This window comes from Clupea harengus, chromosome 12 (genome assembly GCF_900700415.2).
Source record: "Clupea harengus chromosome 12, Ch_v2.0.2, whole genome shotgun sequence".
NCBI classification, from domain to species: domain Eukaryota; kingdom Metazoa; phylum Chordata; class Actinopteri; order Clupeiformes; family Clupeidae; genus Clupea; species Clupea harengus.
In genome coordinates, this window is record NC_045163.1 from 4,852,110 (window position 1) to 4,995,493 (window position 143,384).

Sequence of the window (143,384 nt, forward strand, 5' to 3'; positions counted from 1 at the left end):
CAACATTTGACACATTGGATGAGCCGGTTTAAGATGTGTCGGTTCTTGTTCACCTCATCATTGTGGCGGCGTACTGCTAGCCTGTATCCCTCATCCAGTTGAGTGGCAATGTTCACCCTCCCAAAACCACAGAACTTCAGACAACTGTCTATGTGTAGCTTCGCCTGCTCATGTTTTTTTACCTTTTCGGACAGATGGTGCATGTCTTTAACTCCGGTTGTTGTCCATGCAGTGCTGTCTGTCATGGAGCCTTCGGGTTGGAAAAGGAGGCGTTAGCCACTTCACAGCCTGCTAGCCACGATTTCCTTTGGTACCAATTCTTTGAAAATCCTCGGGTGTAGGATTTCCCCTTCTTTGTAGCCACCTGTTTAATCGTTATATTTGGTCTAGGAGGTCCTAATTGTATTGTTGCCAATTTGTCTTCATTGTTACGCCGATCGAAAGGAGTCTCTTTCAAAGAAAGAATTGAATTGTTGCACTGAGCACTGGCCATCTCGACAGAATATGCCTTTGTCGAAGCTGTATGACGTACTGATACGCTTTTACGTCGATTACTTATGACAAGACCAGGAGGGGCGAGCCCTCCCGGAAGCCATAGAGAATGCATTGAGAGCTCTGTTTTGTGAAAAAAATGGATTTAGCATGGGAGTCAATGGGAGAGGTCTGGGGCGATTTTCATTTCGCCCCAAATCGCCCCAGAAGGGGCGGGGCCATTTGAAGCACGACTTTAGGCTGACTGAATGACTGTTACATGATTCGACATGCAGAGGCAGATCAGACGGCCTAGTGGTAGAATCCGACCGAAAATCGTCATTTACGCGACTTAGAATAGAATAGAATAGAAAAGCCTTTATTGTCATTGTATTTATACAACGAAATTTTGAGTGCTTCTACTGTTGGTGTGACGAGGGACAACATATAACACAACAACAACATATAACATAACAATACTACAACTATCCAAAAACAGTAGGAACAGCCCCCCAAAAAATATATATATACATTAAGAGTAGAACAAAGTGCGGTGGCATAGACTAAAGTACATCAATAAATACATCAATTAATACAGCTTTGTTTATGCACATGTGTAAGGTGACTGAGATGGTATGTGACTTGTAGTCAATAAAGTGCTTAGTGTTTAGTGCATGTCCTTGACTTACAAGGATATTGCGTTTATACATCAGGAGTTTTTTTTTTTTTTTTTTTCCCTAGGCAGTGCGTCGCCCCAATCGCCCTTATGGACAAGCCGCCCCTGCTTGACAGTATGTAGGATAGATTTTTAAATTATCTTTTTGTAAAATGTGCTGAGAAGCTAAATAATGTTTACCTTACATAAAAACATATTGATGGAATAACATTTTTTATCAAAGCAGATTGTAGGGTTTTCCAATAAAACTCAGATTGTAGGGTTTTCCAACGGAGATGATTCTGAAGATTTATAACAAAGACATTAACAAAAGTAGTCGTTGTTAATAACGGATCTCCTAAAAAGCAAACGTGTAAGATAGCATAATATGCTAACGTACTGTAGCTTGCTAACGTTTTATACAAGTTCAAACAGGCAAAGGCTAGCAAGCTTTCAGTTTGGAATTGTGCGAAACTACTATTGAATATACCAATAAACGACCAGTATTTCAATTAGCTAAGTTAAAGATCTGACATTTAGGCCGTTAGAGGTCTGTAACGTTATATTTAAGGACCAGATGCACATTATGATGCGACGCAACAGTGTCCACGCAGTGCTCCGCGGCTTGTCAAGGCGCTGTTTTAGTATCTCCATACTGTTTGCGCAACTCATTGGGTAGAAGGCCTTTATTTTTGAAGTAATATGGCATCACGTCACGCACAATTTGTAGACACCTTGAAGAATATGTCAGTTCAAGATATGTGTTCATTCAGGAAAAAACTGTAAATGTTACCCGGATTTTGGAAGAAAATTCGAGACGCCTAACAGCAAATAGCTATTTTCGCTGTTTTTGGAGCCATGAAACTGAAGCTAACAATAGCAAGTTGACAACAACTACCTTAGCCCGTCAGAAATAATGTTATTCATTGATAATCCTGTCACTCCTTGCCGTTGTATTATCGTTTCGTCACTTTATCCAGCGTCAATCGGTTGATCACCTAAAAAAAAAAAACCTTTGAGAACCTATGGTCTCTAAGTCACTAACATGTCCTGCTTCTGTGTGGAGATCAAAAAAGCACTAGTCCCATGCCAGCACAGGTGCTTTATGTTGCACCAATCAAGCTGTGGCCGGTGTTATCATTGTCATAGAGCAGGGGTTTTCAACTGGTTTTGTCCCAGGGACCACCATTCTGACTAGAAAGTAATTTGCGGCCCACTGATGTGCCTGCCTGCACGCGTGTGCGTGTTTGTAACCGCCACCGCCCCCCTTTTACAGAGCTTACTGTTCAGTGGGTCTTAATACTTGTCTACAGCAGTTATTCTGTGTAAAGGCTGCTGTTAATGTATCTAATTCGTATTGTACAGCAGGTGTAACTAGATATAGCAGCTTAGCAAGTCTATGGAAGATAGGGGTAGCTAAAGAGTTGGCATGGCTCTTGGGGTAGCTTTGGCATGTATTTGATGACGCGTCATACACTCTAGGATTCAGTTAGAATTTTAATGACACAACAATACGATGACACTAGACGCTACTATGACATAATGTCATTGCTGCCCTTTCGAAGAAGGGGAACACAATACAGAACCATTTCAGAATACATGCAGCACTGGTAGGTAGCGATTTTTGTCTCCTTCAAATCAAATTGTATTTACTTAATTCAAACTGGCTCTACCAATATTTAATTTCATACTATTCTAACATTTTACAAGATGAACCTAAATTAGTATTGAAGGTCAGACTAAACAACTATTTCCATTACAAGTCCTTTATTATTCGATTGCCACTAGTGTAAAGTAAGTAAAAGAAGGAGAAGTGTGTTAATATAACCTTGTTCTTGCTGCTAGCTCTAACCAGTAGGCTAGGGCCTACATATTTGCATATACTGTATGCTGTCTCACAGCATTCATTATCCGATAGACTATTGGATTCAATAAATCCAATTAGCCTTATTTGGCAGATGCCTTCAAAGGAAACAAATGACACATACGTTACAACACAAGGAAATAGTCTGTTCTAATAGTAATAGTATCTAATAGTGTTGTTCTGAACAGTACCTCTACTCTAACACAACTGTAACTAGCTCTATGGTAATCTTTTCTATCTAGAGTTTCTGTTAATCACAACGTGACATGATGGATAACGGTAGCAGAGAGGTGTTATGGAAGGAAGGGCTGGACACAGGACTGTTACAGGAGCGAATTGGAATACAGAAGGAACAGACGTTGGATTGGATTGAAATAAAAAATATGTTGTTGGACAGTTGGAAAAAACAGGGAAAACATGGGTTTCTATATGAAGAGAACACCATGCCAACCATGGATAAGCCTAAAGTAGAGAAAGAGCCTCTTACCACACAGGAGATCACACAAGAACATATTTTTGGAATTGCAATTATTTTTGCGATTGCAGCGTGTAAGACCATAAATGATAACTTGACTCAGAGGGTGAAAACACTGGAGACAGAGAACCTACATCTGAAACAAGAAATGGAGAATTGGAGGGCAAGGGAACTCCAAGAGAGAGACTTAGATAAACCAACTCGAATGGTGGAGATGGAAAAGATGATTAAAATGATGGAATATTACAGAGAGAGATATGAAAAAGAGATGGCCCGAATGGTCAATGTTCAAATGAAAGAGGAAACAAGACAAGAGGAGGTCAACTTGGATGTCAAAGATAAAAAAAATGTGTTGGAGGACAAGCAAAAAATTGAAGATGTGGAACAAGAGAGAGCTCAAAAGAAAACAAACAGAGATAATGAGAAACCAGTGAAGGAAGACCAAAACTGGGTGGAAGAGGAAAGTAATGTTAAAGACATGGGACATGCAGATGAAAAGACAGAAGGTGAAAGTAAGGTATTGGAGACGGGGAAAGAAGGTGATCAGACTGTGGAAAAGGAGTTTCTGAAAGACCAAGTACAGATAAAGCCCTCTTCTAAGGAAGTTGTAGACTGGACAGACGTCAAGGAAGCAGAGATTAAAGAGGAGATCCACAATGATGTGTGTGAGGAACATCAGGACATTACAGTGACCAAATCTGTTTTGCGGGACTTTAAAAATGAAGACAGTGTCACCCTGAAGGACTCTAAGACCAACTCTGCAAACTTTCCTCTCAAAGTTTCCTCTCTTGATGAAGCCACAGGAGCAACAAACACGAAGGTTGAGACTAAAGAGCTGATCCAAAATGATGTGGCTGAGTACCAACAGGACATACCTGTGACTGAATCTATTTTTAGTGACCCAAAAATTGAGGATAATGATATTTCGCTTAAGGACACTAAGACCAACTCTGCATGTTTCCAGGAGATTACAGTTGGCCAACAAACACTGGAAGAGAGAAATGTGAAGGACAAAGGGCAAAATAGACTAGAAGAAGAGAGAAAGAAGATGGAGGACCAAGAAAAGAAATGGGTGGAAGAGGAAATAAGAAAGGGAGAGATGATCATAATGAAGAAGCAAAAGAAGAGAGAGGAAGAGAACAGAAGGGTGGAGGACGAAAGAAAGGAAGAGGCAGTGAGGTTGGAGATGAACAGAGAGAGAATGGAGGAAGAGAAAAAGATGATGGATGCAAACAATGACGATAATCTGTTAAGGATTCAGGAGGAGGAGAGAATGAGAGCTCTGAAATTAGAAAAGAGGAACAGAGTGACAGACGAACAGCTAACAGACACCTGGACAGAAGCAGTGAATTTAGAAGTGAAATACTCAGATGATGAGGACTGGATAGACTCTGAACGTGATAATGAAATCAAGATCCAGACAGATGAGAAGCAGCAGGACCTTGAGAGTGAGTTGGAGGAGAGCATTGATAAAGAACTGAGCCATGGAGAGCACAGTGACATAGAGAATAAACTGGCAGAGAAAGAGGTTGAGAGAAGCCCAACTTCTAAGGCAGAGCAGTCTGGAAAATCATCAGTCCAAGATGAAGGTAAATGCATGGACTGTGTAGTAAAATGTACGTGGTTAGCATATGCAGTGAATTAGAGGGGAAATTAAATTAAGTTTCCTTGAGAAATGAGTGTTAACCTGTTTGTTGGGTGTTCGTTTTTAATTCATTATTCTCATTTCATTTGTTCCACAGAACACTTGCGGAGCCCTGAAGTGACAGCACATGCAAACCCACAGTATACTCAATATTTGAAGTCACCATTGCCAGGTATTTTATTAGGAATCTTATATGTGTATTCTACTAGGACATGCTTGATTCAGTGTCACATGCAGTATTTATCTGTATTTACATAAAAATTGGATTTATATGTACATGTCTTTGTATTTCTTTGGATTCTTCTACAGATTTCTCATCTCCTACAGAAAATATGGCATCACAAACCCTACCTCCACGACTGGATAGACTCACAGATTCAGTGGATGGGCATCCCTTCTGTGAAAAGCAGGAATATTCAGATTATGACGGTGGGACGGAGTCTGAGAAGTTGAATAATGAAGGTAAGATCCAGAAAGCTCAAGAGATCCAGACGGAGGACATTGACCACAAGTCTGAGGACAGCATAGTTGAAGAACTGAGCCAAGATGATCAGAGTGACATTGACATTGAGACGGTACATTTAGTGGAGGTTGAAAGCAACATCATCAGCTTCACTGATATGAGGAAACAAGCGGCATGCGCAGCAGTCCTGGAGGACCAGTCTGGGCAACAGTCAGCAAAGCCAAAAGGTAATTATACTGATATTACAATTTGTCAGATTTACTTAAATAAATAAATAAATAATAATATATATTTTTAAATGCACTGATACATCATTTAATCCCCTTTACCTTGTTTAATGACCCAAACAGACATGGCAAAGGAACAGAAGGATAGTGATATGAAGGCAGAGATATTGAGGGTGGAAGAACAAGGGAAGAGAGTTCAAGAAAACAGCCAGAAGCATAAGACAAAACAGGAGCAAGAGACAATGAAGTTAAATATGGGCAGAGAAAGAATGGAAGAAGAGATAAAGATGATGGATGAAGAACATGATAAAGCCAATATGTCAAGGAGACTGGAAGAGAAGAGTATGAGTGCTCTGGAAGAAGAGGAGAGGAGGAGAGTAAAGGAGGAAGTTGAGACAGAGATGGTGAAAGGACATCCCTCCCCTGCAGAAAAGTTAGAGTCTGATGATAAAGTCTTGAGAGTCCCAGAAGAATGTGAAAAAGAAGGAAAGAAAGGCAGGAATAAAGGCAAGGAGATCCTGATGGAGGACAAAGGTATGTGTGCTTTTAACAGATATGTACAGTAGATATGTCTATGAACTACTACTACTACTACTACTACTACTACTACGTTGACCTGAAGATTACCATGTCTATTTTTGGTTTATTATTAAACTGTTGTCATTCTCTATAAAGAACCTATGATGAAGCCCGAAAAGACAGCACATGCAAGTTCAGAGAATATTCTACTGAAGTCACCTTTACAAGGAGGTACTTATTGACAAATCTGTTATGACAAAACTATGCCAGTGAAACCTGTAGTGTATTAACCTTTATTTTATTCTTACACAGATCACCTCTCTCCCATTGTGGAAAAGGTGACGTCAAAACCTTTGTCACCATTACAAGGTAGTCTCACTTTTTGTTGTTAGAATCTTGTTGTTGAGTTGTGTTTATATTGAGTATGAATTAGATGTGAAACATTCTCAGCCCGCTGGTGTTCAGTTTCCTGTTCAATTTGCGAAGTTATCACTAGTACACCTCCAGTGATTAACACTGTAGAAACTTGTGTTCAAAAGAGATATTGTGAGATGGCTTGTTTTTGCACTGATGTACAAATTATGTGTATGTTTTAAAATCCTTTAATTAGACATGGACAAGCATCAGCTACATGATGGTTCTAAGGCAGCAATGGGGACCATGAAGAAGCAAAATAAAAAGGCAAAAGACACAAGAAAAAGAAACAAAGAGGCTAAAAAAAGGAAAGACAACGAGGTAAAAAGATTGGAAATGGACCGGGACACAACGGAGAAAGAGAAAGAGAAGATGGTTGAAGAAAAAAAGAAAGCCGAGCTGATTTGGAGACTGGATGAGGAGAGACTGAAGGCTTTGGCAGAAGTGACAGAAACAGACATGGCAAAGGAACAGAAGGACGGTGATATGAAGGCAGAAATATTGAGGGTGGAAGAACAAGGGAAGAGAGTTCAAGAAAACAGCCAGAAGCATAAGACAAAACAGGAGCAAGAGACAATGAAGTTAAATATGGGCAGAGAAAGAATGGAAGAAGAGATAAAGATGATGGATGCAGAACATGATAAAGCCAATATGTCAAGGAGACTGGAAGAGAAGAGTATGAGTGCTCTGGAAGAAGAGGAGAGGAGGAGAGTAAAGAAGGAAGTTGAGACAGAGATGGTGAAAGGACATCCATCCCCTGCAGAAAAGTTAGAGTCTGATGATAAAGTCTTGAGAGTCCCAGAAGAATGTGAAAAAGAAGGAAAGAAAGGCAGGAATAAAGGCAAGGAGATCCTGATGGAGGACAAAGGTATGTGTGCTTTTAACAGATATGTACAGTAGATATGTCTATGAACTACTACTACTACTACTACTACTACTACTACTACGTTGACCTGAAGATTACCATGTCTATTTTTGGTTTATTATTAAACTGTTGTCATTCTCTATAAAGAACCTATGATGAAGCCCGAAAAGACAGCACATGCAAGTTCAGAGAATATTCTACTGAAGTCACCTTTACAAGGAGGTACTTATTGACAAATCTGTTATGACAAAACTATGCCAGTGAAACCTGTAGTGTATTAACCTTTATTTTATTCTTACACAGATCACCTCTCTCCCATTGTGGAAAAGGTGACGTCAAAACCTTTGCCACCATTACAAGGTAGTCTCACTTTTTGTTGTTAGAATCTTGTTGTTGAGTTGTGTTTATATTGAGTATGAATTAGATGTGAAACATTCTCAGCCCGCTGGTGTTCAGTTTCCTGTTCAATTTGCGAAGTTATCACTAGTACACCTCCAGTGATTAACACTGTAGAAACTTGTGTTCAAAAGAGATATTGTGAGATGGCTTGTTTTTGCACTGATGTACAAATTATGTGTATGTTTTAAAATCCTTTAATTAGACATGGACAAGCATCAGCTACATGATGGTTCTAAGGCAGCAATGGGGACCATGAAGAAGCAAAATAAAAAGGCAAAAGACACAAGAAAAAGAAACAAAGAGGCTAAAAAAAGGAAAGACAACGAGGTAAAAAGATTGGAAATGGACCGGGACACAACGGAGAAAGAGAAAGAGAAGATGGTTGAAGAAAAAAAGAAAGCCGAGCTGATTTGGAGACTGGATGAGGAGAGACTGAAGGCTTTGGCAGAAGTGACAGAAACAGACATGGCAAAGGAACAGAAGGACGGTGATATGAAGGCAGAAATATTGAGGGTGGAAGAACAAGGGAAGAGAGTTCAAGAAAACAGCCAGAAGCATAAGACAAAACAGGAGCAAGAGACAATGAAGTTAAATATGGGCAGAGAAAGAATGGAAGAAGAGATAAAGATGATGGATGCAGAACATGATAAAGCCAATATGTCAAGGAGACTGGAAGAGAAGAGTATGAGTGCTCTGGAAGAAGAGGAGAGGAGGAGAGTAAAGGAGGAAGTTGAGACAGAGATGGTGAAAGGACATCCATCCCCTGCAGAAAAGTTAGTGTCTGATGATAAAGTCTTGAGAGTCCCAGAAGAATGTGAAAAAGAAGGAAAGAAAGGCAGGAATAAAGGCAAGGAGATCTTGACGGAGGACAAAGGTATGTGTGCGTTTAACAGATATGTACAGTAGATATGTCTATGAAAACCCCTGGACTACTTTGACCTGAAGATTACAAAGGCTATTTTTGGTTATTATTAATCTGTTGTCATTCTCTATAAAGAACCTATGATGAAGCCCGAAAAGACAGCACATGCAAATTCAGAGAATGTTCTCCTGAAGTCACCTTTACAAGGAGGTACTTATTGACAAATCTGGTTTGACAAAACTATGCCTATGAAACGTGTACAGTGTATTAACCTTTATTTTATTCTTACACAGATCACCTCTCTCCCATCGTGGAAAAGGTGACGTCAAAACCTTTGGCACCATTACAAGGTAGTCTCACTTGTTGTTGTTAGAATCTTGTTGTTGAGTTGTGTTTATATGTGTATGAACTACAGTAGATGTAAAACGTTCTCAGCCCGCTGGAAAATTTCAGTTTCCTGTTCAACTCTGCAAAGTTATCACTAGTACACCTCCAGTGATTAACACTGTAGAAACTTGTGTTCAAATGGTGTTCAAAAGAAATATTGTGAGATGGCTTGTTTTTGCACTGATGTACAAATGATGTGTGTGTTTTAAAATCCTTTAATTAGACATGTGCAAGCATCAGCTAGATGATGGTTCTAATGCAGCAATGGATGAGGAATGCATGAGGAAGCAAAAGAAAAAGGCAAAAGACACAAGAAAAAGAAACATACAGGCTGAAAAAAGGAAATACAACGAGGTAAAAAGATTGGAAATGGACCGGGACACAACGGAGAAAGAGAAAAAGAAGATGGTTGAAGAAAAAAAGAAAGCCGAGCTGATTAGGAGACTGGAGGAGGAGAGACTGAAGGCTTTGGCAGAAGTAAAAGAAATGTTGAAAGCAAAAAAAGCTATTCGAATGTAAACACTATCGGAAGGGCCATCTTCCGAATAAGATAATCAGAGACGTAAGACAAATGTCATCATTCCAGATACTCACAGATTCACACAGTATTTTATTTGATCTTCTTTCACTATTTTTGACAATTTGCCTTGAAGACACCCCACACTCCTATAATGAAATAAACAAAAAATAAAGTATGTTTGGGCAAAAAGGTAGTTTTATTGTCATGTTTTACTGACTAGAACAGAGCATAGGATTAGATAGTCAGATGTCATTAGACATCCCAATCGAGAGTCAAAATCCAATCCAAAAAGGGTCAACCTAGAGCAAATAATAAATCAATGAGGATTCAGGAATCATAGTAAAAAGGGCCAGACAAAAGTCTGAATAAACCAGAACACAAGACTTCACAAAGACAGAGAAAAGAAAAGTTTAAATACACTGGCAGACAAGGAATAGGTGAAGACCATTGACATGACAAGGTGAGTGGAAGAGTCCCTTAGAAAGAGGGGAGCAATGAGTTTCAGTTGCAGTCATGACAGAACCCCTCAGGACAGGCTCTAAAGCTGAAAACCATTCTCCTGAGGTGCTTTTCCACTGGGAACTTCCCAGGTGGAGCAAACGTTTATAGGAACAGCCCCCTAATAGGCCCTTTCAGACTTTCTGTTTCCATTGCGGTGTGTAGCCTAATATTCTAACATTAGTGATGTAGCCTAATATTTTGCTCTTCGATCTCGAGGCCGGTGGGCTGTGAGTAGTACTTGCACACAGATGGGTAATTCTTGATACTTGTCTTGAAGTGTGTGACATCATGTAGAACAGATACTCTCCCAAAAATCTTTCAGTTTCTGACCAAAAAAAAAATTATTCAAAATGGTTCCTATTCACCTGTGGTACTTTGTGGAAGGGACTTAAAGGCCCAGTTCACGATTCTAATCCCATACACTTTTTGTCAGATTTAGCAAATAACTTCTCACTGTCCTCTAGCCTCACAAAGGTTTCTACTTCTAGACCAAACTATGGATGTTCCAGACAAAAGGAAACTAATTTGGTTCTTCAAGCTTTTCTTTCTTTGTTCCACACTATAAATGTGTGACCCATTTGTGGAATGGTTGTTATGGAAATTATTACAGTTCAGTGAGGATGGATCCATGGAGACCAGGATAGTGCTCCTGAAAGTGGTAACTTGTGACCACAAATAGTAGTCGGGTAGCGCTCCCAATTTAGTTTACATGCAAGCTGTGGTCTACATTTTAAACAAAGGTTTCATTTAATATTCTAATAAATGTAAACTGGCATAATAAAGATGAGATAACAAACAAAAAACATGTATTGTAATATCCTGTTGAACCTGCAGAGTTTTGCACATGACTAGCCACCACTGTGCAGAAACTTGACAGCGTGAAGCCTTTAAACTGAAAACGAGTGAACATAACTCCAACTAATGAACATAAACTTCGACCTATCAAGTCAAGTTAGTGAGCAGCAGGAAAAAACCTCAACAAAGCAGCCTTCGTTAGCATTTCACTGGGGTTTTCAAGCAGGCACTTTCCTTCATCAGTGTTTCGTTGAATTAGGCCCACAATACCTTCAGAAGGTTCAACAGTGGTGTCGGGCGACTCAGACCCTGCGCCCTCCATACTCATGATGGGTTAGAACAGTGTTTCCCAACCACTCTAGTGGGCCGCGAAAATGTTTCAAGTTGAAGCTAATTTTCCACGAAGAACTGATTTTTAATGGGTCTCATTCTCGAACGTTTTCTCTGCCCCAGCAAATCCTTACGGTGCAAACCCATGACAGCGACGCGATACACTTCCATCGCTTTGAGTGGGCGTGTTGTAGCGTGTGGAAATAGCATTTTCAAACTGTCAGAGACGACACTAAACAATCTGATTGGCCGCTGCCCAGAAAAATTGCTCCTCATTTGCATAGGATTCAACATTTTCCAACTTTTATCGGTCGCGTCGCCCCAAAACGATGGTCTACGTCACAATGGATTGGCTCCTGTTGAAATGCATGGGATTTAGATATCGCGTCGCTGGTAACTCTAGGTTTCCATTCAAGCGTATTATCGGCAGGCGGTATTCCGCCTAGGGGGCATTGTCAGAAAAATCAAGTTTCTCTGTTGAGTAGCAAGTTCGGTTGCAGTGCAGCGCTAATATAGCAGATTAGCTTGTGAAGTCATGGAAATATGATAGATGTTGCGGCTGTCACTCATGCTTTGATTAATTTACTTATCCATTAGATGTATTCCTTTATTCATTTGTTTTCTCTGATTCATTTATATTAGCCAGTTAAATCACGATATCACACATACCAGAGGCAAAACGCACCGATGAGGCTACAGGTTACAAAACAGCTAGCTTCTACATTGATCTTCAATTAAAGTGTTAGCAGCAAGCTAACAATAATGGTCGAAAGCTTCAGTTAAGACCTACAATATTCTGTTTGCCCTGATAGTGTTCGTGTAGTATATTAACTATATTGAACTAGGACAGATTCAACGGCAACGACCAGGACAGTGACACAGACGCAGAGAAGGCTCAAACAAACCACCTTGACCGGGGAGGCATGGGAAGTCAAATGCAATTGCGGAAAGATCTGCAAAGGTGCAAGAGGGCTCAAAATACACCAGAGTAAGTCCAAGTGTGGACAAGGACGGATGCAGGCACACCGCTCAGACGAACAGTCTGGTGAGACGCAGGAGAACCCTAGGCAGGAAGCACACCATAGTCCTAGAGATCCCTCAGTGCATGTAATCCCCCAAGAGCACACAAGGAGAACCCCAAATGCCATCCCAGAAAGCCCACCCCAGCCAACGAAGGAGAGACTCAAGTGGCCTAAGATGTGTGATACCAAAGAGTGGTCCATGCTCGATGAAGATCTGGACAAGGTGCTTGAGGCAGCTCAAGCAGGATCAGCAGAAAGAAAGGAGGATTCACTGACAGCCATCACCTATAGCTTGGCAAAAGAACGGTTTGGAACAGTGCCAAGGAGAGAGAACAAAGGCAGACGAGAAAATCAGGAGAATAGAAGAGAAAGAAAGATCAAACAACTTAGGAAGGAGATTAAAACCCTGAAGAAGCAATTCAAATTGGTAAGCACAGAAGAAAAGGAAGGAATAAAAGAACTGACAGCCAACCTCCGCGAGCAGCTCATCAGAGCAAGAAGAGCGGAGGGGTTAAGGCAGAGGCGAAAAAAACAGGAAGCTGCACGAGCCCAGTTTATAAAAGACCCCTACCGCTTCATCAAATCACTTTTGGGAGAGGCGAGGTCTGGGACTTCAACAAGTTCCAAGGAGGAGGTGGAGGAGTTTGTTGAAGAGTCATTCAGTGACCCATCAAGAAACAACGCCTTAGCAGAAGATCACGGGCTCGGCACCATCGATCCACCAACAACATCCCTAAACATAGATTTTCCATCATGGAGAGAGGTTCAAGAGGTCGTCAAGCATGCTAGATCATCTTCGGCCCCAGGTCCCAGCGGTATACCTTACAAAGTATACAAGAGATGCCCCAAGCTCCTCCGAAGGCTGTGGAAGCTTATGCGGGTAATCTGGTCCAAAGGAACCGTCCCAACAAGCTGGCGAAGGGCAGAAGGATGCTTTGTGCCAAAAGAACGGGGATCCACACAGATCAACCAGTTTCGAACCATTTCCCTGCTCAGTGTGGAGGGTAAGATCTTCTTTTCCGTGCTTGCCAGAAGAATGAGCACGTATATGTGCCAGAATGGATATATTGACACCTCTATCCAGAAGGGCGCGATCGAAGGGTTCTCCGGGTGCTTGGAGCACACGGGGGTCCTCAGCCAACTTATCCAAGAAGCAAAGGAGAAGAAAGGGAACCTAACAGTTGCCTGGCTTGATTTTGCTAACGCATACGGGTCTATCCCCCATAACTTGATTCAAGTGGCTATGGACCATTACCACATCCCACATCACATCCAGGGCATGATCACCGGCTACTTGGGAGACATCAAGCTACGATTCCAGTCAGCCATGTTTACAACAAAGTGGCAGCCAGTGGAGAAGGGAATAGTAACCGGGTGTACCATCTCTCCCATCTTGTTCGTCATGGGAATGAACCTGATCATCACCGCAGCGAGTACAAAGTCAAGAGGACCAAAGACTGCTGCAGGAAGCCAACAGCCAGTGATCAGGGCATTCATGGATGACCTTACCGTCATAACACCAACCCATGTACAGGCAAGATGGGTCCTGGCGGAACTAGAACGTATGGCCACTTGGGCGAAGATGATCTTTAAGCCCAAGAAATCAAGATGTCTGGTGATCCAAAAGGGCAAAACAACTGAGAAGTTCAAGCTACTTGTTCAAGGGGAAGTGATCCCGAACATCCAGGGGAACCCTATTAAATGCCTTGGGAAGTGGTATGATGATTCCCTGTCAGACAAAAACAGCATCTCCAGCACTTTAAAACAAGTTGAAGAATGGCTGAACAAAATTGACAAGTCTGGCCTGCCTGGGAAATATAAGTGCTGGATCTACCAACATGGCCTACTCCAAAGACTTATGTGGCTTCTCACCATCTACGAAGTGCCAATAACATCAGTTGAAGGGATGGAGAGGAAGTTCAACAAGCACCTTCGAAGATGGTTGGGAATACCCCCCAGTTTTACATCAGTGGGGCTCTACATAAGGTCGGGTCAGCTCCAGCTCCCCCTGTCCTCAGTTGTGGAGGAGTTTAAAGTTGCCAAGTGTAGACTTTCCCTCACATATAGGGACTCCGAAGACCAACTCACCAGGGAAGCAGGAATAAGAACAAGATCCGGCAGGAAGTGGGCCGCCAGCACTGCAGTTAACCAGGCAGAATCTTCTCTGAGGACCAAAGATACCATCGGGAACCTTTGCACTGGAAGGCAGGGTCTAGGAACATCCCATTTCCAGCAGTGGTCAAAGTCCACTCCCAGGGAAAAGAGGACCATGATCCAGGATGAAGTCCGAAACCTTGAGGAAGAAGGAAGAAGAGCTAAATCCATCGAGCTCGCAACTCAAGGTGCCTGGACAAGGTGGAACCTTCCCAAAAGAACCATCACGTGGAGTGAGATGTGGCGGTTGGAGCCGTTCCGTATCTCCTTTATGCTCCGAGCAGTGTACGACACCCTACCGACCCCAGTCAACTTGCACAGGTGGGGAATGAGGGAGGACCCACTGTGCAGGTTGTGTGGCGGTAAAGGAACCATGGCGCACATCCTATCGGGGTGCAAAACAGCATTGACCCAGGGGAGGTATAGGTGGCGCCATGACAAGGTGTTGGCACAGCTCGCAGACACCCTGGAGCAAGAGAGGAGAAAGAAACGTCCAGCCAAAACTAAGCCACTGTTGAGTACCATCGCCTTTGTAAAAGAGGGTCAGAGACCAGCCGTCCAAAGCCAAGCCAAGCAGAATCTCCTGCAGTCAGCCCAGGGATGGGTTTTGGAGGTCGATCTGGGGAGGAAACTCCACTTCCCAGAGGCGGTACTGTCCACAACCCTGAGACCAGACATCATCATGTGGTCCCTAGAGGGGAAGAAGATCATCCTGGTGGAACTAACAGTCCCGTGAGAAGAGAACTGTGAGGAGGCGGCAGAGAGAAAGAAAATGAAGTACCAACAACTTGTCCAGGACTGCCGGGACAAGGGGTGGACAACATGGCTGATGACAGTGGAAGTGGGTTGTCGAGGATTCCCAGCTCAATCAGCCTGGAATCTGATGACAAGGGTTGGACTAAGAGGCCACCTGAGGAAAACAGCCGTTCGTAGGTTGGGAGAAGCGGCAGAGAGAGCCTCCTGTTGGCTCTGGCATAAGAGAGAGGACACTAGCTGGAAGGCTGGAGGAGGGGGGCAGTGACTTGGCCAAGCACTGCTGACCCGCCAACTGGAGAGTGTTGTGGTTAAGGGTTGAAACACTCTAAGAAGGTTGGGGACCACCTGATGACCCCTCCTCCAGGCCAAGGCTTCATCCATTAGAAATGGATTGAAAATTGCATCTTTGATGTATTACAAAACAAACAACAAACCGAGTCGATGTAGAAATATAAAAGTCGTGTAAACACCTGTATTCACCTTTATTCACATAAAATATTTCCCAGTAACAGAATCCCGAGACTCCGCCATCTTGCTTTGATTTTTTTGATTACTCCCGCCCATCTGCACAACTTCAGCTGCCAATTCTCACACACGCCAAACTGATTGGTTACCGCGTGGTCTGCATTTGCATAAAGTTAAAGAATCGTCAACAAGGGAGGCGGAGGCGTTTCGTTGCTCGACAGACGGGCCACTCGTCTCCATTCATTCCCAATGAGAGCGGCACGATTAACGCCCTAATGGAAACGAAGCATGACGGTGTCATGGGTTTGCACCGTTAGTGAACTTGAAGGGGTTAGCGATAAAAGCAGCACGTTTACGTGCCCTCTCGCGCCGCCGCCTCCGATGCCACTCAGCCCGGCGGAGAACTCTGATGTTTTTCCGAAGGATGCACATTAGCTGGGCCAGGCCAATGCGTTCCTCTTGTCCTGCTGTCTTGTACTGGGATTTCAGCGCTTTCATCTCCTGTCTGATGTTGTGGATCCTTACAGCTCTTTGATTCTTTGAGTAAGATGTTCCGGAGCTTTTCTTCTCCTCGCCAAACCGTTCAGCTGCGATGCTGACAATGATAGTCATAGCTCGTAGCTTCCTGTCGGCCTCTCCTTTCGCCATTGCTTCCAGAATTTGGTCGACATCGTCATCGAACTGCTTCCAGAGTGAGGTCATGCTAGCTGCAGGACATTTGATCCGCCTTGACTTGATGCACGAGGGATTAGTTTGCAACACTTGGAGGTTCTGGGCACTGTGGGGTGACTCCGGGCCTGGCCCCTCCTGCGTCTCACCAGGTGTAACACCACTTCATCCTCGCTCGGTGGATCTTTAAGCCATGGATGTTCTTGCAGATTTTACCGCATGTGCACTGCTTGCTCATAGTCGTTTGTCCATTGCCTGGGTCTGTTACCGTTGTATCCGTCCGGCTGGGGTGCTCATCCCCCCCCCCCCCCTCTCGGGCACTCCTGGGGGTATTTTTCCATTAAGTTCATCGTAGCTTGGTTGGGTTCCTCCTCTGCAGATTGGGTTGCTGACCCGAAAGTTGCAATACATTTTTAATCCCCTAGTAATTTCAAAGCTTTCTACTCGTATATCTCACATTCGATAACACGTCAATGGGGATACGAACCTTATATTTTGGGGAATCTAAAATAAATAATTAAATGCACGGATACAGAAAAAAAAAGCGACTGGCCCCAGCCCCCGCGTGGCAGGCGAGAATTCTACCATTGAACAAAGAGATGTAATACATTTTGCCCACTATGACCTTGTGTCGCAGTTCTGAGTTTTTACAAAAAAACACACATTCTGAAAAAACTGTATTTCAGGGCAAACTTCTGTGGAGACTGGACAAGTACATGTTTCCACGCTAGTGTTCATTAGAGGTTGTTAGGGGTAAATGTAAAACTACAGGATACATTTGATGCACAAACTGAAAAACAAAAAAAATGTAAATTTCTGCAAAGATTCTGGCAATCTGAGGGAGTAGTATTTTACTATGTACAAAGTACCAGAAACTACAAAATAACTCATTTTACATAGAAAGTTGCAATTAATCCCCCTAGTATTTTCAATAGGGATACGAACCCTATCTTTTGGGGGAGTCGAAAATAGATAATTAAATGCACGGGCATTACAGCAACATGGAGGAAGAAAAAGGCTTAAATCCTATTGGCTAATTTTCCGTTACAGATCTTCGCGACTGGTCCGGGTTGAACGGGGATGACGGGTTCGATTCCCGGCCAATGCAACTTCCCTTTTTTTAGGGTTTATATTCCTTGCCTCTGCCTCACCAATATTTGTACACTGTATTTTGCCTTTCTGGAAACATCTAATATTCTAAATGGTTTGGGTGAGCGTGCCACTGAAATGGTTTTGACAGAGACTGAGCGTCGGAACAGCGCCATTAATTTGTAGTGGCCATAAATATATTACATCCGTAGTGGTTTAGCAACAGAGAAGAATAGCAAACGATATAGGACCGTTTAGCAGCTACAAAAAGCACCTGAACCATCCTCGGCTCTGGCGCTTTTCACCCGAAGATTGGAAATTCCAACACCACGTTTGAAGCTGGAGTTTATAAAATAACTCAGTACTGAAACTATTATTTAGTGTTAAATTATTGTAGTTAGGTTAGGTTTTATGTATTATGAGAATTTGTTATGTAAATACATTGTAGTTATATAGTCAACAGTTAAATAAGTAGTATACACTTAAATGTGTTTTTTAAGATGTAAACTAAATAGCTAATCTACGCCATCTACTGTTTAGAATCCTGAACCTTGCGAGCCAGATGCTGATGTATAGTCAACTGTAGAATTTTAAATCTGATTCATAAAATATGTATTCTAATCTCATGTACGTAATAAGAATCAGTCAGTCCGTTTTATTTGTCAATCTGGCACGTCTAATAGTGACTTGTCCTGTTTCCACAGAAGTTTGTCTAGATTAGAATAAAAGTTTCCAACGACTGAGCATTGGAACAGCGCCATGAAGTCGTAGTGGCCACAAATATATTACATCCGTAGTGGTTTAGCACTACCATAGAGAATTAATGGGAAACGGTTTAGGGCCGTTTAGCTAAACCTTTCTTGGTTGGACAGAGAAGAACAGCATCTTCTAGTCAAGTAAACTGATTGTCAATCTTCTCTCTACTCGTTAGCATTGGTGGTTCAGTGGTAGAATTCTCGCCTGCCACGCGGGAGGCCCGGGTTCGATTCCCGGCCAATGCAACAGTCTTTTTGAGAGTTCATATTCAATGCCTTCATCGAGATCTAGTGTTAATTGCTTTGATTACAAGAAAACATAAATACTGTTTGTTGTCATAAATGTTGCCAGGAGATGGCGTAGGTCTGCGGTTTCCTCTGTTTAACAAGCCAACGCCAAGTTCAACACATTGTATTTTGGCTTTCTGAAAGTAAATATAAATGTTTGCAAAATTTAAGTCCATAGTCAAAATGTTATTTAACTACAAGCTAATACATCTAGTAGACCTACAGTGTGTGATCTTATTGTTTCATTATGTAGGCTATATTGTTATATTTATAGTTTATGAATGAGAACAAGCTCATGCAATCAAGTAAGCTTTTGATTTTACTGTGGTAAAGATGATTTCAGCCTTTATATTTATAATACAACATAATTCTCATAATTATGTTTTGAGATCATGTTAAATCCAGTTTGCATTATTAAAATATATTTTTTTCTTGCTGCCGATTCTACTCCAAAAAACTTTATTTGTTTGGCAATACAAATACTTAACAGAGCTATGCAGCGCAATCAGACATCAGGTTCACAACATTTATATACAAGGCGGAAAAAAGATACCCTCCTTAATAAAACAACATAATACAAAAATGTCAGGTCAGATGTGTGCAATAAAACATAAGAGTCCATACGATTTTTGAATTATTAAGTGGCCCTGACCAGAGCAGCATGATGATGGTGAGAGTGACATTGAAATACTCAAAAGGAGAAATGTGTGTGATGGAAGGTCTGCTGCTTCCACTTTACTCAACACACTTAACCTATTTATTTGAACATTATTTGAACCTATTTGTTTGCATGTCTGAAGCATCACCTATTTTAAATAGGCCTAGCTGAGTGGTCTTGTTTGCATGTTTCATCACTTGTTTTGAGTGCATGCTATCTTTTAGGTCTATTCTGGTTTTATTTACTTGCTTGTTTGCTGTGCACAAACAGGCCTGGGCCTACTGCAATTAAGTTCCTTTGTTTCAAAACTCTTTTGGATAATAAATTCCTTTTGACTGAAAATGCTCTGCAGTTTTATGTTGTTTTCTGGTGCACAATACAATTTTGTTTGCAATATCTAGAGGAAGATTTTCTTGTATTAATTTCTAGGCTCCCACCTGTAGCAGGTGCTGATAATGCTCTTTGTGACACATAACAATCGCTTATTAATAAGAATGGAATATAGATTAACCAAAATAAGCAGGGTGTCTTTTGGGCCCCGACCTGTTACAAATACTAAAAGGTGGGCCTCGGAGTAGAAAAGGTTGGGAACCTCTGTCTTAAAGAGTCACTGCAGTGGGTCGATTCCCCCATACATATAGAACATGTAACAGAGTGGAGAGATGGTCTGTGGTATAATAGTCAAGGAAAGATGTTATGCAGAATTCATAAGGAAAAGACAACCCCGGTGCTAAGAGAATCCCACTGCACTAACACTAGCCTACGTCATTATGCGACGGCAGATTTGATTTTTTTTGATATATGAGAATTGTAATAAATCGTATTACCGCTAGAGGGCACTATTAGCCCAATACAGTGAACGACAGGTTATGCTGCCACCACTTTTAATTCTAACACGGCCTGGTTCGGGAGAGCACTCAATGGACAAACAACTAGCTAATATTCAGCAATAAAGTCATTTTATTAAATAACAATTTCATTTTAAAAGCAAAGATACAATGAGCAGCAAGTAGCACACAGTACCCTTCCACATATACTCAGTGGACATCCAAATAATACAAATATATAAATATGTCCACACTCATGAACTCACAGACTTTGAGGCGTGTTCTTGCTAAATCTGTGAGGGTTTAGGGCTGTCCCACTGTCAAATCATCAAGTGCATTAGGGCTCTCTGTCAAAAGTATATACATCATACACTAAGATATTCTGAAGTACATTTTCCCCTCATAGTGTTCTATCTATTGTTATAATTTATAATAATTATAAAAATAGAAATAATAAAAATAGAAGCATTTTCAGTAGTGGTCTCAGACCTTAGGACCACACATATGCACTTACAAAACTACAAACAAAATGAATGACACTTGGATTTAGCTTTAGTACATTGATATCTTGTTTTATCGTGCAAATTGTTTTCTGTCAAAGCGTCTGATTAAACACTCACAAACAATGTAAATGACACTACATGACAGTGAAGAATGTTTGTGTGTGTGTGTGCAAGGTTACACAAGTTGGACAGGTTTGCCCAGTGGATGCATGCTAAAGACAGCTGGGTGTGTCAAAGAAGGAGGGCAGAGGAAAGAAAGAAATGTAGGGAGAGGAAGAGAGGAAGACTGACAGAAAAGGAATAATTGATCACAAAGAACGAAAGGAGAAAAACTACAGTGACATTAAAGTGGCTTCCATTGGAAAGTTTTACAGTCCAGCTACAGCCTTGACCTCAAAGGAGCCAGAGGAAGCCTTCATTCCAGTATCCACGCAGGTCACTAGTGCGCAGTAAATGCAGGGTATTGGCTGAAAGACTCCCGTTCTTGTTGGTGTGTGGAGGCTCTCTGCGAAGCGGACAGCTGATAAAACAAGCAGAAGTCGGAGGAAACGAGAAGGAGGAACAGAAGAAATGGCAGAATCACCCAAGATTGAACTTTTCATCAAGGTAAAGAGTTAAGTGTAAAGGGCAAAACACTGACATTGGTTGTCATTTTTTGATAGCCTACTTAAGATTTCATTGCTTTCAAACATTCTACTCAAAATTGCTTTCAGCTTGTTTTTAAAGCGGTTAGACAGAGGTCTTAAAATGTTTCTTTTATACTGACACCAACAATTACCTTATTTTTCATGCTACCCTGTATGAAATTGTACCTTAGCTAAATAGGAGGAACTTGGCAAGATCCTTGAGCTCAAAAAGAACAGGTCAAACCACCTATTTTCCTTCCTTATAGCTGTATCAACCAATAGAAAGTACTAGTTTGCATTGGCCTACATACCTGGATCATCCATTTAGACAAATATGAAATTGTATTTATTCTGATGGCATGGTGTGTTTTATACATGAAACAAACATGAAACAAACAAGACCTGCAGCATAGTTTGGTGGTGAGAGGTGACAAGTCACACTGTTCCATCATTGTTCCTTGTTCCTGCAGTCTTACAGGGCAAATCCAGTTTCAGTGTCATCAGATCCTGGGACGGCGTGTCACTGTGCAGGAAACCCAAAGCGTGCGTGCCTGAAGAACTGTTCTCAGAGAAAGCAAACAAAAGAAAGAGCTGAACCAAAACAACGCTGACACAATGCCAGGGAGCCGACTCTAGAAAAGGGAATTGCAGAATTGCTCATTATATGTAGGCTATGAGGAGCACAGAAAGGGAACAGAAGGAGGCTCAACCCGTCTGAGTTGATCTACGTGACTTCCGCCCTCAGTGGAGATGCCTGTATTTCCTTGCATACCAGTGACACATGAATAGCTTTTGGTGTCTGTGATGAAGTTCATAGCTACATAAAGTATACATGAACCATGTTGATCTGCATAATCCAGTGAAGTGTAGAGTACACGTCTGTTTTAGCAAGCCAGAGGCAAACACAAATATTTAGATATCTGTTATTGACAAGGGATGCTTCAAGCAGTTTAATTTGGGTTTCAGGGGACCAAGCAAGACATCTCAGTTGTGGGGTTCATGGCTTGGCACTGGCAGCTCGTGCAGGCAGGTGCTTCGGAAAGAAGACAAATAGATCAGGAAAAAACTAAATCTGGCACAAACTCCACCCTAAAATGTGTTTTTGAGCTGTAAACTAAATGATATGGTCGAACTGTGATGAAACACATCAAGGCTAGTGTTATATTGACAATATAAGTATATTATACAAAATATATATTCCCATAAAATAAAATAAATCTTCATTTTATGAGTTGAAAATGGCTCAACACGTCATCGAGGGGAGAGTTGTGACGAAAGTAACAGTTTTTAATTTTGTGTCATTTACAAATAGATTGTAGCCTAGCCTGAAATATTTTGTGATTAACAACCTGCATCTGTCCTCTGTCAAATACAGTGGCATTTAAAGACCTGGAAAACATTTAGGTAGGCTATAATTACAGTTGAACAACTGCAATATTTTGCCCCTCCTCATTGGGATACACATGCAAAGTAACACGCATGAGGGTCAATACAAACATAGGCCTACAGTTAAAATCATGTGAAGCCCCCACAACGCCAGTATTTTACAACAGATCATGACATTTTCTTTAAAAATGTGTTATTCTGGATAGAATGCTGCTGGGCTACACAATTCTTAAAGTGTATGTTTGGAATGATCAATAACCCATATAACTCATCAGCAAGCGTGTAGCTGGTCATGGAAATAGGATGCACTATGGATGATTTTTGTTTCGATAGAACAGTAAGTCTTTGCATTTATATCATGTGTAAAATGTTATTTAATTGTGTTTATTTGCAAATGTTTCACAACCAAATAGGAGCCCGTTGTGATCTTAGTCAATCTGTCGGTTATGGTTACTAAATACCTGATAGATAGTTACATCACAGTACAGTATATTTCGTTATTTCGTCTCTCCATAGCCATTTGCCATTATAGGCTATTCCGAGTAAACCAGCATGTTATAAGAAAGTCTGGGATTGTGAATAACACTTAATGGTCTACTGAATAAACATGAAGCTGAACCTTTACATGAAAAACAATCGTTAGTACTCGAAAAAATCAGATACAATTTTCATAGAACCAGTTCGAGTCTCATTGTCATTGGTTGATCGAGACTCACCATTTACAAGAGTTTACGCTCTCATGCCACCCCCAGCCCCTTGCCCACCTTTCAGCGTTTTTCAAAATGATGCAGTGGATCGAGTGGCTCAGAGCTGGGGGTGAAGTTACCTTTTAAACTTCTCACCAGAAGGTGCCAGCTTTTCATCAGACACTGATGGAATTGATCTCATTCTGACCCTGTACTGAAACTGTGAATAAATACCTATATATGAATGAATCTACTAATAGGCTGGCAAAGTTGTATCTTCACACCAAATGTGGCATGAAGAAGCAACAACAGCTGTCATACCCTTCAAGTGCATTCAAGTTGTATGAAGGTTAAATTGCCACTACTAAAAAATGAAAAGGCAAAGTTTTACTAACCACCTGGGAGTAAATTGCAAGGATAAGCGAAATGTTTGTTATATGTTAGTACATGCAAATTAGCACAAGCATTTAACTCCTTTTCCTGGGCTTGCGTGTTTCTTTTGCAGGCGAGTGATGATGGGGAGGGAGTGGGAAACTGCCCATTCTGCCAGAGACTCTTCATGATCCTCTGGCTGAAAGGTGTTAATTTCACCCTCACCACTGTTGACATGAAGAGGTACATGCTGCTGTCACTGAGCAAAACCCAGGCTGTCACATACTGTATCTTCAATCAATATAAGATCGTATAGGATTGTATACTGATGAGGAAAAGTATTTTATGTATACTCAATCTAACGTAAAACGTATTAAAGGTTCATCTTAACATTCATAAAGATGCTGATGTTCTTGTGTACTGTAGTCTGTTACAAAATAAGACCAAAATAGGAAGCTCTTAGCTATCCAGCATGTCAGATGTATTAGATCACTGATCACAAATGCTTATGCAATCTATTTGACATCTAATCAGTAACAGTACTTCCCTATGGAGGTTATAATAAGACTGATCTCATCTCAGGGCTCCAGAGGTGCTCAAAGATCTGGCTCCAGGATCACAGCCCCCTTTTCTCATCTACAACGGAGAGGTACGCACTGACACCAACAAGATTGAAGAGTTTCTGGAGGACACCCTGGCACCCCCTCAGTAAGTGAGGAGATATACATGCATGCTACATCCCACCCTCACTCACCTCACAGCATATTGTACAAGTCTGTCTAAAAGGATTTTCTAAGGATTCTAAGGATTAACTAAGCACAATACTAACACAGGCACAGATGACTTTCAAACATTGGTCATCACGCACCTCTAAACTATGAGAATATGAATCTGAGTTCTTTCGTGTTCTGTACCCTTCTGCTGACATCGTATTGTAATGGACAGATACCCCAAGCTGTGCTGCCGCTACAAGGAATCCAACGGTGCTGGAGATGATATCTTCCACAAGTTCTCTGCATACATCAAGAACCCAAACCCAGGACTCAATGAAAGTAAGGGTCTTTCTGGGCCACTGATCTATGATAAGTGTGCTAAATGTTTAGTGTATCTTTAGAAAAGTTAAAGATCAAAACACTTGATCACAAAGACAGTGGAACTTTTTTTTTTTTTATATCACAGTCACAATATTCAAAGAGTGGTCCTGAAAGAAAATGCATTGTGATGCTGAGATGTTCTGTGGTGCACCTGTGGTGTTCTGTGGTGTTCTTCAGTGTTGGAGAAGAAATTCCTGAAGAGTCTGATGAAGCTGGATCAGTACCTTCTGACTCCTCTCCCGTATGAGCTGGACCAGAACCCAGATTCATCCGTGTCAACCCGAGATTACCTGGATGGAAACTCTTTCAGTCTTGCTGATTGCAACTTGTTACCCAAGCTGCATATAGTAAAGGTTCTGTCACGCTGCTTTCAATTTTATTCTCTGAGCACAACCTAAGTTAAAAATCTCTCTTTTATCAAATGCAAACTGTATTAATGGTCTTACTCAATACCCATATGTGCCTCTTCTTGTTTAATAGGTGGTGTGTAAAAAGTACCGGAGCTTTTTGATCCCTACAGCCCTGGCTGGTTTGACTCGCTATCTGGAGAAGGCTTACAAACGGGATGAGTTTCGCCACACCTGTCCCAATGACTCAGAGATTTTGATGGCCTATCGCTCTGTGGCCAAATACCTCAACAAGTGATTCAGGATCAGGGCATGGCCAGGGAGGAACAGGAAGACCTTGGAATGTACAGGACATCATAAGCAACAACAACAACAACAATAACAGTAATAATAATAGAGTATTGCAGTTTGATATTTTTGATTAAATCTGTAATTTAGTCTTCCCTGAGTGATATCTACACCATTACTGTTCTCATGAAATGTACGATATGAGCACAGTGTAATTAAGTAAAACGACTAACATTTTAATGGTGGTGCACTGAACTTGTATCACACTATGCGTATGTGTATCTTATTGTAGTGCCCCGTAGGCCATATACCTGGTACTAATAGGGATGGTCTGGGTTTCTTTTGTCAACCCAATAAATTAATTTAAATCTCACTGTTTGCTGTTTGTATTGTGTCCTATGTGTTTCTATATGTACATAACAGACACTACACCATGCTAAACTCCTGTGAAGGATCGATCAGCAAATGAAAACTAGAGATGAATTTCCGCAAGGAAATATGAATATGACTGCACAGCAGCAGCATTCGGCCATTGCATACCGTAGCCTATGCCATTATTAGCGTGGATGCTAATGCTAAAGTTTTGACTCTCCTACCACCTGTTGGATGAGTAATAAATATAATTTAACAAGGTGCAAGACAACGATTCTTCAACACCAATGACCCACTGACACACATAGGCAGACAACACACACTCTGCTATTCAAATATTGGGGCGGGCCAGAAAGACTAGAGGCAGACACAAATACCTCACATTTAAAGGCAAGTCCTGTGTCACACTCACCACATGAACCCAGGAAAATGTTGCTTTATTAGTGCACCTCCTGGACCCCATACACCGTGCGACCCTGAGTGCCAAAGTACACACAATGATAACGGGAACAGATAGCAGGTCTTATACTCAAACATGAAACTCATGGTGGACAGATGAGCTAACAGAGGTGGGGCAAGAATAAGACATTAAACATCAAATACACCCAGACAAAATGACCACCAGTCATGCATGCTAACATTTGAGCTGGAGTGCAGTGTAAGAATCCACTGGATCCACTGGTGCTACTCACATCAGGTAGACAGCTGCAGACCCCATACTCACTGCTCATGGGCCAGGCCCCAGATGCCCCCAAGGCTCCTCCAGGGCTGTAGTATGCCCACCGGCTCCAGGACCGGCACCAAACAGCTCATTATTTTGCCCGCTGGTATTCCTTAGAAATTAGGCCTATTATTATGTCTAATATTATCCAGATGTAAATTGCCCCAGTGACATCCCTCTGTGCTTTGGACGTATCTCAGCATTGACGCCACAGTTGTGGGACATAACAAAAGTAGAGTAAGGACCCATAACATGCTCCATACATTTTTTGAAATCACATTATTTAGGAATTAGGCCTATTATTATGTCTAATGTTATCCAGATGTAAATAAATATAATATTTCACTGCTGGGACTTACAAATGGAAGTAATGAGGGATACCAAGGGGCACTATGAACAACCAATAGCCATGCAACGTGATATTCGCTACATGCTGTACATCAACAAAGATTGCACAGAGGGAGGGTGGGAAGGGGCTTACGTGACGGTCTTCGTGTTCTGGAGCCGTGGAAAGCATGTAGCGGAAAGTGGGAAAAAAATAGTTACCTGTTATGTCACTGATTTAAAGAAACAGTGTATGACTTGGCATGAGTTATCACGCCAGCTGATAACCTCCGAAGATGTAGGCTACCGCTAGAAGTTAAGCGTCTGATGGCTTTTAACGCTAATTAAGTTTACTAAACCGAAGCGACTAGGGTGGTCGAGGTAAGAAAAGCACAAACATTTCCGCGATGATACAAACAACAACATTTAAAGCAGTAGCCTACTAATGTGATTATCAGACATGTGTTGTAAGTGACGTTACCAGGGGTGAATAATTGCAATCTAACCAGCTAGCTACCACACATAAGTCATACCTTGAAGATGGTTATTAGAATGCAGTGTTTTGTGGTCAGTTCTTATAACTTAATTCAGCTAAATTGCTATGTGAAGTTTTCTTACTTAGCAAACAATTACCTTACTGTAACGTAGTTAAGCTCGCTGTGTCATGTGGTAAATGTAAACAAATAAGCAAGCAATTACACCTTTTCACTGGTTTTACTCTCATTATTACTGTCTTGAAATGTGTTGACGATAATATTGCGACTTCCGAAGGAATACAAAATAGCTCGCTTCGGGAAATAGTTTCTATGTCGTTTTTTCACGGGTTCCATGTGGTACGACTGCCACAATGCCATGATTGACTTTGTTCTTTCACGCTCATAAGATGTTTGTAGAAATGGATTCAGAATGTACTGGTTCTCCTGTGAAGGACTTCCGTGCCCGGCTCGAAACGTTTGCAGAGGTACGGATACAAACCACAATGGTACTGGCACTTGTGGGTTAACATTTTTGACTGTATGTAGCCTAAAATATGAAACTATAATTATTGTAAATGTTTAAACCCAAGTCATCACTCATCATATGTATACCTCATATCATTATAAGATTTAGATAACGTTGTGACAATTTTGATGGAATTTAGAACGCTTTAGAATCCTTGCTAGCACGCCCGCCTCCCATGCAGGTTGCAAGTTCGAGTCCTGTGCGGGACTGTGCTTGTCTACTACGCAACACAGGTTATTCTGTATCAAACAAAAAAAAAAAAAGAATAATCTGAAAGCCATTTTTCTACGCATATTATTAAACAAATGAAATGTTAACCGACACATTAATTATACTGTATATGTTTTGGCCTTATGGTTATGTTTTAAAAGTAGAACAAACTGCAAAACATTTTTTTTAATGTAACAATCAAAGTCAAAAGTATTTGCTTAGCCTACTTTAGAGAAGCTAGTCTTAAATCTGATAGATTGAAATCCAAACCCTTCGCTTTTTTATTTTTCCGATGCAGCATAATATTTCTCACACAGAGAGTATGTAACCACTTGACGACACTATCACAGTTGCTTTGTTCACTCAGCATGATCAATGAACTGTTTACTGTTCTACCGTATTATTCTGTGTATCCTACACTAGCCCGCAGCAACAGCTTCTATCGTAACGAGGGATACCAACAAGCTTGACTCTGATAGGATAACGGGGCACCGTGAACAACCAATAGGCATGCAACGTGATAACTGCTACGTTCTACATACTGTACATCAACAAAGATTGCACAGTGGGAGGGTGGGAAGTAGCCACATAAAGTTCTTCATGGTCTGAAGCCGTAGAAAAAACCCTTAAAAAAGGGTTTGTAAGGTAAGGCTCTGCACTAGATATAGCTGAAAGGGGACAGCATGTGACGTCACTGATTAAAGGAAGCATGAAAACTGTCAATGTGACTTGCCACGGGTTATCACGCCAGGCTAGCTGATTAGCTCCGAGGTTGTACCGCTAGAAGTTGAGCGACTGTTAGCTTTTAACGCTAACTAAGTTTTAACGGTATTAAACCAAGATGCGATGGGGATGATCTAGGTCTGAAAAAGCAAATATGTATCCGCATTTGTATCAACATGTAACGCACTACTAATGTGATTCTCAAATAATGTGTTGTCTTTATAAGTGAAGTTACCAGGGGGTGAATAATTGCAATATGCCAGCTAACAATAGCTAGCTAGCCACCATACATACGTACCTAACGTTACCTTGAAGATTGTTATTATAATGCAGTGTTCTGTGGTCAATTCTTATAACTTAATTTAGATAAATTACTGTGAGTACGTTTCTTACTTAACAAACAGTTGCCTTACTGTAACGTAGTTAGTCTAACTGTGTCATGTAATTTAACGTTAAATGTGAACCTTTTCACTCGTTTTACTCTCATTATTACTCCCTTGAAATGTGTTCCATTCTCTTACAATAGTGTACGTGTTGCGAGGGAACACGAAACTGTTGCGACTTGCTAGGGAATGCAAAATTCCTAGACGCATCGGAAAAATAGTTTCTTTGTTGTTCTTTCACTGGCTCCGTGCTGTATGAATGTCATAGATAACTTTGTTCTTTCACTGTTATAAGATGTTTGCAGAAATGGATTTTGATTTGACGGGTTCTCCCGTGAAGGACTTCAAAGCCCGGTTGCAAAAGTTTGTGGAGGAACGGATGCAGACCACAATGGTACTGGCTCCTGTTGCTCTGGGCACTTGTGGGTTAACATTTGTTTGACTGTGTGTAGCGTAAAATATGAAACTATAATTATTGTAAATGTTGAAATTTCTGACTATATGTATTATAAATGTGTTTACACCAGTCATCACTTTTTATAGCATTATAAGATTTGGATAATGTTTTGATGGTAGGCAGTGATTTTATTTATTTTAAATTTTTATTTTCTTCGCATATCTCCACCAACACCAAACCCATTCCAAACCTCAAAATCAAACCCAAATCTCACCTATTCTTCACTTGTCAGTTTTAGGCACTCCAAATAAAGTCTGTGATCAATTACAATCAGTTCCAGTCTGTACTAGACTGAGGGTCTCGTATTGACTGATGATATGGTGTGTCTGTGTCTGTGTCTTTACAGCTGACCGGTGTGCTCATTGGTGCAGTGGTGGCAGTTTCACTGATTGGGATCGCTGTGCTCTTCCTCTACCGGAGATACAAACTGGCGAGTCAGTGTCTTACTGCACAGCCCCAAATTAAATTGTAACATCTCACAAAAAATACATAGATGATATTCCACATGTTTTTGAAGTGTTCAATTGAGCCAAACAAATCATTGTGGACAACATGATGTGGATTCATCTTGAGTATTAAGGAGGATTATACCATGATTCAGTGTGGTTTGATTGCTTTCCTCCCCTTTTCATGTTCTTGTTTGTGTGTTGAAATAGGTGGGCAGACACCCGGAGCCCCTCGATACCGTTTCCGAAAAAGAGATAAGGTGATGTTTTACGGAAGGAAGATCATGAGGAAGGTAAGTCTCAAGCATCACCCCCCCCCCCCCCCAAATAACTCCTCAGCACTGTCCGAACTCGTTTATTTGGACTTCAGATATGTAGTGACTGTTGAATTCCTGGAGTTTAGACGTTAACTGGTTTCATCGTAAGAAGAAATGCAGTCCTATGTCCTTCTGCAGCCCCAGATGGGGACTGGCTGCTTTGAAGTAAATTACCCCCCCCCCCCCCCCCCTTCCTACCCCCAAACGTGCAATTGTACTACCACATCCTTTGTAGCTCAACCTTTCTCTCCAACAAATAGCATGTTGTTTCCTGCAATTCAGTTACTTATCTTCATATTCTAGTCTGTCACTGTTTTTTCCTGTCCAGTCAGTGCCCAGTTCCTGTCAGGCCTTTCTCTCGCCTGATACATCTGTATTGATCCTTTTGCCCTCCTTATTATCCTCTCGCAGGTGCAGACTCTGTCCTCAACCCCAGGGTCAACCTCCATGTCTAAGCAGCGTCCACGCAAAAGGCCCAAAGTCCTAAGCATTGCCCGCAGGTATCCAGCCCAACCACCCTGCCCAGTCACCCCCTCCCTCTGTGCCCTTTTCTCTAACCTGAACCTTAAGTAACTTTCAGCACAGGAAGGAAAAAATAAATCAAAACAAAAAGAAAAGGTGTAGTGTTCAGCATGAAGTAATGAGTTTTGTGCTCGGACCTGTCTGACCTCATGACCTTATGTGCTGCCTTATGCTGTGAGCACCCCAGAGTGAGTCTGTCCCTTTTTAAAACAAGCCTGTTTCTTATGATGCCAGTCTTTGTTTTTAAAGAGGATTGGTGTGTTTGACATGAAGGCGCAGTCTCCATCTTGTGTTTTGTATTCATAATTCGTTTAATAGTGTGTTTGTGCTTCAGGATCCTGCGCATCAAGAAGGAGCCCCCCACCCTGCAGCCTAAAGAGCCCCCTCCCTCTCTCCTGGAGGCTGACCTCACAGAGTTTGACGTACAGAACTCCAATCTGCCCTCGGAGGTGCTGTACATGCTCAAGAACGTCAGGTCAGAGCACACACATTCACACGTCTCACTCACCCACTTACTGACCCTCTCAGAACTTTTGAGCCTCCTTGATGCACACATTTAGACACAGATTTAGATTTAGATTTACACATACACACACACACATGCACAAAGAGATCCTTCTCCTTTCTTTTGATGGTTATGGTCTTCACACAGACCTTATCTGTGTGATAACTCTAATTAAGGGGCTTCTTTTTTGCATGAGGGAGAGGTGTTTATACATATGTGTGTGTGTGTGTGTGTGTGTGTGTGTGTGTGTGTGTGTGCTATAGAGTCCTGGGTCACTTTGAGAAGCCGTTGTTCCTGGAGCTGTGCAGACACATGGTGTTTGTTGAGCTGCAGGAGGGGGAAGGGCTTTTCCGCCCAGGTGATGACGACGACAGCATCTACGTCGTGCAGGACGGACGCCTCGAGCTGTGCATCCATGACAATGTGAGAACACAAACATTGGGTGTAGAGTAACCCAGACACATGGCACATGCACATCTTAACAACAGCGCACACAGAAAATATACTCTCAACTAAAATGAAATGTCCTTTTTGCCTTTTGTTTTATATGACAAAGTATGGAAACAGTATGGACAACATTATAGTTGTAATTTCCTACGTATAGGGATGTAGACAAGTCGTCTTCTGGAAGTCAGGTTCGATGCACAGGTCCGAAGACTAGAACGATTAGAAATACAAAGCCTCTAGCCTTTAAACTGTCTGACTGTGTTAAGCAGGGTGAAAGAGGGGAGAGAACTGACTGAATGTGCTCATGCTGATAATTTCGTTACATGTTGTCGGGTTCCTCGTCCTTTTTCTTCAGCTGGCTATTGGCATTTGAGTTAGGATGTAGCCTATGGTGTAAAGACAAAGTATCCGCAAACTCTTTGTTTAAAAAAATGTCGTGAGTTGATAAGAAATGCTGTGTGTTTGTGTGTGTGTGTGTGTGTGTGTGTGTGTGTGTGTGTGTGTGTGTGTATATATATATTATATGTATGTGTGTGTGTGTGTGTGTTTGTGTGTTTAAAGGATGGCACGGAGGCAGTGGTAAAGGATGTCCATCCAGGAGACAGTGTGCACAGTTTGCTCAGCATTCTGGACATCATCACTGTGAGTCCTTCTCTTTATTATTCTAGAAGCTTCTGTCTCTCAGTCTTTTTTTCATTTCAAACTATTCACATAGCCTCACTCTTTTCTTTGGATATTTAAATAAAACATTTCTGTGTAGGCATGACCAAAATTGTTTCTAATAGTTTTGTGTGTGTGAAACTATTCCCTTACTCTGTCTTTTGTTGTCTGTCTGGTTTGACCTCCTTTCCTCTGTCTCATTTTCCATCTGAGCGTAACCATGCCTTTCATTTGTCATTTTCTTTTTAAAAATGATAATTTTTTCATTAAATCAGGGTTACCCAGCTCCGTATAAGACGGTGTCAGCCCGGGCTGCTTCTCGCTCCACCATCCTGCGTCTGCCAGCCTCCGCCTTCCAGGCTGTCTTCAAGAAGTACCCCGACACCCTTGTGCGGGTCATACAGGTACGTATACACACACGCATGCAAACACACTCATACAGACACACACACACATACACACGCATGCAAACACACTCATACAGGTACGTATACACACACGCATGCAAACACACTCATACAGACACATACACACAAACAAACATTGAAGACGCTCTAATGAACTGGGATGCTGTCACTGCCAGTTTGTGTAATTGTCAATCAAATTGTGCCTGGGCAGCCAAAGCAACATTAAAAACACTGACTATTGTGTCTATTGTAGCATTATACTTCAGTGTAACCTCTACCCTGAGACCACAGCATTGAGGTCTTGCAGTGGGTTCCACAACGTACTCACAGGCCTGATATACAGGCACAATGCCCTGGCCGTGTTTCCAGATATTCAACCAGACGGTGTTCTTTACTCTTATTACATTTATGTATAATGTAAATGTAATAAAATACAAACACAATTTAAATGTTGTCTTGTGTTTCCCCCTAAGTGACATGAGTCTTTCCAAGTTGAATATAAAGACTAAAGAGGTCTGCATGTCTTTGGGGAGTGGTTGTTAAAGAGGCGAAATCAACTGAGTTTGAAAGTCTGTGTTAATCCACTGTGAGATTTAGCTGGCAGCCACAGTAGGCATGCACAAGAATGTGTGGGAGGATTTCAGTGGTTCAGAGGGGTGTGTGTGTGTGTGTGTGTGTGTGTGTGTGTGTGTTCCTGTGTGTAGATCATCATGGTGCGATTGCAGAGGGTCACCTTCCTGGCACTGCACAACTACCTGGGCCTAACCACTGAGCTCTTCAATCCAGTGAGTTACACCACATACATACCTATACCAGAGACGTTATAAGGGAGGAAATGATAACTGACGGGGAAATTCAGGGGGGAATCCGTAACACCAAACATGTGTAATTGGATTTGTAACTGGAAGTCCTGCTCTGTATTATAAAGAGCCAATCACATTGTTGCAAATGGCAGAACTGACGTTTCGTCTCATTTGAACGTTCTGTTTATTTCCACCGTTACCGTAGCAATAGCCATGCCCCAATTTGGTGCATGCTCAGTGAGAGTCTTTTTTTAGCTTTACTTGAGTGGTCAGATTTAAACACAGGTTTATGTGATGTCCTTTTAATGTCTTTTTGACCATCCTATGTGGAGTTATACATATCGCCCTATTCATTAGGGACCTGATCTTGTTTGCCCGAAATAGCTACATGGTACCAAGTGTTACCAAGATGGCTGCCAAGCCAGATTTGCTTATAAGGACTTTGCCTATAAGGACTTTGCCGATACACCCACGCACACTTCTGTGATCTTTCTGTGTCATTATATTTTTCCTGCTCAGAAATATATGGATATATTCTGGATATATTCCAAGCTGATCTTAGATAGATAGTCACACACACACACACACACACACACACACACACACACACACACACACACACACACACACACAGGTGTACACACAGATACATGTGTGTACACACTCAAGTCTGTCTTTTTTTCTCTCCCTCACAGTTTTCTCTCTGTTTCTCTCTTCCATTGTCCTCCCCCTCTCCCTTTCCCTCTCTCTCGCTGTGCTCCGCTCTCCCACACATACACACAAACTGATTTCATGCGACATTAAGCCCTGCATCATAATCACTTCAAGGTAAGTGTAACAAAGGACAGGAAGAGTGCGTGTGTCTGGGTTTGGGCGGTGGGGGTGGGGTGTCTGTGTGTCCTTTCTCCATCAGCATGGTTTATGATGCACACAGAATAGTTTAGAGGACTGCAAGGCCCACAGGCCTGAAACCCCGTCAGATCTAAAGCAGCATGTTGTCAGTCACAAACACATACACAGCTATGCAGTAAGTTATACTCCATAGCAAACATACATTCACAACCAATAGTGGTTCAGGAGGTAGAGGAATCGTTCAGCAATGGGGTTGCAGTTCGATCCTGACTCCTCCTCACCAACTATCGAAGTGTCCTTGAGCAAGACACTGAACCTCCAACTGCTCCCAATGTGCAGGTTGGCACTTTAGGTATTAGGCTCCACCGTCGGTCTGTGAATGGGTAGATGTCTGAGGCATTTATTTGAGTTTTGAGTGCTCTATTGAGTACTAAAGCGCTATGTAAATGCAGTCCATTTACAGCCACACTCAACGCGTAAAACAGTAAGGTTGACTGAACTAGCTTCTGTTGTGAACAGACTGCATTTAGTGAGAAGTTAGTGGACTTATACAACCTCTATTTTTCACACACAGTTATATGTATACAGTCGCATTGCCTTCTTAAGTGGATAGAAAATGCATGGATAGCCCATAAGTGCAAGAGACCCCGTTTTTAAAATGTGATTGTCCGACGGAAGACATTGGCTTTGAAAACCTCTATGGGACTGAAAGACTGAAAGGTCTTTGCTTGTGGCTTGGTAGGAAAGACAGGCGGTCCCCCTGACGGCAGTGGCCAGTGTCCTTGCAGAAAGCAGTCCCGCCAGGTTGCCACGCCGACCACATTTCCAGCCCTCTCAGGATGACGAAAGTGTGGCAGGGTTGTCAGAGTCACAATCAGACACAGGTCAGAAGTACACACACGCATGCATGCACACAAACACACACGCACAAGCCATTCATTATGATAATTACCATTAGATATATGCATTCAAACTTCATTCAGTCAAACTTCAACTCGTATTAAGGTTATGTAAACATCATGGCCGTTAAGCGTTAATGTATGTACGTTTACTTTTGTGTTTACTTTTACTTTTGGGTGTGGATGCCTTGTTCAGATTCAGGTAAAGCTGGAGGAGTGGGAGATAACTCGAGCAACAGTCTTCGGAAGGGCCGCTCACTATCCTCAGAAGGCACAGGTATGCTGCACGAAGCACACACCCCGCCACAAACACATTTAAGATTGGCTGATTTACAGGCACGGCCACAGGCACATAGATGCACAGTGCGATAAGTGTGAGTAATGCCCCTGTGACACTTGTTGTGGCCGTGCAGGCCGGCCCAGTTCAGCTGCCACTGCCTGGGAATGAAGGCTTTCTCTGAGCACTGCAGTGTTGTTGGGTGGGGACCCGTACATACTAGCCTGATCCTCACATTTCCTAAGAGCTTTCTGTCTTTCTCTGTGCATTCCTACTGCTAATTTTACTATTAGCAAATAAGCCTGGCACACATGTTATGCACGTCCATGTTAATTAATTAATTGAATGTGGTGCATTCAGCGCAAACAGAACAGTTGTTTTGTCTGTTTTGTCTCCATCTGTCTCACTTTCCCCGTAGTGTCAGGGAATGACTTGAACATGGCCTACGAACGAGCTCGTGTGAACATGGAGGAGGCCCCATCAAGCCCAGTCATTCATAAGGTAACATTATGCCATCTACTGCTTTTTGTTGTTGTTTTTGTTGTATGTTTATTTTTTGTCCAGTTGTTTTTAGTTTCACGACGTTAGACTGTGATTTTGTTTTGTCCTAAATGTATTTTACACTATCATTGTGTATTGAACTTTGAAAAGTCTTTCTCTGTCTTCCTGCCCTCGTTCCCTGTCCCTCAGTCCATCCTTAAGAAGAGCGTGACCATGCAGCACACCCCGTCAGCCGTGTTCCACTACACAGACAGCAGCGGGTGCTCAGACGTCCACCCCAGCAAGGTGGGCGCTATCTTCCAGGCGGCCAAGAAAGATCTGCTAGGCATCATCCAGCTGCAGGTGAGCCTCGGAGGCCCCGGCCCACAGCTCAGTTCCCTCTCCTCCTTCACCTCACTCCCCCACTTCCCCACTTCTCTCCTCCTTCACCTCACTCCCCCTCTTCTGTCCTCCTTCACTTCACTCCCCCTCTTCTCTCCTCCTTCACCTCACTTCCCCACTTCTGTCCTCCTTCACCTCACTCCCCCTCTTCTCTCCTCCTTCACCTCACTCCCCCACTTCTGTCCTCCTTCACCTCACTCCCCCACTTCTGTCCTCCTTCACCTCACTCCCCCTCTTCTCTCCTCCTTCACCTCACTCCCCCACTTCTGTCCTCCTTCACCTCACTCCCCCTCTTCTCTCCTCCTTCACCTCACTCCCCCTCTTCTCTCCTCCTTCACCTCACTCCCCCACTTCTGTAATATCTTCACCTCACTCCCCCACTTCTCTCCTCCTTCACTGGCCCACTCCTCTCCAGAGTTTTGAGATTGTCATTAGTTTTTATTTGTATTTTGTCTTTCAGTTTTGGTTTTCGAGTTCAGTTTAGATTTAGATAGTTTTATGATGGCAAAAGTAGTTTAAGTTTATTTTTATTCTGAGGAATTGACTAGTTTTAGTTTTAGTGTTAGTTTCAGTTTTTCAGCCATTATGAAGAAAGCCTTGATTTATAGAAGCGGAAAAAATGCATGACATGAAATATGATTTATTTTATTCATTCTAGGTCTTTTTTTACTAGGCCAGTGTCTCTCAACAAGTCAAACAACAGGATAGAGTGGTATAGCAACCACCAAGCAAATCAAGGGGGATAACGAGGAACTTCTAAATGTTTGATTTCACTAATCGAAATTATTCTTTCACTGCTAGTTTTAGTTTTCGTCTGAGTTGGTTAACTCCTCTCTCCTGTTCTGCCAAACTGCTCTCACTTCTGTGCTCTACATACAACCCCCTAGGCTCACTGATCAGCTTCTGCTCTATGTTTAAATTTGCCATGTTTCCTGCGTATTCTACTCTCCTGACTAGCCCTTCCAATATGAAGATAATAAATGTAGGTGAAATGCAGGAAATGTTGAGACATTCCAGGGGACAAACTAAACTGTACTGAGCCATTTCTAGTCAGGCAGGTGGTGGCCACTAGTGGAAGTACACCCATGTAACATGCAGTATTTCTGATGGTCACTTCAGTCTTAAAGGAGTGGACAGGAGCTCCCTTTGTCACAAACAAGTCACATACGTATTTGTTTCCTTTATTTATTTATATTTCATCATCAAAAACAAGTTGTATTTGTTCTTGAGGTATACGACATATGATGGAAAAAAATGATCCTATCTCAATGTCATTTTAGGAATGTCACAAAAGCTTTGTGATTTATGTTTGGTGAGGGAGCCAAGCCAACAAAACTCCCTCACAAAAACCCCACACACAAGGAAGTCTTTCACATTCTTCACATTCCTCGCTTTAACATGCTCTTACACTCTTGCTAGACAGCGCACTCTAGTGGTCAGGTCCCATATTGTGTACCTTGAAACACTTTCTCAGATGCGTCACAAATACAAATAATAAACATTTGAGTCATTGAATGCAGGGATCACAGCGCCACAGTTCACATGGGCAGACTCATCCTTTGTGTGTGTGTGTGTGTGTGTGTGTGTGTGTCAGGAGCCAAGTCTGCTAGAAGGAAGGGTCACTCTGCATCAGGTCAAAGCGGGGTCTGTGGTCGCACGTCAGGGAGACCAGGTGAGGTCACCAAAAATAACAGAATCATCTTGTGGTATATTCGTCCCTCTTTAATCATAGTGCAACCCAACTACGCAACAGTGAGGTGAAATGAATCACTGATCGAAGCAAGCAGCAACTGTTGTGTCGTTTTTGTAATTAAATATTTTACATTTTGTCGGTCCTTTTGGGGAGAAAGGGATTGAAATTTAGATCACCAATTCATCTTTTTCAAATGCATTACCTTATTTTCTTGTGTGAAATGTCCTTGTTTGTCTGTGTGTAATCCTTCAGGATGTAAGTGTGCAGTTTGTCATCTCGGGGGTGCTGCACGTGTACCAGCGCATGATTGACCGCGAGGAGGACACGTGCCTGTTCGTCACCCACCCGGGCGAACTGGTGGGGCAGCTCGCCGTGCTCACAGGGGAGCCCCTCATCTTCACCGTCAGGGCGCACCGCGACTGCAGCTTCCTCTCGATATCCAAAACCCACTTCTATGAGTGAGTGCACACACACACACACACACACATATGAACACATACACAAAGAGGGAAAAATAAATAAACACATATATTACACCACTAGAATATCAACCGCTGCTTTCATCCCACCTCCAAATCCAGTTCTGCAGGTGAACAGGCATGCAGGACCTGCATAAAACAAACGGTGGGGTGCAGGCACGTCTGCACACATGAGCACACACTCAAAACGACACCTTCAACACTAAACAAATCTTTCTGTAGTGTGGTGGCGGTTGGCTAGCCAGATTTAGATCACAGGGGGCGAGTCTTGTTTCATTTATCAGTTACTCTTCTGCCGTGGATCAATTTGAGCTATGAGCGCTGCCACTATTTGTGTCTATTTCACTTGAACGTCACATTGATGTCGTTGATATGGATTACACAGGGGGCTGTCAGTGTTGCCTTGTTTATTGGTTAAATATTGCTTTCATTTTAATCTTTCTCTCAGCTAAAGGAAAAACAGCAGAAAGGTATCAACAAAGTATTTGCCTGTAGCTGGTGGTGTATAGTTTTGGAGTTCCCCTTACGCACTACTAGGTTGATTTATTATATAGAATATGGGGCTGTGTATAGTCATCAATCTGGCCATACAATACGTACCATGATACAGGGGTTAAGATTCAATATATATTACTATATATTCCAATACTGCAAGATAAGATGATGTATTACGATTTGTATTTTTTTTATTTAATCTAATTTTAGGGAGACTGTCATAGGATAAAGAACACACTACCATATGCATACAATCTGTGCAATCAGGACAGTGGGATCTGCGTTTGCATTAAATCAATTAGTAATTCAAAAATGTTTTTTGAGAATCGATACAATATAACAAAACATAGTATTGCGATATTCAGGTGTATCTGTATTTTCTTACATCCCTAATAGAATATGGAAAGCCCCTGTTGTGCAGATTGAGCAGCACCTAACATTGCACCAAGCAGGCGGCAGCAGGTTGTGAAGGTCATCAGATAATGTGTAGTGATTCATCTGTGTCCATGGTGGCTAGAGAACCTATTAGCAAAGCGTAGCAGAGCAGGGAAATGAGCACTAGTGAGAGGACACTGGATTGGAACAATGACACAATGAGTGTTTAGCCCTCAAACTATCTCTCCATCAGGGAAGAAAGGAACTCAAGTTTCAAACTTGCTTTAGTTATTTAAGTGTGTGTCTGTGTGTGTGTGTGTGTGTCTGTGTCTGTGTCTGTGTCTGTGTGTGTGTGTGTTCAGGATCATGCGTGCTGTGCCCACCGTGGTGCTGAATGTGGCTCACACAGTGGTGCGCCGGATGTCCTCCTTCGTGCGGCAGATCGACTTTGCCCTGGACTGGATGGCCGTGGAGGCCGGACGAGCCGTTTACAGGTCAGCCGCCTCATTTCTCTCTATCTGAGTCTGTCTCTTTCTTTCTCTCTTTCTTTTTCTTCACACACTGTCTTTCTCTGTATACCTGTCTTATCCAGACCTGCCCACCTGTATTTTTGTCCTCCATGGTTGGCAGGGCTGCTTTTCTATTTGTTTGTTGTCTCCCTTTTGTGGTATTTATGTATAACTGCAAGCCTTGACATGTCATGACCGGTTACAGCAGTGGTCCACAGGTCATGTCATGCCTTTGATTACGTTCGTCCACTCATATCTCCCTCATCAGTTACCTACTCCTTCTAATGTATCCATCTTTCCTTTTTTCTCTCTCTCTCTCTCTCTAACAGACAGGATGATAAGTCTGACAGCACGTTTATCGTGTTGAGCGGGCGTCTGCGCTCCGTCATCCTGAAGGAGGACGGCAAAAAGGAGCTGACGGGGGAGTACGGCCGCGGTGACCTCATTGGCGTGGTGAGCTCTGCTGCCCCCTGCTGGTGGGCTCTGGGATAAATCCTCCATATGTAAAGAGGCAAAATTAAGAAAAGCATCAGAAAGTAAATCCTGTTGTGAGAAGCAGAGGACAGCCAAATGATTGCTAGCCAGACTGTGTGTGTGTGTGTGTGTGTGTAGAACTATTATATTAAATGCATCTATCCCCATGCATGCAAACACTAATGCAAAGACAAATACTTAGGTTGTTGCCAGCCTCTAAAAGGTTATTTAAGAAAACCTGGCTTCCTCATGTCCTGCTCCATTAGCCAAAGCTGCTGTCTGTATGGTGGCATCTTTCTATTGATCCCATGACCTTGGCCGTAACCTTGGGACCGGCAAACTCTTAGCGGTAGCTGCTGTCCTGTTGGAGCTCACCTCTGAGCAACTGCACAGAGGACGCTTACGTAAAATGCTCGGATTAAGCCCCTGCTCTTCGACAGCCACTTCTCCACACAGGTGGGGTGACAGGCATCGATTTGCTTGTTTATCTATCTGTTTATCTCTCTATCTATGCATCTGCCTGATTGGCAGTCTGGTTGGTTACTCAGTGGTACTGCGATAAAAATAAATAAAAAAAAGGGTGAAAATTGAGGATGAAACATCTAGCACCTTGAGGCAGCTATAATGTGGAGATGGGCTCAGGGTCAGGCTGGCATGGCCGCTAGTATTCTGTCAGTTAATGTTAATGCTGTCTAATGACTTTCAGCTTTCAGAAATGATCAACAGTGTCATTGTAAGGACATTCTTTCACATAAATATATCTATATATACAAACATAATGAACCGGTATGACTGAGGGGCCACATCCTGGTCTGTTCTGAAGCAGAGGCATAGATCTGGAGCTTTAGATTTCACGTGGCGGTAAAGCAAAACGAAACAAGAAAAATCAAACCAGAATGCACAACTTTTTTAACAATCAATTAGAGGTCCAGTGAATATGAAACGTACGTTTAATTTGCAGAACTGTGACTCCTCCATTTCCACTTGATTGGTCATATTAAGACTTCTGGAGAGTTTGGGTCATATAGGAACCGTAATGCATCACCTTGCACTGGCTAATCGCAGTGATCTTTTAATGAAGCCGGTGTGGTTGTTGCGCACCTTGAATATGCCCGTGCCGGAGGAGCTCGTCTCTATGGCACGCGGCACTGCCGCCCGGCCCTCGTCTGCCGTGATGTCACACAGGTTAGGTAAGCGTCCGCTCCCACAGGGCTCCGCACCTGCTCCTCCACGCTCCGGCTGACGTCTCCTGCGTCACCATGGTGACACCCACACTACTAAGAAAAACTGCCTGTGCCGATGCCATGGTTACGGGGCTCAGGAGATGGGGAGACTTAGACACTGTGACTTACCTTGTGAGTGGTTGTGTGCGTGTGCGTGTGTGTGTGCGTGTGTGTGTGTGAGAGAGAGAGAGAGAGTGTGTTTGTGTAGATGAGACCATGGAAATTGAGGGATCTTGTGATGCAGCAGCGGTGCTAAATTAGCCTGGCTAACGTCATTTCTGACAGACGTCCTGCTAGAAGGTTTCACATGCAAAGTCTGTGTCTCCCAAAGGCCACGCTGAATGGAAATGAGCCTGCCAATCAGAGTCTGCAAACACGGTTGTTTCGTCCACAGAGGGATTCGAAGTCAGAATAGATTGTGATCAAATATCATGCATTCTATGTGTGATGAGTGGAGGAACAGATTGAAGCTAAGCTAAGGTGACAGAAGCTAAAAGACTTGTTTAGTAGGAGGTGGAGTTCTTTCGGGCAAATAAATAATAAATAAACACGGTCACAGTGAAACTACAATATATGTGGTATACTGTCACTGATTCTTTTGATTTGTGTAGACGTGCAAACTTATGTATTTATGCCTTTGTCCTTGTCCCACGTGCCTGCATGTGTGTGTGTGTGTGTGTGTGTGTGTGTGCTTTCATGGTAACGTGACCATACCCTGTGTGTGTGTGTGTGTGTGTGTGTGTGTGTGTGTGTGTGTGTGTGTGTGTGTGTGCGCGCAGGTAGAGGCCCTGACTCATCAGAACAGAGCCACCACGGTGCATGCTGTGCGGGACTCAGAGCTGGCCAAGCTACCAGAAGGAGCCCTGAGCTCCATCAAGAGAAAGTTTCCTCAGGTGAGTAACCTCTAAAGCCCCTCTGCGCCAGAACTCGCTCTCACTGCAGCGCAGAAGACATTTGGCCATTTTAATAAATAAAACCATTAACTTTAAACAATATAATAATATTTGTATATTTTATTCATTTGGGATGTAGGATTTAGGGGGGATCTATTAGCAGAAATGAAATGTAGTATTCATAATTATGTTTTCATTAGTGTATAATCACCTGTAATTACGAATAGTTTTTTCGTGTTTGAATTAGCTTAGAATGAGCCCTTCATATCTACATATGGAGCAGGTCCTCCTCCAAGGAGTCCACTATGTTGCACCGCCATGTTTCTACAGTAGCTTGGAACAGACAAACCCTAACACTGACTTTAGAGAGGGCCTTTCGCATTTTTATGGCAACTGACGGCCACTGTAGGTTATCCTACACGGGTGACTGAGGGCAACCTCACTACTAGATGCTGCTAAATCCTACACAATGCACCTTTAATCAAAACAACCCCTCTCCAGTTTGATATTACCTGGTATGCACAATAAAAACAAGATTCATGAATATTCATAAAAATGGAGATGTTTTTGTTTTTGCAAATGAACTCTTCAAGTAGCTATGGTAATAATTGGTTGGCTTTTGTAAGTGAACATATTGGGTGACACTGTTTTGACCCATCTGTGTTTCAGGTAGTTACTCGCCTCATCCATCTATTAGGGCAGAAGATCCTTCAGCAAGTGAATGGGCCCTTATCATGTACGTGTGTGTGTTTGTGTGTGTGTGTCCTCATTCATAGAAGTATATTCTTGAGCTGCTGTCTACAGCTTTGCAGTTTATGTGTCTGGCTTAGTGCACTGTGATTGAATTGCCATAGTAATGTCATACCTGGCCATTTGCATGACCTCACTTAAATAGACATCCTTTTTTATAGGGAAATAATTCCCCATGTTACCTGTGTGAGTTTATGGTGACTAGAAAACTAGGAATACCAGGACTAGTCTCCGTCTTGAAATGTCCTCTGCTCTCCTTCCAGCTCGCAGCCTGGCTCTGCACACGCCGGGGAGCAAGTGGGACGCTGGGAACCCGGCCTCCAACCTGTCCACGGTGACGGTGCTGCCGGTGTCTGAGGAGGTGCCACTCACTGCCTTCACTCTGGAGCTGCAGCATGCCCTCATCTCCATTGGTGGGTACAGATGAGGCCACCTGCAGACTGACACTCAAACACAACAATGTGCTTGTATCACGCTTTATTGGTACTCCCCAATGGGATACATGCGTTATACAGTGACAAGTCCCATGACTCACTGCTTTTGCATGGTCTTATCCACATGTCCAGCTTAACTATATCCTGTATATCCACATCCTTGCTATAGCTGCTTGTGTTTAACATAGATGTTTCATAAACTCCAGACTCTAGACCCCTAATGAAAACTCTAGACTCTAGGCCCCTAATGAAATGTCAGTGAAACTAGCGATGGAAAGTTTGGGTTAGCTTCTTTCCAGATGAAAATCATATGAACTACTGACAAGCAACCCTGTTCGATAAGCAGTAGAGCACTTGAGACAACAGATATATTGAAATTTCGGTGATAAAAATAAAGTGATAGGGGTGCATTGCACTGTGCCAGTACTGCTGGTAGCAGTGGTATGTATTTGACACACTCTGTACAGTTACGTAATTTTCTAATTGTGTTATACAGTTTCATATTACTTACAACGTGCATATATATAAAAGCTCTTAACTCTCAGTTATTTGACCTAGAGGCAGGTAGAAGTATCAGTGAAAGGCACAAGAGGGTGCTCTAGCTGCTCTTGAAAACTCATAAATAATACAAAATCTTTCCACGAGTTCTAATGATCTGTGAGTTTGCTGTTTACACTTGCTACCATTTGTTCCGCTCTCAGTGTTTGAAGACGACTGATATGATGACCCTATTTCTCACCAGCCAACAAATTGCTTTTCTGCTCAGCACCTGGAATAGCAAAAGTGGTTTCCCGTTTACAGCATTAGAAAGATGAGGGAAGATCTGGTCTGATACACATTATATGTGTAACGCTAATCTGATATGTGCAATGCAGTTTCTTCGTCAGTCTGTATGCAATCAGGTCCTCGTGGTAATTTGCGTGTCTATCTCCAGAAGCATAGAGCCAGGTATCCTGATGTCAGGCAGGCCTTCTGTTCAGTGCCACATTGCTAACCCCCTCACGTCTGCGCAGGCTGAGATTGAGGGAACTGGCAGGATAAAAGAAAAACAAGTTAGGGCATGGGTACACGTCAGTCAATTTGAATCATCTTTTGTGAGGCCTACACATCTCTGGGAACCATACACAGGCCTGGGTTATCTATTCAGTACTTCCAGTACTCAGTCAGTCATCTGGACTGGGTCATCTATTCAGTACTTCCAGTACTCAGTCTGTCATCTGGACTGGGTCATCTATTCAGTACTTCCCGTACTCAGTCTGTCATCTAGACTGGACGCACTAGTAGCGTTTGCAGTCATACCTGGGAAACTAACACTTAATTTTTTTCCTATTCAAATGTTTTTCAAATCCAGTCGATATTTGAACAATACTTAAATAATTAATAATGAGCCATGCCCACAACTCCACCCAATGTTCCGTGTAGGCGTGAGCTAACCTCTACTGTATTTAGCCTCTTTAGTTTGGCTGCAGTATGAGAGATCATCATCATCATCATCATCATCATCATCTCATCATCTCATACTGATGTGCTCAAATTAGTCTGTGTACACTCAAGTCCTCCTCGTCATTATGGGAATTGCATAATTGATGCATGGTAATTAGACTAAATCAAACAAGCCGAGATTATTTTTAGCCTTGAAAGAAGAGCTTTGAATGTGGGTGTTTGTGAGAGAAGTCCCCATCACACACATACACACCAGTAGTAAAGTTGTGTGATGTGTGTATGTGATGGTGTTTGTTTACAGGACCCACACTCCTGTTGACCAGTGACATCATCAAACAGCGCCTTGGGTCCGCAGCCCTGGACAGGTGTGTACTTTCAAAGGATTCTTTTGCTTGTGTATCTGTGTGTGTGTTTACCAACTAGCTGTGCAACATGCAAATGTTCCGTTTAGGTATGTAAATGTAAATACTGCAGTATCCAATAATGAACAACAACAACAACAACAACTACTCTGAGTGAGACCACCACACACACACTTGCACACACATGCGCGCACACACACACACACACATTCAAGTGTCCGTTTCAAGCAGGGAGATGAAAGCTGATTTTCTGAGTGATGTGGGAAATGAACAACACCATTAACTACACGCACACACACGCACGCAAACACACGCAAACACACGCACACACACGCACACACACGCAAACACACGCAAACACACGCACACACACACACACACACACACACTCCATCAAGAGCCCCTTCATGATGCGCTCAGTCATCTCTCCCCTCCCCAAACCTCCAAGCACAGCCTGTCTCTTTACGGCGATTATTCAGCCGAAATGTGGTGTGTCAGAATGAAACCCGTAACTGATAATGAAACAACTACATCGCCTCTCTTTACTGAAGGTGACCCTCTGTGGTTCACTGTCATGCGGGGAAAAAACCATAATCATCTTTTAAACATTAATTGGTTCCAACAAAGCTGGGCAGTGGAATTAATCAAGAACATCAAGCGAGCTCAGCTGGTGTGTCCTTCCACATGCAGCACAGCATTGGTGCTCTCCGACGGTCTTGTCATGATCCACGACTGATGGAGAACCAAAATTATAGTACAGTATTGAACTAGAAGTCACCGTTACAAATACATACATACATATATGCTAAAAGGTGAACGTGGTTCCCCTCAATTGGCACTGGGCCTCAGTCTGATGCTTCCGTTTGTCCACATTGTCTTGTTTTGCTTGGGTAATTAGTGGATGAAAGTACCAAAAGTGTCTTCGTTTTAGAATTTAGTCTTTCATTTTTGTTAAGCTTTCATTATAATGCCCTGTCAGAACAGGAATTTGAAGGGGATTAAGAAAGGCTGTGCTGGAAGTTGCCTATACTGCTCCAGTCTCTGCTGCGTGCCTCCCTTAGATGGAAACCATGCTGTCTAATCATCATCATCATCATCATCATCATCATTATCACCTCTATCACCATCATCAAGGGCCTAGTTCATTATGACCGTTCGTCCTTTGACCCCTCTTCCCTGTGTCTGTCCCCAGCGTCCATGAGTACCGCCTGTCCAGCTGGCTGGGCCAGCAGGAGGACATCCACCGCATCGTGCTCTACCAGGCGGACTCCACCCTCACGCCCTGGACCCAGCGCTGCATCCGCCAGGCCGACTGCATCATCATCGTGGGCCTGGGGGAGCAGGAGCCCACCGTGGGAGAGGTAGGTCGGAGGTCACTGCCCCACCTCAGTTTGTTGACTTTGTGGTGAGGGGCCACCCGTTTGATTGGTTTTCTGGCATTTCTGGTATTTTTTTGCCATTCTGTTGCATTTTCAGCTTTTCACATGTATAGTCTACTACCCCTTTGTGTAGCCTGAATGTTCTGAAGAAGAATTACATTTGACATTTTCTCCTCCGTGGCAAGTTGGACAGTGATGTCGGCATAGTTGCATCACATTTTTATCAGTTGAATAAACTGCCTTTCACCCTGCCTATATGTGTGGCCAATCCTTGGTTCCCTGGAAGTATTCCCATCCCTTCCCACAGGACAAAGCTCCAGCATCGCTGGGAGAGCGTCTCATTACTCTGAATGGGATCTGGGCACAGGAGCGCACAGGGCTTCTCTGTAGGCTCGGCCAAGACAGCAGCACACATGTGGGGAGCCCCCTGGGGGACAACCCAGTGTGTTTGTGGGAGGATTAGGATGCAGGATGGGGAGGGGATCATTTGTCCGAGTCCTCCTTGTGTTTGCACTGGGCTAGAGGGGGTCTAGTGCCCAGAGCTCTTACTGCTGAGCCTTACAGCAGAAGCCATGAATCAGCCAGGCACGGGGGGGAAGGATTGAGAACCAAAGTGTGTGTGTGTGTGTGTGTGTGTGTGTGTGTGTGTGTGTGTGTGTGTGTGTGTGTGTGTGTGTGTGTGATACAACCAGAGGCCAAATCGATACGTGTTCCAATCCCCAAATGAGCTTGTAGTGGATCTTCTCTTCCCCCTACATCACATTCATACACACATTTTGTAGTGAGTGTAAGCATTGTCTATGATGCTGAGCTCAGCTGAGGGCTGCTGTCTGTTATAGCTGAAACTTCTTTGGCGTCCATATAGTCAACATGACATGTATGCCTTCAGGGTGAAATGTGATTAGATGCTGTATGTGTGGGATACAGGCACAGGTAATGATTAGCTAGGTATGACCTTCAGAATGGCTGCTCTACCTGAACAGATGCATGTCTGTTGGATTTAGCTTTTCCTGAAGGACAGTGTCTCCTGTACCAACAGTTAAATGTGCCAAAGGGAGGTCGGTTTGAATGAAGTATTTTAATTTAGCACTTTGGCTGCTCGTCACTTGTCTTGTCTGCCCTTGCCATCTGTGCAGTCAGCAGAAACAAATTGACTTGTCTCTCTGGCTCCCTGTCTGCGTACCATACTGCCCATCTTCACCTCTCCCCTTTGGTTCCTTCTGTCTGTCTGTCTCTATTTCTGACCGTCCCCTCTCTCTCTCTGTCGATCTGTTTCTGACCGTTCCCCTCTCTCTGTCTCTGTTTCTGACCGTTCCCCTCTCTCTGTCCCTCTGTTTCTGACCGTTCCCCTCTCTCTGTCCCTCTGTTTCTGACCGTTCCCCTCTCTCTGTCCCTCTGTTTCTGACCGTTCCCCTCTCTCTGTCGCTTCTGCTTTTGGTTCTCCCTCTGTCTCTGTTTGTCCATCTCTGTCTTTTGCTCACTCTTGTCCTTCTCTGTTTTGCTTCCTCTTTCTCTCATCCCTCTCCCTCTCTCATTCCTCTTTCTCTCATCCCTCTCCTGCCCCATCCATCCCTCTCTCTCTCTGTCTGGTCTTCAGCTGGAGCGGATGCTGGAGGGCAGTGCCGTGCGGGCCCAGAAGCAGCTGGTGCTGCTGCACCGGGAGGACGGGCCTCCACCCAAGGGCACCGTGGAGTGGCTCAACATGAGGAGCTGGATCTCCAGACACCTGCACATCTCCTGCCCGCGCCGTGTCTTCACCAAGAGAAGCCTGCCTAAGCTGGTATGGGCACAGACAAACATAAAAACACACACACACACACACACACCCACACACATACACCTAAATGTACTAAAGTTTTTGTGCCCCATTTCTGGCCCAGAAACATAAGTCAGGTTATGCATCATATGGGTGCATAGGGCAGCAAGTGCAGTGTGAATAATGTGCACATCGTACAAAAAATTGCTGAATGAATAAGATTGTACACAGATGTGCATGAATGCAAAACAAGTAGAGATAATTTATGTGTGGTTGGTTACAAGCGTAAATACAGTATACAGCGTTAATGAGTTCACCCCTTTTGAACATGAAGATATACCACTATTTCCAAATGATCTTCTTTCCCACTGAAAGCTGACAAACGTGAAGTTTGTTAAACATGAGCACTTTATTAGGAACACTATAGTAATACTGGGTAGGGCCTCTCTTTGCTCTCGAAACAGCCTGAATTCGTCATGTCATAGATTCCACAGGATGTTGGAAACATTCTGGTCCAGGTCCATGTTGAGGTGATGGCATCACGCAATTTCTGGAGATTTGTCATCTGCACATTCATGCTGCAAGTCTCCCGTTCTACCACATCCCAAAAGTGCTCTGGGATTCAGGTCCGGTGACTGGGAACGTGTTTGAGGCAACTTTTGCTTTGAGACATGCTGCATTATCATGCTGGAAGTAGCCATGAGAGGAGGGGTAAATGGTGGCCATGAAGCCATGTAAATGATCAGCACCAATACCCAAATACTGGCATTCAAACGATGATTGATTGGTCTTAACGGACCACTGCCACAAGCCTGGACTGTTGGCATGGATTTATGCTGTTGGCACCAAACTCTGACCCTACAATCAGTGCGCCTCAGCAGAAATCGAGAGGTACGTTTTTCCAGTTTTCAAGTGTCCACTTTTGGTGAGCCTGTGCCCACTGCAGCCTCAGCTCTGTTCTTGGATGACAGAAGTGGAGCTCTACGTGGTCTTCTGCTGTTGTAGCCTCTCCGCCTCAAGGTTCAGCAGGTTGCTTTTCTGCTCACCACAATTGAACAGAGTGGTTATCCTTTCTGTCAGCTCCAACCAGTCTGGCCATAATCCGTCGACTGAAATACTGCTACAGAAATACTCAAACAAGCCTGTCTGGCCCTAACAATCATATCACGATTCATTGAAAATCACTGTGAATATTAACAGAAGCTCTTGACCCGTATCTGCATGATTGCATTGCATGTTTGGCTGATTAGATAATTTCATGAATAAGTAGGCATGCAGGTGTTTCTAATAAAGTGCTCAGGTGAGTGTATTCTTAAGACCACCATAGAAAGATATATGATCAATTACCGTGAAATAAATAAGTTCAGCAACTTTGCTTAGATCGAGGGTTGCAAAAACAAGTACAGCCTTAACTAAAACCTCCAAATACATAGCATCACTTGGTATTTCTTCTGTAAGTACTGCCCTTAGCCCTTCTTGGCATCAAGTGTAGAAGTTTATGACATGTCATGTCTATCCTGTTCCTCTCATGGAGGATGACCTTCTTCAGGCCTTTGATGTTTGATGATGACCACAGAGTGATGCTCCACTTGTCTGTTTAACCCTTTTCATCACCTGTGGGGGATTTTGAAGTCCGGTGACATACTTGGCCACTGCAGTAGTTTCACCTTGCTCTTCCTGAAGAATGCAGTCATGGCCTCAGGAGAATGTTGTCTGGTTGGGAAAAGTGCACGGTGACCAAGGGTGAGGGCGAGAGTACCATCTTCTTTTCCAACATGTTGCAGTACATCTGGGTTCATGATCCCAAGTACAGTCTTATGCCACATCTTAACACTTTTATACCCTGAATGAGTTGTGAATCAGAATCATTATTCTGATGTATATTATATTTATGGGTTCCTTATAATTAGATCATATAAGGATGTTTCCACCACTGTTGGGACTGTGTTCTTTGGATGGTCAAGTTTTGGATGTTGTCATATCCAAAAAGAGTGACTTTGGTCTCTACTACTACTCCTCTCATTCCCCCAAATCTTCCCCTCTGTTACTATGGGCCTTGGCAAAGTCTATATAGCTGTTTGTGTGCTTTGGCTCCAGGGGTGGCCTCCTCTTGCATGGATTCCAACCATGTATTCTACTTTTATGTAGGAAGAATCTAACTGTGTGAGAGACTTACGGTCTGGTTTGCACAGCTTTGGTCAGTTCTGAGTAGGGCTGGGGAAAACGATCGATGCGTCTTGATGCTGACGCGAAAGATTCTGCATCACTGCAGGGAAATTAAATGCTGCCAACAATGTGATTTAGTCTGTTTTTGTTGTTTTGTCTGGGTTTTTTTTGTCTTCTAAAATGAATCATTATTGTCAAAGAAGACATCTGGGATACAGCTGTTTTTCCCACCTATAATGACCAAAACTGATCAACGGCATGCTCTACACTCACACATAGATACTCTACACTCACACATAGATACTCTACACTCACACATAGATACTCTACACTCACACATAGATACTCTACACTAACACATAGATACTCTACACTCACACATAGATACTCTACACTCACACATAGATACTCTACACTCACACATAGATACTCTACACTCACACAAATCCAGCGCCCAGTTGTATGAGCTCAAACTCGTAGTCTATAGTCTAATTAGCCTTTTAACGACACTGCTAATAACACACACCTCATGCGTCACACGGACACCTCGCTGCTATCTTGTCAGGCCTCCAACTTTAACCCACAAACCCACAGCTAATTACTACCCACCACAACTATAAATAGCCTGTTTAGCCAGCTGACAGACTTTCCTTTCTGTCTGTATTAAATGATTTGCGAACCTGATTAACATGTTCTCTGTCCACCTCTGCCCACAGCTCAGCAGGCAAGAATTTAAAAGAATGATTTAGTGCGGTAGCCTAAGATTTAGTGCAGTAGCCTAAGATTTAGTGCAGTAGCCTAAGTACTTCTAGGTCTTACTGGACCACTTCACTGCCCAAATAAACTCCTTTATTGGACTGATGCTGAATTAGATGCAATTGCTGATTTTCACTAGATTCATTGGTCGTGCTTGTGTGTGTGTGTGTCTGTGTGTCTGTCTCTGTCTATCCCTGTTTGTGTGTGTGTGCAATACTCACTCACCAGAGAGAGATGTACGAGCGTGTGTTCCAGAAGCCGGCAGACCGCCACTCCGATTTCTCACGGCTGGCTCGTGTGCTCACAGGCAACGCCATTGCACTGGTGCTGGGGGGAGGTGGGGCCAGGTACACGCACACGCGCACACACACACACACACACACACACACACACACACACACACACATACACACACACACACACACACACACACATATAAACACATATAAACGTATGCAATCATACAGATTTCTTCAACCAGTATTCAATCATACTCACTCTGATATGACCACCTACACTTTAGAACACACTTATATTTTGCCATATGCACACCCTCACACACCCCTAATTACACACTGACTGACTCACCAATAATACCACGAGCTTGGTGTAAAAATACAATTGAGGTAATATAAGGCAATATGTTGTTGAGATGGTAAATGTTATTTCTGAGCCATTACTCATGTTCTGCTTCAGGCCCCCTCCCACACAGACTGTCATGGCTTCTTCTCACCTTCTCTTCAGTCATCTTCTCTGCCTTCTCTCTTCAGTCATCTTCTCTGCCTCCTCTTTTCACCCCTCTCTCTCTCTTTCTCTCTCTCTCTCAGTCCTCATCATCCCTCGTTCCTACCGCACTTGTCTTCCTGACAGCATTCTGTCTGTCTGTCTATCACACCTCTGTCAGGTTCAGGAGGTGCTGAAAGGTTGGTTTCAGATGTTCCTCCCCTTCTCTGTGCCGTTGACCCATGGTGTTCCTTTCTTTCCTTCCACTCCACTCTCACCCCTTATATATTTTTTTCTCTTCATTTTTGTTTTTCCCCTCCCATCTATCTGTCTCTCTTCTCTTTCGCTATCTTTGTCTCCCTTTTTCTTGCCTTGATGTGTGGCTCAGCTTAGGAAGTGTCTTACTCTGGTTCCAGTTCCTCATGTGTGAGTGAGTAGACTGTGGAGAGAAGTGTTAGACCTCTAAGGAATGTTGTAGAACCCAATAATGTTATAATTTCCTGATAATTAAATACTTTCCAATAGTTTACTAATTTATAACATTGTTGGTACCGATAACATCATCAGAAATATATTAAAAGCTGATAATGTAATAATTTCCATTATTGGGTTCTACACATGACAAACCTCCTCAAAAGGGCCTGCCAGGCTTCAGACTGTGTGAGTGTGAGTGACCACCCATGTATGTTCCTCTTTTCCCCATCTGCCCCTCTCAGGGGATGCTCTCAGGTGGGTATCCTCCGTGCCCTGAGTGAGGCGGGCATCCCAGTGGACCTGGTGGGCGGCACGTCCATCGGCTCAATATTGGGGGCGCTGTACGCTGAGGACCGCAGCCACAGCCGTATGCGCATACGGGCACGAGAGTGGGCCATGGTAAGACGCCTGACACACACACACACAGTCACAGTCACAGTGGAAATCCATAAACATCCACCCACACATATATCACAAAACAAAAAAATAAATGTTAAATATCTAAACCCACACATATATATAATTTCAACCAAAAGAGATGCCATGCTCATGCGTCTGCTTTCTAAAATGAGAATGCCCAGACAAGGACTCGCTCTTCTGACAGGACACCAGTGATTTCATTGTCTTTCATAATGAATCACCCAGCAGCTTTCCTTGTGAACCCCACAGTCTTTAACGCATTTGGAGGTCATTTATGAAATTGCCTCCCCGCCGGCTCATCAGCCTCAAGGCCGCCGCTGACCCTTGTGCATGACCCCTGTCTCTGTCCAGGAAATGACTTCCGTGTTCAAGAAAGTGCTGGACCTGACCTACCCCACCACCTCCATGTTCTCCGGAGCCGCCTTCAACTCCAGCATCAGCAACGTCTTCAAAGGCAAGCAGATCGAGGTCAGCCCCCCCTCCCCTCTCTCCTACATTCTCTCTCTCTCTCCCTCTCTCTCTCTCTCCCCCTTGTTCCCCCAGTCTCACTAAGCAGAGTGGTAAAGAGAGGGGGATAGAGCTTCGCTCCGTCTCCTCCAAGGCTTCAGAGGCCTGAGTGTTGTGGATGGAGGGGTTGTTAACAGTGGCACGAGGTGGTTAATGTGTCTTTGGTTGTTCCACAGGATCTGTGGATCCCCTACTTCAACATCACCACAGACATCACCAACTCAACCATGAGAGTGCACACGGACGGTGAGCTTCACACTGATAATATGCCTGTCTATCAGGCTTGACATTTAAGGCCCACCTTTTCCTCTCTACTCCTTTCCCTCTTGTCTAGGTTTTCTTTTTCTTTTCTTTCTTATTTTCTCTGTCTGTCTATTTAACTCTCTCTTTCTCTCAGGCTCTCTGTGGAGGTACGTGCGCGCCAGCATGTCTCTGTCTGGCTATCTGCCCCCGCTGTGTGACCCCAAAGACGGTCACTTGCTGATGGATGGCGGCTACATCAACAACCTGCCAGGTGCCTTATACAGCCAATAACCCCCAATACCGCCGCGCCGCGCCTAGCATCACACCGGTTATTGCTTCAGCCATAATACAACAGCAGCGCATCGATGTGTTAATAATATTAATAAAACACGCACATATACACATTCTGACACCTGCATTATACAGATAAAGCAGTTTGGGATTTGGAAATGCAGTATCGTAAAGTGATGTTCAGTGAGGGCTAAATAAATGAAAAATAAATGGGTTTCATGAACGTGTGGCGCTCCGTATTTATTTATTCTGGTCTGATGGCTGATTATCTTCCATTATATGTGGCCATTGTTCACGGGCTGCACATCTGAATTTGGCCCTCTAACAGTAGGAAAACTGAATGGTCTTTCCAGCTAGTTTTGCGTTACAGCTGTACATTGCTATAATGTAGCCATATGATGCATTACAAAATACTTAGTGCAAATTAGGCTTCTTCTGATTTAAAAATCATGTTTCAGCCATTTCAGAGATATTTTTACATTTTTTAACCAAAAATGACCATTGTCACCATTGTCACCATTGTCATTTTTCCATAAACCTTGCATTTGTTATCTTGGTCTTTGTTTCAATGGATCCTCTCTCTCCCCCTCTGACAGCTGACGTGGCACGCTCAATGGGGGCTAAGGTAGTGATTGCCATAGACGTGGGCAGCACGGATGAGACCAACCTCACCAACTACGGGGATGCACTCTCAGGGTGGTGGCTGCTATGGAAACGCCTCAATCCCCTTGCAGAGAAAGTCAAGGTAATGGACATGTTGTGTAGAAGGGGCCTGTGTGTGTGTGCACGTGTGTGTGTGTGTGTGTGTGTGTGTGTGTGTGTGTGTGTGTGTGTGTGTGTGTGTGTGTGTGTGTGTGTGTGTTTGTGTGTGTGTGTGTGCGCGCGCGCGCGTGTGCTGTCACGCACTGTTACGCACTGAGTTGACTTAATTAAAGATGGTTGTACACCAGGAAAAAAGAACTCACTGTACATCTGGTGTGCATTTCTTAGAGAGAACTGGCATATACTACACAGGCTGTCTAATGCATATGCAGTTTTCTATACACTGTAACGGTTATTATGCTGAAGACTGCTGGATACCAAAGCTGTTCATGTTCCAGGGCATTGTCATTAGGCAGTGTCAGCAAAACACTCAAATACAACCAACTAGACCTTCTTGCAAATATAGTGAAACCTATTCTGATTTGACATAATAAGACTTTAATTTATAAAGCAAACCCATGTATTGATCTTCATGCATATGGTTATATATGTGCAAGAGTGTTCAGTGCATTCCATGCATGCGGTTATATATGTGCAAGAGTGTTCAGTGCATTTCATACATATGGTTATATATGTGCAAGAGTGTTCAGTGCATTTCATGCATATGGTTATATATGTGCAAGAGTGTTCAGTGCATTTCATGCATATGGTTATATACGTGAGAGTGTGTTCAGTGCACGTCATCTGAAAGTGCATGTTGTGTCCTTGAGCTTCCTGCGTGTTTGCTGTGCAGGTGCTGAACATGGGGGAGATCCAGTCTCGGCTGGCGTACGTGTGCTGTGTGCGGCAGCTGGAGTCGGTGAAGAACAGCGACTACTGCGAGTACATCCGTCCCCCCATCGACCGCTACCGCACGCTGGAGTTTGGGAAATTCGACGAGATTGCTGTGAGTCTGTCCTTGTCCTCCGTGTGTCCTAGTCACTGTCCTCATGATGAACCCGTCGCGCTGAAACAGTGCTCCATGTTCCGCCTTGTGTCTGTTGATTACAGAGCTTAAGTGAATGGAAATCTCCAGCTAAATGGATCAGAAGCCATGAGAATGAATGCATTATGGACCCCACTCACATGAAACATTCTGTGTGTGCGCGTGCGTGTGTGTGTGTGCGTGCGTGCGTGCGTGCGTGCGTGTGTGCGTGTGCGTGTGTGTGTGTGCGTGTGCGTGCGTGTGTGTGTGTGCGTGTGTGTGTGTTCTCAGGAGGTGGGCTACCAGCATGGGAAGACGGTGTTTGACGTGTGGTCCCGCAGTGGGGTGGTGGAGAACATGATGAAGGACCGGCACCAGGAGGAGTTCCACAATACTAAGAGCAACAGCGTGAGACACACACACACACACACACACACACCCACACACACACACACACACACACAACATGCCCACTCCACACACACACACACACACACACACACACACACAACATGCCCACTCCACACACACAACATGCCCACTCCACACACACACACACACACACACACACACACACACACACACACACACACACACACACACACAACATGCCCACTCCACACACACACACAACATGCCCACTTCACTCACACACACACATGCCCACTCCACACACACACACAACATGCCCACTCCACACACACACACACACACACACACACAACATGCCCACTTCACTCACACACACACATGCCCACTTCACTCACACACACACCCACTCTACTCACACACAACATTCCTACTCCACACACACACACACAACATGCCCACTCCACACACACAACATGCCCACTCCACACACACACATGCCCACTAAACACACACAACATGCCCACTCCACACACACACATGCCCACTAAACACACACAACATGCCCACTCCACTGGGATGAAAAACAGAGTGAGAGTGAAAAGAATAGAAAGTGTTTGGATGACCTGCCTGTCTGAAGCTGCTTGTTTTTGTCTGGCGTCTGCACAGGTGGTCACCTGTCCTAATGCCTCCTTCACTGACCTGGCGGAGATTGTCTCGCGCATCGAGCCTGTCAAATCAACTCTGGTGGACGGTAAGAGGCAAACAATAGATCCTTCCTTCGCTTTCACGGTGCCCTAATCACTGTGTTGTCATTCATGTGTGCTTTCCTTCTCTCTCTCTCTCTTTATCTCCCTCTCTTTCTTTCTTTCTTTCTTTCTCTCTCTTTCCCCCTCTCTCTTTCTCTTTCCACCTCTCTATCTCTCTCTCTCTCCCCCCAGAGGAATCCGACTACCACACTGACTATGAGGAGGAGATAGTGGAGAGCGCTCTCTCAGACCTGGAGCTCACTGGCCGCTACGGCGACCACACAGAAGAGGAACTTGCAGACACAGTAAGGCAGCCATTTCCACGCCATGGCCTCAATAACTGGTAGTTTTTACCCCTTTTACAGTGAAGTAGCATTTCGATGTACCCAGTAGATTTCCCTCTGTCTGCCATTAGCTGTATTTGGTCTGTTCTGGGTACGCGGCACATGTAAAGTAATTAGCCTGGGGCAGGTGTGTTTTATCTCTACCTTCTCACTTGACCTATGAAGAGCTCAACCAAATTGAATTCCAGCTGGGGCCAATTAGTAGTTTAGGCAGGAAGGGGGCGTTGAATTGATTACATGCCAGATTTATATATTTTGCTTAGTCAGTGCTGGAAAAAGATAAGTTAAGGCTAACAGTAGCATGATTAGTAATACTGTTTTGGTACACACACACACATGCACATGTTTTAAAGGCATAACTACATGGTGGCATTATTCAGATATATCCAAACCCTCCTCGTTACTTGTGTGTGGTGTTAGTGGGCAAGCTGTTTTTAGGGCCTTGCGCTCCCTAGTGTGGGCAGGATTGAATCTGAAGCCAGCAGCATTGCATTGAGGTTGCGCCATCTGACATGTGTCTCTGTGACACTGGTCTGGGCTCGATGGCCCTTAACAGCCCACCTGCATCTATCCTCTTCCTCAGGATGAAGAGTTGGAGCCACTCCGCCAGCACCAGTCTGCGTCCCCTGTGGAGGACGTGGGGCCCTCCTCGGCCCTCCTCGGCCCCGGCGCCAACATCTCCCCCAGCCTCCGGGCCAGGAAGGGCCACGGGTCCACACCAGCTAGTCCCTGACTATACACTGTCTCTCTCTCTCTCTCTCACACACACACACACACACACACACACACACACACACACACACACACACACAACAGAAAACTTGCGCATACTCAAATAAGAAAACATACTTGTATGTATGTTGTCAGGAATACTTTCACCCTGAGCCTTAGACACACACACAGTGAGTCTTACTTATTTGTTACTGTGTGCCTCTATATACCAGATGTACCTGAGAAGACTTACACCTATTATGGCACAATCAAGGGCATACAACACAAACTGGATCCACATTCCTGTGCAGCTTCCTCAGTCCAAATGAGAAGGGAAGCCTCATTGCCTATGCGAACCCCCTAACCTCGCTTCATAGGCCAGTCCAGTCCAGTCATGTGGGGCTCAGCAGGGGCTAGTGGCGTGTGGATGTGGCGTGTGCCAGTGGCCAGTGCCAGTGGAGGATGGTTTAAGCCACACTTTTACTCCGTTCAGAGTTAGTTAGGACGTGATGCTTTCCATACCGTTCTGTATGATAGGGTTAGGTATAGATGGAGTTTGTATTTGTTTACTGGTTTGTTTATTTGTTTGTTCATTTTTTGATCCAGTTTTTGAAGAAATCAGAGTGTTGATTTTCCCAATCACCTAATAATTATGGGAAATAACAAATCACTGACTAATGCAACTAGATAGTCCAGAAGATGCCTTCTCAGATTTTTTTTATACAAAAGGCTTGAATATTTTTTATGTATGCAACAAATATATGCAAAGACACATGCAGTGGAGCTGGACAGTACATTTCAGTGAACGGTCCATAGAGCTGACTAATGAAGAATGATTTCATACCTCTAATCTCTGACACACAGACACACACACTAACACACACATACACAATGTTCTCATTTATAAGCCTATCAATGCAACAATTGTTTGACCAAGGATACCATGTGTACCTCGGGCCTCAGAAACAATGCAATCTAGCTAGCACAGAGAAGTGCCTTTGCATTTACCCACTAACCGTGTTAACAAGTGATATTGCTCTTAACATTGACGAATCATAGATGTTTTAGGCGTCAGATGTTTCACATGTCCACCATACAATGAAAGGATAAGAAAGCGTCCGATTATTATGACAGACTAGAAGGCTTTTGATGTGAACGATAACGCGTCAGGCATGTTGGTGAATTGTCACGGAGCTTTGGCTAGCAAAACCAAAAAGAGTTTAGAAAGCCTGTTTGGAAAACTGCCATGTGGCGTTGCCAAGAACATTGTTTCAGTCCGCCCTTCAATGCCTGTGTCCAATCCAGCTCAGACCGAATGCCTTTGTCCCTGCACATTCAGGGAGTTTTGACTGTTTAGTGGTGACATTTTTTACTGTGACATCACTCTGGAGCATCTCTGGACTTAAATGATCTACACACTGAGCAAACACTGTTCACTCCACTCTTGACCCCGTCTGGTCTAGGCACTGTGGTCTCAAAAGACTGCAGAAAAACTCCATAAGTATCGGTGGTCTGGATACAATCACTTTGAAAGGGCTTGAAATAACAATGTTGTGCATTGGGGTTGTAATCTTAACAGTTCCCGTTGTTAGGAAATAAGGCATGATTGATTGTTCAAGAAACGTAGCGTGAATGCTGAACGCCATGTAAAGTTTGTTTGGGAAGCACTTGATGTATAAAGGAGAAGGGTAATTGAGTTGTAAAAAATACGACATAATGTGGTGTTTTTTTATTGTTTACTACCTAACAGTTGAAGGGCAAAAACCTTTCCCCTGTACAACATTATTTACTAATAAACTATATGTTACATATGCACCTGCTTCTTCATACTTCTTGTCCTACCTGTACAGGCAGGACTTTGAGTTGAGCTGGAAAACGAATGTGTCACATATCTCAGTTTTGTCAGGAAGTGATGATATTTCAAGTTCTGACAGCTCTGCTCATGCGATCATTCTGTTCTCTGAGGCACCATCAGAAGGGGAGGAGCTCCTCATGAATGACCACAGCAGCCACCCAATCACATCCTGTTGGGATGGAGCTACTGGACCCCAGAGTGCTACTGGACACTGGCGTGTACAAGGTTTGGTTTTGGATGTGTGTGTGATTTTTTTTTTTAAACCACGTGGCCACATTTTTACTAGGGCCCAATCTCTGACAGGATCTGATTTGTTGGAGCAATGCTACCGAAGTCATTTCTCAAGACAAGATAAATGACCTCACCATGATGCTGGCTTTTTCAAACGCCTTATCACTGTCATGGAAGGCAGAGGGATGTTTTTTTTTTTTTTTTCAGATGAGGTCTAGGGTTTGTGCTCGCATGAATCTCAGAGCCAGCCACTCCAGCACTCCACTGCAGTCTGACCTGAGGGCTAATATGAGCTAATGACTAATTATGAAGATTAATGGAAAGCGAAGGGGACTGAGTAGCACCATGAAGTCTAATGCAACAGCCCTCAATCAATGTCAGCTTCTTGCACCTACTGGGTCTGTCATGAGCCAACAGCCTGTCTGAGCTCCAAGACTGCCTTGTGCCTTCTGAAGTATAGTCAGGCTGCAGGTTTTATCTAGGCTTAATCCACTTGAGTAGATAAAGACTGCTGAGAGATCCCTGATTTTGAGACTGATTAGTCTGCTGTGTTTAAGATGGGACACGCTTGTAATTTAGCAACGCTTTGCTGGTCCATCTCTTCCATCCAGTCTCCATCTCGCTCTTCCTCCTCCTCACTTACGGGGACGCATGCAGTGTGTGTGAAGGGGACACAATCTGTGTATGTTGCCATATTTGCCCTACATAACATGGATATTGTTTCTCCAGTCAACGCTGTTGTGACTGTAGCCAATATGTGCAAACGGAGGCAGTGAAGGCATTTGCCCCATCTTCAGTCAGGAGCCCTGCCCTATCCTGCTCTGCCATGCGTCATACATGTGATGATATCTTAAGCAGTATGTGGCGTGTTGCAGATTCTCTCATTGTTCTGTGACACACACACACACACACACACACCCAGAGTGAAGAGCACTTGTGTCTCATCCATCATTCTCCAGGCATATGTGTAGTGACTCTTCATCTTTCATATCCTCATCTTTGAATGATAAATGGCTACAGATGACACATCAGTAACGTGGAAACAAAATGTACTCTCTTGCATCGCCAGAGCTCACATACTCAAACAGAAACTAGGCCAAATCCTAAACCACCGGGCAGAGTTAAGAGGTCTACTTTAAGCTGTGTGCATCCCCCCCCCCCCCCCCCCCCCAAAAAAAAACCCCAAACACTCATTTTCCCATCCCCAGCATTTTCTTCATATTTGCGCCTTATGCTCTTATGATAGCACAGTTAAGTGCGGATTAAAGACCAATTTCATCGGTTGTCTAACCCTGGGGCTCTTTATCTTACCTGGAATAAAATGGCAGAAGCCGTTTGCATTTTTAATAAGGAAGAGACTATTTGAAGTGCTCTAGAGTGCTCTTCTGCTTAGTGCTTAATATCTGATGATCCCAGATGATGGCGCTTTCAAACCTATCAATCATGTTACTCAAGACATAGTGCTTCCTATACACTACCAATAGGGGAGTTTCGTGCTATTTATATTTCATTTTTATGCTGTTATATATTCAAGATACCTTCATACTTGCATACTTATTTCAGCGTGTCACTGAGATTCATATGTTAAGATATTGTATCATGACCATAAATATTCATCACTCAGTCCTCAGAATCCTGACAGGACTTATTCCAGAGTTTTCTAAAAATATAGGGATTATTCCACCCGCTGCCTGCCTGTTTTAGCAGCAGACTCAGGTTAAAGTGGCAGGCCTTGTCCTCCCACCCTCTGCCTGCTCCCTCACCAGCCATGAGGTGGGCAGAGGAGGTGGCACCCCCTGAGGTGGATGTGGGGGGGGATTTGAACCTAAGGTGGCACGAGTAGTGTTTGTGAATCCCGGCTTGTAGATGGCACCTCGGCTTTATTGGTATTTGCTCGAGGATGCTGTGCTTGTGGTGTGCTGAGCCAACCTCCACTCTGGGGAGGGCTGGAGGAGGGGTGGGGGGGGGGCGTTCCAGCAGCAGCAGGGGTATTTAAAGCATCGACAAACAAACACAGGCGTATTGAATGCGGTTTGTTTGCTGTGTCTGTCCACGTGAGTGGTTATGCCAATTTATAAGGATTGCTCTACAAAATTCCACTTTCAGTTTAAGGAGTACATCACGTTTGGTTTTCTGAAATTGAGTGTTGGGTGTAGAGTCAGACCTCTTCAGAGACCTGTTCACGAACCTTAATGGCCAGCACTTGATATTTGAGCCTCCTTCCACTTTAGAGTCAAGTGTTGTGACTGCCTCTGATTAAAGTCATAACATCCATTAAACATTACTGAGAAAAACAAGGACCAGTTTCTGACCAAAGATGGGAAAACTGAATATATTGTTTCTGTGCCTCGATTCTTTGTGTATTTCATTTTGCAAATTTTTTGAATGTGATTCTCCTCCCCTTGGAAGACACAGCAGCAGTTTGAGGGGCCGGGGGCTTGGCTTTGTTACCGGAGCATGAGCCCAAACGTGACAGCGCAACGATGATGCAGCAGAATACCTATGATGAGTTCCAGCAGTCACCACTAGGGGGACCAGAGGATATGGAGCTGGGGCACAAGAGGAAGGGGGGCGGGGGGGGGGGGGGGGGGAGGAGTGGTAGCTACAAGCTAGGGATAACAAGTGAGAAGATTCATGAATGAAGGGAGAAATGGGAAACCAAATGGTCATAAAGGACATGCTGTGTGTCTGTCCCCCTGGTGTCAGTGATTGAGAGGCTTGGTCCCTGCATGGGGTGCTCCTGTAGAGACACCCCCTGTCTCGACTGCCTCCCTCACAACAGAGCCAGCTCTGCTATCCCTAATTAGCCCATGTCAGCAACAGGAACATTTGGGTCAGGATGAGAGATAGAATAACAGAAAGTGGGAAGGAGTGAGGAGGAGAGAGGGCAAAAGAATGGACTGAGTGATGAAGAGGTGCATGTTGGGAAGGAGGATGCAAATCTGGATGGGAACAGAGCAGTTAGACACACTGGATTATTTATAGGTTGGCTGGGTTTATCTGTGAGACGTACAGTAGGGATAAACGTGTAGGTCTGCCCAGGGAGGTGCATCTGGTTAAGACTGGATTTGTCCAGTGGAGATGAGGGGGAGAGAGAAGGAAGGATCCCCTTAGTGAAAAGACAGAAAAGGGATCAGGATGCCACTGACACTTTTCTGTTAAACTCTAATGCTCATATCTCATCCTCCCCATGACGTCGACCTCTTTTTATTTATTGTGCACACACCCTCCCCTGATACCTTGCACTGAACCCCCACCACCAGCCTTACCTCTCCATGTCCCTCTTTCGCAGGCATTCATCTCTTGATTTTAAAATGGGAACAAAACAGGTAAGTGGGTCACTTCGCTGCTGGTGTCGGATCTCCCTCCAGCTCTGACGCACTTACTGCCCCCCACACACATGCACGGACGCACGCACACAGACTTACACAGATACACACACACACACCCCTGCTGCAGCAGCTCACTACATCTGACCACCTTTATTAGATGTAATAAAAACCCACAGGCCATATACAGGACCTGGGTGTGTGTAAGGAATACAGAATAGCCTCTACAGGCTGTCTCAGAGTAATGGCACTGAAGCCGACCGGCAGAAAATGATGGAAGGTTTCTATTGTGCTGCTGCTTGTATAGTCAGGAATCATTTTGGAAAACATTGCAGGAAGTAAAAGATGGCGAGATGGTATAAGTGACAAGAAGCTCAGGGTCAAATCACAATACCTTAACACTGAAAACAACAAATCTGAAATTATTCTGTGCCAGTTTTTTGTTCTGTTGTGATTATTACTTGTTACCTTGTTTGTGTTGTTCCCATTTCCATGTGTTGAATTTCACCTCTTGATTGCCATTTGTGTTTGTCTGGATACGACTAGATATAGTATTATAGTTTGTAACAGTTAGAGGAGGTGACTATATTTCTTCAAATACAATTTAAACTTGGTCATCTGTGTGAACAAACATACACTGACTCCATGTCAACAGTGTATGAGGATTGCGATCAAAAAAGTACGACATTTTCTACAGGGTTGAATACGGGTTGTCTAATGTTTCTGTGTTTGAGACGGAACATATGTTTGAGTGAGACACTTCTGTCCTGTTCGAGCTGATCCAGTAAGAAGGTGTGAAAAGCTGAAGATGAGAAAGCGCTTGACTCATCACTGAACCGGTCTAGTCTGGATCGTTCTGTGCCAGGGCTGGCTTCCGCCTCCTCTCACTGCTGGACCCTCTTGCCTAGACAGCAAAACTGCTTCTCAGTGCCAGGAGTCTGAGATACAGCCTCCTCGTGGATGTGAGCGTACCAAGGCGACTGTCATCACTGTAAAGACCGCAAGACACTTGTCAAGCAGCAGACACCTGGCCATAAAATTATAGTCTAGACATAGACTGTGAATTACTTTCTCGAGATCACTCTTGGAGGTCAAGACATGTACTTCTGCAGGAGATTTAAATGAAGGTCTCATTTTGATCCTCACTTGATCACTTTGCTGTCCAGGAAATGTTTTCAAAGCTTTCACTTGGCCTCATGCTGTCATAAGTAGGTTGCTCGCCCCCTTTGAGAAGGAAATACAGGGGAAAAGACAGATTTTCAGGCCTTGTCTTCAGTGTGACGAAAATCTTTTGTGTAAAAATCAGGCCATGTAACATCCCTTGTATTTGCTCCCCACTTTGATGTTCTGTAATAGTGTTATTCTCTCTCTCTCTCTCTCTCTCTCTCTCTCTCTCCCCTCATCTCCCTTTTTCCATGTGCCAGTAAGCGGTGTCTGGAGGTGGCGGCTATCTCTCTTGCCAGCGCTGCAGCCAACGCACTGAATGGACCCTGTCACTGGGGGGTTCTGATAGGACCAGTTCAGCCCGCTGGCTCCAGTCCGCCATACAAGCAGAAGGTTCATCCTCCTTCCACCGCACAGCAGGCACATTGTGCAAAAGGCAGAGTGTGAGAGAGGCTGGAAGGTTTGTATTACAGCTGATGGAGACATTAGAATGAATATCTGGTGGTGTGTATGCTAATTAACGGTTGAACGTAGGCATGACAATCAATCCTGGTCACAAGTTATTTTCTGAGCTGGGCTTTTTTTTTTATCTGTCTAGTTCAGCTGTGGTTGCCTTTATTTAAAAAAATGTAAACAGCAATTTTCAAACAGTATGGCATCCAAAGTGTTTTACAGATGATAAAATCACAAGGAAACAGATTCAAATACAATAAAATGCACCAAAACCAAAAGGGTGCATAGTAAGAGAGCAAAAATATGTGATTGCGCCACAGCAGCCTGCAGCCGTTGCATACCGTAACCTATACAATTACATGGATGGTAACACTTCATACCGTAACCTGTACAATTACGTGGATGCTAACACTTCATACCGTAACCTGTACAATTACGTGGATGCTCACACTTCGCCGGATGAAAAAAAGGTTTGACTGTCCTACCAGCTGTTCAATGAGCAATACATATAATCTAATGAGGCACAAGGCAGCGATTCTCTAGCACCAATAGCTGGGTTAATGAACTTTTGAAATTTTGACCATTTGAATAGGAGATCCTGAGTGGAAACTCATGAACTTCACATAAAATGTAAGTTGAAAGAAATTAATTCAAATTCAAATGTATTTGCATTGGGTATAATGTGACTAAGGTTTATGGAAATTAGTTATTCACATTAAATAGCATTTGTTGTGATTTTATCAGGTGTTTCGGTTTAAGATTCCCCTGACAAACTGACAACTCCTCCCTTGATGAGGAGAGGGTTTCTTTCTATGTTGATTTTCTATTTCTTATGTAAAGTAGTATTTATTGTTACACCAGGTTTTTATTGCTCTTAGCTTGACTGTTCTCTCCCTTGTACGTCGCTTTGGACAAAAGCGTCTGCTAAATGACTAAATATAAATGTACATGTAAAGAGGGTCCACTTTTAATTTTCATAACACATTAGATGGAAACGTGCACAGACTCACATCTTCTTCAGCTGAATTTTCATGAATGCTTAAAATATGTGAATGAGTTGGATGGAAACCCAGCTACTGATCCACTGATATTCTGGCACGCATAGGCAGATGCAACACACAATTTAATTAAATTAGTTAAAATGTTTAATCAAAATATGAATCAGTCAATGTTCAAACGGTGTTGACGGTCTCCATTTATTGTGTGCAATGCACCTCATCAAGATAAAGGAAAAATCGTCCGACTTCTTTCCTCGATGGACGTCTGTCTTTGCCTTCTTTCCACTGCAATCAAGACTTTTGATTAGTGGTACCTCGGCTTTTTTTGCTTTTGCCATTGAGCCTCCTGTCATCTGGGTGACAGGCTTCCTTTCAGTTGCCTTGCACCTGTCCTGGAGGACATTAGATGTGTCTGTGACAGAGACAGCAGAGTGGACCCCCCTTACTGCCTGTCTGGGACATTAGATGGAGTCTGGAAAATGGCTTGAAAGTCCCAACACCTCCAGCTTGCTGACCTTTGGTGCCAATGCAGAGGATTGGGACTTGCTGTATTTAGGGGCAGAGCCAGCAGCTGCTACATGACGCCTCCTATTAGCATCCAGCCCAGCCGTGCAGAGGAGAGCATCACCTCTGGGTAACAGTCCTGCCAGACAGCGCCAGTGCTGGGACAGCAGTGCAGACAGCAGTTGTCCAATCACACCAGAGGGCTATTAGCTCATCTTGACGGTCATGCATCAGAAAATATTCAGGTTGAAGCCTGAGAAATCTTGATACTTGATACTCTTTATACTCTCTGACAAGGCCTTCTACATGTAATTTTATAACAGATAGCCGCTTCAAATTTTTGCCATTTTTTGTGTTGAGGTATCAAGTCGAGGTCTACTAAATTACCTGTTTTGGAACTACAGATGTTAAATTAAGGTTTTGTGTGCCTTTAATGCGAGGTAGGAGGCCATCAACCTAAATCAAAATAGAACCGAATTTGATCTGACTTCCAAAAACCCCTATCAATCAATTACAATATACTTTGATTGGCTTTGATGCCAAGTTAACACTGACTCTGGCAGCTACCCCAGGGTACTAAAATAGCTGGATTTATCTCCACTAGCTGAAAAGAATAGCTAGCAGGAGATACGTCAGCTTCAGAAATCACTCAAGTGGTGAAGGATTCACTGCCAATGCATTGCCACTGTCTTTTCTTCTTTAGCTCAGCTTGCATGGCGAGGGCCAGATCCCTAGTCTAATCTCCATCAGCTTCAATAAAACCTTCAGGCTCTCCGTCTCGTTCAGCCCCCAGCACAGTGGCACACAGTCAAACGCTGTCAATCAGGCCCTGATGTGTGAGGACACATCCTACCCATCTGCACTGCTGCAAGGAACCAAAGGGCTGGGTGAGTTCTATCTGAGCTCCTCAGCTGCATGGGTTCTATTCACTGGACTTCAGCACTGGCAGCAGAGATATCCACCACACCAGACACGGCAGCTTCCTGGCATAAGGGAAATGGTTAAAGTGTAGAACAAGAGAGAATGGATGTATAACAGCATTAGAAAGCAGTTGAAATCCAACTTAGCATGACCCAATTTCTGGAAAACAAAGGCTTTTTGGAGCAGATTGGGAACAAAAAAAAACATACATTTATTTTTAAACAGAACGAAAGAATCATCTGAATAACAATGTCAATGTAAAGTCAAGGAGTGTGTAAAATGAACAGGGTTCACTAAGAAATGGCAGTCACCTTCAATGTTTCCTTGAAATAACCCCCTCACTGTCAAATGTACAATACAATACAATAGCATATCTGAGGTTATATTTAGTCATACCTAAATAGATTTTCAAATGGAGGGATAAGCAAGGTTTTAAAAAGTTCATTGTCTTAATCTGCTGATGTTTGAGTTCATGCCTGTTGGAAATTGTTGATGACAGTTTGCCCTCATTTGTGTCAACACTACCAACAGCTCTCGGCAGCTCTCTCTTCCTTAGCAAACAGTATTAAGCCGTTGATACTTATGTCAGACAGCTTTGTGTGACTGACACAACAGTATGTCTTAATGAAGAAGTCTATAACATTCGGTTTTTGTGCCAAGGTTTTGTGTAGTTATTTTTGTTCACACTATTACTCTGGTCTTAAATGTCAGAGCCTGCAGCATAGTACGTATGATCAGGTCATTCTGTGGAGGTGGTTTTGTGGAGGGCAAATGGCATTGTAGGGCAGTTACAGTTTTATTCCGTTATCCAGTTGTCCAGTGTTATTTAATGTAAGATGCACAACTTTCTGATAGGTTGTGTTTTTAATTTGGCCAAGGCCATGAACCATGCCTGTTGTTGTTGTTTGAATATGATGGACAAAAGAAAAGATTATTACTTTCTTAAGAGCCTTTGCTTTGCTTGATCTTTTGAGAGAGTAAGTGCAGATAACACTGTTGCCAGTGTTTTCGCCATTCATTTAATTATACAGCACAACTACAGTGGACCATTAGGAATATACCCAGAGCTGCCTACTGTTTCACCCCTCTCTTTTATTCTCTCTTTCTCTCTCTCTCCATCCCTCCCTCTTTCTCCCTTGTCTCACCTCATGTTTTACTTTTCATTTTCTCAGTATAAACTCCTTCATCTGCCCAATGGCTTTTCCTTAACACATGAGTCACGTATGCTGTTGAGGCCAAAGGCAACCTATAATCTATGTTGTCTCTGTACGACTCCAGGAGGGTATTTATGTCAAGCTTTGACTTTGGGTGCAAAGGCTTAGCATAAAGACAGCATGACTACAATACACACACACACACACACACACACACACACACACACACTCACAGAGAGATAGAGAGGGAGAGAGAGAACCCACTGAGACTCATTGAAAGTTTGGCCTTACTCCCAGATGCTGACAGATGAATTATTGAAGTATGTTTGTCTCTGTTTACCCTGAAAAACCTCCTTTGTGAATGTGTGTGTGTGTGTGTGTGTGTGTGTGTGTGTGTGTGTGTGTGTGTGTGTGTGTGTGTGTGTGTGTGTCGTAATAGCTCTGCACTAAAATGTACTGAATTACTTCTCTTTGCATCAGAGTGCAAGCCCACATAACATAGTTAGCACAATGTCTGCTGTGTAAATGACTCCAGATTGGACTGGGTATTATGAAGACTGTGTTGGACAAAACTACATTAATGCTACATTAAAACAGTAATGACAGGTGATGATGCTTGCACACAATACATTTTTACACAATACATTACATATTTAACTTCACATTAGATTAGGTTCTAAATGACACATATACAGAGAAATAGATGTAAATGTTCCCTTCCTTCAGCTAAGGATAGGGCATAGAAACAGGAGAAAGAGGAGAGAGTAAAAGAGAATGAGTCTGTAATGAATTGTCACCTCTCTGGTAACCGGTGCAGGCGTGTAGCTTCCTCTGGGAGTGATTTACCAAGAACCTTCCAGAGGCTCTGGGGAGATGTGTGGGACAGAACTAGAGCTTCTTTAAATACACACACCATCCCGCCCAGACAGTGTGTGTGTGTGTGTGTGTGAGTGTGTGTCTGCGAGTGCGAAAGAGAGAAGGAGAGAGAATGTACGTGTGTGTACAGAAAGAGAGACAGAGATTAAAAAAGGAAGTCAGAGAATAAACGAGGGGCAGCAAGAATGAGAAAGACAAAGGTACAAAGACCTGAGTGATCATCAGAGCGGTAGAGAAGAGAGGGGGGGAAAACAGAGAGAAAAAAAGAAGAAGAGAAGACGAGATAGATAAAAGCAACAGGCAACATGTTTGCTTTCTCCTCCTCACCCACCCTTCTGCCTATTCACAAAAGAATATGAGACTGATGTAGATAAAGAGATTAAAAAAAAAACAGGCAAAAGATATAGTACAGCAAAGAGAGAGATCAAAGAACAAGTGATGAAACGAGAAGGGTAGATGTACACAGAGAGAGGGGAATGAAGGTGGTGATAGAGAAAGGAGGTGTTGTGCGAGGGATGGACAGATGAGCAGAAGTGATAGATGGCAGAAGAACGGAGAGCGGGACTGATGGGGCAGGGCAACGACACGTCTTTCAGAGTGGAGACGGACGAGTGAAAGAGAGGGACATGAGTTAGAGAGGCCGGTGGGAGTGACGGATCGGATCAAATGCGATATGACAGGACGGACACGGCACAGTCCTCTGGGAGGGCAGCAAGGGAGAAGTACACACCACTGGCCTCCAGGCTGCAGTAGACTGCATCCCCACGTGGGATTCAAAATCATCATCTATCTCCTACAACTGAAAAGCACAGAAGAAGAAGAAAAGAAAAAAACATTTTTCTAGATTTGATCTGTTATCTCCAGTGGGTGTCATTGTATGTGTTTTTGCTTTATTTCTTAATCCATTCTCTCATACAGAGAGATTTATCTGTAGGCATTTGTATACTGAATCAAGAGCTTAGATCATTTCCACGTTTCTATGACAACATAAAGGTAGTGTGGATAACCTGATTGAGGAATGAATGAATTGATCGTCGAGATACGTTCTAATGTTCTTCATGTTCAGCCCAACACAATCAAAGGTGTTGCAGTGAATTATCCGTAGCAAGCCCTTAATGAGTTAAAAGCCCACAGGGTATACTCTGCATTTTAAATCTACATAGAAACTAATGGGCGTTGATGGCAGCGCTGTTAGAGTACAGTGGTGTGTCTCAGAGGTACTATAGCCGATTATTTGCACACATGTATAATTCAAGCTTACAATTCTGTGACAGGGAACACCGCTGTCATTAAAGCCCTGCTTTTGAAATCCATCCTTACATGGAAGGCAAACAACATTTGTTTTATGTCATGATTTACACATGTGGATAGAGAGACCACATGGATATGTGAGTGAATGTGTGATCCCCACATGTTGGTGTTCATGAGGCTACGTGTATGTGTGAGTGAATGTGTGATCCCCACATGTTGGTGTTCATGAGACCATGTGTATGTGTGAGTGGTGAGTGAATGTGTGATCCCCACATGTTGGTGTTCATGAGACCATGTGTATGTGTGAGGGCATGTGTGACCCAGTGACCATTTTAAGGCACTGGTACTCTTTGACATGTTTTTACAGTGGCTCGTTCCCTCTTCGTTTTCGCTCGCTCTCTTTCTCTCTTTTTCTTCGCTAACCTTCTCTTACCTGCCTTGCTTGTCCCTAGCAACTCGCGCTGATAAATATAGCGAGGTAAGAGGTTGTGCTTCAGCTGAAGACATACCCCACCGTTCATGCCTTGGCCACAACCAAGTCTCTCTGATTCTTTAGCACAGTCGTCACTAAAGAAAGAAAAGGGAGTGTGTGTGTGTGTGTGTGTGTGTGTGTGTGTGTGTGTGTGTGTGTGTGTGTGTGTGTGTGTGTGTGTGTGTGTGTGTGTGTGTGTGTGTGTGTGTGTGTGTGTGTGTGTGTGTGTGTGTGTGTGTTTGTGTGTGTGTGTGTCTGTGTGTGTACTGGGGAGGGGGCAACAGTTCTGTTAAATCTCTGGAATAAAACATATGCAGGCTGGCTCAGTGAAGCCCCATGGGCCACGCCTCATCCTCTGTAAACATCTCACTCTGCCATGTGACCGATCCCTTTGTTTTGTGGATTAGGAGAAGGCTCCATATTCATGATGCAGCCTCTCTGTGGAAAGAAAAAACAATAACGTTCCACAGACTTAAACTGATCTCTCTCAGGTTTACAATGTTGCAGCTGGAATGAGTCTTTAACTTTTGACTTACAAAAGCTTTTAAATTATGGAATAGCCAAGGTTGATTATGAAAAAGCCAAGGTTTCTTTCCTGCTAACTAATGCAATGAATAATGATGATTAATAGACCCTGGATGGAATGATTAAGTCAATAGTGGACATAGTTAAGTATAAGTATATTTAACATCTTTATGGTTTTGTGTCGCTGAGGTGCGTGGCTTATTCTTGTGCATAAACTAGTGTTGAATAATACCAAAGTAATGTAAAGCAGTACCTTGTATGTTTACATATGTATTCTTATAGGTCAGACCCGGAGACTAGGACAAACATGTCCAGAAAATGGAGCAGCATGGTGCAATGCTGAGTCACTGTGTAAGGTCATTGCTGTCATTCTCTTCATTTCTCCTCTCATCTCCCCCCCCCCTCTCTCTCTGTGTGTGTGTGTGTGTGTGTGTGTGTGTGTGTGTGTGTGTGTGTGTGTGTGTGTGTGTGTGTGTGTGTGTGTGTGTGTGTGTGTGTGTGAGAGGTGGGAGACAGAGAGGGAGCTCACCTCTTCTAAATGTATTTCCTGCTTATTAGAGTGCTGCAGTTCATTCAATTTCATTCCAGTGCTGGCAGCACAACAGGCTGGAGCAGATGAAAAGTTCAAAGGTTTTCTAAATGCAACCTTGACAAAGAAAATAACAAAATATCTAGAGTGCATCAGTTGCACCAGTTTCATCCCTTCCATTGACTGTTCAAAAGGGCAACTGTGACTGAACCTGTGAATTTGCGAGGTCAAGGTTTTGAGCATTGAGAACCCTCAATGAGGGAACTAGGAGTCAGAGGGCAGGCCAGCAGGACAGTAAAATCACTCACAGAGGCCACCAAGAGAGGCCAGTAACAGGGCGCACACCCGGGTCCTATCAGCCTGACGAACAGGGCGCACACCCGGGTCTGATCAGCCTGAGGAACAGGGCACACACCCGGGCCTGATCAGCCTGAGGAACAGGGCACACACCTGGGGTCTGATCAGCCTGAGGAACAGGGCACACACCCGGGTCTGATCAGCCTGCGGTGGGCCTGCCACAGCAGAGGGGATGTTGTAACAGGGCAAAACGCCCAGGGATACTGAGGTACACAACTGAAGATGTGTCCCAGCAAATAACCTTAAATAACATTGACAACTTTCCACCCAACATCTAACGACCCCAATCAAATGAAGTGCTGATCTACAGGGATTGTAAGACCCAGTCCTACTAACCAATCTATACTGTGCTGTTCGTTGGTTCATTCGTCTTTGACTGCAGGGTCAAAGAATGGATCAATTCCAAAGGCCCCCGCTGACCCCATTGGAATGATGATATTACAATTTTATTGGGGCCAAAGGGGACCCTTCAAAATTTAAAAGCCACATACATATTGAAGTCAGAAAACTAAGAATGTACAAAAGATCACATCAAAAATGGCTCTTATCTGTGCAGAACCAGAGTGGCCACAAAGAATATATTAAAAAGTGAAAAAAGAATACATTTAAAAGTATCTTGTCATGAAAGTAACTCCATTGATGAAAGCAGTTATATTCCCATTCTTTTTCCTCTCTTTCTCTTTCATTCTCCCTTTTCCATCCTGTCTTTTCCCCCTTTTCTCTTACTTATCTTTTCTTCCCCTCCTTTTCTTTCAGTAAAGAATCAGGCCATTGCTCTCTAGACTGTGTCTAAGAGTGTGTGTGTGTGTGTGTGTGTGTGTGTGTGTGTGTGTGTGTGTGTGTGTGTGTGTGTGTGTGTGTGTGTGTGTGTGTGTGTGTGTGTGTGTGTGTGTGTGTGTGTGTGTGTGTGTGTGTGTGTGTGTGTGTGTGTGTGTGTGTGTGTGTGAGAGAGAGAGCGTTCATGTCTGCAGAGGCGTGGGTTGGTCGTGTAATGAGTGTGAAGCAGGAAGTGTCACTCCATAGCTGCTGTTGGGTACAATCTGAGCTGCACACCCTGTACTCATCATGCCACTCATCACATGGCTGTGACATAGTGTGTGTGTGTGTGTGTGTGTGTGTGTGTGTGTGTGTGTGTGTGTGTGCTGTTCTCAGAGCCACCACAGCTCCAAGGTGAGTCAAGGTGGATATAGGCATGGCTGTCACGTACGGCTATAGGGCTTTCTCACCGGCCAGGGCTAATCGAATAGCCGGGACGTAATGCCATTAATCGTAGGCATGCTGCTTGTGTTGTGCTGTAACGATATTGCTTGAGTCACTCCGAGGATCACTGTGCTGTTAAGCATTCGCCATGCATGGCTGCCTTGCTCTCACACATCACACTACCAGTTCCTGTGATCGGGCTGTGAGCACGCTGCCTGTTTAAATTTTTTTTCTCCACCAAGACTTTTTTACACATCCTGTTCTCTGTTGTGGCTGTGCTGGTGTCTCTGTGTCCACTCGTTCGTTTTTTTTTTCTTCTCTCTCTCGCGGAATCACTGTTGTATCCAAACCACGGTGAGTGAAACGAGATTTGTGTTAAGCCCTGCACCTTTGGCCGAGGCGCTAATCCATCACATGGCGGCTATAAACGCCCGACTTCCAATTTCCCTCTAAGCGTGAAGCGAGTGTTTGATGGGGCTGACGTAGGTGGGAAGATGTGTTAATGTGTTTTTGGGGAAGGAGGTGGGGGGGGCGGCGAATGAGATGTTTGAGGCGAGGGGGTCAGCAGCACGGCAAAAAACGGCGGCGCTATCACTCTGGTGACAAGAGGCCTTCTATTGTTACCGAAAGGATCCTGAATTACCAGGGCTGACACCTTTCGGTAATTGAAGCAGGCAGAGAGACGTGTTAATAACCCAAGAAGGGTTATTGAGGAAGCCAAGGCAGGGTCATAATTGTGTAATTCTCTGTCTGTGTGTGTGTGTGTGTGTGTGTGTGTGTGTGTGTGTGTGTGTGACAGACTTAATACTGGAATAGAGCGGCTGGATCAAAGACATGGAGATGCGAGTGGCTGACCTTTCCCTGAAGGATCCAGTGAGACAGCCTCATCAGGCGCTGGTGCTGAGCCCCTTTTCTGCTGGTCTGCTTTGAAAGCCCAAACAGACAAGGAGAGATGGCATCGCACTCCACAGAGGTTAATTTCACTGGCACTCGGATGCTCTTTTGTCATGCAGCCTCTCTGCGGCATGTGAAAAGGAAACCTTGACTCTCTCTCACTAACTCACTCCCTCGCTGTTCTTTTGACGTCCTCCATCGAGACGTATTTCCCACTTGTGCACTGCAATCAGGGTGTCTTCCTCTGTGAGGCGTGACGAAAGCGCAGACCATTAGTTCAGGGGGGATTCTCAGAGGACGACCCTCCCGGCTGCCCCCACACAACGTGAGCGTTGTTCTGTATTCAACGCTGGTGCGGATGATGGTGGTGTGATGGTGGAGGGTGGGGCTGGGAGCTGGGGCAGGGGTGGAGGTGTGGTGGGTGGTAGCGGATGACTCACACTGAGGAAAGGGCACACGGGCGGCGCGTGTGTGCGTGTGTGTGTGTGTGTGTGAGTGTGTGTGTGTGTGCGTGCGTGTGCGTGTGTGTGTGTGTACTGTACTGATCATCACTAATGAGGCGGACATGCAAGAGGCCCTGTTTTTTCCCGCATGTGGTGTCACAGACGGGAACGCCCTCGGCCCCCTCGCCTGCTGCCAGGTAATGATGTATGCAGTTTTGGGAGTCTTTATTGCCGTAGCTGAAACCAACGATGGTGCACTCACAGATAATGGGGTTGAAGCTACTAAACTGAAAAAGGCCAGATCAGTTTTACCCTCTAAGGTTTTGATTACTTGTGTGTTTATGTAGCTATTATATCCCATGTCAGAGACAAATTATGAATCACAATATCAAGAATGCTGATGCATAATGACCTCATATAACTAAATTACATAAGTATAGAACCTTACTCTATTTTTTATGTTATGCCAGATTTACACATTTAGTAGATGCTCCTCCAAAGCTATTCAACATTATGTATGTACGGCATCTATGCAGTATGCACAGCAGTCCTCAGCAGTTTAATCTATTACCTTGGTTACCACCACACTCAATCAGGGTAACTACAGGAGAACCTTGCAATTCATTTCCAGTAATTATCTCGTGATTGATGTTCTGTGCTCTAAGTTTAATGCCCCTTCACTGACAGACCACTGACTACAAACGTGACTCAAATCTGAAACCCCAAGAGTGAACCTCACGTATATCCGACATGATTCGTCAACTCTATTAGACAGCCAAGGTGCTGTGCCTGATCCGTACCCAGCTAAAATCCTTCATCTCTCCATGGCCTCCTTCTCCTCCTGCAGTGCATGTTTCACACATCATCTCCCCCAGTGGCAGTCAGGTGCTCGGAACCCAGTGGGAGCCCCCCCCCCACCTCATAATCATTAGTGCTGAGTTTATACACACACACGCATTCACACATAAACATACACACAGGCACACAAACACACACACACACACACACACACACACACACACACACACATTTACAGTCCCCCCTTCCTCCCCTCCTGTGTGAGCCAGCAACTGCCTCTTCTTCCCACACCAACATGCTCTTGCAGGGATGAAGGGCACAGAAGCTCCTATAGTCTCCTCTGTCTTCCCCTCATATCAAACACACTGGCTTATTAGGAGACCTGGTCACATATGAGGGTGATTATGTAAATAAAGAGGGGAAACTAAAATGTTCACATTCTCACACTTATTGGAATTTCAGTCTGCAAAAAATGGAGACTAGCATAATGGTTCGTTATGATATTAATATAATTAGACATCATTTCTTTATTCAAGTAAAACTGCTAATTTGCTTTGGTAATGTGCTGTCTGCTCCAATTAATATTGTAGAGCTAATTGGCTGCTGTGTGTATAGAAATAGCATCCAACTTGCACCCAGTGATATTGAATTAATTTATAACATGTATGTCTTGTTGTGTTTATGCTATATAATAGCAAACCATGTGTTGTTGTATGTATGCTATGGAACAGCAAATCATAAGCATGATATTAAAAAGCAGTGCACACTCAACGGTTTCAGATGGTAAGGTTTTGAACATGGTGTTGTGTAGAAGCACTTCACTGCAAATTATGAAAAGGTCGTCATAAATGTCCTTCTATAGTGAAGTTGTATACTAACTGCAGTATAAAGTTGTATAGTGGTCATAGATAGCAAGCCTAGCAGAGTTTAACATAATGAGAGTAATATTTATGAGAGTCTCAAGATTGATGTCCTAGTTAACGGGAGAGTATGTGACGCTGCAGTTATAGGCTAAAGAGATGAGAGTCTTCTGGCTGACCTTGCCTCACTGTAGAGATTCACAGTTGGGCTCCTCCAAGTGGTGGGACCCTGGAGCTGAAGTCTATTCTCGCGTTGCCAAAAGCGTGGCTCTGGATTTATCTGCCAGTGGGATTGAACATAACAGAATCATGGTCCAGAAGCTGACAAAAACAAGAATTACAGAGTGAAAAACAAGACAATGATGACAGAAGGAATCCTGGCGTGTAGGAACAAACAGAACATTTTTTCCTTTTGGAAACCTGGAGCTTTCCACTGGCTCAGAAATAATGCCTGGAGAAGGGTGGAGCGAGGACTTCTTGAATCAAACACCCTCTCTGTCTCTCTTCTATTTCTTTCCTCTGTCCTCTGCTTTTTTTCTTTCTTTCTCTCAGCTAGAGGCATAATTCATCATCATCTCATCCTGTCCTCTCTGCCATCCCTGGGCCTGTTTTCCCCTCCTTTTTCCACATGAGTTTCATCCTTCCTCAGACAAGTTTGTGCTGTTCTCATCAATTCATTTTGAAGAGGCACACATCCTCCATTCTGGACAGTCATCTCCATCCAAGTCTTTCAGGTGTGTGTGTGTGTGTGTGTGTGTGTGTGTGTGTGTGTGTGTGTGTGTGTGTGTGTGTGTGTGTGTGTGTGTGTGTGTGTGTGTGTGTGTGTGTGTGTGTGTGTGTGTGTGAGTGAAGCAGAGCACTCTCAGCTCCTCTGATGCACCCCTCTCTGTCCTCTCTTGTCCCTGACAGATGCATATTTTAAAGGAAAACTCTAACTGCTGTGGGGCAAAGTAATCAGAGTAGCATGTTACTTCCCCCTGAAGCTGAATCATGGCATCAGGAATAACCACACAGACTCTAGTCTAACCCCTTATTCCACTCAACCATAGAAAGAATAATAGCAAAACATATCAACAACAATAATAATAACAATAATAATCCTCATCATCATAATAGCACATGATAAAAGCACACATATAACACAGGGATGACATCACAGATGTGCTATGACACGGATAATGCACCAGTCATGAATGCTCAGACATGTGTTATGACACGGATAATGCACCAGTCATGAATGCTCAGACATGTGTTATGACACGGATAATGCACCAGTCATGAATGCTGAGGTGTAAATATCTCACTTGTCCTGCATTTCCCATCCACACTCGATCTTCCCAGAAGAAGTTAGACTTGATTCAGTAACATCTGTCTGCCTGCCTGTCTCACTTCTTGTCTGTCTCTCTCAAAGGCCACGTCAGTATGTACAGAAAGGCCAGCATGAATCGTCTGACAGATGAACTGACACAAGTTAATGGTTCTGCACAATAGAGAATTGTGTAAGATGCCCATATAAAACACACTTCAGCATCATACCTCCATTAAGATTGTGAAACAAGGACACTTACTTCAGGCAACACCTCTGGCTTGTATCTGTGGGTAGACAGATGAACGTAACTTAACAGAGAGAAAGTAGAAACACCAGTGTCCTCCGCAGTCACCTTCATTTTTAGTGCTTCGTTCTGTCTATGGGGAGACAGGCTCATCATCAGACCTACATGATGTGCGCCACAATACACATGTATAGTTCCCACAAGAACCTTTACGTTTGTGTGTCTGTGTCTGTGTCTGTGTCTGTGTCTGTGTCTGTGTGTGCGTGTGTGTGCGTGTGTGTGCGTGTGTGTGTGTGTGTGTGTGCGTGTATGTGTATGTGTATGTGTGTGTGTGTGTGTGTGTGTGTTTGTGTGTGTGTGTGTATGTGTGCGTGTGTGTGCGTGTGTGTGTGTGTGTGTGTTTGTGTGTGTGTGTGTGTATGTATGTGTGTATGTGTGTGTGCATAATAACCTCGTTTTTCAGACATGTCCTGTATCCAGACACATTTATTAATTAGTGCTTTAATCGTGAAAAAAACATGAAGTGCTGAGGCCAAAGGTGTGCTGAATAATGTTCCAGAGAGATCTATTAATATATCTACACAAGGGGTCTGGTCACAACAGATTCCTCTGGCTTCCCCTCCAAAGGTCATAGTTTAATTTCCTCCTGCTTTGTTATATCGTTGACCATTTGGTCTGCATAGTCTTTTGTGCCAGGGGTTTATGCAGCAGTAAATCATAGGCATGGTTCACTCGTCCACAGCTCCATAGGAATGCCTGTGAAAAAGAGATGCCAAGAATGCTTCATCTAATCCAATGATCCTTTTCCTTAAATCAATTCTCACACAGATATGAACACGCACACACACACACACAAGCACACACACACACACAAGCACACACACACACGCACGCACACACACAAGCACACACACCCGCACACATACACACGCACACACACACACACACACACACGCGCACACACCCAGACACACACACCCACACACAGGCACCCACACACAGGCACCCACACACACACACACACACACACACACACACAATGACAGCCAATGACATAAAACACATACTGTACATACTGTTCCATCAGTCCCAGCTCCGACTAACATGCAAACACATATATCTTCCGTCTTCTGCTCCCTCGCTGCAGCCACCTCCTGATTTTAATCCACATGTCCCCTTAAGATGTGTGTCTCTCGGTGTGTGTGTGTGTGTGTGTGTGTGTGTGTGTGTGTGTGTGTGTGTGTGTAGCTCCCGCTGTGGTTTATTTCATTCATTCTTTCATTTTCTTTCTCATCAGCAGTCACATCATGTGCGCACAAGGTCTGTCTCTCTCACACACACACACACACACACACACACACACACACACACACACACACACACACACACACACACGGGCACACACACACACACACACACACACACACGGGCACACACACAATCTCTTCAGATCTGACTGGTATTGTTTACGTCCTGACTGCACTCACCACAGACTGGCCGTCTTTGTTTTACTTAAATATCGATTACTGCTCCTTTTTGTCCATGTGCATTCCGTTACAGACAATCACTCTCTCTCACACACACACACACACACACAATCACCCTCAGAGCAGACGAAAGCTCTTTATTCTCCGGGTCTGACCTCGTCTGGGGGATATGATCAGTGATTCTGTGATTGATTGGCTCTTAACTCGCTCCTGTCTGTTGCTGCTGTGGCTGAGCAGTGCAGATGTGTGCAACTGGGTGTTGAGCTCTTTTCCAACCTAAGAGGCTGCTCTGTCGTTTACCTATTTGTGTTTGTGTGTGAAAGAATGAGTGTGAGACAAAGAAGTGAAGGGTTGGGGGGGGGGGGGGGGGGGGTTAGGGTTATTTTTATCACAACCATGATGCATTAGAAACACACTGAATGAAAGCAGAAGACTCTACTGTGATACCTTACCTAAGGAACTGTACAATGCTGCCCCCAGCTTGTCCTGTAAGCCCCTTTACCAACCTTTTTACCTATAAGCTCACTGTATGGGGAAAAATGGGGACATACGCACTCCATATATGGCTCTGGGGTGTTTCCTGTGTTAACCCCCCACCCCCTACACACACAAACACACACCCATACTCTCACACCTCCCTTCCCACATTCCCGCCTTCTCTCTCTGATCAATGAACGAGAGAGAGAGAAAAAGAGGGAGGGCTCTGGTCGCGCGTGTCTGTGTGTATTTTTTTCTGTCCGCCTCTCTGCTCAACTAGTTGACAGTGTGCTATCTCCGCGCGCACGTACACTTCTCTGGAGTCAGTGCGCGAGAGACAGCGGCAGTAACAGCAACATCCTCTCTGAGTGTTGGCGAGACGATATTATCATGTCTGCCTCACTGCCGAACTGAAATATCGTCTTGTGGGACTTCTTTCCTTTCGTTTGTTACTGCAGCATCTCTTTTTTCCCCCCACATGCATTCCGCCGTGTGCTGGTGTCTGGAATGAACCGTTTTCTCTCCAGCGCTGTTTCCATGCCAGCATGGGAACTGCCGTGTCCAAAAGGAAGAATCTGAAAAACGATGCAATTTCGTCCGTGGCGGCAAAAGTTAGGTGAGTAGCCCACCTTCCTTGACACCAGAGCACCTGCAGCACAGTGTCAGGCTCTTTTGTCTGTAAAGGGTCAGCCGGAGTTTCTGCGCAACCTTCATGCTGAGTATGTGGACGCAGGGGAGCGGTGTACCGCGAAGTTACAAAACCGCTCGAAGATCCTCACTGCACTCCAGCCACCCGTCTCCTCCATGCTCCAAGGACAGGTCAAAATATACATCGAATAACGATGTGCTAAATGCACCTATTTGGACCTTTGTTCTGTCCCTGAAACAATGTGAACTGCATGCCGATGACAGGCGTTAGACAATCATAAATGTATTGTTTTGTTTCTCGAAACCAGCTGATGTGAGTGCGTTGTCGATTGTGATTCTGGTTCTTTCTGCATAACTCATGTTCGAGGGACACTCTCATGTGAAGAGAGAAGCGTACTGAAGAAATTTAACAATCTATTGCCTATTCCATCATAATTCCCCCTTCTAATGTCTGCTAATCGTTCGTGAGCTGTCCGATGTTGTGGTGCTGAATACGTGTATATGCACTAGAACTGGTTTTACGAGGTGGATACGCGTTCCAACCACATACCGTACATGTCAGCCTCATACCCTTTCGCCAGATGCTTGTGTCGACTGACTCGTAGTTGCTAAGTTTATCCATCTTTTCTACAACTACATTTATAGTGATGTTTGCTTCATTTTGTCACCGCGGACTGCTGGCTATTCTCTGGTTGTTCCGTGCAATTTGGAACAGAACTTGTTACTGCAGAAGCACACCTGGGTATTTATGTTTTGTTCTCAAAGCGGTTGTTTGCTACGGACCTTGCTGGCGCTGGCTGCTGCCGACGCACGAGCAAGTGATCTATCAATTAATCAATCAACTGCAATTGACTCGAGACGCCTGGCGGTGATCACACGTCAGGGTGACTGATGGCTCGAGACCCAGAAAACCTACACAAGTCCTTTTGCAATGCGGATAATTTATTTAGCCAGGATTACATAGCTCGACAGCCGTAAAAGGAGTGTCCAGCTGAGGTAAACGCTGGCAAGAGGCGCAAAGCGTTTCATTACCTTTAAAACAAAAGCCTAATTTGCCTCTAACCCAGTACCCGTTTCTTTTGTAGTTTTCGACGACCCAATTGAATGCATTTGCGCATTTCCTACCCGGCTCTCTACAAGCCGCTGTAGGTGATTACGGACAGGCTCTCTCGCTTGAGCCGAACGTCGCTTCGTTGTCTATCGGTATGCCCAATGACTGCTGATGATACGGGGACGGGTGGGGTTGTCAAACGGTCCCGGTAATATCTGACAGGACGATTAACAGCCGTCAGTTTTTCAGGGGGTCATTCGCTTTCTGCTTTAGTAACTCTGCCAATACATCGCGATCCCGTAACGCACTACATGGTTCAGTGTTGATAGCCGGTTGGAAATTTTAGGATCTGCTCCATTCTCTCTCTTGGAGGTCATTCAAATGACCTTGACGTCTTGGAGGCAATTTGTACATGACTGTTCGATCCATCTCCCCCAGCTGACCTGTCGATATTTGGAAGCATACTGCCCCCTAATTCCTCACATGCCAGAGGTGTGTGTTTCCTCTTTGCCTGTGTGTCTGTAGTTGTGTGACTGAGTCTCTCTCTCTCTGTGTGTGTGTGTCTGATCTGTAAGCGTGGAGGTGCATGCTCAGTCCCCAGAACTGAAGCTGATTAAGAATATAAAGGGAACCCTGGACAGGCAGACTCCCACAGGACCAGAGAGAGAGAGAGCAGTGACAGCACAGCCCTCATATGCCTGGAGGCATGGGCATCGACATGCACAGACACGTGCGAACACACTCACACTCACTCTCACTCTCACGCAGGCACACGCACACACACACACACACACACACACACACACACACACACATGCATACACACACATACACACATTCTCATTGCCATTCTATGTAGCAGCCCTGTCTTTTCACGGCAGGTCAAGATATTGCAGGATTCAAGTATAATCACCTTTTGGTTTGAATTCACATGCTGATGTGTGCAGGCAGACAGGTTACACAAGGAGCTCCCCGTCTGACTTTGTCAGGGTCGTTTAACGGAAAAAAAAGACAAAGGGATTTTTTTGATTTAGCTTTGGTGATAATCGAGAATGACTTGTGCCAAGCAGTGGAGTGGGAAGCAGCCCTTTTTCAAGCAATCCCAAAATGCTGCACTCCTCCTCCTGTCAGCCCTGCCCTGATAGAGAATCACTGGAGCGGAGAGAACATGGGTGGCTAAATACAACCCCCCTATCCCAGTCTCTGCTTGTGTAACTCTGGGAAAAGCTACGCAGGTGGACAATTTCAGACGTTAGCATCTGCTGTAGCCTCTATGTGATGGGCTGTACTCAGTACTTAGTGACATGCAGTTAAACCTAGGAGAATAATTGGCCAATGAAAGTGCTTCCCCACTGTGTCTAGGCTTAAACAAGCAAGCATAGCTGGGGGCTGACACAGGGGATTGCATTTATTGTGTAAGGGAAGATGTAGTGTTCCCAGAGAGTTATGGGAGGTCAACGAGGCACGCAGGGGTCAGTGCGAACATGTGTCACAGGAGGATGTACGTACAGTAAGGGCGCTGTGTGTGCGAGCGTCATAACATAACTCTTCTAAAGAGGTTCCGCTCTGAAGGGGCCAGGTCGAACGATCACTCCCTCTCTGTGTCGAATGCTGTTTCATGCCACATCACCAGCTATGGTAGGGAGATTGTGTGTGTCTGTGTGTGTGTTCTTCTAGCTTTAAAAAAAACGGAAAAATTCTTTCCAGAGCCTGAAAGAGACTTCTGCGTATTTGCCTCTGTGTGCCTGGCATCACTTATCATGCTCTATCCTTCAAACCTCCTTGCCCATCACGCCATCCTGTTCCCCCTGTTCCGCCGCTGACAGATGAGTGCAGCTGTGCGTTGTTCGCGGCTGACTCATTTGGATGCTAGACGGAGACAGCAGGCTTTGTTTTTTTTTTTTTTGTGTGCTGATTCTGGAACAGTAGGTCACAGCGCAAAACTGTTCAGATAGCCCCATTGCTGTCCTCAGAGAGATATCAAAGCACCTCTTGACCCCCACATGATGGCATTTTGGAATGCTAAAAAGCTGCTTTGTTTTAAAGTGGCTGAGTCATTTTTGATTATCATAACGTGCTGTAGTATGGCTGTCTATTCCCTGCTGTAGTATGGCTGTCTATTCCCTGCTGTAGTATGGCTGTCTATTCCCTGCTGTGGCTCAAGTGGACACCTATCAGTGAAGCACACAGTGATTGTGTTTTTTTTTTACACACGCACGCACGCACGCACTCACTCAAACACACACGCACTCAGACACTCACACACACAAACACCCACGCACGCACGCACACACACACACACACACACACACATTCGCAGCCCTTTACTCGTCTAGCCTGTTGCCGGCTGCACTGCAGTATAGTCATGATTGCAGGATTTTAAACATTGCCTAAAAATATAACAGCTGCAACTTATGTGGTTGGATGATTCCACGAGAGAAACAATGACCGTCTATGTGAAATGAAGGAATGGATCAACACAGGAGATGAGTGCACTGCTGTGGTGCAGGCGGTAGCCTCCCCAACCATGTATGCTTCAGAGTGCCAACAGGTAGCCTACCCGGGTTTAAATCCGGCTCATGGTTTTCCCCCGATTCCTCTCACCTCCTGTCTCTCTTTCCTATCCTGTCTGATTAAAGGCAAAAAGCCAATATATATACACACACACACATATATATATAGTATATATATAGCTGCGTAGCTATGTATATATAGGTCCATATATTTGTGTATATATTTTTTATGGAAATTATGTGGATAGTTAGTGCCATCTTGTCAGCAGGCAGAGAGAGAAAATCTAAAGGCTTGTGTTTAATAACTGAGGCAAATGTTTGTGCTGACATTTATGGAACTATCTGAATATTTCAAATGTGCTCAGTCTGATGGCCCATAGATTGGGATTGTCATTCCCAGCACAGTGATGCATTTCTGCTGGGCTATGGGGACTCATTTCTCCACATGCTTCTATAAATGCACCATCTCCCCCCATCTCTCCAGTGTCTTTGATCTTACTTTTTTACTGCCTGTTCTTCTGAAGGGCATTTCAGATTGAGTGCAAATGGAAGCACATCTGGTGCATGTTTCTAATGTGTGTAAGTGCGTCTGTGTGCGTCTGTGTGTGTCTGCGTGTGTGCGTGTGTGTGTGCCTGGGTGTGTGTGTGTGCGTACTTGCATGTGTGTGTGTGTGTGTGTGTGTGTGTGTGTGTATGTGCATTGTTTATAGGCCCATGTGGATCAGGGGGAGGTTGAAGTCTTTGATGTAGACGCTGTCTAAGTGTGAGGGGTCTGAGAGCAGGTGTTTCCACTGGTCAGCAAAAAGGTTTCATTGTGGTGAGATGAGGGCCAAGTCATATTGAACAAACAAAAACACAGGAGACCTCATATGCACATACATATTTAATAGAAAGGCAATAAGCACCGTCCATTTCCAAGATTGGAGATTGTTTTCTATAAAAGCAATAAACTGAGAAATGACACAGGATAGCTTCTTTTGTTTAGTTCATCGAACAATCCTCTGAAATCCTGAGTCTTAAAATGCATGGTGATGTTTGGTAATGTTTGGTGATGTACCAGGAGGACAGAATTGAGTACATGTAAATGGCGTGATGGGGACCCAGATGTATGATATCAGTTATGTTGTTTGACTTGACTCCACAGAGGTGATTAACTGAGTGACTGGGAGTGTGGGGTCGGCATCAGAGTCTGTTTCTCACGCCCGCCCCGTTCTTTTCTCTTCCTTGAGCACTAGACCGCTGCGTGCTGGCTGTAATTAGTCTGATTGCAGCCGATAATACTGATCTCTGACTGTCTCTGACACACCAAAATTACGCCTTTCTGTGTGTGTGTGCCTGTGTATGTGTGTGTATAGCTGGGGGGGGGGGTGTATGAATGTGTGTGCCTGTGAAACTGACTGTGAGTATGTACAGTAAGTGTATGTTAGTGCGTGTGTGAGTGGGAGTGAGAGAGGTCATGTGTGTGTGTGTCATTGTGTCAGTGGGCCTGGTGTGGAGGTGATTGCTAACTCCAGACGTCATTGCACCCTGCTGCAGCTGTCCCAGAGCCAGTAACACTTCAATCTGTGGCCTGCTGGACTCAAGGAGCCCTGCATGCTTTGGAAACTGACTCTGCTAAAAACACACCACCAGTTTTCCACTAAACTGTTTCAGGCGCTGGCTTTAAATGACATTGCATCCTGGGAGCCTATTACCTACTGTAGAACGGAAGTAAAACAATTTAATTGCTCAATTAATAAAGAGTTTGAGAATGAGGAAGCACTTAAAGGTCTGTGGAGTTTAGACTACACACTTGTCAATGGTTCTTTGCAGTTTGTTGGCAGGTACTGGAGCTGCTCACGCTACTTGGATTCTCACCAGGGAATTGATGGCTACTTGTATGCATATTTGCTCGAAGTTGTCCACAAAACTCTATGGTGGGTCAGACTTTGAGGGCACTGATGAGAGGCATCCTCTGTTCTGAGTGGGCACATCTCACATTCATAGACTCCTGCTCAGTGAAGTCACCTGGTAACTTCTAGAAGGTTTCTTTTGAGTCCATCAGTGTTTTTAATGTGATAAAGTAGAAGTAGAAACAGAGAGAAGTCTCTGTCTGGGCTTTTTGCAGGAGCACTCAGGATGTTTGTGTGTGTGTGTGTGTGTGTGTGTGTGTGTGTGGTGTGTGTGTGTGTGCGTGTGCGTGTGCATGTGCATCTCTGTGTGTGTGTGTGTGTGTGTGTGTGTGTGTGTGTGTGTGTGCATTTGTGTGTGTGTGTGCGTGCGTGTGTGTGTGTGTGCGTGTGTGTGCGTGTGTGTGTGTGTCTGTGTGTGAGTGCTGTGGATTTGCTTAGAGAGCTCTCTGTGTCTGCTCCTTTTATCAGTATAAGCTCTTCTTCAACCTGCCACAGCAGATAAAAAAGAAAGAGAGAGAGAGAGAGAGAGAGAGAGAGAGAGAAAGAGAGAGAGAAAGAGAGAGAGAAAGAGAAAGAGAAAGAGAAAGAGACAGAGACAGAGACAGAGACAGAGACAGAGACAGACAGAGTGACAGTGAAGGAAAAAAGGACAAAGTAAAGAGGACCACAAAAAGCCCTATTTTCATCATCAAACAGCTACAATTTGTGTCCTTGATAATCAAATGGATATGTGGCAGATACCTGTAACTTAGATGCATCAATGGAACCATTTTCTCCAAATCAGAGAACAAAGAGCTGTGCAGCACTCACAGCAGTGCTGTATGAAGGGCACTAAGTAGAGTGACATCGCTGGTCTTCACTGGTCTTTATGAATGATTGCGTAGTCCTTGAATGGGAGCCCTTGAATGCATTCATAATGACTGTGACACACACACACACACACACACACACACACACTCTTCAGGCTGTCACACAGTGTTTTGTTCACTGTAGTGTCCCGTAAGGCCAGTGCATGGCTGTCTCTGCGGTGGCTCCTAATGCTGGGTGACAAGAAGCAGCCCCAGCCTCTCCATGACATCTGATGTCACACTCACACTAGCAGCTGTCCACTCTCCTCATCATCTCCTCTCTCTCTCGTGTCTTTTTCTCTCTTCTCCTCTCCTCATCATCTCTGCTCTCTCCTTTCTTCTCGTGTCTTTTTCTCCTCCTCTCCTCATCATCTCCTCTCTCTCCTTTCTTCTCATGTCTTTTTCTCCTCCTCTCCTCATCATCTCCTCTCTCTCCTTTCTTCTCATGTCTTTTTCTCTCTTCTCCTCTCCTCATCATCTCTGCTCTCTCCTTTCTTCTCATGTCTTTTTCTCCTCCTCTCCTCATCATCTCCTCTCTCTCCTTTCTTCTCATGTCTTTTTCTCTCTTCTCCTCTCCTCATCATCTCTGCTCTCTCCTTTCTTCTCATGTCTTTTTCTCTCTTCTCCTCTCCTCATCATCTCCTCTCTCTCCTTTCTTCTCATGTCTTTTTCTCTCTTCTCCTCTCCTCATCATCTCCTCTCTCTCCTTTCTTCTCATGTCTTTTTCTCTCTTCTCCTCTCCTTATCATCTCCTCTCTCTCCTTTCTTCTCGTGTCTTTTCCTCTCTTCTCCTCTCCTCATCATCTCCGCTCTCTCCTTTCTTCTCGTGTCTTTTTCTCCTCCTCTCCTCATCATCTCCTCTCTTTCCCTTTCTGCTCATGTCTTTTTCTCTCTTCTCCTCTCCTCATCATCTCTGCTCTCTCCATTCTTCTCGTGTCTTTTTCTCCTCCTCTCCTCATCATCTCCTCTCTCTCCTTTCTTCTCATGTCTTTTCTCTCTTCTCCTCTCCTCATCATCTCTGCTCTCTCCTTTCTTCTCATGTCTTTTCTCTCTTCTCCTCTCATCATCTCTGCTCTCTCCTTTCTTCTCATGTCTTTTTCTCTCTTCTCCTCTCCTCATCATCTCCTCTCTCTCCTTTCTTCTCGTGTCTTTTTCTCCTCCTCTCCTCATCATCTCCTCTCTCTCCTTTCTTCTCATGTCTTTTTCTCTCTTCTCTCTTTCTTTCTTCGGCCTCCTCTCCTATGGTTTTGTGACCTCCCCTGTCCTCACTTCCTCTCCTCTGCTTTGGTATCTTTGCGTGTCTTCTCTTGTTTTCTCCTCCATCCTTTTTACTCTCGTCCTCTGTCACCTCTGGCATTCAGCTGTCCGCCGTTTCCTGTCTGACTTTCAGTGCCTGTCCGTATCAATTGAGTCTCTAGGCTGATGTGTGTCTTCTCTTTGCCTACACACACACACACACACCTATCCTTCTCTGCCTCAAAACAGGCCATATTCCCTGTTATGTCATTTTGTCCGTCTTCCTTTTACTCTTTGTCTAAATCTCTCTGTCATTGTTTAATAGGTCCATCTCAACAGTCTCTGTGTCATTGTTTAATAGGTCCATCTCAACAGTCTCTGTGTCATTGTTTAATAGGTCCATCTCAACAGTCTCTGTGTCATTGTTTAATAGGTCCATCTCAACAGTCTCTGTGTCATTGTTTAATAGGTCCATCCTAACAGTCTCTGTGTCCCCCACCCCCTGGTCTCCCATGTCTGCAACTCCGCTCCTAAACTGTCACCTCTAACCTGAGGAGAATCAGTCAGATAACATTTTCAGGCCCCTGCTACAGTTCTGTCTACTCTCCTGTCGTCTCTCTCTCTCTCTCTCTCTCTCTCTCTCTCGTTCTCTCTCTCTCTCTCTCTCTCTCTCTCCCTCTTTCTTTCTTTTTTTCTCCTCTGTCTCTCACCTCCATTTCTCTCCTCAAGTTTTATAAAAGCGGATTGTTCTCCGAGGACCATTTCCTCTCAGTGTTTATTTTACTCAGCGCTCAGGGAGCTTTTCCTTTGTTTGAATGGGAAATGAGGATGAAACACAGACCTGTTCTCTCCTGTGCCAGGGCCCATATCTCAGGAGCCAGGAGAGAGATGAAGAAAGAGCGTGAGTGCGATTCCTGAAGAGCCGAGACTGGGTGGTGGTCTATAAGGACATTATGTACTTATATGTATTGGGTGTTTTTACCAGCTGTGGTGCATTGGAATTCAAAAAAAGAATTAGCATGCACATTCCAAGTGTAACCAGAAATTCCCTTTTCCATAATTAGAATGATGACTAAACTAATGGATGTGGATGAAAAGAACGAGTGAGTGAGTGAATGAGTGAGCGAGTGAGCGGTCGAGCGAACGAGTGTGTGAGTGATGAACATTAGCAGCCGAGGTCTGCAGCTCAAGCGAAGCTCAAGCGTAAAGCCGCTGTGGAGCCGTGATAAATCCTCAGAAAGCCAGAGGTTCAGCCTCGATGGTGCCCTATGGAGGCAGGAGGCAGGAGGCAGAGTGTGGAGGTCTGAGGGAGGTGATTATTTTAGCGCTGAAGGTGAGGTGAGTGGGCAGAGAGCCATGGCAATAAAGAGAGAGAGAGAGAGAGAGAAATAGAGAGAGAGACAGAGACAGAGACAGAGACAGAGACAGAGACAGAGGTTACGCGGTGCCTGATGAAGCCCGGCCCTGTCAGGGTGAAGAGACCAGAGACAGCACGTGCTGGCCTGCAGCAGATGAATAATTGAGGGGGCTGTCAGGGTTGTGTGTGTGTGTGTGTGTGTGTGTGTGTGTGTGTGTGTGTGTGTGTGTGTGTGCCTATGGGGGGGGGGGGTTATGTGTGTATGAGAGAGACAGGGAGAGAGAGAGAGAGTTCATGAGAGAGGGTAGATATGGTGTGTGTGTGTGATTGTGTGGGGCTGAGTTTGCATTATATATAGGTCTTTAGACCGGTGTGTGCTGGCATGCTGATAGGTGTATGTGTGTGTGTGTGTGTGTGTGTTCACCCTGCATGTGACGTGTGGTGGCTGGCTGGTGTGTGAGATTGTGGTGTCTGGGGAGCTCTGCAGCTGTCAGATGCACACATCTGGGGGAAGAGAAGCAGAACATCACCTGCCAGGATCTGCCTGTGACGGCTTCTGAGGGGGCGTTTCAACATCCCTCCTATAGATCTGGTGTGGTCTCCTAACTGTGTGTGTGTGTGTGTGTGTGTGTGTGTGTGTGTGTGTGTGTGTGTGTAAAGTGGGGTATGTGAGTAATGATTTGCGTGGGTCTTTATCCTTAAAGTGGGCACTGGCACAGAGGAAAGCGAACACACACACACACACACACACACACACACACACACACACACACACACACACACACACACACACACACACACACAATTACACACACACACACAGATCATCCTCCAGCTTCCTGCTCCCTTGTGTGTGTGAAGCAGTGCGTCTCTCTCTCTGAGGAGGTGTGACTCAGTGTCTTCTCCACAGTGGCGTAACCAAACACAGCGTCACAGGAAGATAAGAGTGATTGTTAGAGGCATGCCTTTAATTGAATTTACAGCTCATTTATGAGGCAATGCTCTCCTGCTGGTTAACCGATTTTTGTCTCTTGGTGACAATGTGCTCTTACAATCTCCCAGTGAGCAATCACAGCATCCATCTCTGGCTTAGACTTTAAAAACATGTTAAGCTCCTTATAGCTCAGCAGTATTTCCAAGTGTTCAGCCTATTTTCACCAATTCGGCCATGTCAATGATTCCTTGATGCGAGTAACTGTCCAGGGTCCTGAAATGCCCAATAGGGACCTAGCAGACATCCCCTATGGTACAACTGAGTAAATCTGTTTGTATGTTGGAACGTGAAGAGGAAATGGGGGAGGTTGTTGGATATGGAAGCTTCACTAAAGCAGCTGACGTGTCTGGAAGGAAGGGTGATCTAAATCTCCTACAATGATGGAAGTAGCAGGAGTGACATCTGTCAATCACCTCGCTGGGCTCCTCCTGGTTGTTCAACATCAGTTATTGCGAGATGGCAGGAGATTGCCCAGACTGATCACAGTTCCATTTTGTGTTTTGTCATTTGTCAAACATCTACCCCCCTCCTGCTGCTCAGCGTTTCAGATTGCTCCATCTCTTCCACTCGGCCTGTTAGTTACACTTAAGCTCTCCCTGATGTGGTGCCCAGGACCCCGCTTTTATTTCTCTGTGGACTCTCTTTATAGTGGTCATTTATTAGAATTGAGTTCACATGGGGAATAACCTCAACGTTCACCGGGTGGCTCAGTTCATTTCAATAGACTTTTTAAAATGATATGAGTTCTCTATTCCAAGTGATGATGATGGAATGTAGCAATTGCTTGAAATAATCAGATCTGACAGAAGTTATTCATGAAGGCAATGGCCTGAAGTCTTTACAAAGTGATATGCATGTCACTATATTTGTAGTTAGAATTGCTACTTTCAACACACACACACACACACACATGTATATACACACACTCACACAGAGAGAGAGAGAGAGGGGGGGGGGGGGGGGGGGGGGGCTAAAGTAACTCCTTTTTTCTCCCTGGTCTGGAGTGGGGAGATAAAAATGTTCTATCTGAATCTGTGGGTGGTGGAAATCCTACAAAGGAGGACTGTTTGACTGTTTGCTCTTGTGTGTGTGTGTATGTGTGTGTATGTGTGTGTATGTGTGTGTATGTGTGCACTTGTGAGCGTGTGTTTGTGTGTGTGTGTGTGTGTGTGTGTGTGTGTGTGTGTGTGTGTGTGTGTGTGTGTGTGTGTGTGTGTGTGTGTGTGTGTGTGTGTGTGTGTGTGTGTGTGTGTGTGTGTGTGTGTGTGTGTGTGCATGTTTACACATGTGCAATCTCTCACAGTGAGTGACATCTGAGAGAATCCCCTGCCTGCTCCTCTTCCCCCTCCCCTCCCCACAGATGCTCCCAGGTAAACCCAAATCTGTTGATTCTGACAAGATGTCTGCTTATCCCCTTACTGCATTTTCTCCACTAAAGCCAGATCCCCTGTGATGACCTATAAATATAAATATATATCAATATATATCTCTCTCTCCCAGCTAATACTTACCTTCCTGGGTCTCGAGCAATGAGGTGAGGTGATTTTGAAGTAAACCTTTTACTTGGTCGGGATGGTTACGGTCTGAAAGCACAGCATGTGTCGCTGAGAGGCTAGGAGTAATGACAGCTCTGTCAGCAGCACGGAGCGTCAAAAGGGGAGTGTGAGAATTTTCCATGGGGCTCCCAGTGTCTGAGCTCTGTCTGTGAATGAGACTGAGAGACTGTGTGCAGAGGTTATGTAACGTGATAAAGCTGTGTGTTCACGTGGGTATGATGTCACCTTGACACTTCTCTGTATCTGTGTGTGCGTGTATGTGTGTGTGTGTTTGTGTGTGTGTGTGTGTGTGTGTGTGTGTGTGTGTGTGTGTGTCTGCATGTGTCTGCAGAGCAGCCAAAGCCTTTGGAGACTACCTGTCCCACACACATCCTGAGAACTGCAACGGATCAGGTCAGTTCTCTCTCTCTCTCTCTCTCTCTCTCTCTCTCTCTCTCTCTCTCTCTCTCTCTCTCTCTTTCCCTACCTCTCTCACTTTCTTTCTTTCTCTTGCTCCCTCTCTGTCTCTCTTACTCCAATCTCTCCCTCATCTCTTTTTAGGTCCTTCTGGCCCTGTCTCCTCAGCTCCTTCTTCCTTTTAGTCTTTCTCATCCTCTTTGTTTGGTCTTGAACTTTGCCAAAGCTTTATTCTGCTCTATAGCCGCGGAGAACAATCAGCTGTTTGCTCATTCGTCAAATCACGGTTTTTCATTAAAGTTATTAGATATCATCTGGTATTTAAACATGGCCTCATTTTTATCTCTGTTTATTTTTCACTGTGTCTCCCTCTATCTTGGGCTCTCTCTTTATCTCCCACACTCGTTTCTGCTCTCTCTTTCACTGTGTCTGTGTCTGTGTCTCTGTCTCTCTCTCTCTCTCTCTTCCTCCCTCTGTCTTTTCTAATCCCTGTCTCTGAAACTAAAGATCACTTGCTCTCTGACACCCTCATCGGCCCAGACACAGACTCTCCAGACCGGGTTAGCATTCAGAACAACAACCTCCCCACCTACCCTCTGCGGGGCCCCTCCGGCACACCTGAGCCCAGCCTGATCAGCACCCCCCTGGGCATCCTCCAGCCACCTCCCCCGCCAGCCTCCGGCAAGTCCCAGCTGTCCCTGGAGCGCAGCTTCTCGGCAGAGGAGGACCAGCAGAAGTGCGTGCAGTGCGCCCTGCAGCCCGCTCGCGTCTACACCATCACCGGAGAGAGCGGCATGCTGGGCAGCGGCCGCGGGAGCAAGGAGAGCCTGGAGCTGGAGGTCCTCAAGGGGGCCCGGGAGGCGACGGGGCCACAGACCGGGGGCCACCACTCCCACAGCCTGGCCCAGCCCTCCACGTCCCCCTCCAGTTCCTCCACCTCCTCATCCCCCACCCAGTACCACCATCGCCACGGGGGCGCCCACCACCACGGCAACTCTCACCACGGCAACCAATCCGCCTCTTCCTCCTCCTCCACGCACGCCAGTGGAACGGGCAACAACGGAGGGGGCGAGGGCACGAGCTCCGGCCACCACCGCCGGCACCACCACCACCAGCTGGCCCAGCCGCCGCTGTCGAGCTCGGTCAGCGCCCACAACATCCGCGGCTGGGGCGAGGGCAAGGAGAGCTGCAAGGGGAGCTGCGGCGTCCTGGCCTGCGAGTCGTGTGGCGGGGTGCCCTCACGCAGCCAGGGCTCCCTGGACCTGGAGAGCAGTGGCCGCGAGGCAGGCAAGCAGCACCGCCGCCTAGAGCGGATGCATAGTGTGGACCGGATGACTGGGCTGGAGAGAGGTGAGAGGGAGAGAGAAGGGGGGAGGGAGATGGAGAAGGGGAGAGAGAGAGGCGTTGGAAGACTGGCAGGGTGGGGGGTGTTCTGGGGGGTGTTTCTCTGTTTAGATGTGCCGTGGTGGTGGTGTGTATTTCCCACTCTTCGTCTCTCCTCTCCTCTCTTCCTGTTCCTCCTCTGTGCCCTTGTGTGTCACTCTCTCGCCCTCTTTGGTGGAGGACTGAGCTGTGTGTCAGTGTTCAGTGTGTGTGGGTCGCAATGTGGCTATACAAACTCAGTTCAACACACAAACACACAACACACAACACACAACACAGACCACAGACCACAGACCACAGACCCAGACACAGACACAGACACAGACACAGACACAGACACAGACACAGACACAGACACAGACACAGACACAGACACAGACACAGACACAGACACAGACACAGACACAGACACAGACACAGACACAGACACAGACACAGACACAGACACAGACACAGACACAGACACAGGCACAGGCACAGGCACAGGCACAGGCACAGGCACAGGCACAGGCACAGGCACAGGCACAGGCACAGGCACAGGCACAGGCACAGGCACAGGCACAGGCACAGGCACAGGCACAGGCACAGGCACAGGCACAGGCACAGGCACAGGCACAGGCACAGGCACAGGCACAGGCACAGGCACAGGCACAGGCTTCCAAAGTAGCTCTACTAACATCCAGTTCCATTAACACTCCTCTATCTGACAAGTGAACGTCCACTTATCTTCACTCTTCTTACTGCTGTTTTCAATGTATTGATTTTCTTTTTCTTTCTTTTTCTTTCCATTTTTCTCTGGACCCCAGAAGACAACAACTGGCTCCCAAAAGAGAGCATGTTCAGTTTTGGGACGGCCACAACGACCATGCAAGCGTAAGTTCTGTCCTTTCACAAGCTCACACTCATGCACATGCACATGCACACACACACACACACACACGCACACACACACACACACACACACACACACACACACACACACACACCTTTTAGTGGCCGAGTGACCTTAGAGACAGACAGCAGTGCAGGTGTTCAGTTTACAAACACCTTTCGTTCTCTATGGGCATTTTACACTTCCGCCCTGTCACAACAGATCTGTCTCACACACACACACACACACACACACACACACACACACACACACACACACACACACACACACACACACACACACACACACACACACACACACACACACACACAAACTGTCTAAAAATATGCCTTTAAAAATGTCCTTCCCCTTTCCCTTCTGTTCATGCTTGCCATCTCCACTACAGGATAACGTAAGTAACACTCGTTTGTTAGTTTTTTCTTCTCTTAATGAATATCTTCATCATGTTTTATTTCTTCTCTTCATGAATCTTTTCATCATGTTAGGATCACTGCCATCATATTTCTCCTTCACCTTTCCTCCCTCACCCCTTGTCCCACAGACTACCCGTTTGAAGCCACCTTTACCATTTTTGATTATTCAATAGTAAACAGTACAGTTCAGTAATCTATGATGATGACACATGAAATATGTGACTCATGAAATACAACCCAGTGTGCTGTATATGTATATCAGATATATGGTATCTATGGCCTTTAGGTACTAAATGAACTCCACCCAAACTCCATAAGAGAACACAAACAAACTGACTACATACCTACAGTATTATCTAAAGTGTCCATCGGTCCTCCCTTTACGGAAGGGTCTCACTGCAGGGGTCTTACTCACTCACTCCCCAGCGGGGTGCACATCGACCTGCTGACCCCCTGAGTCTGACCTTTCCTTTCATGTAGCTGAGCTGAGGTCAGATGAGAGGGCGGCGGCAGCTTAGCTCAGGGAGAAGCAGCCTTGTGTTCCTGTGATGCTAACACCTCTGCTCGACTTGACAGTGGAAATCTGTGGGTGCCTCTAGGGCTGGCAGTATATGTGTGTGTGTGTGTGTGTGTGTGCATGTTCGTGTGTGTGTGTGTGTGTGTGTGCATGTTCGTGTGTGTGTGTGTGTGTGTGTGTGTGTGTGTGTGTGTGTGAGTGAAAGAGAGAGTGAAAGCAAGAGAGAGAGACTTTCTTTTTCAGATAACAACACAGCTGTGGTTCTCACCAGATTTTGCTTGATATTCCAATATAGCTCCAAAACGTATTATACACTCAAACTATTTCTGACAAAAAAATGCAAATAAAGAGTTTTCAAAATAATGCGCTTTTAAAGTGTCTTTAGCTATTTAGCTCCCACCCTTCCCTCTATCTATTTACTATTATGTCAAAAGACAAATATGGAATTGTAGATGTCAATGAAGTGGTCTGTTTGATGGCCGTGATCATGTTGTTGTGTTTCAGCGGCTTTAAGCAGTACCTCTGTAGAATACTTAAACTTGCTGGCTTCACAGTCTGATTGTCATCACAAAAATAGATCTCAAATAAATCCTTTGAAATAAAGAAATAAATCCTCTGAGAAAGAAAAAATGGCTTTGCATTTCTCCAGGGCTTTGCAAACTAAACTTTCAGCACAGTGCGGCTGCAATCCGGCCTTAGTCTGGTGAAAGTCAGCCAGAAATATCTTTAACTTAACACTATTATTGTTAATTATCCTTTAACTCAACTGCGAACAAGACCAAGGTCTTGGGTTTGTTTCCGATGGAACACACACACTGATGAAAATGTGTACATCTCCACTGTTCTGAAAGTGGCTTTGGATAAAACCTTTTGCTAAAAGTACAAATGAGAGCAACTCTCGATGCCAGTAACGCTAACTCTTTTTAGCGATTTCTCCCAAACCAGTTCATTTGTTTGTTTTGTTTGTTTGCTTGTTTTGTTCCATAAGTACAGTAAATGACAGTGTATTTGATCACGCAGAACGGGAGGCAGATAGGCCTAGTGATCAGTATTCTCAGCCATTAGGGGTACTTAATCAGTCATTCATTTGTGGGTCATTTATTTGGGTTTGGCCACTGCGCACTGAGTTAGATCATATGTTTGAGTCAACTTGTTTGTTCCAGTGCCAATATCCATATGCAGCTCTGTGCAGTCACAGATGGTTTCTAGGGCATGGATTGATCCCAGTCCCAGAATACTCATGGCTTTCTGTGCAAAAATCATTCATCTTCATTATCAGCCCATAACCAGGCTTAGTCAATGACTATGTGATTCCCCACACGTTCAATTCTCATTCCAGTCCCTGTATACACACAGGTTAGTGAGTTTTATTTATCGATGCTAACTGATGTTAAATTGGAAGAAAAACCTTTAAATACATATCTCTCACCACTAGGGGAAAAATAGCACAGTTATTTATGTATAGATAATCCAATCCAATCAGTGAGGCAGTCTGTTGTGCACCGGTCCACATAATGAAGAGAGGTTTTATGGTTCTGTGCACACACAAACAGTGCGGAGGAGAGAGCTCTAACGGAACTGTGCTCCTGAACAATTTACTTAAAATAAAGATTGCCCGCCGCGCAAATGGAAAAATGGCATAACATTACACAAGGAATGGGAGCTATTAATTATATCATTGGAATGTTCATTGCTAGTTAATTTGCTCACAGTCTGGTCAGACTAGTGGGTTGACATTGAGACGCATATGAAACGAGAGTAGAGGACATTTACACATGGACATTGGGGACTGTTACAGAACACTTGGCTGATGATGGATAAGGACTTATTTGTTGATGATAATGATGATGATGATGATGTCAAATATGATAGTAGTAACTATACTAACAGGGCAATTATAGAGATTGGATGAAGATTATGCTAATGGTAACTATGATAACTGGGATGATGAAGGTGGTGTCCGTGAGTGCGGAGCGTGAAGGTCACTTTGAGCTCTGTCAGCCTCGGCCCGTCAACTGGACAGGTCCCAGAATGCTCGGCTGCGGCAGGGGAAGGTCACCGTGACACGGCCAGCCGGCTGATTAATAGGGGAATGCAGCCGAAGCAGTCTGTGGCACAGCACCCTCACTGCTAGCACTGTCTGACCAGAGAGAGAGAGAGAGAGAGAGAGAGAGAGAGAGAGAGAGAGAGGAGGGAGGATTGGGGAGATGGGAAGACAAAAAAGAGTGTCATACACAGAGGACAGACGGACAAAGACAGTGAGGAAGGACAGAATGACGTAGAGGTAGAATAGAAGAGAAGAGAAGGACAGGACGGAGTGGGAGACGAGAGAGAACAGGGGGCTCATTTAAATTCAACGGAAAGATAAGGATGCAGGTACGGGAGGATGAGAAGAAGAACAAGAGAGGCAGAGGATGGGGGGATAGTGAAAGAAGAGATATTGCCTTGACGAGAAAGTTGGGGATTAAGGGGGAAAGAGGAAGAGAGAGCGAGAAGGGAGGAAAGAGAGAAAGGAGGAGTGAAGGAGGGAGGGAGGGAGGGAGGGAGGGAGGGAGGGAGATGCCTCTGACTCATCCTCATCTGCCTGCGTGGGTGGAGGGGTGGTTTCTTCTTTCTTTCTCATCCTCTCATTAGTGAAGAAATGTGTGTCTGTTGTCCGTGGGTGGGAACAGTGAAGAAGGACAAAGGGGAAAGAGGGACTTTCTCTTGTCTTCCTCTTCCACCTCCTCTGTCTTCCTCTTCCTCTGTCTTTGTCTCTATCTACCTATCTTTTCATTATTGTAATTGTTGTATTTCTCTGTAATTGGTTTTGTCATCCTTCCATCTGCGCTTTTGAAAGCTTTATTGGTGTGACTATCTTGAGCTTAAGCCTTACACACAATCTCGCACACGCACACGCACACACAGACATCTACGTGCACACACACAAATATTTAATGACCATATAAGACTGAGGCTTCCCACTGTTGACCCTGTCATACTGAATGTGTGTGTTTCACATATTTAATGGTGCTTTTATCCCAGGGGGGATGGAAAACACAAAACACTTGAGGACAGGGATGTGTGTGACTTCCGAAAATCATTCTTTAATACTGTAATGTAGATACTGTTTTGAATGTATGTATGCATCCAACAGGATAATCAATCCTGTTTGGGCGGTATCAATCACATGGAGAATCTTACCTTTGAAAGACCGTGCACCAGTAAAAATCCCCAACATGGAGTTGTAAGCAGTACCGCATATAGAGAAGCTATGTCACCTCATGGGCACCATTCCTGTGATTAGAGTAGTTTTGTGTTTAGTTTTGTTTATTTAAAAACTACAACTGTAACTGAACTCTGGAGGAGGTGGAAGGCATCAGTAGCAGTGAGTAAACGGGGAGGGATGGTGCTACTATGCTTTGTCTCCCATGGCAATGTGAAATGAGGACGGGGTCATCGTGATGCCACAAACTCTGCTGTATCCTCCCTCAACCCCTCTCTCTCTCTCATTCTCTCGTTCTCGCGCTCTCTTATTTCCAGCCCACGCACTCTCTGTGATGTTTGTTTGTGAAATGATTGGACATGGTTGCCGTGGTTATGTGTGCTTTACAGTGTACAGTAGTGGACAAAAGGGGAGATTGAGCAGGAACGCACACACACACACACACACACGCATGCACACACCCACACACACACTTATCAACATCATGCAGCAATGTGGCATTATCCAAGTCTCACAAATGTCAATCGAATGAGAAGAGAGGGTCAGGGTTTTTCCCCCAGCTGGAACAAGAAGCACCAGGAGTTCTGCACAACCATCTTTGGCCCTGTTGTGGGTCAGTGTTGGGGTTAACAAAATGCCACAGTGCATATGTGACAAAGAGCAAGCATGCTATTCTGCCTCTCCTGAGATGATTTAAACTCCCGTGGACCCCCAGCCATTCACCTCTCGATGCACCACTGATTCCCTTAATGGAAAGGCAAAGTGGCTTGACACAGAATATTTATCCCTCATATCTTGCTTCTTGTTCTGTGCATGATCTATGTCCTTTCTTTTTCCCGTTTGTCTTTCTTTCTATCTTTCTTTTTTTCTCACTGACAGAAACTTCCGGAAGCATTTGAGAATGGTGGGCAGCAGAAGAATGAAAGCACAGAGTGAGTTAAAGCTGTGTGTGTGTCTGTGTGTGTGTGTGTGTGTGTGTGTGTGTGTGTGTGTGTGTGAGCACGTGCAGCCATGTGTCAGTTTCCGACGTCATCTATGTTTGTGCATTATTTTGTGAGTTTTGTGTTCAGCATGTGGTGAGGAAGCTCTGCTGATGCACAACTGCTATGCATGTGCATGTGCTCCTTAAACGCGGAGATGGAATGACATGTTCATTTATGTTAGTGAATGAGTGTGAGGGTTGTGTACGTGTGTGCCTATGTGTGTGTGAGTATGTGCTGGCTGACTAAGATTGGAAAAAAGATCATTTTGCAGTGAGACGAGGTGATGAAGCATTTCGACTAGAGCTTGCAATCAATGTGCTCTTTGTGGTCCAGTGAAGTGTATGTGAGCGTGTGTGTGTGTCTGTGTGTGTGTGTGTGTGCTGCCACAAGATGACAGCCATGAAAGGCTGGACATGTAGGTGTGTGTACTGTCTGCATATGTGGTGTGTCGAGAGGCTATACTGGGATTGTGTGTGCAAACGCTTTGCACAGTGCGTGATATGAGAAAGTGTGTGAGTGAGAGAGTGTGTGTGACTCTCTCCAAACCTTTATCAGCGTTTGCGGAACGCAGAGCGAAGAGCTTCAACCGCTCCTGGAGCGACCCCACTCCTGTCAAGACTGACACTTCAAACGAGTCAAGAGATAGTGAGTCCACATACACACACACACACACACACACACACACACACACACACACACACAGACACACACACAGACACACACACACAGACAGACACACACACAGACACACAGACAGACACACGGACACACACACAGAAACACACACACACACACACACACAGACACACACACAGACACACACACACACATACACACACAGAGAGAATCACACACACACACACACACTCACACAGACAAACACACACACACACACACAAACACTCACACAGACAAACACACACACACACACACAAACAAAATATGCATATCACCCAGATGAGTCAACATACATAAACCTACAGGAACACATATAAATAATTGATTCTGTACACATATCCATGCAAAAACACAAACAAACACACATTAATTTCTATGGCTCAGCTTTGATGATTCCTTTAACAGTCATCCATACTCCACAATCCACATTTGACATCTTCAAACATTTAGAGATGCAAACTGAACACGTCCAGCTCAGTGGCTCAAATCCACATTCATATCCACTTATTCACTCAAGGTCACCTGTAATGCATTCTGTAAAAGGATTGGTACACACATAGGTAGTCCATGTTCCACACACTTCTGCAGTACTAGTGTATTTGTGTGCGATGACCTTGAACTCCTACATACTCCCACATAATCGTATATACGTCTTTGCTCATCCTAGACAGACAAATACACAAATGCAACACACGACTATGAGGACAAATCCAGCACCCACGTACGCACACACACACACACACCCACAAATACATACACACACACACACACACTCGTGCTACGCTCCTGCCTCTACTGTTGACTCTGACCCTGTCTGTCTGTCTTCCTCTGACCGTGGGTCTGTCTGCCAATTTGTGACTCTTTATCTGTGAGTATCTGTCTCCGCCGACCGACCCTGTTTAGGAAGGTTTGAAAATATGTGCGTGTGTGCGCGAGAGAGTGCGAGAGTGCATATATGAATGTGTTCAGCCAAGTCGATAGGTTTACGTCTGCATGAATTCCTCTGCGTGTGTATGCGTCTGGTCTGTGAGTTTTACTTTCCCTATGTGTCTGTGGGTTTTTGTGTGTGTTTCTCTCCATCTTCATTGAGTTCAAACATTGGTTTGTTGCTGGCAATCTTTCTGATGACCTTGGCCATTTTGTCTGTTATTATGTGTTTACTGCTCTGTGTGACTTTCTCCTACAAGCAGCTGGCTACATGTCTTTGTGTTCTTTCTTCTCCCAACTCTGTCTTTCTCTCTATGTATCTATCTATCTATCATCATGTTGTTATCTTTTGTTACATCTATCTATTGTTCTATCTATCATTCTCTCCTTCTCTCTCTCTCTCTCTCTGCTTGTCTGGCTATTTGAGCTAACTCAAGGTGTGGTTTGTGTTGTAGGTGGGGAACTGCAGGCGTCGTGTGGCCCGCCGGATGAGGCTGCGTGTGAGGACATGGACTGGGAAGAGGAGAGGGAGATGGAACGGCTCGCCTGTGAAGGAGATGACTTCATCCCTCCCAAAGTCATGGTGGGTACACACACACACACACACACACACACACACACACACACACACACACACACACACACACACACACACGTCAGCTCAAGAGATCAGTACTGTCTTCTTGGTGCATTCCAGTCTGACAGTAATGTTAAACAGAAACCTTTACTGTAGACCAATGCTCTTATTTTCCTTCCCTGCTTCCCTGTAGCTCATCTCTTCTAAAGTGCCCAAGGCCGAGTATGTCCCCAACATCATTCGCAGAAATGATGCATCAATCATTCCTATCCTCTATGTAAGTCTCTACACAACACACCACTGCGACACCGATAGAACAGGCTGTATTCACTAACAGTAATACACACACAGTCTTCTTTTTAGTATTCTGACCAACTCTAATTTGTGAAATGGCAAATAACTTACCAGAGACCTTTTAATGAAAAACAGTATTGCAGTAACTGCACCAACCAGTTTCCGGAAACTATTGTACAGGTTATGTATAATAAGATAAGATCTGTTCCTCAGGCTTGTTAGCTTCATGCTATGTTTTGGTTGACGGTAACAAACATAGAAGAAACCTCTTACTTCACTCAAAGGAAATCTGCTTGTTTCATGACCATATAAGCCCATTACCTTAGGGTTTTTTTTTACAATTGATTACTTCATTGATTTGTTAAAACTTTAACTGAAGATCGCCTTGAAATAACACATTGACAGCTCCCTCTCCCCCAGAGCTTAACCAGTAGATGGTGTGTGATTAGTTATTGATTATTGATGTGCCTTTAATGTCTTTACCCTCAGGATCATGAGCATGCTACTTTTGATGATATTCTGGGTAGGTAACGGTGTGTGCTGCCTCCGTCTGTGTCTCTGTGTGCATCTCAGTTGTGGCGTCAAGTCTTTGTGCTGGTCTGTCTGTCTGTTATGGGTTTTGGGGGGGGGGGTGTTTGGGTGTATGTGCGAGAGGTGTGTGTGTGTGTGTGTGTGTGTGTGTGTGTGTGTGTGTATGTTAATGTGTGTGTGAGAGAGCGTTTGTTTGTGCATACTGTAGGTGTGTGTGTGTGTGTGTGTGAGAGAGAGTTTGTTTGTGCATACTGTAGATGTGTGTGTATGTGTGTGTTTGTTAGTGTGTGTGTGAGAGAGAGTTTGTTTGTGCACAGATGTGTGTGTTTGTGTGTATATGTGTGTGTTTGGGCTGCTCTTTGCACTGATGGGAATTGGCTTGCATGACGCAGTATGGGTCGGAACTCCAAAAGAAGCTTTGGTTTTGTCAGCCACTGTTTGTCTGGCTGTGACTGGATGTTCTATTCTCATAGTGTCAGCGCTCCTTCTATTCTAACCAACCTCTGTTTCTCCCCTTGCGTTTCTCTTGTCTCTCTCCCTCTCTTCCCCGGTCCTTCCTCAATGTTTGCTCACTTTCTTTCTCGCACTCAATCTATCTTTACATTTCTCTCATTCACTGTCTCCATCATTCCCCCTCTCCCTCTCATCCACTCTGTCACACTCACTTTCTCTCCTCCTCTCTCTAATAACACCTTCCCCCCTCCCTGTCCGTCCATCTGTCTCCCTCCTGTCTCTGTGTCCCCGTTGCCCTCCCTCCCTCCCTCTCTGTCTGTCCAGAGGAGATAGATAAGAGGCTGACGGCCTACAGGAGAGGCAGTAAAATTTGGCAGATGCTCATCTTTTGTCAGGTGAGCAATGCAGTGCTCAGAGAGAGAGAGAGAGATGGAGAGAGAGATGGAGAGAGAGAGAGAGAGAGAGAGATGGAGAGAGAGAGAGAGTGAGAGAGATGGAGTGCGCTTGCTGGGTCAGTCTTTGTGGAAAAGGCTTTATCTCCATTCTGCATTCATGTAATCAGTGTTTGAGGGGTTGGAAGCACTCCGCATATGAATGTCTGATAATTATTCTTCTCTCTCTTGTTCTCTTTTTCTTTCTTTCTTTCTTTGGTCTCCCTCCATCTTTCGGTCTCTGTTAGGGAGGTCCAGGACATCTGTATTTGCTGAAGAATAAAGTGGCCACATTTGCCAAGGTGGAGAAAGAGGAAGACATGAGCCAGTAAGAGTCTGCTGCCAAAACTGGGGGGACAGAAAATGACACGAATGACAGGAGATACAATCTGTCTGTGCGTCTGGTCTACTCATTGATTCCTTGTGTCCTGTGTGTGTGTGTGTGTGTGTGTGTGTGTGTGTGTGTGTGTGTGTGTGTGTTCTACAGGTTCTGGAAGAGACTGAGTCGCTTCATGAGCAAGCTCAACCCTGAGCCCAACCTGATCCACATCATGGGCTGTTATGTGTCTGGCAACCCCAATGGAGAAAAGGTAGCACACATTATTGAACACTTCTGTTGGGTTTGACACCAGTCCTCAGGCCTATATTTACCCCAGACCCCGAGTACACATCAGACAGCCTTCAGAAACATTTGTTGTTATTTCATTGATTTTATGTGTTTTAATGGCCCCTCAGTAAACGAGGTTGTCAATGTAAATGTTATGGCTGTATTGATCCATTTAAAATGGTGTAGTCATTACAAACACTATCAATTAGTATCAGTTACATACATATTACATAACCTACAGGGTGATAACTTTGTGTTGTGTAAATGTGTAAATGTATATTATGTAATGGATTTCACTTGATAAATATGAAAGACCTGTGTGTTTGTATGTAGGTAACTAATACCACTCATCTGAATTCCTTCACTCTCCAAATTGAAAATGGAGTTTAACTTGAAATCACCAGTGTGTATATTTCATTTAAACGTGCTCTAGTCGCATAAACACCCGCTGTCAGCCTGTAATGAGGAAGCTTGTGGTTAAATAGCGTCACGTCTCTGGCTGTTTTTTATAGCTATTCTCGGCAGGACTGCGGACTGCCGCGCTAGGTGCTGCTTTCATGTGCTAATCACCCGTTTGTATTTGTAGCTCCATACTAATTGGTGTGGAGTGTTACTGCATGTGTGTTTCTGTACGTGTGACTGTGTGTGTTCGTTTCTGTGGGTGCGAGGGTGTGTGTGTGTGTGTGTGTGTGTGTATGTGTGTGACTGTGTGTGTGCGTCTCTGTGGGTGTGAGGGTGTGTGTGTGTGTGTATGTGTGTGACTGTGTGTGTGCGTCTCTGAGGGTGTGTGTGTGTGTGTGTGGGTGTGAGGGTGTGTGTGTGTGTGTGTCTCTGTGTCTCTGTGGGTGCGAGGGGGTGTAAGGGAGCACACTGTCAAGCTGCCTGCTGCCATGTGAATTAAGTTGACGTAATAACAGTGTATTTGTGGAAAATGCTTCGAGTGGGTAGTCAATTACTATGTGTCCACAGGCATTGGCTGAGAATATATAATCGTTTGGAAGTTAAATCATTAAAAGCCTGTACAAGTCTGTTCCTATAGCTCACTAACATCCTTCATGATGAAAAATAGAAGTTTCTGTCTCTTTTTTGCCCTCCTCATCTCTTCCTCCTTGGGGCATTTTTTTCCCTTTTGGCAGACTTCTCATTTTCACCCTCCCTCTCAGTCTAACATTTCTCTTTCATTTTCCTTCCCAGGAACAATGTCTCTGTTTTCTGCCAGTACTCGCTCTCTCCCTCTATCGCTTCCATTTCCCCCTCTCTCTTTTTCTCTTAACCTGCTATGCACCCCATCTATCTTCCTCTCCATCTTCACCTGCATGAAATCCATCAGGGTCATCTTGACTCATGCTGCTAGTAATAGCAAGGAGCCCTAAAGTCTGCCGCCTATGTGTCTTTGTCTGTGTGTGTGTCTGTGTGTGTGTGTGTGTGTGTGTGTGTGTGTGTGTATGTGTGTGTGTGCCTTTGTGAGAGTGAGTGTGTGAGAGGGAGAAAGAAAGAGAGTGAGGGAGTGAGAGAGAGAAATAGAGAGAGAGAAAGCAAGCAGAGAGAGAGAAAGAGAGAGAGAAAGCAGAGTGAGGGAGAGAGAGAGAAAGCAGAGTGAAGGAGAGAGAGAGAAAGCAGAGTGAAGGAGAGAGAGAGAAAGCAGAGTGAGGGAGAGAGAGAGAAAGCAGAGCGAGGGAGAGAGAGAGAGCCCCTCTCTGCCCCATCTTTGCACTTCTGCTGTGTGTCTGAGTCGTGTCTGACACTCATTACGTAAAACTCCTCAATACTCTCAAAGGTCGTTTGGAGAAGCCCAACAATTGCAGACACACGCAAGCATGTGCGCCCACACACGCATACAGATCAGCACACACACACACACACACACACACACACACACACACACACACACACACACACAATTGACTAACCACTAACACACACACACACACAAACCCAGACAGACAGTTCATTTTGTTTATGTACTGATCCACTGCACCTTGCTGTCGGGTTCACAGGGGGGGCGTTGTGATAAGAAGTGAAAGGGGGTCAGTGCGGGGTCGTGTTGTGGGGTCAGCGCTGGGTCGTGTTGTGGGGTCACGCACGCACGCCTGCTGCTGTAGGCCCAGAGGTGTGGCTCAGGCTCAGGCTCAGGCTACCTCCAGGGCTCCTCCTGCGCCGGCACAGAGGACCTCCAGGGCTTTAATTAACCAGGAGGGTCTGCCTGTCAGTCAGTGCCCAGGAGGTGTGGGGGGGACCGTGGGATAATTGCATTTCATATTAAGGTAGTTTTGTGTGGGCATATGGTTTGCGCTGCTGTGTGTGTGTGTGTGTGTGTGTGTGTGTCTGTCTGTACACACACACTATGCATACACACTGAGGCAGTTCTCCTGTTGAGATTATCAGCACCCCCATAACAGCAGTTTCAGTGCATGTTAGTTCACTTAGCGCTAGGATTACTGAGCCGTCTCAATTTGAGACGAAATGAGCAAGAAACCCCAGTATCCACGGCGCCAAGCGAGGGCGAGCACAAGAGTGCTTTCTAAATGAGAGCCTAAAACGGCTGCTGTCTTTTCAACCAGCTAAGAAAAGCCTACTTATCCTTGAACAATTAACCTCATCCAACCCTCTGTGTGTGTGTGTGTGAGAGAGAGAGAAACAGTGAAAGACTGAGGGATTGTGTGTGTGTGTGTGTGTGTGTGTGAGAGAGAGAGAAACAGTGAAAGAGTGAGTGATTGTGTGTGTGTGTGTGTGTGTGTGTCAGTGTGTGAGTATGTGTGTTAATACTCCGTCCAAGAGCTGCGTTTGTGTGCTTGAAAGGCCGCATTAAGAAGGGAAGGGGGGATGAGCTCTGAAAGCTTTCTGACGCCATCCTCCCGGCCTGCCCTCCCAGTCACCCGCCTTTAGAAGAACGAACGCAGAGGTTCCATCCGCACCGAGCCAGCGAGCCGGACGTTATTGTAGTGGCATTATCAGGGCCCATAAACCCAGCCCCCCCCGGTGAGAGCAAGCCAGAGGGGAGATGATGAGGGCTGAGAGAGAGAGAGCAGAGGATGAGAGGAAAGAGAGAGAGAGAGGGGGAAGATGAGTACATGAGGAGAGAATGGCTTGTTGGGGAGGTTGTGTGGATTAATTGGTGTCTGGGCTTATCGTGGTCCAACAGCTGTTCCAGAAACTGAAGAACCTGATGAGGCCCTGTTCTGTAACCTTTGAATCTCCTCTGGAGCTCTCCTCACAGGGTGGGTCTGACTGTGTGCCGTGACACACACACACACACACACACACACATACACAAATTGTATTCCGTCACATTAGTCACACGTAAGCACAAGAGCAGCATATACTAATATGCAGAGATGCATATACACATTATATCTTTTCTTCCAGTCTAAATGTGTCAACATAATGAGAAGGCAAACCTTTCTCAGGAGAGCCACAGTGTGTGTCATGTCTCCATTTAACCTTGCACATAATTGACTAATCAGCGGAATTGATTTCCTTGAGGTGGTCTTCACCTGTCCCCTGTAGCTCTTAATTACTACCTAACACAAAGGGCTCCCTGCGGGACCCTGCCTGCTTGAAAAAGCTAACCTTATTTCGTTTAAATGTGTCATGTTCTTTTTCCCTTTCATTCACCTGGTCATGTTTATCATCTGCAGGCAAAGCGATGATCGAGATGTACTTTGACTTCCGTCTATTCCGCTTGTGGAAGACGCGCCAGCACTCCAAACTCCTGGAGTTTGAGGAACTCATGTGACGTGGCGTTCCGGCGGGTACGTCTTACCATGAGACAGGAAGTCCTGCGGTCCAGCTCATCTCACCGGCTTCCATTGAGGACTGGCTGATCAGAGACAATGGGGGACCAGGACCGAGGGGCCCGGACACAGCAGCCTCTGTTGTGGTCACAGCCTGTGTCTGAATGTGGGTGTGTGTGTGTGTGTGTGTGTGTGTGTGTGTGTGACTCTCCCCCATGATGTATTTACCCTCTCCACTCAACACGCTCTCCCTCCCTCCATCAGACACCCTCCATCAGACACTCACCAATGAACTCTAATGCAAGGTGTCTAACTTATTGCTTCACCTGGAGGAAACTGCAATGACAAAAACCTGGGGGAGTAAGAGTGAGGAGGGGGGTGGAAGAGAGAGAGAGAGAGAGAAAGAGAGAGAGATGACAAACAAAAACAAACAAGGCAGATCATATATTAGTTGCTCATACCCTGTGCATTGGGGACTCAAGGGACCTCCCTGCTTTGTGTGGGAAGACAACTAACGAAAACAAGACTGTTGTATTTCTGTCATGTATCTGTGACACAATACCAGCCATCAAAGACACTCTGCGCTCATATCAAGACTGACAGAGAATAACACACCCAACATACTCCACCCTTGAATAAACAAACTCATAATTATAACTATACACGCTTCATGAATATACAGTATAGCTATAGTCATATAAATACTCTGTGTGTCAGAAAAAATATGATAATTTATTTTTGATGTGTATTGTTGTGGTCTTTCTAATGAACTACTTTGAATATCTCAGGTTTTAGCCATTAAAAGGATCAAGTGTTTGATTCTTGTGCTGGGATTCGGGGAGGCACTGCTTTTTTGGGGATAGGAGGCAATGTGTTATGTCAGGGGGATTAACTAAACTCGCCACGTGACTGGGGGAGAGGCTGTGTGTGAGTTTACAGTAGATTCATGCTTGTGAGGAAAAGTGTGTCTGTTTGCAGGTTTGTCTGTATGAGTGTGTGTGTGTGTGTGTGTGTGTGTGTGTGTGTGTGTGTGTGTGTGTGTGTGTGTGTGTGTGTGTGTGTGTGTGTGTGTGTGTGTGAGGGAGAAAGAGAATTGTGTTTGTGCTTTCTTCTCACTCTTTCTTTCTATCTCTCTCTCTCTTCCTTGTTACTTAATACTCATGTCAAGGACACTTGTCCTTGGGCCATTCATTTACACATGAAGTGCAGGAATAAAAGACCTTCCACCTCCGAAGTGAGCAAAGAGCTACGCTATCAGATGAATGTTCTGCAGTTATTTCTGTCTTCCTCCAACGCCATTCTGCATAGTGCACATCCACTGGGACCTCTGAGTTCAGACACCAGCGCTAGCGTCAAAAGAGAAAGAAAAATGTCAGGAAAACAAAAAAAACAACAACACCAAACACGTTATGTTGGGGGGGAAGAAATCTGTAATCTCAGCGATACAGCCGGCACTGGTGCATTAGTTCTGTCGGCACTGGTGCATTAGCTCTGTCGGCAAACGCAAGCAGCTGGGACACAAACAAACGCTGAAGTAGATGAAACGCGCTGACGTTCTCCCCCGGTCCCTCTTCAGACTTCTGAGCGATCGCTATAGCAGAGCCGAGGCCCGGCCTGAGTGGGTCTCCAGTCTGGGGGATAGTGGGTCATGAGATTAGCCTTTTGTGGAGGTCACACTGGCATTTCCAGGCTGGAAATCATTGCTCTGAGATAGACAGAGAAAAAGAGAGAGAGAGAGAAAGAGAGAGAGCGAGAGAAAGAAAGAAAGAGAGAGAGAGGGACTGCTGCCCATCGGCACAGATGCAATCTGGTGCCTGAAGCACCCCCCATTTTCAGAGAGGGACGATCATTATTGAATTAACTGTTGCCTTTGTGATGCTGTATTTTTAGATTCCACAGGAGAGGTACACAACTTATGGCAGCAGGGGCTTGGCCTTTGGGGAGTTTGAGTTACAAACAAATCTATCCACTTTCCAGCCTCTCTTGTCGCAGTCGGTGCATTCCAAGTTCATGCCGTGCATCTGTGGGTTTGATGCAGGAGGAAATGCTAGAACATTCTTTGTTTTTGCTGCTGGCTGCCCCCTCTGCTGGCCAGTCTGTTGCCTCTCTCAGGTCATTCAAACCAGCCCGGAGCTCAGTATTTCTCTCCTCTCCTCTCCTTTCCTCTCCTCTCCTTGCGTAAGGCTGCTGTCCAGCCTGGCCAATAGGCTTTCATGAATCAGTGGGATCCTTCAGCTATCTCAGTCATTAAGCTGCCATCTGCATCCCCTAGTGGCCGTCACTGTGACACTCAAAGTAAGACATGGGGGGGAGGGTTACCTAATGATCGTCAGTATGCATACATCTCTCTCACTCGTTCTTTCACTGTGTGTGTGTGTGTGTGTGTGTGTGTGTTAGTCTTTGCCTGTTGGAGTATGTGTTTGTGGCGTTCAAATGTGTGAATATTTGAACATGTAGAATGCTGTTGTGTGTTTAAGTCATGCGTTGCTGCATGTGTATGTCAGTCTGTGTATGGGTGTGTGGTTCTGCTTCCTCTGCCATCTGTATGTGTGTGTGTGTGTATACCTGTTTGAGTGTGTGTTTTTGTGGTGTGAATTCTGAGTGTTGTGTGAATGTTTGAAAATATAAAATGGTGTTGTGTATTAGGATAATGTCTGTTTGTGTGAAAGTGTGTGTGTGTGGTTCAGCCATCTGTATGCATGTGTGCGCGCGCGCGCGTGTGTGTGTGTGTGTGCATGTGTGTGCATGTCAGTGTGTACACAGCATGAGCCAGTCTCGTCACTGTTGCGCACCATCAGGACCACAGAGGTTGACGGAGTGCTAGCGCGCTCTCCCGGGACCTCTGAACTAAACAGATGCTCAGAATGGAGAATCTACTGCAACACTCACACACACACACACACACACACACACACACACACACACACACACACACACACACACACACACACACACACTCTCCCTTCTCCTCCCTTCCTGCTTACAGCAGAACTCCATTTAATGTAGTAGCAAACATGGCGAGGCAGTAGCTGCTGAGTGGTTCATTAGTGATAGATGCAGTGCAGGATGGTGGGCATCTACCTTGATCTCTTTTTGAAGGGACTGGGGGCATGTTTGGTTTGAATAACACTTCTGCTCTGTAGCAATATACTCTGTGAGACCTTCTATTGGGTTAAAGGTCAAGGTCCAGTTGTGTCTGTGTTCCTGCTCTAGTGAAGCGTGTTGGTGGATTAGGAGGGAGTTCCTGATGAGTAACACAAAGCCTTTGTTGCCCTTTCAAAAAGTGAATTTAATTTTGTGTAAGAAAATATGAGCCACGGCCATTGGCATTCCATACAGAGCTAGTCAAATGCTCAATGTACTGAAAGGTTAACACATTGTTTTATAAACCTTAGTGCCATACATTTTGACTTTCATAGCTTTGACTTTAACATCACTTTATTTATTTAGTGTGGAATGCATAAAAGGCTAAAGGGGTGGGACACGATGAATGGAATGCTTTGCAAAGTATTGAGTTGAGGATATAGATTAGCCCTGATTAATGGGTGTGCCACAGTCCTTTTCGGACGAGAAATTCCTTCTCTACTGCACAGGAAGAACGTTCCTCCAGTGGGTTTTTCCACTTGCAGCCCAAGTAATAAGAAATCAGGAGACTCCTCTGAATGCCTTTGATGAGATTTTTTTGATCCATTTTTTCTTATAACAAAGTATTAACATTTGACAAAATGTTACAGCATCCTTTTGCATTTTCCATAGAGGATATATGAAGATATCTCCTCTTGAGGCCACTGACGTCATTCCAAATACTTATTAATGTAACGGCTATGTACAGAAATGTCTCTTGTGTATCAAAGGGAATGGAATATATATCTTTGAAAAGTGAAGGACTTTTTCGAAAATGTAATTAATGAAAGAAAAAATGGCCCCAAAACTGATGGTTTGATATGGGGGTGGGATGTTCCTGTCATGACATAAATGACGCTAAAGCTGCTTCGTTTAAAAGAGCTATGACAGCACTGTTACATTTCAAATGTTATTTAGAAAAAAGGTAAATTAATACGTAAATGAAGTTTTTTTTTAAATGAAGATACTGGACCCTAATTTCATTGACGGGCAAATGGCGATGAGCAAGGTCCACCACACATGTAACACCATGAGCAAGATCCTAAGTGCAAACATGGGTGGATCAGCTCATTGCTCCACACGTCACACGATAGCTCCAGTTCATGTTCGATGGACCTTGCTCATTGCTTTGCTCGTTGCCCGACAATGAAATTAGGGCCCACTGTGAAACTTTGAGCTGTATCTTCATTGCACTTGATGAGACCTGAGGTCTGACCTTTGATCCCAGTGAGGGAGCACACTTCCACACCTCTAACCTCTCTGGCTTCAGGTCATCTTCATGGACAACAAAAACATGAGGTCTCATTCACAGTTAAGAGTAGAAACAGGCCAAGTGAAGGCTTTAAGTCACTCTTGTTTTTCATAGTGAGCAGATCAGCTGATCTTACTGAGTGCTGTCCCTATGGAAGGCTGATTCCCACTGATTTGAGAGTTGTAACGCATACATTGTCAAAAAGTCTAGTGTTTTATTTGACTGGAGCCACTACAACCAAAATGTAGTAGAAATGACTCCAGTATTTTTTCAACCCTCCCAAGTGACGCTAGGTGTCTTTACATATAGCTGGCTTTGAGCTTCCTCTTCCTGGTCTGTATCCGTGGACTGTGGGTTGTGAGGTTGTAGACAATGACGTGTGGGTCTGAGGAGGTTGGTCAGCAGGTGACTGGTTGATGCAGAGACACAGTACCATCACAGGTTTGTTTGCCTCTTGTAGTTTTTTGAGCTTTCAAACTGTTGGTCACAACTCAACGTTTGTGGAAGCAGCAGTCTTATGCTCTGTAGTGAGTGTCTAGTTTGAGTACCCAATACCCTATGTACTGAAGAGTGCCATCTGCTGTGGGGACTTGATTTTTTTTGGGGCACTCAAAGTAATAATCCTTTTTAAAGCAGGAAAGGATTGTATGTTTTATAACATCAATACATGTACATATGAAAATAAAATAAAAACATTAAACTGGAAATAATGAACTGTGTTGTGTTCATCTCATTCTGTAACGGTCATGATATTCAGAGACTTGATTCTCCAGTGTAAGACGGCTGTAATAGCATCTTGAGTGTGAGACATTGTTCAATGGCAGCCCTGGTATGGTGACCTTTCTTTTTAAAACCGTTGCTTCTTTTTTTGTAGTAAAATGGTCCATTTTGATCAAAATGACTGGTTTCATTTGCAAAAATCAAATATACTGTCTGTGTATTTAACCACTTTAAGTCTATGTCCCTGGTGTGATTAATATTTGCATCATTATATGTATAATATCTTATTTTATAAAGTGCATATACTTGTGTATATAAAAATCCAACATGAATAGAGAATATTTGAGTAACAGTATGTGTGAATGTTCTCTTAATTGGGTTATGATGGCGTGTGGACCAAGACTAATCAAATCATCCAAACGCTTTTGTGGATCTTTAATTACATCCATGGGGGAATAAAATAAGCCTTTGTTAAATCCCTTTTAGTATTAACCGTGCTTTCTGAGCTTCGATTCATTTGCACTGCTCCTATCTTTCTTAACCCTTGCCCGAGCCAACTAGAGTGAAAGTTTAAAAGGAGGGAAAGCACACGGAGAATACAGATGAATGCTCAAGAGTACTTGACAGATGAATGACACCGAATCTCTCCCTTTGTTCTTTAATCCTTTATTCCTTCATAGCCCATGAGTGTTTGCTATTGCCAGATGTCAAAACAAAATGTCTTTTGGCCAAATGTGAAAACAGAATGTCTCTTTATATAACGTTAGTTGAAGAACTAGGATTCGTGAAATGAAGTTGAATCCAAAACATTTATTAGCAAAGCATTAATTTTACACTATTATTGATGGTTTGTAGCTTGCAAGTAAGGAACATCTTTATGATCTGGGTGGGGGTCTTGCTGACCCTGGGGAGGGCGACGGCGACGCTTGTTAGAGTGAGTGGGAGCGTCGTACCACCTCGACCTTCCTTGTGTCCCTAACTTTGAATTGGACTGAGTCAGCGGCTCAACCACAGTGAGCTGAAGCGTGCGATATGGGTCGATAAATCTCCACTGCCTGACGGGACACAGACACGATTCTCAGGAAGAGAGACGGTGTGCTCTGACGAGCCATCATCGTCCCAGCTGCAGTCCCTCACCGTGTCCGCCAAGGTCATCGCATCACAGCAGACTTTCTGTCTTTTTTGTAGCTCTGCCCTTCTATCTCTTCAACCTGGCTGAATAAAGAGTTCCTATTGCATACCAGGCCTTGGAAGACATGGGAGGAGGGGTAGTATGAGTTTTCACTAAATTAAAACAGCATTGTTGTAGTCAGGCAGCCTGTTAAGGATTGATTGGTAGGCACCCATGTTGGCTAAGCAAATATGCATATTTCTGTCGTAGCTTAATTACTATTTACATTCTTCAAATCATTGACTTGATTGGAAACATTTGTTTAATGAGGTGGTTCCTTTTCATTTCCCAGCAAACGCAAACGTCCTCTAATCATTTATTCTCTCTCTCTCACTCTTGCTTTCTCTTTAACTGTAAAACGTAGTTAATTGCCAATGGGACAGACTGTAATGCAAAGTCTAACTCCTTTACCCATTGCCTCAGTCACCAAGGATGTTGCGGTCTGCTGGTCTGTAACTTCCTCTTAGTTATACTGCCACCCAGAGGTCAGGGTGGGTAAGACTGATGACTTTCTATTGTACGTACAGTACCATAAGGAAAAGAAACTGGAAAATGTCATACACTGCTGCATGCACCCACAAACCAACATCACCACTGCCAATCATCAATGCATCTGTGCTCACTTCAAAATGTCATCCATTAACTGATATACTTATCCATATTTAATCCATTCCATAATCTATGAATACCAGCATGCAGGGAAGATATCTGTTCAGCCAACCTCAATTTACTGGCTGCTGACAACCATCAAGGATGCCATCCTTTTTTATCTGCTGATCTCTAAAAGGTTGGTCATGGTTCTGTAGGTTTTCATCACGGAGGACACATGCAGGGGGAAGAATCATAACTTCTGGTTTCTGTTTAAATATCGGCTTTTGGCAGTTCATCTGCACTGCTGTCACTTTTAGGTATGCCCTCTCTCTCTCTCCTGCTTTCTCTCTAGCTCACTCATATTCACACTCTTTTTGTGTGTACGCTGTGTGTGTGTGTGTGTGTGTGTGTGAGTACAATAATACATGTAAATGTAGTCAGAAGAGGTTGTTTGTACACAGTTTGCTGCCTGTCTAAGAGTGAAGTACTTAGGAAGATTGCAATTGATGATATTCCTAAAGACAATACAAAATGTTCTCTTATATGCTTCACAGCAGGATGAAGCAGGATTTTAAATCAACACTGCTGTGCTGTGATAGGACACAGCTCTGTGTGTCCATGTGAAATGCAATCTTTTATGTCAGAGTGTAAGTGTAAGATTTTGTTACTTTCACCCCTTTCTCTCTCTCTCTCTGTCTCTGTCTCTCTCTCTCTCTCTCTCTCTCTCTGCTTTGTCAGCCCTCCATTCATTTTCTTTTTCTTATGGGGGCTCAATCTACGGAAACTTCAAATGAAGAAGTCCAGTTGAGGTCAAGTGAAAAAAACCCAATAAGATGGAGAGAATGAAGGAGAAAAAGAGAACAGAAGGGAAAATCACACACACACACTCGTGGCTGCGGAGGTTCAGAGTTCTGAGAATGCTGCTATTGCTGACTCAGACCCCTTTCATCACCTTTGTTTACATCCCGCCTCAGCTCCCATCCACAGCGCCTTGTTTATATCTTCGACGCCTAATAAACTGTTAAAGTCGGAGCAAAGCTGGAGCGCGCCCTCTGCAATCAGCACTTCCCGTCTGCTGACTCAGCGCTTTCTGGGCCCCACGTGCCAGGGGGCCTGAGCTCTGTGCACAGCAGACCAATGTGGCATGGCTTTCATCTCATTTTGCAATTGTGTGTGTGTGTGTGTGTGTGTGTGTGTCTGTGTGTGTGTGTGTGTGGCTCAACTGTTAGCAGTTCTGAGGGTCTCAATCTATTCGATCCTCTGGATGTACACAGAACAGTATAGGATAGAATGTATTAAAGGTACCAACACAGCTAAACATATCAGGTTTATTATATGAACCTGCATGAAGCATGACGCTACTGATAATGTTTTTCATATGGTGATTTGTTCAATAACTGTAGTTTTAAAAACGAATGTATTGCCTTCTCTCAGATAACACTGTTTGTGAACCAAAATAAGCTAAATTGAATAAGGCTCTTACATACTCATGTCACGCCGAATAGAAGAATTAGCCTTTTATCTGTGAGAAAATACATATTTCCCACCTTTGAAAATGTGCCTCCACCTAGCAAAGCCCTGCTGTAATTTTGTTCAGAGTCTTGTGGAGAAGCACGGGTTTGTCTACTCAGCAGACTATATTATTTATAGAACTCTATACACCTTTTCAGATTGAGTGCAGGCTATTTGTTTTCATGAAGAACTGAAGTTTGAAACTTGCAAACTAGAGTAAAGACTTACAGTAGGCCTGGTTGGTTCTGCTGATTCCATACATTGCACATATTCTGTTCCTCTTATACTTGAACCTGAAGTATACTATACTCATACCTGAGCCTGAAGTATACTATACTTATACCTGAGCCTGAAGTATACTATACTTATACTTGAACCTGAAGTATACTATACTTGTACCTGAACCTCTGCACCTCGCACAACCCAAAGGAATACATGCTATTCTCACTTAACACAGTCAGCTCTTAAAATATGCACATGTGCCATAAGGATTTTTTTCATCAACTTTCATTTGTGGCTAGTCAATTTAAGCCTCCATTGCAAATCCATTATCATTGGTATCATGAGTTATCAATCTGGTTATGTAAAAATGTAACTATTCAGACAGGCTCACACCAAGACAATTGCACAGAAGCATGATTATATCCGAGTTTTCTGTTGTAGCGTAGAGTTACAGAGCCTGTGTCTACACTGCCTTGATTCGAATATGTGTATTCGGTGGAGTCACTGCTTCCTATCAACCATTCCTGTGGTGAAATCCCTTAAAACTAGGATTTTGTGCATCACAGGACCCTTCTATCCTCCTCTAGCCTACTAGAATTTATTTTCCTTTTAACGGTGGACAGTCTTTGCATTACCCCTCTCTATATCATCAAAGGCTACAAGGTTATCCTCTTCTCCTCACTCAACCTTGCAACTTCAGAGAAAAACAGACAAATGTCCGTGTCCCACTCTTAAATTTGTATCTCTATAGACCCGCTGTTGCATAAACAATGCACTGTCAATCTACAAGTGCATACATTCATGGATTAACAGGTCTTGCAAATTACAGGTGCAAAGATTAACAGCTAATCAATTCCACCAACCTCCATCCGTCTCTCTTTGTCTCTCCATTCCTTCAGGATGTCATCTGCCCAGTTAAAAGAAGAAAACAAAGTACCTGAGTATTCTAACATCTGTTAGTTTAACTTTTTCTTTCATGTCAATCTCGCAGTATTTACAGCATTATTTGGTGGTCGAGGGGCTATTTAATCAACAAACTGGAAGATTCACAACAACATTATGCACATTGCACTAGACATGACGTGTACAAGTCGGGCGCATGATTAATGTCTATTTACCTCATGTCATAAATCTCCTCAAGGTCTAGTAGTCGCCTTTCCGGCCACTAAATTTCGGCTTTTTCAGCCATTTTTCAGACACGCTTCGCAAATCACACTTGTTGTCTGCCTTCACAGTTCCACGGCAGCCGTTGCCCCACGTGGCCTTAAATTGATTTTTGATCCATGTTCATTTGGTAATGGAGTGCAATGTCAGCCCTCCCCTATCCCTGTGTGTGTCCTCCGGCCGTCAACGAGCGCAGTTTATCTTAGGACGTGAAAAATCGACAGAACGGTAATTCCATGGCCTCCACACCACTTCAATTAAAGAAAATAAGAGACAGAGCTATTGACGTGAAGTGGAGCTCTCGTGGAATGCTAATGGGTTTTGGTCGTGCTGTCTGATGGACGTTCCCCTCAGCCTCCGATCATTTCCATAATGTCTTATGGATCTTTCCACGAAAGTGAAATCCAATTTTTCCTCAACTCCTGTCGTTCTTATGTCTAGTGTGGTAGTGTTTCTAGCAGGCGGCCTCACAGGCTGAGTTTGGTGTCTTTCTCTCTATGCCCCGAAAAACCCTAGACTAATAAAACAGAAAAGAAGGTGGCAAACGATATGAAATAATGTAAAAAGGAAAATCGTGAAGTAATACACAATAGTGATAACATTTTAAGAGCAACATAAAAGCATACATGAAGAAATAAACCGGTGGACCTACATGTGATCCTTGAGGTTGCCATTATCATATGGAAACTTAATATTTGCATAATAGTGCATGGGTCACCGATTAAATAAAAGAAAACCAGTCTCTGAAATGATTAAAAACCTAATGACTAAATAGGATGAAAACCAACATGTTTGCATTGACTGTAAGATCAAAGACATTAACCACTTTATCCTGATATAAGTTTTAAGCATTTTTAATTTCCTCTTTCCTGTTAAAGAATTGTAGGTGTTTCGATCTTACTTGCATCATTCTAGCACTTATCAGTACCTCTAATGATTCAAACACATACCATTCTATATTTATCTGTTCACAAATGTTGTATTTTTGTCAATATGTCAGATGCTCAGTCAGTGTTAATTATGATGTTACACTACGACTGGCAACCACGCATTCAGGTTTAGTTATTGATATAATAATTATCGGGGGGAAAAAACAGATTTTGATTTGCCCTCTTAAACTCTCACTCTAATCAAATTAAACCATGCTGAAATGTGTCAACGTCTTTCGTAAACTTAAACTGAGGTCATTTAAGATGGTAATTGTTAATTTTGAACAGTACATCTATTTAAAGTCAAGAACAAAGCTGGCACAAAGTTTATGTAACTTTATTTTATTGTCTTTACAATCTATATCAATCTATTGGCATTTGTAAAATAATCAAACACCTTCTGCACAAACAGGAAAATCATATCCAACAGGGTTCTATAACAAACAAAATACAAACAGAGATCTGATGTAGTAAACAAAATATATTCTACCTGCAAAATGCAAGGCTGAGCATTTACAAGGAACTTTAGAAATGGAATCATACAAACATGTTTAAAGACAGCCCACAATACAAAGTCTAACAAAAGGGTTAGAGTCATTCACATGGTTCAGGTTTCTTTTTAAAGTAAACCCTGAGAGGGCTGTGATGTAGTAGCTAAGTGCATCGAGTGTCTCTTCTACTCCCAGAGAACAAGAAGGTGACTGTCTATGACTGAAGAAGAAGAAGAGAGAGGAATGGGTGCCTCTTCTTTTCCTTTCTGACCTACTGCAAGTGGGTGAATTTGACTGACATTACAAATACCCCACGATGTGTACCAGAACTTTCTGGGCCAGAAGGCAACATTCAGAGTCTGGGCAACCTAAAGACCAGAAGAATGGGGGCTTATTCTTGTGCTGTGTAGCTGCATTAGATGGTGTCTGTTCACACAAGATGGATACGGACAAGCTCTATGTACTAATATGTGACACAACACCTGTTTTGCATTGGTTTATTTATGTCTAATTATTTTCTCCACAAAAATCCTCCAGGCATGAGGTGATTCATTAGAACGTCACCACACCCTAGGTCATTAAGGGAGAGAAATTAATTATAATGACTATATGAAAATGACAAGGCTGAAACAATACTCCTTCAGTCTGGTGAAATTGGTGCTTATAATACTTTGGTCAGTCAATTTGAATATCAGTTAAGACTTAAGAGCCAATGGTATGGTAACCATGGCGTTGTGTTGAAGAGACAAACACAGTTACAGCAGTTGTAATACACTATATTCTCCCACTGAGCCATTATATTACATTTAGGTCAAGTTTCTTTTTCAAAGGCAATTAGAAAAATGTGCACGTTAGAGTCGCTCTTATGCAATTTACAGATATATGTACAAAATGCTCTCCTTTCAACATCCATCACGTCGATCTAACTTGGAGTGAAAAAACAAATAAAGCCATGGTCCTAACTATAATTTTGGTCATTAAAATGTAAGTCAACCATCAGCCCTTATCACTGGACCCAAACCTACGGCATCTGTCCCGTGTGTTTAGAGAAAGAAGGATGGATAGAGAGAGAGAGGGGGGGGGGGGAGAGGGAGAGAAGGCAAGAAAGACTGAAGGCCTCCGTCCAGAGGTGTGTGTCTCGCTCACACAGAAAGCACACATTCACAGCAGTGTGAGCAGCCAGGCCTCGGGGACGTGCCAAATACCTGCCTGAGATTCAGCCCAGGCTTACAAAGAAAAGGCGTCCCTCTTTTCTTCATAGATTCCCCTTGGACAGAGAGGCAGTTAGACAGAGTGAGAGAGAGAGAGAGAGCGAGCGAGATAAAGACAGAGAGAGACCAGCCACTGTCCTTCACAGACAACACAAAATGGCTGTCCACAAGCTGTCCATTTGAGTGAGGAGGGTCCCATTTTGGGAAGGGTGGGCGCGATAACAGCGCATCCCTCACCCGGTGGTCACCACGTCGTCGGGGGGTTCCAGTATCTCTGCAACGTCCTCCAGCACGTCCAGAACCTCACAGAAGGACGGTCGGCGGAACGCATCCATCTGAGGGAGAGGAGAAGAGGGGAGAAGAGGGAAGGAGAAGAGGGGAGAGGGGAGGGGAGAGGAGAAGAGGGGAGGGGAAAAGAGGGGAGAGGAGAGGGGAGGAGAAGAGGGGAGAGGGGAAGAAGGGAGAGGAGAAGAGGAGAGAGGAGAGGGGTCTCCATTTATTCATTCAGTCAGTCATGAGGCTGCATTTTTTCATTACTGTTCACAAGAAATCATGCCCAGGTATTTTAGTGTAAGAAAACATAATTGTTGAATTCACAGGAAATATCATAAGAAAATGGATCTTTAATCTACGCCTTGACAAATATAGCTTTAGTCTGATACAAATAACATTTAATCACATCTAATAGTAATGGCCAGAGTCTGGATCTTTGAAAGGGAAGGCCAGTTTTCTGTGCGATTCTCAATGGTCACATACTAAATGTGTTTGCTATGAGCTCTAAAGTATGTTGAAGAACTTGTTTTCTATGCTTGGAGCCAATCAAAGATAAACTACATTTCTCCCTTTCACTCACACACTGTAAACCGCGCTCTTTCCATGGAACGAATGCATCATTTTCACCTTAATGTTGTCACCATGAGGCCCTTCATGGGAAACTAGAGACTCACATACACTCACCTGGCAGCAGCTGGCAGAGAGTTCTAGAACACGCTTGGGACAGCCCGGCACCAGCTCACTGAAGGCCTCCACATCCAGGCCATAGTCCTGAGGGAAACACACAACACAACACCACACATCTCGGCATTAGACACACTCTGTGTCCTGTCAGTACTTCCTGTTGAATCCCTTCTCTTTAAGTTCATTCACGTAACTGAGGAAGGAGGCAGCTAATCAACTATTAATGCACAGAAAGCAATGCATTATTTCCATCATTATATTTCCCCATTTGCCATTCCCACAGCAAATGTGCTAATCTCACAGTGCTGCCCAAGAACAGTGGGAAAACCAATGAGCGGCAAAATCATTTCAGTGAGAAGCGGCGGGCGCCTGTTCCTGTTTTGCAGTTATTTCAGTGTGGCTCTAAGCCCCCCCCCCCTCTCTCTCCCTTCATTAGAGATTAAGCCCACATCCCTCTTCCCTGCAGGGGAAACCTGCTGTCCATCACTGATAATGATGCTTAAATGGCCACATTAACACACACCGCACGCCACTCGCTCTCTCGTCCCCCCCATCCCTCAGTCTCCCCGATCAGAGTTTCTGAAGAAGGGGGGGGAAAAAGACCGCCATGATCTGCACACCCTCCACTAAGGCTCCATCAGTGGGCAATGAGTCATATGATTCAGGGGTGCAGGCGTGCAGGCGTGCAGGCGTGCTAAGCTGTGTTCAGTTTTACACTGCATTTTGGACTTCATGGTGGTGGCAATAAGACGGGCTTAATTACACTGCTATTGTATATGGAGTGGTAGAAAAACTGTAGCATTCAGTGTTTGTTCAGCGATCTTAACAAAATAAATGTAGCTTTGTCAATGTATAGTCTGTGTCCTGAATGACTGTGTGCGTGTGTGTGTGTGTGTGTGTGTGTGTGTGTGTGTGTGTGTGTGAGCATTTGAGAGTGTGTGTGTGTATGTACTGTATGTGTGTGTTTTAGATTACCCGTGTTCTTGGCAGAATTTCTGGATCTGCAGGGATTCGGGCAAGAATCTCACACAGCATTATCCCAAATGAGAAGACATCCACCTGTGCATGAAACAAAAGGAAAATCCATTTATCCAATCACAGTGTATAACATTACTTTGGTACAGCTTCTCAGGAAATTTCAGTCAGTCAGCATTGTCCATTTTAGCAATTTCATGATTATGAGTTTTAGAGCAAATAAATCAAATTCCCCCATGAATATACCAAAAACCATCAAACACTGTTTGTTGCAAACACCACAGCCTTTCACAGGTGACCTGCTTGAATAAGTGCATCTCCCCATTAAAATGGTTTCAGAGTATTAACTCCATAAGTATTGATCCAGATTGACTAAATCCTTAAGTGCTTGCCATACTAAGTAATGCACTGAACCAGGACAAAAGCAATGAGGTGAAAAGTTAAAATGCATGCATCACATGTCTTGTTTTTAAATCTGCCACAGCTTTCATCAAAGCCAGGAATTTAAGGTCGCCCTGTTGTTTGTCTCAAGGTGTCACAGTTGCACTTGCTGTATTTACTTTCTCCTCAGTACCTTGCGGTCGTATGGTTCTCCTCTGAGCATTTCGGGGGCCATCCAGAAAGCCGAGCCCACCAGAGACATCTTGCGCTCGGGGTCGTTGGCTGGCAGCTCCCCTACTTCTCTGGCCAAACCAAAGTCTGTCACCAACGCCTCCCTTCCCCGCTGTGTCACTCGGATCAAGCAGTTCTGTATGCAAAGAAAACAACTTGTTAATAGTGATTAATAGTGAGGAGTGATAATGGATCTACAGAAATCAGGGCCACTACAATAGAAGCACTACTACAGCAGCCGAGAATATTCTTAACTGAAATAGTTTTGAAAGTGTCTGCCATCACTTTCACACAACAGTTTTACAGAGGGACAAAGTGGTGTTATGGCTTTCACAACAGGCATTGTGGATACAAAATTCCAACTGCTTTTGACAATGTGGCAAACAGACATGCAATGCCTCCATTTTACCACAGGAGGGCAGTGTACTATTACCTGCATTGCATATTCTGTTTCAACACAGGTAATGTAAATCCACTTTAAACATTATGTTAACAGTGGCGCTAAAACCATCACATCATTACATCAAACTTCATTCACCTACCACACTCTAAGAAGTGGGAGGACTTTGTTTCTCTTTTTTGACATTTCATACTTCAAACATCACCACCACTCTTTCATTTAGACCACTGAGATGGAGAGTGCAGGGGGGAGCTATTCTGTCAGCGCTTTGTCAGTACACAGACCGAGTGGAAACCCAAGCCTCCCTAGCAACCAACGCCTCTAGGTGGGCATCACATGCATAAGCCAGGTGGCCGAGAAAAAAGGAAACCATAGACGGTTTGCAGGAGGTTGATGTTTTTCTCTGTTGGTCGAAAGAACTAAATAACAAGATTGAATGGTTTGTGTTTGGGTGCTTTTACATCTACTGTCCTTGCTGCTGTACACATTTACTGTAATAGTACCCTGCATTTGAATATAGAGACCAAAACTGAAGGGTACGGTTTACATCCAAATATGCTCTCCTCTGTACAGTTCTGGGCTGTTTACTCAGATTAAGTGGTTTTAACTGACCATATCTTAACTGTCCTCATCAGAAGGCAAGTCATCTCTTAGATACGGACTGCTCTAGATAAGCTATGACTCACAGCCTATGTGGTACATAACCTTCCCAGCAGAATAAGGCGTGGGCGTGGGGAGTTGAGTGATTGCTCTTCAGTAGAAGCACCATTTCATAGAGCATTACCAACACAGACTGCTGGAGAGAAAGAGGGATGAGAGAGAAAGACAGAGAGAGAGAGTGAGTTAGAGTGAAAGAGAGAGAAAGAAAGAAACAGAAAGAGAAAAAGAAAGTGAGCGGGTGAGTGAGTGAGAGAGCAGAGGAAATAGGTGGTCTTTAATTAGGTCTGGGAATCTCAGGGGCCTGCGGGCGGCCCAGTGGTCTGCAGCCAGCCTGGGAGGATCCAAACTGCTGTGGCCCCACCCTGTGGTGGATGCGCTCGAGAGGGTTTCTCCACTGCAACCACGGTTCTCATTCTCTCTCTCCCCCTCTCGTTTAGATTTCATTAAGTCTGTGTGTGAGTTGAAGGTGAAAAAAAGTGGAGGTAGACAAAGACATCTGTAGTGATGACGAGAGTACGCCTGTGTGTTTGTGTGTGTGTGTTTGTGTGTGTGTTTGTGTGTGTGTGTTTGCGTGTGTGTGTTTGTGTGTGTGTGTTTGTGTGTGTGTGTTTGCGTGTGTGTGTTTGCGTGTGTGTGTGTGTGTGTGTATGTTTGTGTGCGTGTGTGTGTGTGTTTGTGCGCGTGTGTGTGTGTGTGTGTGTGTGTGTGTGTGTGTGTGTGTGTGTGTGTGTAAGTGAGAGGAGAAAATGAGTGGGCTGATGAGTGAATGCTTCACTGTGGTCTGTGTGGGGCATTTGCGTGAGTGTGTGTGTGTGTGTGTGTGTGTGTGTGTGTTAGTGTAGGTTGAACTCGCGTGTGTCGTCTGTGTGCGTTGTGTTTCATTTTTTTGGACAGACACTGAATCCACCAGGTGGTCGGGATGCGGCATTCGTGTACACACACACACACACACACACACACACACACACACACACACACACACACACACACACACACACACACACACACACACACACACACACACACACACACACACGGAGGCCTGGTGATGGCTTGCCCTGTCATTGTGGGGAGGAAACCTGATCGCTCTGTGTTGTGACAACTGACTAACTGCAGAGCCCTCCCTGTGGTGTGCCCAGGTGGCACTCACTCACACACACACACACACACACACACACACACACACACACTCCCTCCCCCACACTTAGTGCCCTCTGCTTCACCTCCGTGGAGTGAAAGGCTTTGTGCAGTTAGCCAGGTTGTGCTGACGAGTACAATAGAAATACAGTTGCATAGTTTCTTTAGTCTGTACATGACTGTTTGTGCCCAGACAGTAGGAGACAAAGCATGTGGCTGTCAATGAGTCAAGCTGTGCTGAAGTCAATGAGGGAGGGAAGTATGCATAAGGGAGCCATAAGTGTGTGTGTGTGTGTGTGTGTGTGTGTGTGTGTGTGTGTGTGTGTCTGTGTGTGTGTGTATGCGTGTGTGTGTGTGTGCCAATATGCGCATGCTCTAAAGAAAAGTGATGAGAGAACAGCAAGGTCAACAAGGTGTGTGTGTGTGTGTGTGTGTGGGTTGGTGAGTGAGTGAAAGCTAGTAAGGGATCTATTTTACGAGAAGCTTTACAGCCAGTGTGTGTGTGTGTGTGTGTGTGTGTGTGTGTGTGTGTGTGTGTGTGTGTGTGTGTGTGTGTGTGTGTGTGTGTGTGCGTGTGCGTGTGCGTGTGTGTGTCTAGTCCACGACTTCAATGCTCGTTATGGGAAGCCAGATGGATCACTGCAGCCGGTGAGACATTAGCATCACAGTGCACCATTTCCCAGCACCTATAAACCCCAGAGCCCCTCGGCTGCTCATAACTGGACCCTGGAAACTGCCACTCAGTAAACACATGCTGTCTAGACACCACAGCACCGGCCCCACTGAACCCCAACAATGAAATGATGACAGTATATCTGTAGGAACAGGGATGCAAAGGAAATCTGTAGAGAAGAAACAAGGAATACATCCTTTCTCTCTGTGTTGACAACACCATTTTGTATTTAGTTAGTATGCTTGCAGGACATGACTGTGACGCAGGACTGACTCTTGAGTTAAAGAGCGACTGGAAAAAAACACAAGGCGTGGAATTCCAATTAACCTTTGACTCAAAACACTAGTGTGCATGCCAAGTGTGTGTGTGTGTGTGTGTGTGTGTGTGTGTGTGTGTGTGTGTGTGTGTGTGTGACAGAGAGACAGAGAGAGAGAGAGAGAAAGCAAGACAGCAAGAGAGAGAGAGAGAGAGATGTATGTGTATGTGTGTGTTTGTGTGTGTGTGTGTGTGTGTGTGTGCACGTGTGGGTGTATATGTATACATGTGTGTGTTTGTGTGTGTGTGCACGTGTGTGTGCATATGTATACATGTGTGTGTTTGTGTGTGTGTGCACATGTGTGTGCATATGTATACATGTGTGTGTTTGTGTGTGTGTGCACGTGTGTGTGCATATGTATACATGTGTGTGTTTGTGTGTGTGTGTGCACGTGTGTGTGCATGTGTATACATGTGTGTGTGTCACCCAGAGAGCCCAGATAAAGGGCAGCCTGACAGGAGTGTGTGAAAGATGGTCCGAGGCGCAACAACAGCCGCGTTCATGGCGACCTCGCGCAGCGTCTGGAAGCCTGTCAGTGACCACTGGAATCTAGGGAATGCGCCGAGGACGCTTCTTGGCAGCGCGCTCACTTTGGCTAACCTCTGGAACGGACACAGACACCAGGCAGTCTGAGGGCCATTTATACGCTCATGCAGCTTTTCCCCCAGTGCTGACAATGCAGTGCCTTCACATTTCTCTCTAATCTGAATTTAATTGGATTAGAAAATCTGAAATCTGAAAATCGGAATTCGTTCCATTCATTTAAAGCACTAGTTAAATATGTCACTTCGGCTGTCAGATCTAAGACAGAAATATAGAACCAGATTTGCTGCATATTTTCTTTGAGATGAGGGAAAATGTGTGGCTGCAATTAGTGCCCTGATGAAACAGCTATAGTAGCCGATAGTAGCCGCTGAGCTGAAGTAAAGCCTGTGCAGCTCATGTACATCACAACTAAACAGCAAACAGAAAGGGATTTCCAGGAATTAGATTCATGGCTAGGAAGGTAAAACTGACTGTAATAGAGAGAAAGAGAAAGAGAATATAAAGAGGACGAGAACATAACTAGTCTCAGAATGCCATGAAGAGATTTGAACCCCAAACACACAAAAAAAGCTGATTCATAATGAAACCGTGAAATGGTATGAGTAGAATGTGAATGGTGACATAGCTGTATGATATCATGACTTTTCCATGGTTCTGAATTCAAACAACCCAACTGCAAGAACTAAGCTTGCTCACCTTGGAGTTGAGGTCTCGGTGGTAGATGTTTTTGTAGTGGAGATAGGTCATCCCTCTGGAAATGTCACAGGCCAGGTCCACCTTCTCTCTCCAGCACAGGGGGATGTCATCCTGGCCAAGAAGCTCCTCCAGACAGCCCCCACTCACATACTGATGGAGGAGAAAAAAAAAACACACACACAAGTTGTATAATAATCTCCATGTTCTACCATTTTGACATCCTCAGTGGCCAATAGTTTGAATCACACACATGCGCACACATGCATCATGAAATATAACATATACTGTATGTGTGCATTAGTTATGAATAACTAATGTTATTGTCGCTTGCTGTATGTAAGCTTTACAAAGTCACATGATGTTTCAGCCGTTCAAACAAATGGCTGCAATAGCTCATTCTATAACAGGCAGATGTGCAACTCCAACCACCTGCTGCTCTACAGGCACCAAGGAGAACAGAACAGATCAACCCTCACCTCTAGAATGGGGTACAGTTTGTCCTCTTTCACACAGATCCCCAGATACCTGCAAAGGGGCAGATGATCTCTGTTAATAAATGTGTTCAGTTTATCGTTGCTTCCTTAGTGCAATAAAATGTATTTGTCTAATTTCATAGAAACCATTTCCACATCCTGCAGAGAAGGAAAAAAATAAGGACCTCATACTTGACAAGCTACATTCATAATCACAGCAGTGAGTCTGATAACCCACTCAAATGTAAAGGAATCTGACTAATTACATAATCAGGATCTGTCTGTGGTCTCAAGACAACCAGAAGGGTTTCTTCTCTCTCTTAATTAAGTATTCCATGCCAGTCTTATAAAACTTGCGCCTTTCGCCATGATATATACAGAACATAAAGAGAGGCGCTCAGGGGAGATGTCTTCTTAAATGTTATGCAACAAGGCCGTCTGTGAATGCTGAATGAATCTCAACATTTAAGCCACTGCTGTGATTAACTGCAAGTCTGTGATGTCTTATTGAGTACTTTCTGTTCTTGAGCTTTTGACACTGATGAAATGAATATCTATTCTAATCTATCAAAATGACTTTTAAGTCAAATGTCGGCACAGCAGACTAGCTATGAAGTTATAAAGTGTGTCTGTCTGTGTGTGTGTTTCATACGAATTGCTATCTGTCTGGACTGCTGGCACCTGTACTCTACAGAGACATGACGTGTGTGAGTATTCAGATCCCCAGGGGAATACCCCTCAGCATGCTTTCAGAAAAGTCCCTCAGATGCTTTGAGCTCTTCTGCAGTCATTGGCCACTAATTAAAAAGGAAATCTGCTTCTTCATGTCCTGCATCATATGGGGTGCAATGGGATTCCCCATCAGCTTGGGGTGCTTAGGTTGGCTCTGTTTAGTAAGCTCCTTTAAAACCCCTCTCTATTTTTCTGTTGCACCACCACTGTACCAACTGCTAGCTGTTAGCTATGTTTTTAAGTGTTGAGATCAATATCTAAACCAAACAGACTCAGTATATTTAGCTATTTATTTAGCTGCCATTTGCATCCAAAAACACTTACAGAACAAGGCAAAAAAACTGACTCATAGCTTTGATAAAAAAGTTACGACCTAGACTTGTTGCTGAGTTTTATCCACTAAGTCACAGCTAGGCTAAGCTACAGGGGAGTTTATAGGAGAACCGTACGATCATGCAGCACAGAACCATGCAACATAAACACCTTGACCTCGTCTAGCACGATTGAGAGATTGAGTTAAGGGACAACTTGTAAATAGAGCAGTTCGGACAACCAAACTGGGTTTGAAACATTTATCTGCTCTCCCTTGCTGTCTCCACTGAGAGAAAAGATACCCAATTACTGATCCACACCACTCTGTAAGAGATAGAAGGAAGAAGTGTGCTCATGGAGCGCTGAGTCATGTATAATGCTGAGGGTCATGGAGAGCTGCGTATAGATTAGGTTACATAAACGGACTTCAGAGAACACTATGTAACCTTCTGGCTACATAGACCACAAGCTACTCAGTGCTACTGAAATAGACACAGGATTGCGAATAGGATTGGTCGGTGTGGATGGGGAGGGTTTTGTGGGTTTGTGGGTGGCCCACCTGACGATGTTGGGGTGGGAGAGCTTCTGTAGCAGGCTGATCTCACGGACGATGCTGTCTTGGTCCACGTCGTTCTTGTAGATCTTTACCACCATTACCTTCCGTGTGGTACTGTGCATCACCTGGGCAACATGCAAACATAGATTTCAAAATATACTTCAATGAAATGAGGCAAAAAGGGTCCTGGCAAATGAGGCAAAGGACAGTTCTCTTTTACAGAGTAGGGCTTTCTTTTCAGTGATTGAGTCTTTGCAGGAAAAAAATACAGACAGAACAGAACGAAGCTAACCGGACAAATCGAATACAAAGAAACAGTGAAGTGAAACTCTCAAGTGTCTTTGTGGAATGAGGTTACAGCACTTTAGTAGTGTTCTGTTTCTTGAACATGCCAAACATACTCTGCTGTACACCATGTTCTCTCTCTCTCTCACTCACTCTCTCTCTCTCTCTCTCTCCCCAGCTCAGGCATCCCCTGGCGTGCACTCGCTTGGCCCGACCTGTGTAAACGGTCACAGTCAAGCAAACGGCCATACATCAGATACCGTTTCGATGTGACAGCGCCTATCACTATCAACAATGCTTATCCGGCATGGAATCTGTAGCAGCATTCCAGAGCATACGCGAGGTAACAATAGCAGGAAGACTCCGTGGAGCCCTGGTTTAACTATGACCTGAAGCGGCCCCAACACTGCAGTCTGACCTGTTCTGCCTCGTGGAGAGCGGTCATGGTGAGGGGAAAAGGGTGTGTGATGACTTATCTCTGCTATGCTGTAAATGCCAGAGATGCAGTGGCAATGAAGTAACATAGGAGCCCGTGTGAAACGCCAGCCAGAAGAACAAAAAAAATAAATAATAACAAATCACTGAAACTCAAAACTTCAAAGATTGAAACTCTCAGGTTCGGGTTTCTGTCAGGGACTGGTTTCTCCAAACCATTAGGTTGAAGATGGAAATAATTATCCAGGATCAAGGAAAACTAGAAGAATGAAGGGATCAACACTGTTTTGATTAGCTCTAGGAAAGTATGAGAAAATGTCTCATCAGTAAGTGTTATCTCCCATTGGCTTACATGGATGGCTGTTTTAATCCTCCCTATAAACGCTGCTGTGCCCTTGGGTGGGGTACATGCAAGAACACTGATCTAATGTTTTCTTTGCTCCGGTGAGGGTAATTGGTGTGCCTGAGAGGGCATGTTCGCCATGTAATTACCCAGACTTTGGCACGTCTGCTGCAGGAACGAACAGAGGTGTGAAACTTTTTTCAAAGACAACTCCTCTCGTCACAGACTTCCTGCACATATCTGTTTGTCCATGCCACAGACGTTAGATACTGTTGAAGGATCTCAGAGCACCTGTATTTAACCTGTTTTCGTAACCTCGATAGAATTGCACGGGTACATGAAAACATTGACTGTTACTCATGCATGCCTGACTTTTTTTTAATTCAGCTATTTAAGCCATTTATTCCCCCACCCCCACACCGCCACCTTTGTCAAGCCTTTTGAATAGATTTTCCCATGGCACTAGGCTATTATGCAACCCAGACCAAAACAATGGATCGTTTGGCTCCTATGGAACTGAATACAACACAAGATTTTTAATAGGCCTTCCTCATTAACACTAAACGGCCCACTGTCAGATGGCCCAGCCAAAATGTTGTGTCATGCGTACCCAGAGTGGTGTGTCATGCATACCCGGAGTGGTGTGTCATGCGTACCTTGTAAACCTTGGAGAAGAAGCCGGAGCCGATGAGCTCGGCACTGAAGTCCTCCCAGAACTCCAGCTTGCGGACGGTGGTGCGGAGGCGGTGCCAGCGGTCCACCTGGCAGTAGCTGTCCGTGGACTCGCTCAGAAGCGTAGGGCTCCCTGGCTCCGGAGCCACATCCATCTCACACATCCTAGAGATCTCGTCTGGGGGAAGAGACAGGAGAGAGAGAGAGGCAGGAGGGTCACAATGGGTCACCAACACACACACACACAGGCCTGCTTTCTCTCATACAAACACACATATATATATACAGAAATATACAGATACCCACTAACATACCTACTTTCTCTCTGACACTCGTGTCTCCTCTCACAGACTCAAACACTAAGGCTCACGGCAACACACCAGTCAGCATGCACCTCTTGTGCCACACACCAATTCTCAGTTAATCCTCTGTCCACATTCCTCCAAAGTACCGCTCTCCATGTATCTCGCCGACAGTTTAGACCGTTTTGCTTTAAATCTTCATTTGCTGCTCAAACTATCCTCTCGAAATGGACTCAACGTTCCACCAGTAGCACTTTTCCAGTCGGACGGCTAATTGCAGGTTTGGTGTATTGCATAACCCGATCCGCCATGCGAACGCTCCCTGGAGCTTCACGAGCTGCACTGCAGGTTTACAGAAGCTGTGCAGGATGATGAGAGTCATCCAGAAATCTTCATTTCCTCAATTCCGGTCCGCTCGTCTCATGCGCCACTGATTCACGGAGGAAATTGAGCGTCAATGCTGGGGCCATTGTTTCCACTCCTATCTAAAAGCATCAGCCTCTGGATGGAGTAATTGGTGGAAAGATAGGAGATGTATGGTGTGTGTGTGTGTGTGTGTGTGTGTGTGTGTGTGTGTGTGTGTGTGTGTGTGTGTGTGTGCGCAGAAGACCTGCATTCAATGGAAAGATAGGAGATGAATGGCCAAGAGATGGAGGGAAATTGCATGATGAGGACAATAACCATGAGGGTGTTTACAAAACAGCATCAGATAGGGAGAGGGACGGAATATACAGACATTTTCCTGCAGCTCCTCTCAAATGATTAAATATAGGTGCTGACCTTTAAAAGAGGCAACATTCTGGCAACACAAATACTTGATCCTTTACAATCAGTTGTAACCCTTATGAAAATGACACTGTAAGTGTAAAAACATTTCGGGAGAAAACAAACTACTAAACAAAGGGGTACAGCTTCAAGGGGTCAATGGCCATACCAACTCAAACATCCACCTCAGACATGAAAGAGACATTGTTTTGTACCAAACAGAGGCTTTGTCTGTCAGACTCAAGTTCAGACTCGAGAATCAACTGTCACCCAACATTCACATTCTTCCTTTAGGTTGTCCCATAAAACAAGCTGGCTTTTTTCTTTACCTGGGTTATGTTTACTTGCCTCACAACAGAAAATGAAAAGACTAGACAAAGCTGTCCATCAGAGGCAAGCTTGCCCCTGTCTTCCACTCTGCTCAACAACCACACCGCTGACAGGAAAATCAACAGCAAAGGAAAACAATCTAATTTCCTTTATTTGTGACACTTGTATTATATTCTACGTGTATATCAGCAGAAGTAGGACTACGATGTTGCGTATTGTGTTTATTTTCAATCTTTCCAGCTCAGTAACTACAATGTAGCTGTTATGCAAAGCTGCAGGAATGCGCTGTTGGTGCAGCCAGTGGTTTGTTAACTAAACCACTTCACTGAAGACACCTGGGAATGCTGTGTATGCACTACGCAGTCCTTCACTTCTGGGAATCAAGACCAAGATGTCAAGATATATTTAGGAAAACAATTTCACAGCTGGCTTGGTGCAGGAACCACACTAGCATCCATCAGCATGGATGGACAGATGGATCAGGCAGAAAAGACACCTGCCCTGGGCTAGTCTCTGGCTCCCTGCCCACAGTCATCCGGCTGAGAGTGGGTGAACCTGGATGAACTCCAGCCCGGCGGCCCCTGGCTCTGGACACCACCTCTCTGACATGCATTTGCAGCCCTTAGAGGTCATGGCTGTCCTGGACAGAGGGCTCTCTCTGACTGGAAGTGATGTCTCTAAATTACTTCACACCCTGATGCAGAAAATGGCACCCCAGTGCAGGTTTCGGATTGGTTTTAGGACATTATTTTTCTAGGCTAAATATAAGGGGAGATTGTGGGTGGCAACCACAGAACTGTGACCTTTACACCCTCCTCATGCTTTAAACACAAATACCTTCCTACAGGATGTTTTTCCCTTTGGGTTGCCACCCTCTCAAAAGAAAGTGATGTGGATGTGGAGTGCAAAGTTATTTCATGCGTATTTGCAAATATGTTATCGTCATAGCAACAGTGATAGTATTGATATAATCAACTTTTCACATTAGTGTATCATATCATGTATATAATAAAAATAGGCCTGGAGTATCTACCTACAAATACGTGTTTCAGGTTGATGATCATATAAACTCAAATAACATGCATCCACTTAAAAGTACATTGCATGTCCTGCAACCCACTGGATTCTGCAATACTGCCACATGTCCAAGTGAAGTTTTTATGTTTACAAATTGCAAACATGAGCAGAAAAACATGATATATCCCATCGTTTCGGTCACCTTTTTTACACGAGGGTTTTTGTCCAAATTTCAACAACCTCACTGAGCCACTGTCAGACGAGCCTGGCTCCGACAGCCGGGGGAGTAAAATGACATGTTTGCATGGAGCAATGGTCTCCTTTGATCAGTTTGCCTTTCTTTGGAGCATTCTGCCCTGCTCTGGCCAGCTATGCATGGGGCTCTGATGGCATGACGTAGTTGGTTGCTATAAGAGGCTTTCTAAAGTAAGGACTGCTCTAGTTAAGCCATCTATCAGGTTTCCTACATGTGTGTGGTGGTACACCCCCACCCATCCCCAAACCGCAAACACACACCCATGTCAACCACAGCTCCTGAGATTTGAGATGAAGTCACCACTGTCACCACTGAGACAGACTGTTCAGGCTGTGGCCCACTCTGCCTAAAGGCCACTGTTCTGCTCCACAGCACCATGGAAATAACAATATTACTGTTACGCGTCTGACTTAACAGATAACTCTAGATAACTCGTACTGTAGTTTGACTTAACAGATAACTATAGACATAGTCTACATACTGTAGTTTGTCATCATTTCTATGTGCATTATTTGTCCTATATTTTAGACCTAAGTTGATATGTGCTCATGACTCACTGTAACATGGCTGCACTGAAATCGACTTCCTCTTTTCTCAAATGCTGCATCTCAATGTGACGAGCCATCATTAAACATTTTTAGGCGAAATCTGGCCTATTTAGAAAATTAATCAAACAGGAAGTACTTTCAGAAAGTGAGGACACGGTGAAAGCATGCAGGCACCTGTATGTGTGTGTACATGCGTGTGCAAGCGTGCGTGTGTGTCTTCTTGTGTGTGCGTATGTGTTTTGTGTGTGTGTATGTTTTGTGTGTGTGTGTGTGTGTGTGTATGTGCTTGTGCACGTGTTTATGTGTCTGTGCACGTGTGCACGTGTGTATGTGTGTGTGTGCGTGTGTGTGTGTGTGTGTGTGCATGTGTGTTTGTGTGTGAGCATGTGTGTTTGTGTGTGAGCACGCATGCATTTCGCCATATTCGTCAACACGCACAGCTTTCTGTGTCTGTAACCCGTTACATCACAAAATCATTAGAAAAACACACAAAGGCTGACCTTCCAAACTTTTCAGTGTTGTCCAGCTCGGAGAGCCCAGCCTGCCTCCCCCTATTCTCCAGACTAACAGCTCCGCTTTGGGTTCGTTACCTCAGCCTCAGGCCCGACTGTTTTTGGTGATGGCCCACTTTCATTCTCCCAGATCCCATCAATGAGCCCATTTCCCTAAATCCGACGAGTCCTCAGACAGGCAAGCAGATTAAAGTTACAAAACCACCAAAACAGCTGCTTCAACTATGGTGAGATAAGCAATGACATCATCCCTTTCATCTATATGGTTACAAAATCAAATATCTGCTTCAATCATAGTGAGATAAGCATCATGCATGACATCATAATCTTTGTATTCTTCATTGTTACTCACCAGGATAATAGGGATTGCTAAGGGGACTGGTTTGTTGGACTTTGTCACTTTTTCAGCGTAGGCTAAAATTCCACTCAGAACAGCTTATCCCAAAAGAGGGGAAAAAACAAGAATGCGAAACAAGGGAAAGTGGATGGAGAATTAGCCTATATGTGCGCTTAAGACCACAACTTTATTGAGTGTTAGATAACATACTTAAATACCGATGCAGAGTTCAGAGTCATTACGGGTTCATGGCTAAATGAGGGGATTTAAAGAGCAGAGAACAGAGACAGATAGTGAAAGAGCAAGAAAGAGAGAGAGAGAGAGAGAGAGAGAGGGGAGAGGGAGAAAAACAGAGAGAGGAATCATAAGTGCTTTTGTTCCCTGTACCGCTACCCTCCCCCTTAGTTACCCATCCAATCCTCCAGCAAACACTCTAGAATATTCTTGTGTGGGTTGGAGGGTCAGCTCAGCAGCCCATCAGATGCCCATTTCAGCTGCACTCTCTTCGCCACATGCAGCGCGGACTGAGGTGAACTCATCTATCATCGCAGCGGAGATGGCACAGATAAAATCCTCTCCCTTCTGAGAATCAGCCAACGGGCGCTTAGCCGACCGACTGTGACCAATTGGAACACTTTTCAAGCCCAGCGATCAGATGGATCCAGTCAACTGACTATGATACATTTCAACACTTTCTATGCCAAATCTACAAAAAAAAATCAGCTCGGGAGTGGTAAACAAGCCAGTCACTGTAAAGATTTTCAGATAAGAAGGTGTCAAGGGACATTGCAACCAAACACTTTTGTTCTCGGGATGATGCAGACCTACAGTCTCAACTATTCTGTGCCACAAACTTAAGACATAGATACACAAACATGTGCAAACACACACACACACACACACACACACACACACACACACTCACACACACTCACACACACGCCATCTCAAGTGCACAACATCATGACGTTATGGTTTTGAACACAGACACCTGACACCTCCTCTGCTGCTACCCTGTGCCTGGTGTCGAGTTCCTCCTCACTCCTGCACACGTGTGGCCTGCTGAAAACTGGCTCTGATTCTCTCTTTTTTCTCTCTACCATTTTCATGCATCAAGGTTTTTCTAAAGTGACCTCCTCAGAGTCACTCCTACAAGCAGTTCAGTTCTTCTGCGGTTGTGTGGGAGGCATGGTGCTCAGCTCCAGCACAACCTGCCTTCTGTGTTCATGACTGTGTGTCTGTGTGGGTCCCTGTGCCTCCAAACCCAGGCCTGTGTGTGGATGAAGGTGGGTGTTGGGAAGCATACATTAACTTCCAGCACGCAGAGAGAAGGAGAAAGAGAGAGAGATAGAGAGAGATCATAAAATGGTGGGTTAAGCAGCGCTAAGCTTCTGTAGGTCATAGAGGGCAATCCACCACCCCCAGACAATCCCAACAACCCTTCCCCTCAGAAGCACTTCATTTCATAACACTTGTTCATCCTCTTAGAGGAAAAACAACAAAACAAGGAAGAATCACCGTCTGACACAATGAATGCTTTGTGCAGTGCGGTGACAAATAACATTTTACAATTCAGTGCAATTCAGGTCCAAACTGAATGAAATATGTAATCCATGTAAGTATGAAACAGATCCACTTGAGGCTGTGTTTTGAAGGGGGGCGGGGGGTATTCGTTCACACTCCTGCTGTGAATCACAAAAGGCAAAAAGAACAAAACTAAATCTCATTTTCACTCTGGGTCCAATGGTGAATTATTTAGTGTAAAGGGAGAACTCTCGTGCTCTCTCTCTTCCTCCATCCCTCCATCTCTCTCTCTCTCTCTCTCTCTCTCTCTCTCTCTCTCTCTCTCTCTCTCTCTCTCTCTCTCTCTCTCTCTCTCTCTCTCTCTCTCTCTCTCTCTCTCTCTCTCTCTCTCTCTCTCTCTCTCTCTCTCTCTCTCTCTCTCGTGCAGATGTCTGCTCTCTCAGTTTGCGTTTATTGAGTTTCCAAACGTCACAATAGCGGTTTGGGGTCACATCCGGTGTGTACATGTCTGTGCTATACACATGCATAATGCATTTGAGGGACAGAGGAAGGAAAGAGAGTGAATAAGAAACATGGAAAATGAGAAAGAAAGAAGTTCAATTCACTAATTATAGAGTCAATTAATTTCCTCCCCAGCCTCATCTGTGCACCTCTAGGCTAAAACAAAGGCTGACATAAATCTTTGGAGATAAATAGCTCAAAATCAGAACCATTCCCATCAGTTAGCATTCTTTCTCACTCACGCATGAGTTTAAAAGAAAAAGATACAAAAAAAATCACTTAAATCTGCCTGGTCCCCCAGATGCAATGCATAGACCTCCTCCACAATCTGGCATTTCTTTGAAATCCGTTTGCCTGGAAACTTTTTTGCCCCAGCGGAGTTCTTTAGGCCTCACGCTCATGAATGGCTGGAATTAGTTGTCTTAAGCCAGGGATCAGGAGCGGAGCGCTGCATAATTTACACATCCTGCACGCGGCACGGCGGCTCTGCTACCCTCAGCCTTTCCCCCCCTAACACCCGAGCCCAGGGCAGCACTGTAAACACACTCAAGGCAACACTGGCCAACAAAAGCATGGTTGCGAGGTTGGAATACCTTTTCACTAGTTAAAATCCAGTATTTTCTGGGTGGGTCTAGAATTTTTTATTTTTTTTCATTTGATTGTTCTCTTTCACTCCAGTTGCAACAGGACAAGCCTGTAATCTGTAGAGAAGAAGTTACTTTCCTAAGTTCTTTTCTAATCCTTAAATTTATCTGTCTTTTGGATGATGACAGAATCAGGAGAAACCGTTAATTAGGACTAGAGCTCCATTAAAGCAAGCACTGACAGGTGACTGAATCCTTCAAGTCCTTCAGGTCCTTCCACACACTTGGCAATATATTCAGCACTACAGAGAACGAGGGATGAATGGAAAGGAAGAAAGGGAGAAAGAAAAGGCTTAACTGTACCGAATGTCAGCAAAACACTCGAAAGAATTCATCAAGGTCACATCACGGGTGAAAAACAACACACCCCGATAATGAAAGAGAAACAGGGATGTTTGGAACAAACTCCTCTTGTCACCTGGACCCACACGATATATCACACGCTAAAGCGCTTAAGAATCTCACAGCAGCTGACGTCAACTAGTATGCCATCAAAAGAAGGGGGCAGCCAGCACTTCCAGCCTCACGTGCTGCACAGAACCACGGCTAGGGAGCCCAAAGGAGAAGCCCAATAGTTCAGTCAGAGTGGCAACCTGAGATTACGCTACTCACCCTCACGTGATGGCAAAGGAGCAACATGGCCGATATGAATAAGACATATTGTTCAAAGCGTTCGGATTTTCACCAATAGCCTTTGTATACACACAAGTATGCACTCACGCAATACTTTCTAGGGAGAACGGAAAACATTTTTTTTTTTTTTTGCCCATGTCCCCTTAGGGGCACCGTAGTTTCCCTCAGTTTGTTCTAAGGAATTTTAAAGAGGCAGTAAGCCTCATCAGTCATTCCATTCCTGGGACACTTTTGACATGTGACAATAAGGCCATTACATTGTTGACATTTTGTTTTTTCTACCTTCACTCCTGAAGGGTACATTTCTGTCACATGCTGTACCTGTTCAGCCTTGTACTCAATGAACCTAGAAAGAGCCCTAACCTCTACAAATTACAGTGGCGTGTTTCCTTGCGGTAGGGCCAGTAGTCTTTGATTCTCCTGTGACAGAGATGGCATCAGACTGTTGGCATAAGACCAGCAATGGCATGAGGTTTGCGTGTCAACCCCTTCTTTCACACCACCAGTTGGCTGCCAACTCTGGGCACTAAGCCCCTCATGATTCTAGTCCCCTTGGTCACCCCTCGATGTGTTTCCCAGCAGCAGCTTCAGCTCACAGGGCCCCGCAGGTCACACATTGCACACTCAACTCACTATTCACACAGAGTGAGAGTGCAAAAGCATTCCTACTCCTACAAACACACAGGGACCCATACTCCCGTCACAAACACGCACACAGAGAGGCTACACCACATCACTCATAATTACCACCCCTCTCTCACAGTCACTAACCTCTGATGTCAACCATGCCTCTCAGCTAATGAGGGCACTGACAGGCAGAAGATAGATCTGTCCCCTTACTGAGGCTGGGGGAGCAGTAACACTTACTTTTCTGCTGGTGGTTGAGATCTACATCAAAGCTGTTGACTGTATGTGTGGTCAGTAAGAGAAATAAAATGAGAGAGAGAAGGAGAGAGAGAGAGAGAGAGAGAGAGAGAGATAGAAAGAAAGAAAGAGGAGGGGCAACCAGAAAGAGTGCTGGCAGAAAATGTCAAAAAAATTCTGGCCTGCCTGATTTTTAACTGACAAAGAAAAGGAACATCTTTGGAACGAGAAATTACTCTTAAACCCATCAGCATAAATTGGCAAAGCAAAAAAGGAGAATTCTCTAACAGCTGAAAAAGGCTTACCAGAAAGACAGCAGTGACATGAACCTACAGAGTTCGCACACACAGTTCATTTCTTAGGAATTGGTGAAGCTACGCACCTCAACCATATGCAAAAAACTACACTCAGGGTTTCTCTCCATATCTCACACCAGAATGTGCTAAAACAGTCAACACTTTAAAAAGTGCCAAGCAACGCCAGAGTAAATATAGACTCTAAGAACTGTCAGACTTGTAATATTCATCCAATATGTCACATAACAATCTTTAAAGAGCCATTTACTGTGTTAGTAAAACTGACGCCTGACAATAAATTCTGTTTTCCGATTCCCTCTTTAACTGCGTAACAGCCCATCTGTCTGTCTCTCTGTGTCCCTGTCTCTCAGCCTCGTGCTGCCAGGTTTAAATAACTGATTTATGAGGAGCTCCACCACTTTTTCCACCTCCACAACCTGTTAGCCTCTCCGCCGTCTCTCTGCTCACAGTGTTCCAGGGCAGAGGCAATGCCTGCCATGCCAACAAAACAAAAAAACTCCACTCTCCTTGTCTTGTCAAACACAGCTAACATTTGCACAGTTCCCCCGATCGCAAACACAGGCAGAATCCCATTCTGGCGATGAAATGTTGAGTTGAAACTGTAGAAAAGGTGGCACCAAAATGGCTCAGAGTCTGAAATACTCTACACTCTCTATAAAGACTTTCCAGAACTGTATTCTAAACACTGGGGATTCCTTTGTAGGGAGCTGATCCTCAGCCATACTGTTATACTATTACATTGTGACAAGAGGCTAAGGAGAACTGGGCCACTTTAGCAGTAAAAAATAACCAGTGGTCCTTCAGTCTTTTAGCTGTATTGTTCCTGTTCATGTGTTTATGTATTAAACACAGCTGTGGATGTGCATATATCTGCTGTTTGTGTTTAAATATTCTTATTCTGATAGTCGAAGCCCAAGACCTGACGCAGTCACTCACTTGAGTTACGTAATTTCTCCTCTTCACAATATTCTGAGAAAGCTACTGACATAACATCTTATTTTAGAGTGGGCCATTCAGACAACCCACATTTCTTTTTCTTTTTTGTTTTACTGTGAGCACCCTGAACGTCACCAGCCCCTACAGATGGACATTACCACATCACATATCATCAAACAAACTTGGTGTATGCAATAGTGCAAAGTACATATGACCACTGAATGAAGACAGGCAAAATGAAAGTGGCATAAAATGTCTCTGAAGAATGTGAAAGTACACAGGTAGGGGTGGAACAGGGAAGGAAAGGGAGTTGTTGGTTTGGCAAGAGGCTTTTTTTTGGGAGGGGGCTACTTACTCCGGCGATTCAGCAAGCTGTTCATATACATCTTCAGGGGATGCAGTGACTGAAACATCACACACAAACACAGACGCACACACACAAACAAACATGGACAATAAGTGATTATGATCAAGCTCGCCAACTAAAATCACAAAGTGTACACACACACACGACAGTTCTATTGACAACAAGTTGTGCACGGGGCTCACATGCACTGCACAACCGTTTGCAGCAGTCCCACCAGGATCTTGACTGGGTTTGTTGTGATTGCTGTGGCCAAAAGTGACTGCATTTGTCGCTCAAAAAATGCAATAAATATTGATTTTTTTTCTGCGGAGTTTGCGTGACTGTTGGGGCCCAAAAGTTACTAAATTTGCCGGAATTCTCAAACCCTGCTGTTAAATTTAGGATACATTCAAAAAAAGAAAATATAAGCAACCGCAAATAATGCAAAAAAAATAATTTACTGTACTTTTTCCCAACTATTGCGATAATAAGATAAGTCTGCAATTTGTGAAATGGCAAGATCGCAAAATCCTGGAGGGACTGCCTACGACAGAAACAGCCTGTAAGACAGTGTGACATTCCAGAGAACCATGCTTAAACCATAAACTGTGACAAACTTAAAAACAAACAAACACAGAAATCTGCTACAAATAATACAATATTAGACATTTGTTATATTACACCGTGATGTTGAACAGAAGCTTCGCTGGAATGTAGAATGGAATAGATTGGCAGCACCACTCATTAGGCTACCATAAAACGCTTACATTGCAATTGCACACATCAGTTTAGGCTACTGCAATCAGTTAAAAATTCGAATGTAGCCTACATATTCGACTAAAAGAAGGGATAAGCGTTTAGAAACACTTACAGCCTTTTCATCTAGACATAAATAGCGTCGTTAGGAGAAAACAAATCTATCAAAATCTAGCAACAATCAGGCAGACACATCGTTCGCAATCTCTCAAGAGATGCCTATCGCCTACTTACAGCAATGATGTGAAATGCAACAGTTCCTTGGAGGAAATCGATATCGATGACAACGACTCCAGCGTTTTGGTCAAGTTATAAGTGCTACGATGTGAATTATCGGTTTCTGTAGCGTTTCCGTGTCAATACGGCGGGCTCCGCTGCTGTTGTACCGAAAAAGCGTCCGAGTTCACTCTTCAACATCAACTGACCAATGAGCGCGCGCTCCGCTGGTCTGCGCTTTCGGATCCAGTGAGCTACGACATAGATGTTAGATCAGTTGCCTTGGGAACGCTCAAGGTGTAGTTGCTCTATCAACAGATGTAGACATAACTTTATTTGTAGCGTTATTGTGTCTTGGTTTTGTCCCTGTTGCTTGTTGTTGTTGTGTGTGTATGTGTGTGTGTGTGTGTGTGTGTGTGTTTTATTTGTCAACATCATTTATTTTCTTTCCTATATCTTTTCAGCTTATAACTCCAGGTATGTGGACCTAGTGTGTTCGTATGTTGCTTTTGTATAGTGACATTGTTATGTTGGTGTGGTCCTGATTAGTTTTTTCATTGTCTAAATAAAAAAAAAGAAATAGGAGGCCTACTACAGAATGTACAGAGAGATATCACTTGTCTACAGGGCCAGCCATTTTCAAAGTGAAAATACTTCAAACAGAGACCCTGGTAACCGTATATAAAATTGTGGAGCA

General features: G+C 44.3%; 6 protein-coding genes, 1 long non-coding RNA gene, 1 other non-coding gene and 1 pseudogene across 16 annotated transcripts; 8 read left to right on the top strand and 1 right to left on the bottom strand.

The window, feature by feature from the left end:
* Positions 1–3,742: 3,742 nt before the first annotated feature.
* Positions 3,743–6,561, top strand: LOC116222865 (capping protein inhibiting regulator of actin dynamics-like). The gene is made up of 5 exons (XM_042709418.1): positions 3,743–5,054; positions 5,208–5,282; positions 5,420–5,800; positions 5,924–6,334; positions 6,476–6,561. Exons 1-5 carry the CDS (start codon positions 3,743–3,745, stop codon positions 6,559–6,561), a joined length of 2,265 nt encoding a protein of 754 aa, XP_042565352.1.
* A 103-nt stretch (positions 6,562–6,664) lies between these two features.
* On the top strand, positions 6,665–9,955 carry LOC116222902 (calponin homology domain-containing protein DDB_G0272472-like). Of its 2 annotated transcripts, XM_042709445.1 has the most exons (8): positions 6,665–6,688; positions 6,930–7,601; positions 7,746–7,820; positions 7,902–7,958; positions 8,200–8,871; positions 8,995–9,069; positions 9,153–9,209; positions 9,470–9,955. In XM_042709445.1, exons 2-8 carry the CDS (start codon positions 6,932–6,934, stop codon positions 9,763–9,765), a joined length of 1,902 nt encoding a protein of 633 aa, XP_042565379.1. In that variant the 5' UTR covers positions 6,665–6,688; positions 6,930–6,931; the 3' UTR covers positions 9,766–9,955. The 2 variants fall into 2 exon arrangements, with proteins under 2 accessions (XP_042565379.1, XP_042565378.1); XM_042709444.1 differs by lacking the exon at positions 6,665–6,688 and having other exon boundaries at positions 6,852–7,601.
* A 2,540-nt stretch (positions 9,956–12,495) lies between these two features.
* On the top strand, positions 12,496–15,589 carry LOC105900854 (annotated as a pseudogene).
* Positions 15,590–18,477: 2,888 nt separating this feature from the next.
* Positions 18,478–18,548, top strand: trnag-gcc. Its single transcript has one exon. It is a non-coding gene; the product is annotated as a tRNA-Gly (tRNA).
* A 2,226-nt stretch (positions 18,549–20,774) lies between these two features.
* Positions 20,775–25,755, top strand: clic3 (chloride intracellular channel 3). Its single transcript, XM_012814507.3, has 6 exons — positions 20,775–21,184; positions 23,782–23,891; positions 24,231–24,356; positions 24,594–24,700; positions 24,920–25,095; positions 25,223–25,755. Exons 1-6 carry the CDS (start codon positions 21,149–21,151, stop codon positions 25,385–25,387), a joined length of 720 nt encoding a protein of 239 aa, XP_012669961.1. The 5' UTR covers positions 20,775–21,148; the 3' UTR covers positions 25,388–25,755.
* Positions 25,756–27,023: 1,268 nt separating this feature from the next.
* On the top strand, positions 27,024–60,083 carry LOC105889125 (patatin-like phospholipase domain-containing protein 7). Of its 3 annotated transcripts, XM_031577413.2 has the most exons (36): positions 27,024–27,175; positions 27,678–27,755; positions 29,408–29,506; positions 29,916–30,003; positions 30,226–30,308; positions 30,744–30,832; positions 31,189–31,329; positions 31,623–31,782; positions 32,368–32,448; positions 32,742–32,870; positions 33,578–33,658; positions 35,271–35,412; positions 35,624–35,704; positions 36,123–36,205; positions 36,395–36,547; positions 38,181–38,258; positions 38,532–38,737; positions 39,991–40,122; positions 40,467–40,590; positions 42,614–42,727; positions 43,397–43,463; positions 43,741–43,890; positions 45,656–45,719; positions 46,909–47,077; positions 48,693–48,875; positions 52,002–52,120; positions 53,213–53,369; positions 53,742–53,858; positions 54,074–54,143; positions 54,295–54,411; positions 55,028–55,176; positions 55,927–56,079; positions 56,389–56,505; positions 57,136–57,220; positions 57,408–57,520; positions 58,143–60,083. In XM_031577413.2, exons 2-36 carry the CDS (start codon positions 27,678–27,680, stop codon positions 58,290–58,292), a joined length of 4,122 nt encoding a protein of 1,373 aa, XP_031433273.1. In that variant the 5' UTR covers positions 27,024–27,175; the 3' UTR covers positions 58,293–60,083. The 3 variants fall into 3 exon arrangements, with proteins under 3 accessions (XP_031433273.1, XP_012670359.1, XP_031433275.1); XM_012814905.3 differs by lacking the exons at positions 27,024–27,175; positions 27,678–27,755 and adding an exon at positions 28,079–28,651; XM_031577415.1 differs by lacking the exons at positions 27,024–27,175; positions 27,678–27,755 and adding an exon at positions 28,659–28,867.
* Positions 60,084–80,737: 20,654 nt separating this feature from the next.
* Positions 80,738–109,533, top strand: LOC105889100 (NMDA receptor synaptonuclear signaling and neuronal migration factor). 6 transcript variants are annotated; one of them, XM_031578083.2, is made up of 15 exons: positions 80,738–81,217; positions 93,033–93,089; positions 93,600–94,442; positions 95,282–95,348; positions 95,753–95,758; positions 100,382–100,434; positions 101,041–101,130; positions 102,546–102,673; positions 102,861–102,944; positions 103,451–103,484; positions 104,270–104,340; positions 104,625–104,704; positions 104,864–104,966; positions 108,126–108,201; positions 108,622–109,533. In XM_031578083.2, exons 1-15 carry the CDS (start codon positions 81,187–81,189, stop codon positions 108,717–108,719), a joined length of 1,821 nt encoding a protein of 606 aa, XP_031433943.1. In that variant the 5' UTR covers positions 80,738–81,186; the 3' UTR covers positions 108,720–109,533. The 6 variants fall into 6 exon arrangements, with proteins under 6 accessions (XP_031433943.1, XP_031433945.1, XP_031433941.1 ...); XM_031578085.2 differs by having other exon boundaries at positions 93,633–94,442; XM_031578081.2 differs by having other exon boundaries at positions 80,740–81,217; positions 93,028–93,089.
* Positions 109,534–119,727: 10,194 nt separating this feature from the next.
* Positions 119,728–142,915, bottom strand: zgc:113162 (uncharacterized protein LOC553743 homolog). Its single transcript, XM_012814878.3, has 10 exons — positions 142,706–142,915; positions 141,725–141,773; positions 131,868–132,061; positions 130,152–130,273; positions 128,552–128,600; positions 128,076–128,225; positions 123,610–123,783; positions 123,036–123,119; positions 122,061–122,147; positions 119,728–121,438 (listed from the first exon to the last, which is right to left on the bottom strand). The coding sequence occupies exons 2-10, from the start codon at positions 141,753–141,755 to the stop codon at positions 121,337–121,339; spliced, it is 993 nt and encodes a 330-aa protein (XP_012670332.1). The 5' UTR covers positions 141,756–141,773; positions 142,706–142,915; the 3' UTR covers positions 119,728–121,336.
* LOC122133322 lies at positions 130,280–131,011 on the top strand. Its single transcript, XR_006152688.1, has 2 exons — positions 130,280–130,501; positions 130,612–131,011. It is a non-coding gene; the product is annotated as an uncharacterized LOC122133322 (long non-coding RNA).
* Positions 142,916–143,384: the final 469 nt, after the last annotated feature.

Coding starts and splice junctions, on each gene's coding strand:
- LOC105889125 (XM_031577413.2), top strand. CDS start 27,678: ATGTTTGTAGAAATGGATTCAGAATGTACTGGTTCTCCTGTGAAGGAC. Junction 30,004..30,225: donor CCGGAGATACAAACTGGCGA/GTCAGTGTCTTA, acceptor GTGTTGAAATAG/GTGGGCAGACACCCGGAGCC. Junction 55,177..55,926: donor CCCTTGCAGAGAAAGTCAAG/GTAATGGACATG, acceptor TTTGCTGTGCAG/GTGCTGAACATGGGGGAGAT.
- LOC116222865 (XM_042709418.1), top strand. CDS start 3,743: ATGGTCAATGTTCAAATGAAAGAGGAAACAAGACAAGAGGAGGTCAAC. Junction 5,055..5,207: donor ATCATCAGTCCAAGATGAAG/GTAAATGCATGG, acceptor TTTGTTCCACAG/AACACTTGCGGAGCCCTGAA. Junction 5,283..5,419: donor TTTGAAGTCACCATTGCCAG/GTATTTTATTAG, acceptor ATTCTTCTACAG/ATTTCTCATCTCCTACAGAA.
- zgc:113162 (XM_012814878.3), bottom strand. CDS start 141,755: ATGTATATGAACAGCTTGCTGAATCGCCGGA. Junction 123,120..123,609: donor GAGAACCATACGACCGCAAG/GTACTGAGGAGA, acceptor TTTCATGCACAG/GTGGATGTCTTCTCATTTGG. Junction 121,439..122,060: donor TCTCTGCCAGCTGCTGCCAG/GTGAGTGTATGT, acceptor CCTCTCCCTCAG/ATGGATGCGTTCCGCCGACC.
- LOC116222902 (XM_042709445.1), top strand. CDS start 6,932: ATGGACAAGCATCAGCTACATGATGGTTCTAAGGCAGCAATGGGGACC. Junction 7,602..7,745: donor GATCCTGATGGAGGACAAAG/GTATGTGTGCTT, acceptor TTCTCTATAAAG/AACCTATGATGAAGCCCGAA. Junction 9,070..9,152: donor GAAGTCACCTTTACAAGGAG/GTACTTATTGAC, acceptor ATTCTTACACAG/ATCACCTCTCTCCCATCGTG.
- clic3 (XM_012814507.3), top strand. CDS start 21,149: ATGGCAGAATCACCCAAGATTGAACTTTTCATCAAG. Junction 21,185..23,781: donor AGATTGAACTTTTCATCAAG/GTAAAGAGTTAA, acceptor TTTCTTTTGCAG/GCGAGTGATGATGGGGAGGG. Junction 24,701..24,919: donor AAACCCAGGACTCAATGAAA/GTAAGGGTCTTT, acceptor GGTGTTCTTCAG/TGTTGGAGAAGAAATTCCTG.
- LOC105889100 (XM_031578081.2), top strand. CDS start 81,147: ATGGGAACTGCCGTGTCCAAAAGGAAGAATCTGAAAAACGATGCAATT. Junction 81,218..93,027: donor TCCGTGGCGGCAAAAGTTAG/GTGAGTAGCCCA, acceptor ATGTGTCTGCAG/AGCAGCCAAAGCCTTTGGAG. Junction 101,131..102,545: donor TTCAAACGAGTCAAGAGATA/GTGAGTCCACAT, acceptor TTTGTGTTGTAG/GTGGGGAACTGCAGGCGTCG.